This window comes from Leucoraja erinacea, chromosome 7 (assembly GCF_028641065.1).
Source record: "Leucoraja erinacea ecotype New England chromosome 7, Leri_hhj_1, whole genome shotgun sequence".
In the NCBI taxonomy this organism is placed as follows: Eukaryota; Metazoa; Chordata; class Chondrichthyes; order Rajiformes; family Rajidae; genus Leucoraja; species Leucoraja erinaceus.
The window spans coordinates 2,180,521-2,302,416 of NC_073383.1; the positions used below are offsets into that span (position 1 = coordinate 2,180,521).

Below are 121,896 nucleotides of genomic sequence, written 5' to 3' on the forward strand. Positions count from 1 at the left end.
CTCTGGCCTGCCTGAACCTTGATGGTCTTCCAGCTCAACGAGATGTCCATTAGGGAATGTTGCTAGCTGAAGATAGGCACAAAATGCTGGAGTAACTCAACGGGACAGGCAGCGTCTCTGGACAAAAGGAATGGGTGACGTTTCTGGTCGAGACCCTTCTTCAGTTGCCAACTGGCCCATTCCAGACTACAGGCATTCGACCTGAGGGACATAAAAACATTAAAAAATAGGTGCAGGAGTAGGTCATTCGGCCCTTCGAGCCACCGCCATTCAATATGATCATGGCTGATCATCCAAAATCAGGTCCTCGTTCTGGATTTTTCCCCATATCCCTTGATTCCCTTTAGCCCTAAGCTAAATCTAACTCTCTCTTGAAAACATCCAGTGAATTGGCCTCTCTGGGGTGAGAAAAAGATTTTCCGCATCTCAGTCCTAAGTTTTCTTAAACTGTGACCCCTGTTTCTGGACTCCCCCAACATCGGGAACATTTTTCCTGCATCTACCCTGACCAATCCTCTAAGGATTTTATATGTATCTACAAGATACCCTCTCACCCTTCTAAATTCCATACTGAGGTTTGGTGCAGCCAACTTGAAGGCTTAGTGGGGGAGGACATTGTTGCTGGACATTGAGGGTCTGAGTCTGGTGGGGACACCCACTAACAATTGAAATGTTATCACTCCAGAGCTCCACATGCTACGCGTAAAAAAAGCAAGTTGCTAAAGGGCCTGTCCCACTTTCCCGAGTTATTCACGAATTCTCCCGAGTTTTCAAACTCGCGGAATGTTCGTAACGAGTCCGTAGGAGGCGGTAGGAACCCGTGGATATATCGCAACGGCTCGTTATGCCAGCCGTAGGTACTTGGGGCTATTATTTTTACTCGTGGATATTTTTCATCATGCTGATGCCCCAAATACCAAGACTTACCTGATGCCCCGAATACCTACGGCTGGCATAACGAGCCGCTACGATATATCCACGGACCCCTACGGACTCGTTACGAACATACTACGAGTTTGAAAACTCGGGAGAATTTGTGAATAACTCTGGAAAGTAGGACAGGCCCTTAACACTACTGTGTATAACACTAGCAATATTAAATGTAATGACACCAACAATGTAATAAGATTTTTGCAAGGTTTTGGTTTTCTATATATTTTTTTATTGCAAATAAACTATTTTTGAAATGAACAATTGTCCATTTCTTATTTTCACCCCAAATATGTATATTTGAAGGCAAGTAGGAACTTCTCCTATCATACTAACTTAGCCACCGCCAAGATAGGATAGAAACATAGAAATTAGGTGCAGGAGTAGGCCATTCGGCCCTTCGAGCCTGCACCGCCATTCAATATGATCATGGCTGATCATCCAACTCAGTATCCCGTACCTGCCTTCTCTCCATACCCCCTGATCCCCTTAGCCACAAGGGCCACATCTAACTCCCTCTTAAATATAGCCAATGAACTGGCCTCAACTACCCTCTGTGGCAGAGAGTTCCAGAGATTCACCACTCTCTGCGTGAAAAAAAGTTCTTCTCATCTCGGTTTTAAAGGATTTCCCCCTTTATCCTTAAGCTGTGACCCCTTGTCCTGGACTTCCCTAACATCGGGAACAATCTTCCTGCATCTAGCCTGTCCAACCCCTTAAGAATTTTGTAAGTTTCTATAAGATCCCCTCTCAATCTTCTAAATTCTAGAGAGTATAAACCAAGTCTATCCAGTCTTTCTTCATAAGACAGTCCTGACATCCCAGGAATCAGTCTGGTGAACCGTCTCTGCACTCCCTCTATGGCAATAATGTCCTTCCTCAGATTTGGAGACCAAAACTGTACACAATACTCCAGGTGTGGTCTCACCAAGACCCTGTACAACTGCAGTAGAACCTCTCTACTCCTATACTCAAATTCTTTTGCAATGAAAGCTAACATACCATTCGCTTTCTTTACTGCCTGCTGCACCTGCATGCCTACCTTCAATGACTGGTGTACCATGACACCCAGGTCTCGCTGCATCTCCCCCTTTCCCAATCGGCCACCATTTAGATAGGATGTTTGTTGTTCACTTGCCAATGCACTAGATCATCCAAACATTCCATCAGCAGAGCATGGAAAACCATGGATTATCTACAATAGTAGGCCTGGTGTGTTTACGTTCCATAGAGTCATAGTGTATGGAGAAGGAAACTTGCCCATGTTGCTCAAGTTGCCTTTCTGGGCTAGTCCCATTTCCCTGTATATGACCCATATGCCTCTGAACTCGTTCCATATATGTGCCCAAATATTTTTTGAAACTTATCAGAACTGAACAAGGAGGAGGACACAAATGCAGGCTCAGACACAAGGCAGATCAGTCTTCAGAGTTTAATCGGTCCAAGTCGGTACACAGGTAAGCAAAACAGAGGCAACAGTACAATCTAGGAGCAGGCAAAAAAAACAGTGGTCGAAAAACAGGCAATGGTCGAGGTCACAAGCTTTCTAGAGCTGGACCAAGGTGATACCAAGTAGCATACACAACGAACTGGCAATGAGAGCTAAAACACAAAGGGCTTAAATACAGACTAGCAGGGGATAACGAGACACAGGTGAAACACATCAGGGCGGGGCCAACAATCACACAAGGGTAAACGACCCGACAGGAAATGGGACCTGAAACAAGAGGAGATGCGAGACACCAAAATAAAACAAGAATGCACACTCTAATACTAAAAACCAATAAGAAACAGAAACTAGATCAAACGCGAGACCTGACAAAAGTCCTCATTTTGTCCACTACTATAACATCCCCCCAGAGTGAAAAAGCTCCCAGAGGTCCCTCTTAAATCTTTCCCCTCTCACATAAAGCCCATTCACTCTAGTTTTAGAATTCTCTACTCTGTGAAAAAGACAGATTCCAATTCAACCATGCTCATCACATTTTTGTATATATTTGAGTAAGGTCTTGCCTCAACCTCTTACACTCTTATAAAGTGCTAGTCTATCCAACTTCTTCCTGCAACTGAAGCCCAGGTAACGTCCTGGTGAAAATTCTCTGCACCCTTTCCAACTTAATGACAACCTTCTCACAGCTGGGTGTCCAGAACTGCACACAATTTCACTGCAAGTGTGGTCTCACCAATGTTGCATCATGATGTTGCACCTTATGTACTAAATACCCAAAACAACGTGCCAAATGCCTGCGACACCACCCAGTCCACCCATCCAATTGACAACAAAAGTGCAATGTCTAATAGCTGCCAGAGTTAGATCTGAATGTCCATTCCCTGGTGCACCTTCCCAATGGATCCGATTCCTGGTGACAATTTAGATATTCTTCCTCACACTACATTATACTACATTGTCATCCAAATTGCTAAACAAACAGTGGAGCTAACATCAACCCCTGCAGCACAATATGGGTCAATAGACAATAGACAATAGTCAATAGGTGCAAGAGTAGGCCATTCGGCCCTTCGAGCCAGCACCGCCATTCAATGCGATACTGGCTGATCATCCCCAATCAGTACCCAGTTCCTGCCTTCTCCCCATATCCCCTGACTCCTCTATTTTTAAGAGCCCTATCTAGCTCTCTTGAAAGCATCCAGAGAACCTGCCTCCACCGCCCTCTGAGGCAGAGAATTCCACGGACTCACAACTCTCTGTGAGAAAAAGTGTTTCCTCATCTCCGTTCTAAATGGTTTACTCCTTATTCTTAAACTGTGGTCACAGGTCTCCAATTAATAAAAACAACTTTCCACAACTACCCATTCAATTTTTTCCTCCAAGCCAACTAAGAATTCAATTGTCTGGCTCACCTTGGATTCAATGTGATCTAACCAACACGTAGTGGGGTGAACTTACACAATAGGTTTTATTTCCAGCAACGACCAATAGTATCTACAAGGTCCTGGTGGCTCCGTCTTCATCCAAAATACAGACGCTCGGCCAGCAGGGGAATCTTCCACTCTTCCCATTTTCATCACCTCCTTTGCCCCCCCCCCCCCCCCCCCCTCTCCCTCCGGCCCCCTCTCCTGCCCCCTCTGCCCCTCCACCCCTCCACCCTCCACCCTCCGTCCTGGGTGCATCACTCCCCAGGGCCCGGCCATTCTCCGTGAAGGTGCTACCCTGCTTTAACTTTCCAAACTACAATACCTCACACTTATCTGCATTAAATTCCATTAGCCATTCCTCCGCCTATTACCCAGCTGATCAAGAGCGTGCTGTAACTTTTTACAGCAATCTTCACTATCTATAACACCACCCACTTTAGTGTCATCTGAAACTTACTAATCGTGCCTTGTGCTGGATACTTCCCCTCTACTCTTTCAGACTGGATGATCCTGACCCGAAACGTCAATTGTCCATTTCCCTCCACAGATGCTGCCTGATCTGTTATGTTCCTCCAGTTGTTTGCCATCGTTGGCTGGATTCTGCAACAAAAGTCGATAGTTCTATATACTGAGCCTTGGCTGAAGATATAATGACAACACGGGAAGCAGTTACCAAGGATGATATACAGAACAAGATGTGTCACATTGAGTTACATTACCTCATTGACTCACTCACGGCTGGTGGGCTGGCAGTTGACACACTCACGGCTGGTGGGCTGGCAGTTGACTCACTCATGGCTGGTGGGCTCACACACACACACACACCCTCCATCACACACACACCCTCCATCGCGCACATCCACTCCCTCCATCTCACACACACTCACATACACACATGCTCCATCTCACACACACACCATCTCTCACACACACACACACACACACCATCCATCACATAACATATGTATGACAGTTGAGTGCGGTTGAGCGCTGCCTCTCCCCTAACTGGGACTTCCGCAGTGAGAGGGACTTCCAGAATGAGCGCGGCATTCAGTTCAAGCAGCACAGTTTGCAGATCAACCCTTCAACTCAGTTCAAGCAGCACAGTGCAGACTCACAGTTCAGTTCACTTACAGCGTGGACTCACAATTCTGGGCTCAACTCTCACTCGTGGTCTTCTGTGGTGACTGACTCATGTCCGGCCTCCGGGGCTTTATTCTCCTGGCCCCCCGGAAGGGGCATTACCTTCATCATAGTGACTGACAGGCGAGAAGACCAATCTGCTGATCTCACGATTTTTTAAACATTCATAATTTTTTTATTATTTTGGAATAAACCTTGGGGCGGTTGGAGGAGAGGAGGACGGTGAGTGAGATGGCGAAAAAATCATAGCAATATACGGTAGTGTTTTTTCTAAAATGTATTTACAACGTAGACAGGAAGTGATCAAGATGAGACTTTTAGTAATAGTATAGATAGATGGATTTACGAGGATGTTGCCAGGACTAGAGGGTCTGAGATATAGGGAGAGGTTGAGTAGACTGGGTCTGCGGTCCCTGGAGTGCAGGAGGATAAGGGGTGATCTTACAGAGGTGTATAAAATGATGAGAGGAACAGATCGGGTAGATGCACAGAGTCTCTTGCCCAGTTTAGGGGAATCGAGGACCAGAGAACATAGGTTTAAGGTGTAGGGGAAAAGATTTAATAGGAATCAGAGGGGTAACTTGTTCACACAAAGGGTGGTGGGTGTATGGAACAAGCTGCCAGAAAAAGTAGTTGAGGCTGGGACTATCCCAACGTTTAAGGAACAGTTAGACAGGTACTAGGATAGGATCGGTTTGGAGGGATATGGACCAAAGGCAGGCAGGTGGGACGTGTAGCTGGGACATGTTGGCTAGTGTGAGCCAGTTGGGCCGAAGGGCCTGTTTGCACACTGTATCACTCCATGACTCTTTGACTCTGAATGAGAGAGCATGTGAAAGCCTGCTGGAGATTTACAAGACCCTCTGGTGTTCAGCTGCTGCCAGCACAGTTGGTGCCAGGGCTGTTCTGTTGTGCCAGTGAGATAATGCAAAAGGCCCAACTATCTCAAAACCCGTTCACACAAGCAGTGCAGGGACCCTGCAAAGTGAGATTACAGCCACTCTCTGATTTACGTATTCGGTGATGTACATAAACTCCACGTATGTTACCGATTCTCGAAACTCACTGCGTTATATCTGAGTTGGGGGTCTGGGCTATCTCGGTAGCAGTGCACCACTTACGTCACACGCAGCTATTTTCACAGGCCAGTTAGTGTAGTCTATGTGTCAGAGCTCCCACATGGTCTGCACACTGGAGTTCACACGTGGTCTCCACACTGGAGCTCCCATGTGGTCTCCACACTGGAGCTGCCACAGGGTCTCCACACTGGAGCTGCCACGTGGTCTCCACACTGGAGCTACTATGTGGTCTCTGTGTCGGAGCTCCACGTGAAAACAAGTACAGACAATGAGACTAAACGAGACGGCTTTGAAGCTGGTTCATCTATACTCGTTTTTACCTAGGCCACAGCTAACAATGCTAACAATCGTCACTTGTTTGCATATCTTTCATCCATTTGCTCTATATATCTCTGTACATCACCGTCCATATCTCTCCTTTGGCCTCGAGCCTTCCATTGGCGCGTCCCTCCTCCCATATCTGGCAGTTAGGCCCTCCGAGTCGGGGCGATCAAGCTCCTGCATCAGGGGGATGCCAGCTTCCCGCGCTGGGCAATCTGACCACGGGTCGGGGCTGGTCGAAACCTGTGTCATTTGGATCCCCGAACTTGGTCTTAACCCGAGACTGCGAGCTCCGCGATGTTGAAATCCGCAGGCGTCGATCCCAGGCAAGGGATGGGCTCCGATGGTAAGTCCACAGCCCCGCGGTGGGGCTAAAAGTCAGTCCCGAGCAAGGCCTCCAGCTCTATGATGTTAGGCCGCAGAGCAACCGGAGATACAATCCGAAAAACAATCACATTTCCGGCAAGGTAAGAGATTGAAAAAAAGTTTCCCCTGACCCCCTCCCCCTACCCCCCCCACATAATACAAACCAGAAAATATTAACACAAACTTTTAAAAAACACTAAAAATAACAAATTATAAAGTCCTATTCATTGTTAAAAATAAGTATTATCAACACTAGAAGACAGATAAATAATGCTGGAGTAACTTAACAGGTCAAGCAGCATCTCTGGAGAATAGGAATAGGTGACGTTTCAGGTCGAGACCCTTCTTCAGCCTCAGATGTAGTTCTTTCTTTGCCATTGCAGTTCAAGCAGTGAACCAGAGCGGGGCCTTGCATCGCCCGGCAAAGCTTACATGACCACGGGACTTGCCATCGCCCGCCGGGGACTTTAACATCAGGAGAAGAATGCAACACAGGGAGGAGACAAGACTTTGCCTTCCATCACAGTGAGGAGGAGATTCACTGTGATGGATGTTTGTATAAATTGTGTTGGTTGTGTGTCTTGGGTCTTTTCTTGTTGAATGACTGCAGAAACCAAATTTCGATTGAACTTCTTTTAAGGTTCAAATGACAATAAAGTTGTATTGTATTGAATGTGCTCATCTGAACACTTCCTATCTGAAAGTACCAGCCTCCGTTACCCTGCCAGAGTAGTGTCCACATTAGAATGTCCAGGGTCTGAAGAAAGGTAACATCAAAGAAGGCTGTGGCCTTGTAATGGATGTTGGTAGATATGCAATCTACTAAGACAGAGATGGAGAGGTCCACGAAGGGACCATCAAGGTTGGGCAGTGGGCCCAGGTAGGACTGAAACAAAGGTTGGTCTGTCTCTGCCACAAAATGATAGGCGCTTGCAATTGCCCTTAGATCGAGAGGTTGGTATTTTGCTTGTTTTCTCTACAACTGATCTTAGTACTTGGACATGAAAACATTCCTCACATCAGCACAGCAGCATTAACTGTCAGGTTGCATCACAGTTCAGTTTGGGAACAGCTCTACCCAAGACCACGAGGAATTGCAGAGATGTGTGAATACAGCCCAGTCCATCACTCTGGCCAGAGTCCATCACTCCCACCATTGACTCCATCTGCATCGGGAAAGCAGCTGTCATAACCCTTTCCTACCCTGACAATTCCTTCTTCTCCCAGCTCCTGTTGGGCAGAAGATACACAAACCTGGAGCCACGCACCACCAGACGTGGGAACAGCTTCTGCCCCTCTGTTATCGGGCTCCTGAACATAATTCACCCAGATTGTCCAAAATTCGTTGCAATGAACTCTGGACTTTGGCTCTGGAACTGCCATGCCACAATCCTGAAAACTATTTTCTACACTCTGTATCATTCTCTTCGTACCACCCATTGTACTTGAACTTGGCTGGATTTTATTGATGTATTATCACAGTTGGTTGGAGAGCAAGCGAAGGTCAGGGAGGAAACATGTTCCCGATGTTGGGGGAGTCCAGAACCAGGGGCCACAGTTTAAGAATAAGGGGTAAGCCATTTAGAACGGAGATGAGGAAAAACCTTTTCTCACGGAGAGTTGTGAGTCTGTGGAATTATCTGCCTCAGAGGGCGGTGGAGGCAGGTTCTCTGGATACTTTCAACAGAGAGCTAGACAGAGCTCTTAAAAATAGCGGAGTCAGGGGATATGGGGAGCAGGCAGTAACGGGGTACTGATTGGGGATGATCAGCCATGATCACAATGAATAGCGGTGCTGGCTCGAGGGGCCAAAAGGCCAACTCCTGCACCTATTGTCTATTGTCTATTGTCTATTGGTGACGAGGTGAGAAGGTTTTAATACAAGGATGGGAATTTTTTAAATGATGCTGGTGCCAGTTCTGACTCATTGTCATGGTATAGGGGTGATGGGTGAACTGAGGCTTGGTGCTTATTGCAAAGGAGAAGCTGAGACTTCAGCAGGGCTGAAATTTCCAGAGTATGAAGGGAGTTGCCAGGAGAATACAAGCATTAGACAATTGACAATAGGTGCAGGAGTAGGCCATTCGGCCTCTCGAACCAGCACGGCCATTCAATGTGATCATGGCTCATCATCCACAATCAGTATCCCGTTCCTGCCTTCTCCCCATATGCCTTGACTCCGCTATCTTTAAGAGCTCTGTCTGGATCTCTCTTGAAAGCATCCAGAGAACCAGCCTCCACCACCCTTTGAGGCAGAGAATTCCACAGACTCACAACTCTCTGTGTGAAAAAAGTTTTTCCTCATCTCCGTTCTAAATGGCTTACTCCTTATTCTTAAACTGTGGCCCCTGGTTCTGGACCCCCCCAACATCGGGAACATGGTTCCTGCCGCTAGTGTGTCCAAATCTTTAATAATCTTATATAACCATATAACCATATAACAATTTTACAGCACGGAAACAGGCCATCTCGGCCCTACAAGTCTGTTTCAATAAGATCTCCGCTCATCCTAAATTCCAGAGTATACAAGCCCAGCCGGTCTCCTCTCCATCCACAAGTCCAACCTCCGCAGGTTTGTGGGACAGAGCCTTCTCCAGGGCAGCTCCCAGGCTCTGGAACTCCCTCCCCCAACTGATCCGCAATTCCGTGTCCCTCACCATCTTCCAGTCCCGCCTCAAGACCCATCTCTTCACCTCTGCCTATCCTTAGCCCCACGTCCCCCTCCCTTTTCATCTGTGCATTAATTGCCTCATATTGTGTTTTGTATTGAATTCTGTCTTTACTTTGTATACTAGTTATGTCTCTACTATTTATTTCATTCCCCTTACATGTTTTTCCTCTACCTGCTAAATTTTTGTAAGGTGTCATTGAGACTTTTGAAAGGCGCCCATAAATAAAATTTATTATTATTATTATTATATTATCAGGCACCGACTAACTCGAAGTACTCCATGGGGTGGGTGCATTATTCACTGGGGTGATGGTGAATTACTATATCACACTCTGATGATTATGCAGCTAAACATTTATATGTGTATTAACGCAAAGATTAGGCAAATCAATGTTTTCACCAACTTTGTACTTGGATACGAAATAACGAATAAACAAAAGCAATAATGACCCTGGTATTGTTGGAAGAATCAATAGTGTTGAGTTCAGTTTGTGGGCATCCTGCTCTAAGAATAGGCCAGGCCCCTGAGCCTTTGTCTCTTTTCTCTTTCCATACAATCAAAGTGACATGAAAGCAAAAATAAAAGAACAAATACTAATCTAGTGCTCTCAAAAAAAGGGTGCTTTCCTGAAATGTCTGCGTGGAATATTCTAATTTTTGTTTTCAGCTGACCCAGGTGACATGCTCCTTGGAATAACAAAGGGTTTGATCGTATTGGCTGCTCAGTCAGTTATATAAATACTGGGCCATCCAGAGCAAAAGTATCTGCAGGTACTACTTATCCAGAGCAACATGGGAAAGGTAGTGTTAGTTCACAAATTTTCACATTTTGTTTGAAGTTAAGAAACAGTACATTAATTCTTTTTTTTTGCCCCACAGATCATCTTCTACGAGGACAGGAACTTCCAGGGTCGGCACTATGAGTGCAGCACCGACTGTGCCGACCTGTCCTCTTACTTCAGCCGCTGTAACTCCATCCGTGTGGACAGTGACTGGTGGGTGGCATACGAGAGACCCAACTACATGGGGTACCAGTATGTCCTGAACAGGGGGGAGTATCCTGACTACCAGCGCTGGATGGGATTCAATGACAACATCAGGTCCTGTCGCAGCTACCCACACGTGAGTAGCAATGTCATCGTCCTCAGCAAACAAAAAAGGATTCATTTCTGAGGACAATATCCCAATAGCTTGCCTTTCCCACATTTTTGTTTTTCATTTTCCATAATTAGTACTCTGAATATAAACTAACAATTAACTTGTAAACTTTAATTGTTGACCTACTGAGTAAGATTCAGAAATCTCCGTTGGCATTCGCCCATTGACGAGTTTGGAAAAGGCTGAAGAATGAGGTTCAGATTTTTAACAATTTTATCAACTTAACATCCAATCTGGCCTGTTTGTTTTATTGAGAGAGGATAGTTACTTCTTCCTAAATGAACAGTGAAGGCTTGCTACAAAAGCAAGGTAATATTGGTTAAAATATTACATCAGATCATCCAATATTTTTAATCAGTAGATAGACACAAAATGCTGGAGTAACTCAGCGGGACAGGCAGCATCTCTGGAGAGAAGGAATGGTTGACCTTTCGGGTCGAGACCCTTCTTTGGATTGATTCTTAATGTAGAGCAGGCTTGAGTTGCCAAATGGCGGACTCTTGTCATAACTCATATTCCTAAATGAGATGTTTGTATGAATATTGCACATTTTGATTGCTGTAAGTTTAAAATCCAATTAAGGAACATATGGAACACACAGTATCAATGAGAGCCAGACCAAGTAGGAGAGATTCATTCTTTGTATGGAATATGCTCATCAAAGCTGCCAACATTTTTGCAAACATTTTATGCTGCATTGTAGAGGCATAATTTATATGAGCATTCAAAAAGTGATGGACGTAATTGATATTTAATAGCGGTAGAGTCGCATCACTAACATTACTAAATTAACCCATTGGCACCGATTGCATTTACTAGTATGCGTTATCAACCAGGCCCAGCACACCTTCATCTCTGATCCTTCATGTTTTATTTACTTCTATTCCAGAACCGAGGAGGCAACTACAGGATGAAGATTTACGAGAGGCCTGAATTTGGAGGACAGATGATGGAATTCATGGACGACTGTCCCTCCGTCTACGATCGCTTCCGTAACCGTGACATTCACTCCTGCCACGTGATGGATGGTCACTGGATCTTCTATGAACAAGCCAACTACAGAGGCCGACAGTACTTCATGAGACCTGGGGAGTACAGGAAATACAATGACTGGGGCGGATACAACTCCACCATCGGGTCTTTCAGGCGCATGAGGGACTTCTAGTTCCTTTTTGCAATGTAGATTTTGTCATGATGAAATATGCATAAACATAATAAATTCTGTACTCATCTAAATTGAACCATTTTGTATTGTGTTTTGAATTGCACAACAACTATTTTATGACAATGAGTTGATAATATCTGGTGGTCTAAATTTTGAGCATGGCTTTGAATATACAAAAACACTGTAAAAACACAGTAGTAAATTCTTTCTTGACCATTCCTCAACATGGTATTTAGTGTACAGGTTTCCTCCCCTCTTTTATGAAATCTCATCCACATGCTGGCCTTTCCCTTCACCTCCCAATACCCAGTGTCACTTCAGCTTAGGTCTTCTCAATTCCCCCACCTTCTCCCAATTGTCAGAGTTCTCATCCCACCAAATACTCTCAATCCATCGTTTTTTTGGTCTGTGCCATAAATACCATTTCCAAGCCTGTGACTCCACTCTGATAGTAGTCTGAACAGCGACCTCATTGGCTTCCTATTGACTGAGGTGCACTCTAATTCATATTTCTGCTGCATGAAATCCTATTTTTGTTCTCCAGGGAATCATTGCAACTCCACCTGAGTTAACTGAGCTCTTTGGCTGCTGACGTTATCACCCCCATGCTAATCACCATTAGTTATTCAGTGGGCCTGGGTCATTCTGGCTTCTGACAACCAAGGGCCATTACAAATGGCTACACCTGTGTCCATATTCCGACCAGCTTTATCACCCCTCACCACTCCCTGCCCAGCTGGTCAATGAGCAGCATTGTCTACTCATTAAGCAGCTCCTCCATCTAACGACTCTCCTTCTTTTCAGTTGCCTTGCCCAGCCAGGCTTCCATCATCTCCAGCAACCCTAGGCTATTGACACTCTTCCCCTTCTGGTCTTTCCAGCATCCCGAATCTCAATTGCTGCACTACAAGACAGGAGAATGGGGTTAGAAGGCAGAGATAGATCAGCCATGATTGCCATAGAGGGAGTGCAGAGAAGGTTCACCAGACTGATTCCTGAGATGTCAGGACTGTCTTATGAAGAAAGACTGGATAGACTTGGTTTATACTCTCTAGAATTTAGGAGATTGAGAGGGGATCTTATAGAAACTTACAAAATTCTTAAGGGGTTGGACAGGCTAGATGCAGGAAGATTGTTCCCGATGTTGGGGAAGTCCAGCACAAGGGGTCACAGCTTAAGGATAAGGGGGAAATCCTTTAAAACCGAGATAAGGAGAACTTTTTTCAGACAGAGAGTGGTGAATCTCTGGAACTCTCTGCCACAGAAGGCAGTTGAGGCCAGTTCATTGGCTATATTTAAGAGGGAGTTAGATGTGGCCCTTGTAGCTAAGGGGATCAGAGGGTATGGAGAGAAGGCATGTACGGGATTCTGAGTTGGATGATCAGCCATGATCATATTGAATGGCGGTGCAGGCTCGAAGGGCCGAATGGCCTACTCCTGCACCTAATTTCTATGTTTCTATGTTTCTACGATTGAATGGTGGAGTAGACGATGGGCCGAATAGCCTAATTCTGCTCCTATCATTTATGACCTCATGACCTTATTAATAACTGTTCCCTCAGTCGGACAATGTGTTATTTATCTCCTCAAACTGGGCACCTTTCTATCAAGATGTCAGATGTTAAGATGCTCCTTAAAACCTATCATTTTGATCAATCTTTTGGCCATCTGCCTTAATAACTCTATATGGCTTCAAGTCAATGTTTGAAACATCTTGAAGCAATTCACTACATTAAAGGCATTTTATAAATAAAATACTATTGTTGTTTTCAAACAAAAAATGGATTGTCACGAAATATCAATCAAAGAAATTGAAAGAATGAATATTAATAAAGTACATTCCACATAACAGAAGCCTCGGTAATATTTTCACTCCCTTTGCAATATTTGGATGAAGGGATTCAAAGTAATATTAGCAAATTTGCAGATGACACAAAGCTGGGTGGCAGTGTGAACTGTGAGGAGGATGCTTTGAGAATGCAGGGTGACTTGGACAGGTTGGGGGAGTGGGCAGATACATGGCAGATGAAGTTTAATGTGGATAAATGTGAGGTTATCCACTTTGGTATAAAAAACAGGAAGGCAGATTACTATCTGAATGGCGGCAAGTTGGGAAAAGAGGAAGTACAATGGGATCTGGGGGACCTTGTTCATCAGTCTATGAAAGTAACCATGCAGGTACAGCAGGCAATGAAGAGATCCCAGGCTCCGCAGTATTCAGAGTCAGCACCGCCTCGGCTGGAAGCTCCATAGTGACAGCTGGAGTCAACGGTCTCAGCACTCCGGAGCTCATCGCACGGCGACCCAGGCAATGCATCGCCCGCTCCGCGATGGCTCCCCAGCGCTGTGCCACCGCAGAAGCCGAAGTTCTGGCCGGTCCTGGCAGGAAACGCCGCTCCAGTCCCAGCGGTAGGCCGCGAGGATGGGGCGAAGATGCAGCCCGGAGAAAAGCTGCATCTCCAACCAGGTAGGGACTGAGAAAATTAGTTTCCCGCACATTAACATTATCATACACGAGCGACAATCTTTACATTTACACCAAGCCAATTAACCTTCAAACCTGTACGTGTGGGAGGAAACCAAAGATCCTGGGGGAAACCCACGCAGGTCATGGGGAGAACATGCAAACTCCGCATGGACAAGCGCCCAGAGCAAGGATCAAACCCGTGTCTCTGGCGCTGTAAGCGCTATGGCAGCAACTCTACCGCTGCGCTACCGTGCCGCCCAATGCCCTGGATCATTATTATTATTATATTCATCAATATACTTATCATCATTAATATTATCACTGTAAGGACAGGAAAAATTGCAGCTGAGCTCCTGTGAAATGTGGAAAGCTAGCCAGGTGCACATTTAATCTGACTCTCTGGAAGTAACAAACCTATATGTCTTGCAACAAATTAGCTCAGATGAATTGGAGCTAGGAAATATAAGGAACCCAATGACAACATAAAAATTCTGAGTGAAAGCAGGGATATGTGGTCAGAAATTCATCAATCATAAAAAATGTTCCCTCAAGTTTCAAACAATGCAGACAATGGCTTAGGAAGGTTGCTGGCAGCGACATCAATGGATAATGGATGTGGTCTTCTCAAAATGTAGCTGACAAACTTTCAGCTGTGCCAGTCCACCAGTATTAATCAGTCTGAAGAAGGGTGTCGGCCCGAAACGTTGCCTATTTCCTTCACTCCATAGATGCTGCTGCACCCGCTGAGTTTCTCCAGCTTTTTTGTGTACCACCAGTATTAATAGTTGGCCAGCAATAAGCTTGGAAAAGGAGTCATAGGTCGGCTCGGTGGCACAGTGGTAGAGTTGCTGACTTACAGAGACCTGGGTTCGATTCTGACTACGGGTGCCGTCTGTACGGAGTTTATACGTTCTCCCGCGTGGGTCTTCTCCGAGATCTTCAGTTTCCTCCCACACTCCAAAGATATACAGGTTTGTAGGTTAATTGGGTTGGTAAAAGTATAAATTGTCCCTAGTGTGTGTGGGATGGTGTTAATGTGCGGGGATCGCTGGTCGGTGCGGACTCAGCGGGGACCTCTATCTCTAAACTATATACACTCTCTAAATATATGTAAATAGTCGGAGCAGCTCAGGAAATCATTCCACAGGCATACATTTAAATAAATGTTATAATATTATTTAAATAGTGCCTTAATTTAGAAAGAGTATTATTGTATCACTGGCTCTGAGATGGACTCTTATTTTAAATAATGGCTATTCTCAAGCACATAAAGATTTTTAATTTCAAGGAATGTTTCCTTATTTAATTGGAATACAAAATCCAAAAAACAAAAGACTCTTTAAATCATTATTTATCCTTCTCTTCATAAATAGAACGTGGATTATGCTGCCACGTAATCTTCCTCTCCGCAAAGAAACATTTTGTTCTGCGATATTTACATGGATTGGAACGGTTTAGAGTGATGTGGCCAAATGCAGGTAGATGGGACCAGCTTAAATTAGACATTATGTCAGCATGGGCCAGTTGGGCTGAAGGGCCTGTTTCGATGCTTTAATTCAGTTGCGTTTAGAGATAGTGCGCGGAAACAGGGCCTTTAGCCCAGCAAGACTGCGCCGACCAGCAATCCTGTACATTAACACTATCCTACACACACTCGGGACAATTTACAATTTTTATCTAAACCGATTAACCTACCAACCTGCATGTCTTTGGAGTGTGGGGAGAAACCGGATCACCTGAAATAAACCAACACGGTCTCGGGACAAAGGTACAAGCACAGTACATACAGCACCCTTGGTCAGGATCGAACCCGGGACTCTGGTGCTGTAAGGCAGTAGCTATACCACTGCTGCGCCACCGTACTGTATAATTCTGGAACTCTATGACCCAATGTCAAAAATGAATGGATCTCTTGTTATGATTCTCTCAACGCCCCCTAATACATCAAGGTAGAGGGTCCGTGGATCAGTGATTTGGTTGTGACAATCAATCCAGATTTTAGGTCCTAAATTAAGCATATATGAAACATTAATATAGTCCTGCGTTCCTTGAGGCAATATTGAAAGAATATGATTTTTTCAAATTATAAAATGGGATCTTCTATGAAAAACCCATTATCAATGAATTGCAGTAAAGAATTGGAACCTCCGGGACCAAAGTCAGCAGGTTGATGCTCTTTCAGTCAATGTAGTCTGATGATTCCGTTGCCATGTAAGCAAAACCACTGTTATGTTGTAGGGCTTAACTCATTCCATCACATGCAGAGGCTGAACACAGAGAGAGTCTTCATTGAAATTATGTACAATTGAAAATCCCTTATGGTAACTCTAATTACAGGGACATGACGCAAAATAGCTGTGAAGTTCCATTCAACAATTGATTAAAAAACTGTCCCTCGGAAAAGCTACAAGGCATTATTCACAGTGGTGGAGGCAGATATCGGGTTGATGCAGGTTCGAATGTGGGTGCTGTCTGTAGGGAGTTTGTACATTCTCCCCATGACATGCATGGGTTATCTACGAGTGTTCCTGTTTCTTCCCACATTCCAACGTCATACATGTTTGTAGGATAATTGGCTTTGGTAAAATTGTAAATTGTCCCTAGGATAGTGAGACTGTGCGGGGATCGCTAGTTAGCACGGACTCAGTCGGCCGAAGGGCCTGTTTCCGCTCTGTATCTCTAAGCTAAACTAAACTAGATATAATAGTGCCATTTAAGAGGCTTTCACATAGGGACATGGATCTGCAGGGAATGGAGGGAAATGGTTCATATGTAAGCAGATCTTGGCATCATGTTCGGCACAGGCCTTGTGCACTGAAGGGTCTGTCTTTGTGCTGTATTTTGTTCTATGTTCGAAGATAAAAACTGAAAAACAGAAATGCTGTCAAAAATACTCAGCAGGTCTGATGAAAGAAAAAGCAAAGTTAATATTTCAGGTTTGTGACAACTAGGAAAGGGCAATTAAAAAAAAAAAGGTTATTTTCAGTTGCACAAATGACAGGTGGGACGGATTGATTAAACAAAGGTAATGCAGATGATCAGATGATATCAGGACAAAGGGGTTAATAGAGCAGTGAGAGGGTGATTGAGTTTCTTTGTTATATGTTTGAAACAGTAGAGAGGAAAGCTAAGTCAATATCACCAATGGATGATTTACACCAAATATGGCCAGATATTGGAATTGGGGAATAGCCGGGATGGATGGGGAAGAGTGGGCAGGGGAGAATAAAGGTGGATACTTTGTGGATATGCGGGGGTAATTTGTAACTTTGTCAGTGTCCTTTGTGTGGTGACTATTTGCATACCTTGTGCAGGCAAGCAAAGAATTCTACTGTAACTTATCACATGTGAAAATAATATATTCATTCAATTCTATTGAGGTTGCCATGTGCGGTTCTGTATAATACCGAGGTACTTGGCATAAATCGTTGCTACCTGAAAATTCTAAAACTAATCAGTTCTTCACTTCACGTCAGGAAGCAAAACAGACAATGTCACAAATTCTCAGCAGGTCCGGCAGTACCTGCGGTAAGAGAAGAAAAGTTAATATCTCAAATTTATAAATTGATATTCAGTTTTGGGGTTTACACTGTTCTTTTTGCTACTTTTAATAAAAACTCGAACTTACATTTACGGAATGAAGCAAAGTACCCCAATAACTATCAAACAAGTGATTTGTTGGTTGGCGGCGCGACTCCAGTTGCAGTTAAGCGGCCCCTGCAAACTCTGATTTTTTGTCTAAATGTGTTGGTGTTTTTTTAATCTAGTTTTAAATGTGATGGGGGGGGGGGGGGGGGGAGGGGGAAACCATTAAAAATGAGCGTTTGACCTTGTCACTGTCGGTCTCCGTTGTGTACTAGCACCGTGGAGCCTCCAACCTTCGGGAGACTGCGGAGGAGCTGCGGAGCTGCGGACTACTCACCATCGTGGGCTGGCCGGCCTGAGCGTGGGGAGCGGTGGTGACTCGCTGCTGCGACTCGACTCCTGGGGCTCGGAGGCTACCTGTGAACTGGGACATCGGGAGCTCGCGGGTGAGAGAGACCGCTTCCCGGAGCTCCCGCAACGCGAAAAGCCCGTGTCGTATGTGGAAGACCCGGAGGTCGTACATCGCCCGGTTCGGCTTCATGGCCCATTCCAGCGCCCGCCGGGGGGACTTTGTGACATTTAGACCGGGAGCGGGCCGATCGCCCACGGATGGCCGTGGGACTTATATCATCGCCTGGGGCAGAATGGAAACAGGGAGAGATGACTTTGCCTTTAGGAAGTGAGATTGAGTGTAGGAAATTTCTTTGTTTGTATGGCTGTGGAAACAGAATTTCGTTTGAGCCTCACTGGGGCTCAAATGACAATAAAATTGTATTGTATTGTATTGTATTGTATTTTCAAATGAAATTGATCTCAGGAATGATTGGGTTAACATTTAATGAGCGTTTGATGTCACTGGGCCTGTACTAGCTGGAGTTTAGAAGGATGAGGAGGGACCTTATTGAAACTTACCTGTAAAATAGTGAAAGACCTGGAAAAAGTGTATGTGGAGAGGATGGTTCCCCTCCCTAGTGGGGAGTATAGGACCAGAGGGAATAGCCTCAGAATAAAAGGATGTTCCTTTAGGAAGGAGATGAGGAGGAATTTCTTTAGTCAGAGGGTGGTGAATCTGTGGAATTCTTTCCCACAGAAGGATGTGGAGGCCAAGTCAATGGATACTTTTAAGGCCGAGATAGATAGATTATTGATTAGTACGGGTGTCAGCAGTTATCTGGGAGAAGACAGGAGAATGGGGTTAGGAGGGAGATAGATCAGCCATGTTTGAATGGTGGAGCAGATTTGATGGGCCGAATGGCCTAATATTTCCCCTATCATTTACGACCTTAGAACATAGAACATAGAAAAGTACAACACAGGAACAGGCCCTTCGGTCCACAATGTTTGTGCTAACCATAATGCCAAGAGAAACTGATCCCATCTGCCCCGCGCATGACCCATGTACTCCTAATCCCTGCTGTAACTAAATATATGCAGGATTCCAGGATTCAGATCAATAACAAGAGAAAGAACATCTTTTGAAGAGCACATACAATTGTTTAAGCAAAATAACAAACAACACTGATAAAGTAACTGGCAGGTAGTAACAAAGCAACAAAACAAAGAAACAGGTCTGATGCCCTCTGCCTATTCCAGTCTCCTGTCTGTTCTGGCAAGGCAACGGCAGACACACCACCATCCAAGAACTTTCCCCTCTCAAGGTAAGATCCTTCCATCGCTCTCTCTCTATCTATCTCTCTCTCTCTCCCCAAAGGTAAAGTAACCTTCTGGTGAAGTAACCTAACAGCTCGGTTAAAGCACAATCTTATATACACAAAAATAAGCCTGCTTCGACCCTAATCAAAGAACAGCAGATGACTATGTTTTCAAAACTAGTTATCCTCCTTAATGATAAAAGATGTGAGTTGTTTGTGTGTATCAGGCTCCGAGGCGCCCATGGGGAACAAAATTGGACGGGTGAGGAGAGGGACGTGGGTTCGCCGGTCGGTCCAAGTGAAAGCAACGGCTGTAGGCCCACTACAACCTGGGGCTTGCCTGGAACAGGCACCGCCCTTAATACCTGGATCATGGACTGGACTTGGAAAATGGCTCCAAAACATGGCGCCTCTTGCATGCAAATTAGTAGACCATTTCTGGACAATTTGCTCTCAAAATAAATGCTAGCAGTGCATTCATCTTCCTTACTACAGATTTCACTTGCAGATTAACATTTTGGGAATCCTGCACCAGCAGTCCCAAGTCCCTTTGCACCCCGATTTTGGCATACTCTCCCCATTTAGAAAATAGCCTGCGCCATAATTCCTACTTCGAAATGCATGACCACACTTTGCTACACTATATTCCATTGGCCACTTCTCTGCCCACCCTCCCAACCTGTCCAAGCCCTTCTGCAGATTCCCTGCTTTCTCTACACTACCTGCCCCTCCACCTATCTTCCTATCATCCGCAAACTTGGCCATGAAGCCTTCAATTCCCTCATACAAATCATTGATATACAACGTGGACTAGCGGCCCCAGCACCGAGCCCTGCGGAACCCAACTGGGCAGTGGCAGCCAACTGGAAAACAAACGCCTTGATTCCCATCTTTGCGTTCTGCCATTCGGTCAACCTTCTATCCATGCTAGTATCTTCCCTCTAATATCATGTGCTCTCATCTTCTTTTGCAGCCTCACGTGCGGCACTTTATCAAAGGTCTTCTGAAAATCCAGGTAATCCACATCCACTGACTGTCCTTTGACCATCCTGCTAGTTACGTCCTCCAAGAATTGCAACAGATTCGTCAGGCAAGATCCCCCCTTTACAAAACCATGCCGACTTTGGCCTATTTTGTTATGTGCTTCTACATACTCGGAAACCTCATCCTTTAAAATAAATATAATTAAAAGTCTAAACTTGACCACTTCTTGTTTGCGCTCTATATTGATTTTAGAAAAAATGCTACCATTTACGGCTGTGATTTTTGGCCATCTTACTCAGAGTCCCCCTCCGCTCATCAGGTGCAGAGGATGTTTCCCATCGATGAAAAATAAAAGACTTATTACTGTTTAAAAAATGTTGAGATTCTCTCTCCTGTCAATCACGCCATGAAGGCCACTCCCCTTCCGGTGGGAGAATGAGGGACTATAAAATTCAGAAGTGTGGACGTGCCTCAGTCGCTCCAAGATGGGGGAGGGAGAGGCCACGAGAGAGAAGAGGGGGAGACGGGAGAGAGAAGGGGGAGACGGGAGCGTGGGGGTCATTTTTCCACACAAGCCATAGGTGACTGGGTAATCTGAACCCAAGCACCAAGTTGTAAGCGGCCGAAGGTTTGCATCTCTGGGGACAGCCCCCACTCTCCCACGGCCACCCTCCGCGGGGCTGTGGTCGGGTGGAGCGGAGGCGTGGGACAAGTTCATCCCTGCACAGTGAATTGATGGACACGGGGATCAGGACCAATCGCTGACAAGTCCCGCCCCCCCGGCAACGTCATGCCTGTTATTTGACTTTTCTGTTGAGCGACAATTGGTTCGTTGGTTTGTAGGTGATGCCGCCTTTCATGTACGTGGCATTTGGACAGAGCGGCCATTCGGTGGGTTTACTTGTAGGCGATGCAGATTTTCAGTTAGTTGGTTTTTAGGCGTCCCGCCCTTTCGGTTAGTTTACATTTAGGCGTCCCATCCTTTCGGTTAGTTGGTGTTTCATCTTCGTACTCTTTCGGTTTTTTGACGTTTCGGCCTCATTTCCATTCGGTTCTTTGGCTTCGACTTCTTTGTTTCGGCTTCTCGTCCGATGGCGCCACGTCTGCACACGCAACATGCCATTCGCTTTCTTCACTGCCTGCTGTACCTGCATGCTTACTTTCATAGACTAATGAACAAGGACCCCCAGATCCCGTTGCACTTCACCTTTTCCCAAATTGATGTAATCTGCCTTCCTGTTTTTGATGCCAAAGTGGATAACCTCACATTTATTCACATTAAACTTCATCTGCCATGCACCTGCCCACTCCGTCAACCTGTCCAAGACACCCTGCATTCTCAGAGCATCCTCCTCACAGTTCACACTGCCACCCAGCTTTGTGTCATCTGCAAATTTGCTAATTTGCTAATGTTACTTTGAATCCATCCAAATCATTGATGTATATTGTAAATATCTGCGGTCCCAGTACCGAGCCTTGCAGTACCCCACTAGTCACCGTCTGCCATTCTGAAAGGGACCCGTTAATCTCTACTCTTTGTTTCCTGTCTACCAACCACTTCTCTATCCACGTCAGCACTCTGCCCCAATAACATGTACCCTAATTTAGCCCACTAATCTCTGATGTGGGAACTTATCAAATGCTTTCTGAAAGTCCAGGTACACTACATCCACTGGCTCTCCCTTGTCCATTTTCCTAGTTACATCCTCAAAAAATTCCAGAAGATTAGTCAAGCATGATTTCCCCTTCGTTTATCCAAGATGACTCGGACCGATCCTGTACAGCTATCCAAATATTTCATCCTTTATAATTGACTCCAGCATCTTCCCCACCACCGATGTCAGGCTAACTGGTCTATAATTCCCTGTTTTCTCTCTCCTGCCTTTCTTAAAAAGTGGGATAACATTAGCTACCCTCCAATCCACAGGAACTGATCCTGAGTCTATAGAACATTGGAAAATTATCACGAATGCATCCACGATTTCTAGAGCCACTTATTTTGGTACGCTGGGATGCAGACCATCAGGCCCTGGGGATTTACCAGCCTTAAGTCCCATCAGTCTACCCAACACCATTTCCTGCCTAATGTGAATTTCCTTCAGTTTCTCCGTCACCCCAGATCCTCTGGCCACTACTATATCAGGAAGATTGTTTGTGTCCTCCTTAGTGAAGACAGATCCAAAGTACCTGTTCAACTGATCTGCCATTTCCTTGTTCCCCATAATAAATTCACCTTTTTCGGTCTTCAAGGGTCCAACTTTGGGCTTAACTAATTTTTTCCTCTTCACATACCTGAAGAAGCTTTCACTATCATCATTTATATTCTTGGCGAGTTTACCTTCGTACCTCATCTTTTCTCCCCGTATTGCCTTTTTAGTTATCTTCTGTTGCTCTTTAAACATTACCCAATCCTCTTGCTTCCTGCTCATCTTTGCTATGTTGTTCTTCTTCTCTTTTATTTTTATACTGTACCTGACTTCCCTTGTCAGCCACGATCGCTCCTTACTCCCCTTGGAATCTTTCTTCCTCTTTGAAATGAACTGATCCTGCATCTTCTGTATTATTCCTAGAAATACCTGCCATTGTTGTTCCACTGTCATCCCTGCTAGGGTATCTTTCCAGTCAACTTTGGCCAGCTCCTCCCTCATGGCTCCATAGTCCCCTTTATTCAACTGTAAAACTGACACCTCCGATCTGCCCTTCTCCCTCTCCAATTGTAGATTAAACCTGACCATATTATGGTCACTACCTCCTAATGGCTCCTTAACCTCAAGTTCCCTTATCAAATCCGGTTCATTACATTACACTAGATCCAGAATTGCCATCTCCCTGGTAGGTTCCAATACAAGCTGCTCTAAGAATCCATCACAAAGGCACTCTACAAAGTCCCTTTCTTGGAGTCCAGTACCAACCTGATTTTCCCAGTCTACCTGCATGTTGAAATCTCCCATAACAACCACAGCATTACCTTTGCTACATGCCAATTTTAACTCCTGATTCAACTTGCGCCCTGTCCAGGCTACTGTTTGGGGGCCTGTGGATAAGACCCATTAGTGTCTTTTTACCCTTTCAATTCCTTAGTTCTATCCATACTGACTCTACATCTCCTGTTTCAATGTCACCGCTTACAAGGGACTGAAATTCATTCCTCACCAACAGAGCTACCACTCTGCCCATCTGTCTGTCTTTTCTATAGGAGGTGTACCCTTGGATATTCAGTACCCAGCCCTGGCACTCTTGTAGCCATGTCTCTGTAATTCCCACAACATCATACTTGCCAATTTCTAACTGAGCCTCAAGCTCGTCCACTTTATTTCTTATACTTCGCACATTCATATACAACACTTTAACCTCCGTATTCATGTCGCCCCTTCGCATCGCTTGTAATTGGTCCTGACCTTATGCTCTTTTATCCCTTCTCGAACTTTCCTTCCCATTAACTCCCAGAAATTCTGTCATATCAACCGTTGTAAGCTGTCAAATCGCAACAATGAAAATGTGTGTATTAGAAACAATATGATTCATGAAAACTCATTGCACTAAATTGAAAGTTCAATCATTTTATTTGTGTCCATCAAGACTTACACTGGACAACATTATGTTTTACAGTGTCTCTCTAGAAGTCCCTCATGCGCCTGAAAGACCCGATGGTGGAGTTGTATCCACCCCAGTCATTGTATTTCCTGTACTCCCCGGGTCTCATGAAGTATTGTCGGCCTCTGTAGTTGGGCTGTTCATAGAAGATCCAGTGACCATCCATCACGTGGCAGGAGTGAATGTCACGGTTACGGAAACGATCGTAGACTGAGGGACAGTCGTCCATGAATTCCATCATCTGTCCTCCAAATTCAGGCCTCTCGTAAATCTTCATCCTGTAGTTGCCCCCTCGGTTCTGGAATAGAAAAATAATTATTTATGTGATGAGATCACACTCTTAGCAATAATAGAAAAACAGATCGGAAGGAATTCCGGGGGTATTGGAAAATATAGAGGGCTTTGCATCAAATAATCTATTGACTCTCAAAGCAAAGTGTGGGAAGGAACTGCAGATGCTGGTTTACACCGAAGATAGACACGAAATGCTGGAGTAACTCAGCCGGACAGACAGCACCTCTGGAGAGAAGGAAAGGGTGACGTTTCGGTCAAGACCTTTCTTCAGACCTATCTAGGTTTATAGAGTAATGGGCCAAATGCAGGCTAGACCAGAATACTGAAGAAGGTCTGAAGAAGGGTTTCGGCCCGAAACGTCGCCTATTTCCTTCGCTCCATAGATGCTGCTGCACCCGCTGAGTTTCTCCATCAATTTTGTGTACCTTCGATTTTCCAGCATCCGCAGTTCCTTCTTGAACACGTAGACCAGAATACCTACCTGGTTGGCATGGAGAAGTTGGACCAAAGCGCCTGTTTCCATGCTGTATAGCTTGCTGACTATAACTGCGTATGAAGGAACTGCAGATGCTGGTTTAAACCAAAGATAGACACAAAATGCTGGAGTAACTCAGCGGGACAGGCAGCATCTCTGGAGAGAAGGAATGGGTGACGTTCTGGGTCTTGACGAAAGAAGGCTTCAGTTTCTGAGAATTTGATCACGAGGTCTGAAGAAGGATCTCGACGTGAATTGTCACCTATTCCCTTTCTCCAGAGATGCTGTCTGACCCGCTGACTTACTCCAGCTTTTTGTGTGGCAGGCCATGGCGAGTGGAGTGCCGCAAGGCTCAGTGTTGGGGCCGCAACTGTTTACCATATATATTAATGATTTGGAAGAGGGAATTAGGAGCCACACTAGCAAGTTTGCGGATTACACAAAGCTGGGTGGCAGTGTGAACTGTGAAGAGGATGTTAGGAGGTCGCAAGGTGACCTGGAGAGGTTGAGGGAGTGGGCAGATGCGTGGCAGACGCAGTATAATATAGATAAATGTGAGGTTACCCACTTTGGTGGCAAAAACAATGGGGCAGATTATTATCTCAATGGGGTTAGGTTAGGTAAGGGGGAGGTGCAGCGAGACCTGGGTGTCCTTGTACACCAGTCACTGAAAGTTGGCGTGCAGATACAGCAGGCAGTGAAGAAAGCTAATGTAATGTTGGCCTTCATAACAAGAGGATTTCAGTATTTCAGTATAGGAGTAAAGAGGTTCTTCTGCAGTAAGACCACATCATGGAGTATTGTGAACAGTTTTGGACTCCTAATTTGAGGAAGGACATCCTTGTGATTGAGGCAGTGCAGCATAGGTTCACAAGATTGATCCCTGGGATGGCGGGACTGTTATATTAGGAAAGATTGAAAAGACTAGGCTTGAATTCACTGGAGTTTAGAAGGATGAGGGGGTATCATATATAAACATATAAAATTATAAAAGGACTGGACAAGCTAGATGCAGGAATTATATTCCCAATGTTGGGCGAGTCCAGAACCAGGGGCCACAGTCTTAGAATAAAGGGGAGGCCATTTAAGACTGAGGAGAGAAAAAACATTTTCACCCAGAGAGTTGTGAATTTGTGGAATTCCCTGCAACAGATGGCAGTGGAGGCCAAATCTCCGGATGGATTTAAGATAGAGTTAGATAGAGTTCTAGGGGCTAGTGGAGTCAAAGGGTATGGGGAGAAGGCAGGCACGGGTTATTGATTGGGGACGATCAGCCATAATCACAATGAATGGCGGTGCTGGCTCGAAGGTCTCCTTCTGCACCTATTTTCAATGTTTCTATGTTTCTAATCTCGTGAACAAAAGAATCACAATTCTTAACAATCACAAATTATCACTCACATGTGGGTAGGTGCGACAGGACCTGATGTTGTCGTTGAATCCCATCCAGCGCTGGTAGTCAGGATACTCCCCCCTGTTCAGGACATACTGGTACCCCATGTAGTTGGGTCTCTCGTATGCCACCCACCAGTCACTGTCCACACGGATGGAGTTACAGCGGCTGAAGTAAGGGGACAGGTCGGCACAGTCGGTGCTGCACTCATAGTGCCGACCCTGGAAGTTCCTGTCCTCGTAGAAAATGACCTGTGGAGAAGAGTTAGCAATTTAATGAATGATTTACCACTCTGAGGTATCTTAGTAACATATAGCAATCAAAATATGTTGCAAGAACGGAAACTGCAGGACTTACCTTTCCCATGTTGAGTTTCGTTAGGCAACCTCTGACTGATTGTGCCTCTGCTTGCTACAGCCTGGTATTTATATGCTGGACTGAATGGTCAATGTAAAGAATGGTTCATTATGCTGATGGTTCTGGACTGCAAAGCAGCAGAAAGGAGAACAAAAAGGGATATCCCATGTGTTGCAAAATTAACACCAGGGTTCCTCTTGAAAAGAACAGTCATCAAATCTTTTCAGTTAACTTTTACTTTACTTTCCATTATAATTATCCTGTTATAAAACAAACTCGAAAAGGAAGAGTTTCTTCTGAGACCTGGGGGTGTGAAAGACACTCTACATTTGCATCCGCAGTGATGAAGCTAACGTTTACATTCAGTTCATTATCTTTTCGCTTAAATATTGGGTATTCTTTAACTGAATGTTTTACAAGTTGAAAGCAGGATTGGAATCCATAGAGTGCCAGTAGAGCTAAACGCTACAGATCCACTGATGCACCGTAGAAATCATTTTATCAGGATGCATCACACCATGGATTGAGAACAGCTCCATCCAAGACCGCCAGAAATTGCAGAGATACATTACAAAATGATTGAGAGCAGGAATAGGCCATTCAGCCCTTTGATAGATACAGGTTTAGGGCGGCACGGTGGCGTAGCAGTGGAGCTACTGCCTTACAGCGCCAGAGACCCGGGTTCGATCCTAACTACAGGTGCCGTATGTACAGTGTTTGTACGTTTGTGCGACCCTTGTGAGACTCTTGGTTGTACAACCAGTCATTTACCCCATCTCCTCCATCCACCAATGCAACAGAAATGTCTGGTGAGCCTTCATAACACCCCTTTTATAGAAAGTGTATCCTTTCTTAGCTAAGAAGACCAAAGCTGCATACATTATTCCAGGTGTGATCTCATCATGGCCTAGTATAATTGTAGCAAGAACACCCTTCCTCCTATCTGAAGAAGTCAGTCTGAAGAAAGGTCCCGACCCAAAAGGTCACCCATCCTTTTTCTCTAGAGATGAAGCCTGACACGCTGAGTTACTCCAGCACATTGTGTCTATTTTCGGTATAAGCCAGCATCTGCAATTCCTTCCTGCACATCCTTCCTCCTATACTCAAAATCCCAGGAATTTGCCAATTTACCAACTTTCTTAAGCCCTTATGGCACTGGTTTCAGTGACTGGTCATCAAGGAAACCAGATCCTTTTATAACCATATAATAACCATATAACAATTACAGCACGGAAACAGGCCATCTCGGCCCTACAAGTCCATGCCGAACAAATTTTTTTCCCCTTAGTCCCACCTGCCTGCACTCGTACCATAACCCTCCATTCCCTTCTCATCCATATGCCTATCCAATTTATTTTTAAATGATACCAATGAACCTGCCTCCACCACTTCCACTGGGAGCTCATTCCACACCGCCACCACTCTCTGCGTAAAGAAGTTCCCCCTCATATTACCCCTAAACTTCTGTCCCTTAATTCTGAAGTCATGTCCTCTTGTTTGAATCTTTCCTATTCTCAAAGGGAAAAGCTTGTCCACATCAACTCTGTCTATAAATTTTATAATTTATCACCATCTAAATAATGTTCTGCCATGGTGTTTCTCCTGCCAAAGTGAATGCCTTCACATTAATCTACATCATACTTGGCTTTCAATACATTAATTTCTGTGTATTTAAATGTAACTAAATTCCTATAACATTCTCTTTTTCATAGGCCTCTTGTTTCTATAGCAATTCTGTGTATGTCTTCATGAGGAACCTAAGCATTTGTCAATTGAGTGCCATTTCCTAGTTCCCAATCCAAATTCACCTGTTTCTCAATGTAACAGACCTTTAGTTGTGTAGGAAGGAACTGCAGATGCTAGTTCAAACCAAAGATAGACACAAAAAGCTGGAGTAACTCAGCGGGACAGGCAGCATCTCTGGAGAAAAGGAATAGGTGACATTTTGAGTCGAGACCCTTCTTCAGACTGGAGTGTCAGGGGAAAGGGAAACGAGAGATATGGACGGTGATGTAGAGAGATATAGAGCAGATGAATGAAAGATATGCAAAAAAAGTTACGATGGTAAATGAAACAGGCTGTTGTTAGCTGCTTCTTTGGTGAGATTACAGGCAATGAAACTCAACAAGATGCTTTGAAGCTGGTATGATTTGGGTGGGGGAGGGATAAAGAGAGAAGGAATGCAGGGGTTACTTGAAGTTAGAGAAATCAATATTCATATCACTGGGCTGTAAACTACCCAAGCAAAATATGGGTGCTGTTCCTCCACTTTGCGCTTGGCTTCACTCTGACAATGGAGGAGACCTAGGACAGAAAGGTCAGTGTGTGAATGGGAAGGGGAATTAAAGTGTTTGGCAACTGAGAAAACAGGTAGGTCCAGTAGGACTGAGCGGAGGTGTTCAGCGAAACAATCGCCGAGCCTGCGTTTGATCTCGCTGATATATAGGAGTCCACACCTGGAACAACGGATACAGTATTGAATTGAATTGAATTCCTTTATTGTCATTCAGACCTTATGGTCTGAACGAAATTTCGTGCCTGCAGTCATACATACAATAATACAATAATAATCAACAATAAACACAAATTAACATCCACCACAGTGAGTCCTCCAAACACCTCCTCACTGTGGTGGAGGCAAAAATCTTAGGGCTGCAGTCTCTTACCTCCTCTTCTCCCTCTGCGCTGAGGCGATTCCCCACCGGGCGATGGTACAAACAGTCCCGCGGCTCACTGAACCCCGCGAACGGGCCGGCTCAAACACCGCGGCCCGGGGTGGTCGAAGCCGCCGCACCTCCAGTCCAGCACACGCAGCCGCCGGCCCGCGGCTGAACCCAGGACTCTGGACACCGCCGCCAGAACGTCGTCCCAGCCACCGCAGCACCGCAGTAGGTGAGGTTGGAGGAGGTGCAAGTGATTTATGTTCACTGCTCATTTTTCTCACCACATATTTGTAAAAGACTTTACAATTTGCTTTTATGTTCCTTTCAGATTCACTGTCATATTCTATTTGTACTTTCCTCATCAATCTCTTTATCACTTCTTCCTACATTATCTGGCAAATGTTATTTAATTCTTCCCTGGACCTAATGCAATCCCAACTTATATCTAGAGCCAGGCTGGGGCGTTTTTCCTTGCGACTTTTTGGAAATAACATTCATAACAGTCAGATACAGGACGATGTCACTCAAGTTTTAGTGGATTCGAGGAAATCAAGATTTGAGTCTGTTTGGAAATGTAGCCTATAGTGTAGAAGATAATTTTACACTGGAGATGGCTCGACTGCAGTCCGTCCGTCTTTTTTTTTTAAATTTTTGTCTCGTTAAATGTATGCATTGATTCTAGTTTTTATTATCTTTTATTTTTTTAGCTGTGTATATGTGGGGGGGGAGCGTTTAATCGCTTCCCTGTACGGAGACCAGACTTTTTCCCTGTTGGGTCTCCTATGTCGTTGGGCCTGACATTGTGGAGTTGGCGGTGGCCTCCAACCGGAACCAACCTGAGGGCTCCAGTCGCGGAGCCTGCGGACCTGCCATCGTGGAGCTGGCCGACTTCAGAGCGGGGAGAGCTGTGGTGGCACACGGCTGCGACACGACTTCGGAGCTTCGGAGGCTCCGGCCACAGGCCCAGTGGACGGGAACATCGGGAGCTCGCAGGTCCCTGGTGGGAGACCGCTTTTCGGAGCTCCCGCAACGGCAACTTCTCTTGCTGGAATCGCGGGGTTTAAATGACGAAGAGTCGGGCCTAACATCGCCCGGCACGGCTTAAACAGCTGCGGGACTTACCATCGCCCACTGGGGGCTTTAACATCATGAGCCCCAGTCGTCTCAACGCTGCAGTTGGACTGCTGGACCGCGGGAGAAGAACAAAGGGAAGAGATGAGGAGGGACAGAAGTTTAGGGGTAACATGAGGGGGAACTTCTTTACTCAGAGAGTGGTGGCTGTGTGGAATGAGCTTCCAGTGAAGGTGGTGGAGGCAGGTTCGATTTTATCATTTAAAAATAAATTGGATAGTTATATGGACGAGAAAGGAATGGAGGGTTATGGTCTGAGCGCAGGTATATGGGACTAGGGGAGAATACGTGTTCGGCATGGACTAGAAGGGTCGAGATGGCCTGTTTCTGTGCTGTAATTGTTATATGATTATATGGTTATATGGTGTTAAAGATTCACTGTGATGGATGTTTGTGAAAACTGTGTTAAGTGTGCGTCTTGGTTTTTTTTTGTAATGTTAAGACTGTAGAAATGCAATTTCGTTCAAACCAAGCTGTTTGAATGACAATAAAAGGCATTCTATTCTATTCTATTCTATTCTATTCTATTCTATTCTGAATGGAGAAAGATCTTTCATTACAGTTTCAATGGTTATAATTAACTACTAAGTTTTCGCATTTTGAGTGTAGACAGGTGACTCTGCAGCATTACATATTTACAATGGAAGCATATTGTAGCTGCCTAGATACCTTTGATTATGCAAACACCTTTGGGAGTTCAAAGTAATTTTTGAGGCAGGGATAGATGTCAGGGGTTATGGGGAGAAGGCAGGAGAATGGGGTTAGGAGGGAGAGATAGATCAGCCATGATTGAATGGCGGAATAGACTTGATGGGCCAATTGGCCTAATTCTACTCCTATCACTTATCATCTTATGACCTTAAATGGAAAGCTTTGAGGACAGGGAACCCAAATGCCCCCAAATTAGTGCTGTGAGGCTGGACACAAATATCCCAATTATATCTGCATTTGTACCTTATAACCCATGATATTAAGATAGAATTCTACAATTTCATGCACCAAATATACAAAAAAACATATGTTTCTTCTTTCCCCTCCCCCAACCCTCCCCTCAGCCACACCAGGACTCACACCTGTTCTCCCCTCGACCTCCCCTTCATCTATATTCCTTCCTCTGGCTTCACAATCTGCACCTCTTCTATCCTTGTTGTATTTACACCTCTGGTTTTCGTGCAATCATCAATCCCCTCCCCCCTCACTGGTATCCACCTATCAATCACCAAGTTTTTGTCCTGCCCCACCTCTCTTCCAGTTTTTCCCCCCCCCCCCCCCCCCCCCCACCACATTCAGGCTGAAGAAAGGCCCTGACCCAAAACGTCACTTATCCATGTTCTCCAGAGATGCTGCCTGACCTGTTGAATATCTCCAGCACTTTGTCTTTTTTTTGTAAACTAACAACTGCAGTTTCTTATGCCTTCATTTTACTGCCCCTGTTATTGACAGACAAACAAATAGCCAAAGGCATATTGGAGGAACATCATATTTCGCTTGGGCAGTTTACAACCCCGTGGTATAAACATTGATTTCTCTAACTTCAAGTAACCCTTGCATTCCTTCTCACTCCATCCCTCCCTCACCCAAGTCGTACCAGCTTCAAAGTCGTCTTGTTGAGCCTCATTGTCTGTAACTTGTTTGCACCAAGCCCACAGCTAACAATGGTCTGTTTCCTTCATCATCATTACTTTTCCGCATATCTTTCATTCATTTATTCCATTTCTCCTATACATCACTGTCTATATCTCTCGTTTCCCTTTCTCCTGACTCTCATTCTGAAGAAGGGTCTTTACCCGAAATGCCACCTATTGCTTTTCTCCCGAGATGCTGCCTGTCCCGTTGAGTTACTCCAGCTTTTTTTTGTCTATTCCTATGATCATTGACCATGCTTGATGTGCCAAGTGATATGTCTGGACTGGAAACTTCCCCATCCCCATCACAATGGTTTGAAATAATTTAAACTGAACATTAGTGGTTAAATATAAGCCAATTAATATATTGGCCACAGGCTTGACTTAGTTGACAGTCTGCCCGTTTACAATAAGAAATATAAAGTGCTGGAGTAACTCAGTGAGCCAAGCAGCATCTCTGGAGAACATGGATAGGTGATGTTTCAGCCTGATTATAGTGGTGGGGATGAGGGTAGGGGTGGGGATAATAATAATAATAATATAATAATAATTTTATTTATAGAGCACTTTAAAAACAAACATAGCTACAACAAAGTGCTGTACATCACTAATCATTGACAAAAAAGTTAATACACACCAAAAATAACAATCAAAAGAAATAGTAGGAAAAGACATGTAAAATAAAGAAACATCAAAAACACCACAAACAGAAGCAAAGCCTCAGGCATGGTCAAAAGCCAGGGAGTACAAATGTGTTTTAACACTGGATTTGAAGATGGACAGTGAGGGGGCCTGTCTGATGTGCAACGGCAGGGTGTTCCAGAGTGCCGGAGCAGCAACAGAGAAGGCTCTATCCCCTCTGAGCCTCCGACTAGACCTCGGTACCTCCAGGAGCAGCTGACCAGCTGACCTGAGGGACCGGGCAGGAGCGTATGGGTGGAGCAGCTCAGAGAGGTAAGGGATGGGGGTGGGGGGGAGGAGGAGAAAGCTGGAAAAGAGACAAAGTCTAGGCGGTGATAGACACAAAATGCTGGAGTAACTCAGCGGGGACAGGCAGCATCTCTGGAGAGAAGGAATTGGTGACGTTTTGGGTCGAGACCCTTCTTCAGACTGTGGCAGTGATCTCGGAAGTAAGCAGACTTCTAGGCAGTGATAAGTGGATACATAATGTGTGAGACAAGGTTCAAGGTTTAAGGTTCAAATTTATTCCTCACATGCACCAACAAATGTGCAGTGAAATGAATTTGCCAGCAGCGATGCAATTGAAAAAAGAACACACAATACACAATAGAATTTAACACAAACATCCACCACAGCATTCTTCATTGTGGTGGAAGGCAATAAAGTTCAGCCAGTCCTCCTCCTTTGTTCATCCGTGGTCGGGGCCTTAACCCTCCGTAGTCGCCGCTACGGACGGCCCGATGTACAAGCTCTCTCCTTGGGATGATTGTAACTCCAACGTCAGGACGGTCGAACACACTCCACGGCTTGGAGTGCCTGAAACGGCCACTTTCTTATCGGAGACCGCGGCTTCAGAATGATACAGGCTGCAGGCCGGCAGTCAGAACTCTTCTCCGGCGATCCCCGTCAAAGAATCCCAGGCTCTCAAACCTTCTCTCATCGACAAAACATATCAACAATGGGATAGACTGGGGATTAGGAAAGTAGGGGATATGTATGAAGTGGGCAAACTGTTATCATTTCAACATTTAAAATTAAAATTTAAACTGAAGGATAATCAATATTTTAAATATATACAGGTATGTGACTTTATGAAGAAATATACACATAGATTTCAAACTATATTTTTAGACCCTTTAGAAGAAGCAATGAATATTAAGGCTGATTCACAAAAATTAATATCATACTTTTATAATAATATATTAAATAGAGAATCACCCTCAACAGAAGCACTAAGGGAAGATTGGGAACATGAGCTAATGATAAAGATCTCGAAGGATAGATGGGAAAAGTATTTGATGAATACACATAACTGTTCTATTAATGCAAGACATAATTTAATTCAATTCAAATTATTACATAGACTATATTATTCAAAAACGAGGTTGAATAAATTTTATCCAAACGTCTCTCCCAGATGCGATAAATGTTTGTTTCAAAACGCTAATATAACACATTCATTTGTAGGATGTACAAAGCTGAATAAATTTTGGAGTGATATATTTGATATATTTACAAAGCTTTTCAAGTCCACAATAGAACCCAAAACGGAATGGATTATATTTGGAATAATAGTAGAAGATATCAATTTAAATAAAGACCAAAACGTTTTTTTTAATTATGGGTTAATAATTGGAAAGAAATTGATACTTAAATTTTGGAAAAATACAGCCATACCAACTGTTAAAATGTGGATTAGGAATATGATGGACATAGCACGCCTTGAAGAAATGAGACTCCGACTAATAGATAAATATGGCCAATTCTTAAGGAGTTGGTCTCCTATCATCGACTTTTTGGAATCATGTGATGCAGCGGTACCGTAAAGATTGCTGATTTCAGTTCATGATCTACATCTCCGAATACAGATTTGAAAAATTCTCTTTTAAGGGGCCTTCTCTTCTATTTCTACTTTCCACTTTTTCTTTTTTTTTATATACACACTTCACTCTCTACCATCTATTTTTCCACTTTTTCCCCTTTCTATTTTTTTATTTTTCTTGTCTTGCTTACTTCCTTCTCAAAACATAAAACTAGAGGTTGTACATAGAATGGATTACGGTATGACATAGTTGGCACCTAAAATTAGGTTCCATTGTACTGTTTTGTACTGTATTAACTTCTAATAAAATAAACACAAAAAAATATATAAAATAATCCCAGGCTCCGGATGATAAGTCCACGCCATGCCTGCGGCGAGAAGCTCTGCAGACGACAGCCCCATGATGCCAAAGTCACCATGGGAATGGATCAAAGATTGGCTGACTAGTGGTGTTCCATAGGGGGTCAGTGGTCGATTCTAAGTGCTAGCTTTTGTTTTATCTGGATGGTGGAATATATGGCTCTGTGGCCAAGTTTGCAGATGATACGGAGGAAAGTAGAGGGGCAAGTAATGTAGAGGAAGCAGGGAATGTGCAGAGGGACTTGGACAGGTCGGGAGAGTGGGCAAAGAAATTGCCGATGGAATACAGCACAGCAAAGTGTGTAGTCATGCATTTTGGAAAAAGGAATAAAGGCATAGACTATCTTCTAAATAGGGAAAAGATTCAGAAATTGGAGGGGCAAAGGGAATTGGGGGTGTTGGTGCAGGATTCTCAAAAGGTTAATTTGCAGGTTGGGTTGGTAGTATGGAAGACAAATGCAATATTAGAATTCTTTTCAAGAGGACTAGAATATAAAAACAAGGATATAATGCTGAGACTTTATAAGGCACTGGTCAGGCCATATTTAGAATAATTGTGAGCAGTTTTCGGCCCCATATCTGATGAAGTATATATTGGGATTGGAGAAAGTCCAGAGGGGATTTACGAGAATGATCCTGGGGATGATTGGGTTAAAGTATGAGGAGCGGATGAAGGCTCTGGGCCTCTTCTCGCTGGAGTTCAGAAGGATGAGGGGAGGGGGGGGGCTCACATTGAAACCGACCAAATAAAGAAAAAGCCTAGATTTTTGGACCATAGTGATCTTTCTGGGGCAGATGCGACCTGTAAAATAAGAGGCCGGGTTGAATCTAAACCGGAGTGGCACAACCATCCCTGCACGGAACTTTGCAAGTGCTACTTATAAAGGTTAAAGCTAGAATGGCAGGGTGGAGGGAACCAGAGGAGTTAGTCCCTAAATGGCAGGGCTGATGAGAAGGGTGATGGTGAATACGTTTCAAAGGAAGGGCAGGCGGGGAGAGGTTCATGGATATGGGTTAATGAATGGCTGAAGTGTGTTTACTTCAATGCAAGGAGTATTGTGGGTAGAGCCGATGAACTTGGCGCCTGGATCAGTGCTTGGAATCATGATGTTGTGGCCATTACGCAAACCTGGCTTCGAGAGTGCCTGGATTTCAATGTTTACGAAGAGATAGGGGGGGGGGGAGTAAAAGTGGAGGAGGAGTAGCTTTGCTGATCAGGGAGAAGGTCATGACGGTATCCAGAGAGGACATACTAGAGGGTATGTTTGCTGAGCCATTATGAGATGAAATAAGAAAGGTCCAATTATTCCAATGGAATGATATTACAGGCCACCCAATGGCCAGTGGGAGATAGACACAAAACGTTGGAGTAACTCAGTGGGTCAGGCAGCATCTCTGGCCAGAAGGAATGGGTGATGTTTTTGGTTGAGACCATTGTTCAGACCTAGTCTCCAGTGACTCCAGCATTTTGTGTCTATCTTTGGTTTAAACCAGCATCTGCAGTTCCTTCCTACACACCCAATGAGAGATAGAGGATCAGATATGTAGACAGGTTACAGAAGGATGCAAGAACCACGGGGTTGGTGTAGTGGGAGACTTTAAAGGGCCTGTCCCACTTGGCGATATTTTCAGCGACTGCCGGCATCGTTGACTGACGTATAAGGTCACCGAAAAAGTTGCGGTGTGATGCGGTGTGATGCGGTGTGATGCGACGTGATGCGGCGTGTTGTGGCGTGACGTGGCATGATGTAGCGTGATGTGGCGTGATGTGGCGTGATGCGGCGTGACGCGGCGTGATGCGGTGTGATGCAGCGGTGACGACGTATTGACGCGCCGTGTTTCCTCAAGTGTCGCAACATTTTTTTTATCGCTGCTAGGTTTTGAAATGTTCAAAATCTATCAGTGACCCTGATACGTCAGTTGCCGAGAAAATTGCCAAGTGGGACAGGACCTTGATTTCCCCAACATTGACTGTAGTTAGGGGGCGCTGTTGAGTATGGCTGCCCTGCCAGCAGCTGTTAGTCTTTTCACCCTTTTATTTATTTTTAGTTGGTTAAAAGTGTTTGTTTTGGAGGTCCTTTAGTCTTTTTATGTGGGGGGTGGGTGGGGGAAAGGGGGAAACTATTTTGCTCAGTACCTACCTGGTCGGAGATGCAGTTTTTCTCCGAGCCGTGTTTTCACCCCTTCCTCGCGGCCTACCAGCAGTCTGGAGCGGCGTTTCCTGCCGGGACTGGCCTGGATCAGTTTCGGCTGCGGCACAGCATTGGTGCACCATCGTGGAGCTGGCGATATGTTACCCGGGTTGCCGTGCGGTGGGCTCCGGAGGGCTGCCTGCCTGCCTTCCCCCACAGTGGAAACCATTGTGGGGGGATGTTCTTATGTTTACTGTTAAATTCTTTAATGTTGTGTTTTATCTTTATTCGTGTTCTGCATTGGCGAGTCAACGAATTTCACTACACCAATTGGTGTATGTGATAATAAATGTATTTTGTCCTTTGTCCTCTCTGCCTCAGAAGGTAGTGGAGGCCAATTCTCTTGATGCTTTCAAGAGAGAGTTAGATAGAGCTCTTAAAGATAGCGGAGTCAGGGGATATGGGGAAAAGGCAGGAACAGGGTACTGATTGGGGATGATCAGCCATGATCACATTGAATGGCGGTGTTGGTCCGAAGGGCCGAATGGCCGACTCCTGCACCTATTGTCTATTGTCTATTACTCAGGGCAAGAGGATTAGATGGGGCAGAATGTATTAGGTGCATCCAAGACGGTTTCCTTAAACAGTATGTGGATAGTCTGACGAGAGGAAGGGCCATACTGTATGTAGGGGGCGCTGCTCTGGCAGCAGCCATGTCAGCAGCGCGTCAGTTTTTTCAACCTTTTTTTATTTTTTAGTATGTTTTACAGTATGTATTTAATGTTCCTTCGTGTGTGTTTTTGTGTGTGGGGGGTGGGTGGGGGGGGGGGGGGGGGGGGGGGGGGGGGGGGGGGTGGGGAGGGGGAAACCGCTCTGGTCTCCTCATCCATGGGGAGGCAAGTTTTTTCAGGTCGCCTCCCCCGTGGCCTAACATCAAGGATCGGCGCGGCCTTTCCCGGAGACACGCCCGGGGCTTCAGCGGCGGGCGCAGCGTGGACTCTCGTTGTGGAGCGGGTGAACCCTCGCTGGGGCTCGCTGGAGGGGAGCGCTCTATTTCGCTGACCCGGGGCTGCCGGCAGCCTGAAGCCGCGGTCTGCAGAGTTCCTGCTGGCGCGGCATCTACAGCCCGGGATCCCTCGTGGGGGACCCGGGGGAAGAAGAAGCCATCACTGCCGGCCCGCGGCCAACTTCTACCGCGGGTCCGGCATGGACTCACCATCACCCCTGGCGGCAAACTTCTACCGCCGGCCCTGCAGTCTACGGTGCTTCTGGCTGCGGCGGAGACTTTAAATCTCGACTGATCGGTCTACACCATCTTAAAGCCGCGGTCTCCGGTGAGGAAGAGCCGATCCTGGAATGACTCTGGACTCTGGTCCTGTCCACGGGGGGGAAATGGAGGAGGACCGGCCAAATGTTGTGCCTTCCACCACAGTGATGAATGCTGTGGTGGATGTTTGTGTTACAGTTTTATTGTGGTTGTGTGTTCTTTATTATTGTACGGCTGCTGACAACCCAAATTTCCACCGACCCTGGTTGTGTGGCAAATAAATTATATCTAATCTAATCTTATATTGGGAAACGAGCCTGGCCAGGTGACTGGTGTTGTGATGGAAGAAGATTTAGAGGAAGTGATCACAACTCCATAAGTTTTAAGATAGTTCTGAACAGGGACAGATCTGGATGTTGGGGAAAGGTACTTAATTGAGACAAAGCAGATTACAGTCTAATTAGGCAGGAGCTAAGGAGGGGGGCAGAGATAGACACAAACTGCTGGAGTAACTCAGCAGGACAGGCAGCATCTCTGGAAAGAAAGAATGGGTGACGTTTCAGGTCGAGACCCTTCTTCAGTCAAGGAAGCAGTTGGGAGCAGTTGTTATTAGGTATCTCCACAGATGATATGTGGGTCTCGTTTAAAGACCACCTGATCACAATGCAGGCTCTGCATGTTCCAGTAAGGAGGAGAGACAATGACGGCAAGGTAAAGGGAACCGTGGATGACAAAGGTTGCAGCCTTGGTCAGAAAGATAAAGGAAACGTATGTCAGGTTTAAGAAAGTGACATTAGACTGGGCTCATGAAGCGGATAGTAAAGAACTCAAGCGGGTGATTAGAAGGGCCAAAAGGGGCCTTGAAATATCATTGATGAGAGGGATTAAAGAGAATCCCAAGGCTTTTCGCATGTACGTTAAAAACAATAGGGTGACCAGCGAGAAGGTGGGACTACTCAATGATGAAGGATGGAATCTATGGTTGGAGGATGTAGGTGGGAACATAAACATAAACATATACTTTGCATCTGCATTCACCGAGGAGGACGTGGAGGGCCCCAAGATCAATGTGGAGAATACAATTTGACGAGGGCAGTTTGAGAATGAGAGGGAGGAGCTGCTGAGGCTCTTGAAGAACGGTGGTGGATAATTCCCCAGTGTCTGAAGGGATCGATCCCAGGTTATTGAGGGAGGCGAGAGAGGAGAGTGGCCTCATGTCAGTGGTAGGGAAACTATTGGCGAGAATTCTTCAAGATAGGATTTACACCCATTTGGAAGAGAACGGGCTAATCAGGGATAGCCAGCACAGCTTTGTACATGGCAGATCATGTCTTACTAACTTGATTGAGTTTTTTGAGAAGGTGACAAAGGAGATTGATGAGGGTTGGGCAATGGATTTTAGTAGGGCTTTCGGTAAGATCCCTCTTGGTAGGTTGATCCAGAAGGTTAAAATGTATGGGATTCATGATAACTTGGTTGTATGGATTCAGAACTGGTTTATTCATAGAAGACATAGGATTGTGGTGGAAAACAGATATTCGGGTTGGATGTCTGTGACCAGTGGAGTTCCGCTGATGTTTGTTATATATATAATTGACATAGACGCTATCCCCTTCCCCTTCCCAGTTCTCCCACCAGTCTAAAGGGCCTGTCCCACGAGCATGCGACTCCATGCGGCAAGTGCGACCTAACGTGGTCGCTTGAGCCGTACGGCCTCGCGGGGCCGGTCCCACTTCCATCGCCAGAGCCATATGGAGTTGTGCGGAGCTGGTCCCGACATCGCGTGGGGTTCTGAAAAACTGACCGTGTTCAAAAATTCCGCGCGTATCAGCTTGCTGGCCCGCAGCTGCCTCGACCCCGTATGCACCGCCTCGACGGGCATACGCAGCGTCTCGATGCCGGACGCACGTCTTGACGCCGTACGTCACGCACGAACTTCCCGCGGACTTCGCTCGAACTTCACGTCACTCTCTCGACCTTGCCGCATGCAGGCACATGTTGGTGGGACCGGCCCTGTACAGGGATCAATCAACCTCCGCGCGACCCCCGCTTCCTTGTTGGTTGCGCTTGCCGCATGCAGGTCGCATGCTCATGGGACAGGCCCTTTACTGTCTCCGATTACAGTACATTCTATCTTTGTCCCGCCCACTCCCCTGACACAGTCTGAAGAGGAGTCTCGACCTGAAACGTCACCCATTCCTTCTCTCCAGAGATGCCGCCTGTCCCGCTGAGTTACTCCAGCATTTTGTGTCTAGATGTAAATATTGATGGGTTGTTGAGTGAGGTCGCTAACGACACCAAATTTGGAGGAGTTGTAGACAGTGAGGAATTCTGTCAGAAGATACGGCGGGACATAGATCAGCTTCAGAAATGGGCAGAGAAATGGCAGATGGAGTTCAACTCAAGCAAGTGTGAGGAGTTTCACTTTGGGAGGATGAATGTTAGGTGAAGTATACAGTGAATGGCAAGACCATTAACTGCATTGAAGTGCAGAATGATCATAGAGTCCAAGTTGATAGCTCACTGGAGGTACCAGTGCAAGTAGACAGGGTGGTAAAGAAGGCATATGATATGCTTGCCTTCATTCCTAGCGGCATTGAATATAAGAGTCGGGAAGTCATGATGCAGCTCTGTAGGACTTTGGTTAGGCCACATGTGGAGTGTTGCGGCCAGTTCTGATCACCCCATTACAAGAAAGATGTGGGGCTTTGGAGAGGGTGCAGAGGAGGTTTACCAGAATGTTGCCTGGATCAGATGGGTTTCAGCTACAGGGAGAGATTGGATAGACTTTGTTTGTTTTCTATGGAACAGCGGCAATTGGGAGGAGACTTGATAGAAGTATTTGAAAATGATGAGAGGCTTAGATAGAGGAGACAGTCAGAACCTTTTTCCCAGGGTGGAATTGTCCAACACTAGAGGGCATAGCCATAAGGTGAGAGGGGGAAAGTTTAATTAAGATGTGCGGGGCAATATTTTTACATTGAGAGTGGTGGGGCTTGGAATGCATTGCCAGTGGTGGTGGTGGTGGAGTTTGTGATTGGGTAGTGGCGTTTAAGAGACTTTTAGATAGGCACGTGGATATGCAGGGAACAGAGGGATATGTATCATGTACAGGCAGATGGGATCAGTTCAACCGGGCATGATGTTCGACACAACCATTGTGGGCCAAAGGGCTCCTTCCTGTGCTGCACTGTGCTACGTTCCATGTGTTATGTTCTATGCCTGGATAGAGAGGATGTGGAGAGAATCTTTCCAGTAGCGGGAGAGTCTGGGACCAGAGGGCACAGCCTCAGAATAAAAGAAAGTAGCTTTAGAATGGACAAGAGAAGGAATTTCCTTCGCCAGAGAATGGTGAATCTATCTCAATAATTCATTGCCACAGATAGAGATGGAGGCCGTTGGTGGGTATTTTTAAAGCGGAGATTGCTAGGTTGTTAATTAGTAAGGACGTCAAAGGTTACAGGGAAAAGGCCAGACTGGGGGTTGAGAGGGAAAATAGATGATTGATTGACAGAGCAGACTTAACGGGCTGAATGGCCTCATTCGACTCCTATGCCTATGGTCTTATGGTCTCATGTGGACCATTTCCACCTTTGGTAAGCAGCATTTTGCATTCTGACTGGAGGAAGAAAGATTATTGGGAAAGCACCAATGATTGTGTGCTGGCAATGAGGATTTTTAATAGGGCCACAAGCACTCTGGTAAGACTTAACGGTTCTCTTGTTATGGCACCTGGTTATTTCCTAGGCTATTGAACTGAAATGCTCAGTCAGCTAGTCACAATGAGTGTTGAAGTGTCCAAGATTCATTATGGGTTGTGTGTACCTTGTCAGATTAGTTCACATGGGAGTAGCTGTGATGTTGGTGACTGTGTAAGCAGAGACTGCGTACTCTCAAAGTAAGACTTACATGCAAAATTGAAAGGAAAGTTTTTTTAATAGTTATGAGATTTTCAAGATATCATGGTAATTATATAATCACTCTGCTTTTGTAAGCAGACATTCCATGAAATACAATTAGTGAATCGAATTACAATGTAAATTAAATTAACTAAAGAGAAGTACATTTTATTCTGCCCAAAAGGTCTTGGTGCAATACTATAAGACTTCTCCAGTGACCATCTAGAAGTCCCTCATGCGCCTGAAAGACCCGATGGTGGAGTTGTATCCGCCCCAGTCATTGTATTTCCTGTACTCCCCGGGTCTCATGAAGTACTGTCGGCCTTTGTAGTTGGCTTGTTCATAGAAGATCCAGTAACCATCCATCACTTGGCAGGAGTGAATGTCACGGTAACGGAAGCGATCGTAGACGGAGGGACAGTCGTCCATGAATTCCATTGTCTGTCCTCCAAAGTCAGGCCTCTCGTAAATCTTCATCCTGTAGGAATCACCCCTGTACTGTGATGGAAGTGACAACAGTGTGCATGTTAATGTGTGTGCAGCATCCTTAACAAAACAGACAAAGGTAAAACAAAAACAAGCCTTGAACAATGTAAATCGGAAATGCCCATTAAAATATTTTGACCAAATATTATCATTGGGTTACACCACTGGAGCTTCCAGCCTGCTCACAAGAGGATTTATAATGACCTTCAGAGCTGATAATAAGCTGCTGCAGGGATCTTTGCACAAGCATTCAAATTTTGATGGATTTTTTCAGGAGGGATGGGATAGACAGCATTTAAGATCTTGTTTCCCAACTAGTACTCAAGCAGTGGTCTACTCAAGAGACTTCTGCATTTTTTAACATGTGAGGATCATTTTGTTGACTTATGATCTTGGACCAGATTTTAAGCAGTGTGCCTGTTTATATAATTTATTTTTTAATATAATTTCAGTGGAGGGACTGACTACTAGGATATACTAGTCTCTAGTGGAAGCATAAAGGACTGACCTTCTAATAGGGGTGGAAGAGCAAGAAATGGAGGGATTTAACCCCCACTCCAGGATACTGCTGATACAAGAAGCCCACAAGCTAAAGGCTGGCCATCCTGTGTTAAACAATTTTCCCTGGTCAAGGATTTTATCCCTTTCTATTATCTCCTGCCTCCACTGGCTGTTGGGATAAATTAATGAGAAAGGCTACAGTTTAACACTTCCCCAACTGAATAATCGCAGTGGAGGTTAATCAGTGAAGAATGAATGAGCCAGACCATTGAAGAAGGAAAGGATCTTTTGAAACGTTAAAAGGGAAAGGGAGTAAAAGCTGCATTTGGTGACGGCATTATGTTACAGGTGATAGGAATGGCAGGGAACAGTCAACTGAAGGGGAAGGCTGGTCGGAGGTGAGAGCAAGGGGAATCCTGTGGTGATAGACACAAAAAGCTGGAGTAACTCAGCGGGACAGGCAGCATCTCTGGAGAGGAATAGGTGATATTTCGGTCGTGACCCTTCTTCAGACCCTGTGGTGATCTGAGAAGGAGGAAGTGAAGGAGGAGCCCAGTCAACTACACCGGAACAGAATTCCTCAATTGATAAGTTGTTCGGCACGGACTTGTAGGGCCGAGATGGCCTGTTTCCGCGCTGTAATTGTTATTGTTATATATGTTATATATATGTTATATGTTATAATAATAGAAACATATGGAAAACACGAGTATCAAAGGTCATAAGTTCTAGCAGTAGAATAAGGCCATTTGGCCCATCAAGTCGACTCCGCCATTCAATCATAGCTGACCTATCTCTCCCTCTCAAGCCCATTCTCCTGCCTTCTCCCCATAACCCCTGATACCCTTACATAACATTCGTCATTTTACCCTTCGTTAATGCGATCAGATAATTGTACTTTCTGATCTAATGTTTTACTTGCCACAATAATAATATTAAGCTATGATTTAAATTGTGAATTTATCTCCAGAAACAAGTTAGCCAATTGAATAAAAATATATATATTGGAACAGGCAATTGACCAAGCAATTGTCTGTATAACTCATTAGCAATGGACTGTTAACACAGCTAACAATAGACTTTTTCCTTGATCATTGTTACCTTTTTGCATATCTTTCATTTCTTTATTCTATATCTCTCTATATCACCGTCTACAGTGGCTTGCAAAAGTATTCTAACCCCTTGAACTTTTCCACATTTTGTCACGTTACAACCACAAACGTAAATGTATTTTATTGGGATTTTATGTGATAGACCAACACAAAGTGGTGCATAATTGTGAAGTGGAAGGAAAATGATACATGGTTTTCACATTTTTTTACAAATAAAAAACTGTAATTGCAGCGAAAGGTGGTTCTACAAAGTATTTACTCAGGGGGGCTGAATACTTTTGCACGCCACACTTTTCAGTTTTTTATTTGCAAAAAAATATGAAAACCATGTATCATTTTCCTTCCACTTCACAATTGTGCACCACTTTGTGTTGGTCTATCACATAAAATCCCAATAAAATACAATTACGTTTGTGGTTGTTACGTGACAAAATGTGGAAACGTTCAAGGGGTATGAAAACTTTTGCAAGCCACTGTATATCTCTTGTTTCCCTTTCCCCTGACTCTCAGTCTGAAGAAAGGTCTCTATCCAATTCTTTCTCTCCAGGAATGCAGCCTGTCCCGCTGGTTTACTCCAGAATGTTTTGTCTATCTTCTGCTTAATTATATTGTTACACTGCTTAATGATATTGTTACACTGCTTAATGATATTGTTACACTGCTTAATGATATTAAGTTTGCAGTTGGAAAACAATTATATTAGTGATGGGGAAGTCCAGGACTAGGGGCCACAGTTTAAGGATAAGGGGGAAATCCTTTAGGACCGAGATGAGAAAAACATTTTTCACACAGAGAGTGGTGAATCTCTGGAACTCTCTGCCACAGAAGGTAGTTGAGGCCAGTTCACTGGCTATATTTAAGTGGGAGTTAGATGTGGCCCTTGTGGCTAAAGGGATTAGAGGGTATGGAGAGAAGGCAGGTACGGGATACTGAGTTGGATGATCAGCCATGGTCATATTGAATGGCGGTGCAGGCTCGAAGGGCCGAATGGCCTACTCCTGCACCTAATTTCTATGTTTCTATGTTTCTCAATAAAAAAATAGTCTGTGAAATGATGGAATCCAAACTCTACAACTGCTAACAAAATATTTCTAATAACCCAAAAGTGTACAGGATCACGTATAATGGTGGAACAGCAAACACACAAAATGGGCGATAGATTAAACTCACCTGAGGGTAACTGCGGCATGACTTGACACAGTCGTTGAATCCCATCCAGCGCTGGTAGTCAGGATACTCCCCCCTGTTCAGGACATACTGGTACCCCATGTAGTTGGGTCTCTCGTACGCCACCCACCAGTCACTGTCCACACGGATGGAGTTACAGCGGCTGAAGTAAGGGGACAGGTCGGCACAGTCGGTGCTGCACTCATAGTGCCGGCCCTGGAAGTTCCTGTCCTCGTAGAAGATGATCTAAACCAAAAGCACAAATTAATCAACCGTTCAACGCTATTAAAATGTGGAGATTTCAAATGAAAATGACAATGGGCAAACTTACCTTCCCCATCCTGACTACAGCTGGATTGAACAGACTGAATGTCCTACTGCTGTGTAAAGTGTGTTATTTATACGTTTGACTAAAGCCCATGGTAATGCATCACTTTGTTATATTAATGAGAGAACTGTGCTTCAGCAGAATGCAGACAAAAGGCATGTCATGTACATTGCAGCTGAACAGCAAGCCTCATTCAATTAACATTCATTATCATTCTTTTTATTTTGCCTATATTCACTTTTATTGTTCCGACAAAAATAAAATCAAAGGGCGAGATTCCAGAAAACGTTGAAGAGCAAACTCATCCAAACCCTACAACATATTTTATTTACATCTTTGCTGAGTAAACAGATGTATTTTGATATTTTCCATTGCAGTTTATAACATGTTTCTGATATATTTTCTGAAACTTACCTATTGAATATAATTTACAAAAAGTAGTGTGAATTTACAATCTTGACTGCATGTGCATAGACAGGTCAAGGATAAATTAATAATGGGTTTTGCTTCTCATAGTCATAGAATCGAAACAGTGTCGAAACAGGCCCTTCGGCCCAACTTGCCCACACCGGCAAACATGTCCCAGCTACACTAGTCCCACCTGCCTGCATTTGGGCCTTGTGCTATCCATGTACCTGTCCAACTGTTTCTTAAACGTTGGGATAGTCCCAGCTTCAGCTACTTCCTCTGGCACCTTGTTCCATACACCCACCACCCTTTGTGTGAAAATGGTACCCCTCAGATTCCTATTGAATCTTTTTCCCTTCACCTTAAACCTATGTCCTCTGGTCCTCGATTCCCCTACTCTGGGTGATAGATTCTATATATTTACCCGATCTATAACTCTCATGATTTGATACACAATCTGTCAGAATTATTGTTACAATCTAATTTTGGGAATATCTTTTCATGATATTTTAAATTTGGGATTTGTTTCATTGCAGAGAATTATTATGTTATTATTCGGATTGAAGTACCAATTGCAAATGAGTTGATTGTGCCTTGTATTCCACAACTTCAATTAAAATATATGTATTCAAACAAAATGATTATTACAAAGTGCAAGGTTAATTTATGAATTGCAAATAATCCATTACGATCTACATTGGTCTTTAATCCATCTAGCGCTAGTCTACAGCAGCTCCTTACTATATGTTCTGTGTATGGTGTGGAACATGATATTAAATATAATGTTAGTAAGGGTGCTGTTATGATCTGTAGAACCAAAGAGGATAAATATCTAAAATTTCCTGATTTTAGTCTGACAATAATCTTAGTGTCTGTAATAAGGTAAAATATCTAGGGCATTTTATTAGAGAGCAAATGACAGATGATGAGGATATTTATAGGCGACGACGCATGCTGTATGTACAGGCGAATATTCTCTTACGTAAGTTTGGTGCGTGTACAGATGTGGTGAAGATGTCACTGTTTAGAGCATACTGCCCACCACTCTCAACTGCGCACCTGTGGTCGAACTATGGAAAGACAAGTTTGCAGAGACTAAAGGTGTCATATAATGATGCCATGAGAACACTGCTAAGGAAACCTAGATGGTGTAGTGCTAGTAACATGTTTATGGCTGCAGGAGTCAGTACTATCCTAAGAAATCACATGTATAAATTCATCTGCAGGATAAATGACTCTAAAAATGTAATTATTGTGGCGTTGTCAAACATAAGGTTCAGCACTACACGCTACGAATCCCAGTTGTGGAGACACTGGTATCGTTGTCTCATTGTAGGACATTGATCATTCTTTTTATTCTGGATTTTAATTTGTGTATTGTGGTTTTTTTAATATATAATTTATGATGCTTTTATAAGTGACATACAAAGATGTTATATGTACTTTATGATGTTTTTAATATGCAATGTATTTTTATGTAATGTTGTCCCTTGTCTGGACCTTGAGTCCGAAATAAAGTTTATTATTATTATCATTATTATTATTATTATTATTATTATTATTATTATTATTATTATTATTATTATTATTATTATTATCTCAATGATGTTCATCATATTATTAATAAAAAGGAGACAAAGTTACTTCCTACTTCATTGCCTACTTCAAAGCAGGCAATGTTTTCCAATAACTATTCTGTGAATTCCTACAAAACAATTTAACATTTGGACAATTAAACACTTGGGCTTCAGCAGAGCCCTTGACATGGTCTCAAATGGTAGGCTGGTGTCGGAGATTAGATCACCAGGTAGAATCCAAGGTGAACTAGCTATTGGGATTCCCAATTTGCTTGGAGGAAGACTTCAAAGGTTAGTTGTGGAGGGATGTATTTCTGATTGGGGGCCTGTGACCTGTGCTGGGTCTACTGTGTTTGATATATAAATTAACAATTTTGATGACAAAAAAAGACACAAAGAACTGGAATAATTCAGTGGGTCAGGTTGCATCTCTGAAGATCACAAATAGACTATGTTTTGGGCCGTGACTTCCTCAGACTGAATGTAGTCGGTGGGAGTAAGCTGGAAGAGAAATTGGGACAGAAAACGCCTGGCAAGTGGACACAGATGAGAAGGGTTAATTGGCAGGAGGTTGGACGAAGGCCAGAGATGAAAGTTGTAGATAAGGAGAAAAGAGGCATAAAATGTGAAGCCAGAGGAAGGAATAGAGGTGGAAAGGGGTGGGGTGAAAAGGGGAAATGGAGAAATGGGTGCACATCCAGGTGGGGGCACAGGGAAGAAAGAGGGGACAAAGAGGGGGAGGTGTTTGTATTAGTTACCCAAGCATGGAGAATTCATTGTGCATACCGCTGGGGTGTAAGCTGCCCAAGCAGAAAATGAGGTGCTGTTCCTCCAATTTGCACTGGGCCTCACTCTGCCAAAGGAGGAGGCCCGGGACAGAAAGGTCAGATTAAGAATGGGAGGGGGAGTTAAAACAGTTAGCAAAATGGGAGATTCAGCAGGCCTTGGCGGACTAAGCATGATTGGTTGACAAAATGGTCGCCTGGTCTACACTTGGCCTCACCAATGTAAAAGAGAGCACATTATGAGCATCAAATGCTATAGATGAGTTCAGGGGAGGTGCATGTCTCACCTCTGTCTTCCTTGGGTGCTTGTGAGGGAGAGGATACAGGGACAGGTGTTACATGAACAACAATGGAATTAACATTGTTAGTAAGTTCGCAATTGACACCAACATTGGTGGTAGAGTGGACAGTTAGGAAATAGTGATGTAAGTTAAAGGATACTTGATACTTGATACTTAGTTTACAACAGTTGGGATGGTGTAGGCCAAGGAATGGCAAATTGAATTGAACTGACTTAAATAACTTGAAGTGATGTCAAACCAGTAGCAATGTTACAAAATTTTGAGATTTTAAAAATCAAGTCTGCAATTTATCCCATCAGATAAAGCATAACAATAAGTTTAATTTGGCACCAAATTCACTTTCATATCTCAAGTATTAAAACAGTTATGGCCATTTTCATACTCGGAAATTAGCATCTTGTTCCCTATTGATTTTCAATGGACATTACAAAAAAGCTGTGATCTTGGATAGTCAAAAGCCCATTTCTTAAGGAAAGATTAAAAATTTTAAATAGCCTAAGTGTCCAAAGATTATTCACAAATAATTCACAATATAACATGATTTTTATATCTAATTTACATTAATTTATAGGCCAAATGGAAGGAATTTAGTGTTCAATTGCTGTAAATAAATGCCCATTTAAATCGGCTTTCTAGTGGGTTTCTGTGAACGCGCTGGTTTAGAACGTTGACAGCGCGCTGGATTAGTGCCCTCAAATGCCGAGAAAAATACTGCGGGATATAAAAAGCCCAAAATGAACTACTCGCTATAGATAACTTGTTATACAGGGTTATATATATGCCCCATTTAATGTAAAAATAAGGTACATACCTTTAATTGTTTGCTTTATAAAACCCTGGGGCTGCGAGATGTTGCGGAATCAGAGAGTAATTTTAAACTATTATAACTATATTATCGAGGCCTATAAAACTAATAATACCTTTTGCGACCGGGTCTTGCAGCGATTTTTCGTTAATGATTTACTAGGCTGAACATGTGCGATTAGTACAGCCTAGTAAAAATCGCGTTTTAAACCCGCCCCCTCCAAACAGCGCCAAAATCGCCGACATGGCTGAGGGCAGATTCCCAATGGCGATTCAGGTAGGTTTTGTAACATACCTAAAACCAGGGCAAGACTTACACAGTAAATGTTAGACCCCTGGAGAGTGTTGTGGAATGGTGAGATCTGGAAATACAGGTGCAAAGTTCCCTAAAAGTGGTTAGTCGGGTGGGTAGTGTGGTGAAGAAAGTGTTTGGTCTACTTGCCTCATGTGGAAGGTGTACAAAAGTTGGGCCACTGTGATGCAGCTGTCCAAGTCATTGGTGGGACCGCACTTGGAGTACCGAGTGCCATTCTGATTGCCCAGTTATATGAAAGATGGCATTAAAATGTCTGATGCCATTCGCCAGGATGTTACCTGGGCTGACCATAGCCCAGAATGCCATGTTGGTTGGGAGAGGATAAGAGGACTGAGAGGCCTGTTTCCCTGTAGTATAGCTCTATGACTCTGTTGTGTAATAAGACCCATACGCAGGAGTAACAACTCATAGTCTTTATTGTAACACAAGCAGAGGGAACATTACATGCTATCATCTCCGTGGTCAGCATCGCGTCTGACTGTGAGATGGTAAAGTACTGCTATCAATAGTCCGGGATAGGGGTGAAGTTCCGGACTGGACTACATATGGAATGTGCAGCATGTATAATACTTGTGGTGATAGATATAGTAAACATGGTTGATCTACAGACTCTAAATACCATTAGGAGCATCTAAGTCTGAAGAAAGGTTTCAACCCGAAACATCACCCATTCCTTCTCTCCCGAGATGCTGCCTGTCCTGCTGAGTTACTCCAGCATTTTGTGTCTATCTTCGGTGTAATCCAGCATCTGCAGTTCCTTCCTACACTTTAATTGATGCATTGGTTAGCTATGTTCTTTCACTGTCAATATCATGCTTTCAGAATGTTTTATTGTTTCACCTCCTCCCAGCAGCCACAGTTTTCCAGCCTCCTTATCCCTGAACACATTATTCAAGGTCAAGGTCAATGTTAGTTTATTGACACGTGTACCAATTAAGGTACAGTGAAACTCGATTACCATACAGCCATACTAAAAAAAAGCAACAAGACACACAACTACATACAAGTTAACATAAACTTCCACCACAGCTGATTCCCCAGCAATCCCAACCTGAGTACATTGTTCTGTATACCTCCTCCTCCTGTCAACCCTCAGCCTAAACACAAGTTCTGTCTCACTCACCTTGTGACCAGTCGATCTATTTCCCTCACACCCCCTCCATATCTTTTTATTTCAGTTTAAATCTATGCCCCACTGGTCCTAGAACATAATTTAATATGAACCAATTCTCTTTACTTGAAGGGTCTCGATCTGAAACATCACCTATTCCTTTTCTCCAGAGATGCTGCCTGACTCACTGAGTTACTCCTGCATTTTGTGTCCATCTTCGGTGTAAACCAGCATCTGCAGTTCCTTCCTACACACAACACTGACAATTGATTTCTCAGTAATACTGTGATTGATTTTCCTAATGTTGCTTCACAAAGTAAATAACAACTGAGTTCACAATCATTACAACTGATTAATGTTATACTTTTGGTAATTGAACATGGACCAAAAAACATTTACATCTCAAGTTTTTTTTGGATCAGGTCACTTCTACTGCACATCAGGTATATTTGACTTAGAATTTACTCATTGAATCTCTATTTGATTGATGTATGTGTTTTTCTTCCCTCCATGTTTTAGACTCACTTTTATGAGTCATTTTTATGTTCATGTTTCATATATCATGGTTCATGTTTCATGTATTTTGTTGTGTTTTAGGACTGTAGGCAGACCAAATTCCCTCCTGGGATAAATAAAGTTCTATCATATCGTAAGGTATCATATCATCTGAGTTTTTATGCAATATCCAACCCATTATTTGATTCTCTTGAGTCTTGTATTAACTCTTATTGATATTTCTGATTGCTGTTGTATTACAAGGATTAGTTAAGTCCATATTCAGATGCACATCCTCTCCAGTTATCACACTTTTTAATGTTGTCTTTCCCTTACTCAATATCACGGTAACAATCACAGTCACAATAATTCTTTATTAGCCAAGTATGTTTTGCAACATACGAGGCATTTCATTTGCCATTTTAAACAGTCATACCAACAAAAAGCAACAGAACACACAAAATACATTTTAACATAAACATCCACCACAGTGACACCTCCACATTCCTCACTGTGATGGAGGGCAAAAAAAAAGTTAAATCTGCTCCCTTCTTTGTCCTCCTGTGGTCGGGGGCCTCAAGCCTTCTGTTGACGGGACGATCTTGGCTCCTGTAGCCGGCGGTTGGGCACTCGGCGTTGGGGTGATCAAGCCCCTGCATCAGGGGGATCTCTGCTCCCCCGCAGCGAGCAATTGGACCACGGGTTGGGGTTGGTCGAACCTCTGCGTCATTGGATCTCCAACTCGGTCTATCCTGAGACTGCGAGAATCTTGATGTTAAAGTCCGCAGGCCACAGTTTGAGCGTTGATTCCAGGCAAGGGATCGGCTCTGGTGGTAAGTCCACGGCCCCGCGGTGGAGCTCAAAGTCAGTCCCGAGCAAGGCCTCCAGCTCCAGGATGTTAGGACGCAGAGCGACAAGAGATACGATCCGGAAAACAATCGCATCTCCGGCAAGGTAAGAGATTGAAGAAAAGTTTCCCCTGACCCCCTCCCCCACCCCCCACATAAAACAAACCAGAGAACATTAACGCAAACCTTTAAAGCACACTAAATAGTTTAAAAAATTAACAAATAAACAGACAGACTGTTGGCAAGGCTGCCATCATGCGACGCCCCATGGTGGTATATTCCGCCAGATATTCTCTGCACCTGATGAGCGGAGGGGGACTGAGTAAGATGGCCAAAAATCACAGCTGTAAGTGGTAGCGAATATACAGTGCAAACAGGAAGTTGTGCAGTTACCACCACCAACAACCATTTGCAGTGCAGCATTTCAAAGCAGTTACCATCACCACCAACAACCATTTGCAGTGGTGCACTTCAAAGCAGTTACCTCCACCAACAACCATTTGCAGTGCAGCATTTCAAAGCAGTTACCACCACCAACAACCATTTGCAGGAATACGCCCTGTCTGTGGGCACCCTGAGGGAGTTCAGGGACCGCTGGGCTCCGCAGGGTGTTGAATGTATCCTCAATAAGGATTGTATCATAATTGTATAATAGTTTATTATGGATATATGTTTGTATTGTATTTATGGTGGTGGGTTCTGGCTTGTTTTATTGTAGTGTAAATATTGAATACATTTTTTGATTAAAAAAAATAAAAAAAATAAAATAAAATCAACCATTTGCAGTGCACCATTTCAAAGCAGTTACCACCACCAACAACCATTTGCAGTGCACCATTTCAAAGCAACCGCATTTTCATTTTCAAACCACATTAAGGGCACTCACAGTTGAGTAGACATGTGTTCAATGTTATTCACAGCTCAGAGAGACGTGACCCTCTTGCTTCCTCCATCTTGCAGAGACTGAGTGAAGCACAACACTTCCGAGTTTTATAGTCCCTCTCCCCTCCCCCCAGCAGGGGCAGCAGAGAGAATGTCAACATTTGTTAAACATCAATAACTCTTTTATTTTTAATCGATGGGGAAAATCCTCTTGTCCTGCGCAGCAGAGGGGTCTCTGAGTAAGATGGCCAAAAATGACAGCCATATGTGGCAGCGTTTTTTCAAAAATCATGAAACAGAAAAACAGGAAGTGGTCAAGATCTTACTTATAGTAATATAGATATTGCACTCACAAATTTGGAAGCATTTCTACATTAATGCTTCTAATATCAGCTACAATACTGGAAATTAAATGTAGATTTGGAACAACTATATCAGTATTTACATCCACCCTGTTACATTTCCTCTGCCAATAACAAACATTGTGCCATGAGGGTTAATTATTAATCTCTTGATAAAAAACTTGACCCCGGGCTATTTGCATTTGGCTGCAACAGTCACAGAAATAGTTGCCTCCAAATTACTATGCCAAGCTCAATCGTTCTGCTCCAGTTACACATTCTTTACCATGACGCTTTCATTGTCACGATTTATGTCATTGCTGCCAACAGTAATGATTGAATGATGAATGAATGAATGAATAAGTTTAATGGTCAAGTATTCACATACAAGATATTTGCCCGCAAGTGACAACATAACATACAATGGCAGTTAGGAATGACACATAAACCATTAAACATTAATAATAAAATATTATCGATTAAACATGTGAATTAAACAAAATACCAAAGCAAAAGGAGGCTACAGATTTTTGGTTATTGAATAGAGCTACCACTCGTGGTAAAAATATGTTATATGTCTGGCTGTGGCAGCTTTGACAGTCTGGAGTCGCCTTCCAGAGTGAAGTGATTCAAAGAGTTTTTGGCCAGGGTGAGAGGGGTCAGAGATAATCTTACCTGCTCGCTTCCTGGTCCTGACAACCATGCTCACTATTTAAAACATGATGCTGCAGCACATCCAACCAAATGACCCTTTCACTTTATGAGCACGGATTCTCTTTCACAGTTCGACAACCAGCCAACAAATTACATAATTGTTGTAGTGTTTCACAACTTATCTTGCTCCTGCAAACCACCATAACATCTCCATAACCCTGATATCAAGTGATTGTGTATTTATCAGCCAGGACCACAATGTTAATAATTTAGACATAAAAACCAGGGTGACCTCAGCAGGTCAGACAGCATCTCTGGAGAAAAGGAACAGTGAGGTTTCAGGTCGAGACCCTTCTTCGGACATTTTTATTTAAATTGTTCGGTTTTGGAGAAATTTAATTTAGTGATATTCATCATGGTGCAGGTTTCTTCCTTTTGGTTTAGTGGTGTATTGAATATAGTGTTTGTGTGTCTAAATGTTAAACATAATGAAAATTGATCTTCACTGGAGCAATTACAGGATGTTCTATACTCTTATTGGCTTACGTTGAAGTGCGACCATCTAATCAATTTCTAGGAATTTTTCACGCAATTTAGAGAGGATAAGATCTTAATAAATATTAAAAAAGAGAATGAATTTTCCAATAGCTAAGATTTAAGGAGAAGCAAATGTTGTTTTATCTCATGTTAATTTTATCTTCATCAGGGTGGCACTGTGGCGCAACAGTAGAGTTGCTGCCTTACAGCGCCAGAGGCCAGGGTTCGATCCTGACCACGGGTGATGTCTGTACTGAGTTTGTACGTTCTCCCCGTGACCTCCGTGAGATTTTCTCCGAGATCTCCAGTTTCCTCCCACACCCCAAAGACGTACATGTTTGTAGGTTAATTGGCTTGGTATCATTGTAAATTGTCCCTAGCGTGTGTAGTACAGTGCAAATGTGCGGGGATCGAAGCAGTGATGAGTAGTTTGGAGGACAGGGACTCCATATGTCGTTGAAGAATAAATTTTAGGACATATCGGCGAGACCAAGCATACACTCGGCAATCATTTCGCTGAACACCTCCACTCAATCCGCCTAAACTTACCTGATCTCTCAGTTGCTAAACTCTTTAACTCCCCCTCCATTCCCACACTGACCTTTCTGTCCTGGGCCTCCTCCATTGTCAGAGTGAGGCCCAGCGCAAATTGGAGGAACAGCACCTCATATTTCACTTGGGCAGCTTACAGCCCAGTGGTATGAATGTTGATTTCACTAACATCAAGTTACCCTTGCTTTCCCTCTCTCTCCATCCCTCCCCCATTCTAGTTCTCAGACCAGTCTGACTATCTTCCTGATTAAATGTTATCTTTGTTTGCCTCTTTGTCACCTTCCCCTAGCTAACAGTGATCTGTTTTACATTTTCCCTGAGCTTTGTCCCCGTTGTTGTCTCGTTTGCACACCTTACCCATTCTTTACTCTGTGTCTCCCTCTCTCCTGACTCTCAGTTTGAAGAAATGTCTCAACCCGAATCGTCACCCATTCCTTCTCTCCATAGATGCTGCTGCTGAGTTCCTCCAGCTTCTTGTGTCTATCTTCAAATTTTAGGAAGGGGTGGGGGGGTGAAATAGCAGGTATGTTTGCAGACAACAGCCACATTGTTGGAGTTGTGGACGGTGAGGAAGGCTGTCAAAGTATACAGTGGGATATAAAACAGCTGCAGACATGCGTGGAGAAAAAGGTAGATGCATATTAATCTGAGTAAGTGTGAGGCATTTTGGGAGCTTGAACGTAAGGGAAAATATAGTTAGTAGCAAGACACAACAGCATTGGTGTCCAGAAAGATCTTGGGGTTAAAATCCATAACTCCCTGAAAGTGTAATGTAAGTGATGGAGGCAGATATGATAGTGGCATTAAGCAGCTTTTAGATGGGCACATGGGTATGCAGAGAATTAAGGGACATTCGTAGAAGATTTACGAGGATGTTGCCAGGACTCCAGAGCCTGAGCTTTAGGGAAAGGTTGAGTAGGCACACACACACTAAACACATCGCAAAGGTGGGGGCCAGGGAAAGCGGGGGAGCGCTGTCTGAAATTCACACCCGCGATGAACAGGAAGTTAAAAGATGGCTGCACAGTGTACGGTAAGTCCTTTAGAGAGACGGAGGGCAGCCATCGACTGCCTGTAACTACATAGGGACCCAATAGCGACCCCATAGCAACCCCATAGCGACCCCACTCCACTGCACTACGAGTTCAAAAGACCCATGCTGACCAATTTTTACATCCTCAACCAAACTGAGGCCGTGAGTATGCGGGAATTATCCCTCGAGCATGAAAGAGAGTTCCAGTGACCTCATAGGACCTCCTAGGACCACGTGTCGACCAGGCTGCGAGTTTGAGTCGAGAGAAAACTCTTCTAAACTCGCAGATTAGGTCTCCGCAGTGGGACAGCCCCTTAAGAATCTGAGGGGTAGCTTTTTCACACAAAGGGTGGAGGGTGTATGGAACAAACTGTCAGAGGAGGTAGTTGAGGCAGGGCCAATGCCACCATTTAAGAAACATTTAGACAGGTGCATTGATAGGACATGTTTGGAGGGATATGGACCAAATGCGAGCGGGTGGGACTAGTGTAGCTGGGACATGTTGGGCCAAAGTGCCTGTTTCCATGTTATATCACTCTATGACTCTATGACATGTTTCACATGCAAGCAGAGAACATCAGTTAAAGTTGACATTGTGTTTGGCATGGCCATTGTGGGCTGAAGGGCCTGTTCCTCTGCAGTGCTGTTCCCTATTCTATATTCTAAGATGCAAGCAAGGTGCAATGGTCGAAATGAGTTTCCAAATAGTGGTGTCAACGTCCTGCTATCATTGATGAACGGGGAAAGGTAGGACACAGTAAACACATTAGAAAAGGACAATGGATCCAATTCTGAATGACTCCGGAGGTAGTCTCTAATGGGCCACTTACCCGACTTTTTTGGTCGTTGCAGGTCGGCGAAACATTTCAACTTGTTGAAAATCCAGCGGCGACCAGAAAGACCCTACAACTCTTTGCGTGGCTGAGGAGACGACTCACGACCATACAGGCGACACCCTGGCGACATGTCGCGGGGTGAAGCCTGTACGGTCGGGTGTAGTCGCCAAATGAGTCGTACCTTGTTCTGGTCATTGCTGGATTTTGAACGTTGAATATTTTCGGTGACCTGTAACGACCTATGACGGGTGGCGGCAGTCGCCTAAAAAGTCGCGTAAGTGGCAGGCCCATACGTGTGAAGAGTTTGGATCGAATGCTCTGAATCATGGTAATTCACAGAGAATGAGAAGCAGTGTCAGAGCTTACAGTCAGAAATGATGATGAAAGAAATCAGATGGACTCAGCCACTCATTGTCTCTCCTTACCCGTGAGTGCCTGTGTGTGAGCTCATGGGATCTCAGTTAGGTGAAGAAGGGTGTCGACGTGAAACGTCAACCATTCCTTCTCTCCAGAGATGCTGTCTGGCCCGCTGAGTTACTCCAGCTTTTAGTGTCTATCTTCGGTATAAACCAGCATCTGCAGTTCCTTCCTACATATCTCAGGAAGGTGGTTGATGGATATCTTTCCTATCTCTCTTTCAAGAGTTTTAAATCAGACCATGTCAGTGTGGGCAAAGACTTGCCATTGGAAGTGGTGAAGTCTATTACAAACCGATGAGGCTCGTTCGTGGAGCTCGGTTGAGCCGCGGGATTTACTTACCATCACCCGGTGAGTGGAGGTGTTCAGCTCAGAGGGAGAGCAAGGAGGGAAGAGGCAAAGACTTTAAAACGTTTGCCTTCTATCACAGTGAGGAGGTGTCTGGTGAACTCACTGTGACCCACATAACGACCATATCCTTACCCAGACTCGATACCACAGCCACATCTGCTTCATACCCAGACTCGATACCACAGCCACATCTGCTTCATACCCAGACTCGATACCACAGCCACATAACTCCTCCCCTTCCTCAGCCCTCCTGCTGTCTCCTCCCATCCCCCAGCCTTCGGGCTCCTCCTCCTTTTTCCTTTCTTCTCCCCGCCCCCCCCACCCCCCATCAGTCTGAAGAAGGGTTTCGGCCCGAAACGTTGCCTATTTACTTCGCTCCATAGATGCTGCTGCACCCGCTGAGTTTCTCCAGCATGTTTGTGTACCATCACTGTGGTGGATGTTAAATTTGTGTTTATTGTGTGTTTTGTTATTTTATTATATGTATGACTTCAAGGCACAAAAATTTCGTTCAGACCGAAAGGTCTGAATGACAATAAAGGATACTTTGAATAGACAATAGACAATAGACAATAGGAGCAGGTGTAGGCCATTCGGCCCTTTGAGCCAGCACCGCCATTCAATGTGATCATGGCTGATCATCCACAATAGGTACCTCGTTCCTGCCTTCTCCCCATATCCCTTGACTCTGCTATCTTTAAGAGCTCTATCTAACTCTCTGTTGAAGAGACCCGGCCTCCACCTTCTCTGAGGCAGAGAATTCCACAGATTCTCAACTCTCTGGGTGAAAACGTTTTTCCTCATCTCCGTTCTAATAAAACTAATAAATCCAACTAACTAATTTGAAAGGTTGGCTGGGGAGGCAATGTGATGTATTTGTATAGGGAGCTGGTGGATCGCATTTGTGGTTGGCACTCTGAGCACAGTTGCCAATCAGGGAGAGGAGAATGACATGGGCACAGTTTTACCGGAGGCAGTTACATCTCTTGGATTAACTCGAATAGTGAAAGGCTTGGACAGAGTGGATGTAGAGAGGACGTTTCCACAGGTGGGAAAGACTAGGACTATTCGTCACAGTCTCAGAATTAAAGGACGTTCTTTCAGGAAGGAGATGAGGAGGAATGTATTTAGTCAGAGGGTGGAGAATCTGTGGAACTCATTGCCACAGAAGGCTGTGGAGGCCAAGTCAGTAGATATTTTTACGGCAGAGATATATAGATTCTTAATTAGTATGGGTGTCAGGGGTTATGGGGAGAAGGCAGGAGAATGGGGATTAGGAGGGAGAGATAGATCAGCCATGATTGAATGGCGGAGTTGACGATGGGCCAAATGGCCTAACTCTTCTCCTATCACTTATGACCTTAGGACCTTACCTTTATCTAAACAATTAATTTAGATCGAATGGGGGACTTTAATTTAACAGAGCACAGAGAATGAAGAATTAATCGAAAACAATACACTTGCCGCATACACTTAAAAAATTAACTGGGGCCTATTGTTTTTGAACAAAGGCCAATTTGTTATGTAGTCTATATCTATCTAAACTATTACTAAAACTCTCATCTTGACTATATCTGGTTTGTGTTTTTTTTTAATTTGCGCAAAAACTGTAACCTATTTCACTAGGATTTTTGGCCACCTTACTCACAGTTGTCCTCTGCTCTAAGCGCACCAAGTTTTGTTCCGATCGGTGAAATATTAGGAAAGTTATGAAGATTTAAAAAAATAGCGAGATCAGCAGATTGGTCTACTTGCCTGTCAGTCACATAGAAACATAGAAACATAGAAATTAGGTGCAGGAGTAGCCTGTCTAACCCCTTAAGAATTTTGTAAGTTTCTATAAGATACCCTCTCAATCTCCTAAATTCTAGAGAGTATAAACCAAGTCTATCCAGTCTTTCTTCATAAGACAGTCCTGACATCCCAGGAATCAGTCTGGTGAACCTTCTCTGCACTCCCTCTATGGCAATAATGTCCTTCCTCAGATTTGGAGACCAAAACTGTACGCAATACTCCAGGTGTGGTCTCACCAAGACCCTGTACAACTGCAGTAGAACCTCCCTGCTCCTATACTCAAATCCTTTTGCTATGAAAGCTAACATATCATTCGCTTTCTTCACTGCCTGCTGCACCTGCATGCCTACTTTCAATGACTGGTGTACCATGACACCCAGGTCTCGCTGCATCTCCCCCTTTCCCAATCGGCCACCATTTAGATAAAAGTCTGCTTTCCTGTTTTTGCCACCAAAATGAATAACCTCACATTTATCCACATTATACTGCATCTGCCAAACATTTGCCCACTCACCCAGCCTATCCAAGTCACCTTGCAGTCTCCTAGCATCCTCCTCGCAGCTAACACTGCCCCCCAGCTTCGTGTCATCCGCAAACTTGGAGATATTGCCTTCAGTTCCCTCATCCAGATCATTAATATATATTGTAAATAGCTGGCGTCCCAGCACTGAGCCTTGTGGTACCCCACTACTCACTGCCTGCCATTGTGAAAAGGACCCGTTTACTCCTACTCTTTGCTTCTTGTTACTATCACATTTAAAAAAACATTTGGACAAGTACATGGATAGGATCGGTTTAGAATGATATGGGCTGAAGGGCCTGTTTACACACTCTATCACTCTATGACTATGTGATTCTACAAGGTGAAGGGTGCATTTTAGCTCTAATTACTTTGTCTTTTTGCTGCACAGTATGTGATGATACGGTTGAAAGATATAGTATGGAAACAGGCCATTCAGCCCACGCGTCCAGGCTGACCATTGATTCACATTAGTCCTATGTTATCCCATTTTTGCATCCCCCCTACAAATGCGTACGCCTTTGGAATGTGGGAGGAAACTGGAACACCTGGAGGAAACCCTCGCGGTCACAGAGAAAACTTGCAAACTCCACGCAGACAGTACCCAAGGTCAGGATCAAACCCAGGTCTCTGGCATTGTGAGACAGCAACTCTACCACTGTGCATATCTTCCCATTTTGCTTTTATTTAAATACTGTAATATTTAACTGGATCTGTCTGGATATAATCAAATGAATAAAATGGACTCTGAAAAGGCAGTGACATTGGGAAAATCGGAGGAAAATGTCAAAAGAAATTGTAACATGTGTGGGTAGCTCCGACAGGATCCAATGTTGTTGTTGAATCTGTTCCAGCGCTGGTAGTCAGGATACTCTCCCCCTGTTCAGGACATACTGGTACCCCATGTAGTTGGGTCTCTCGTACGCCACCCACCAGTCACTCTCCACACGGATGGAGTTACAGCGGCTGAAGTAAGGGGACAGGTCGGCACAGTCGGTGCTGCACTCATAGTGCCGACCCTGTCCTCGTAGAAAATGACCTACATATCACAAAATAATAATTTTTCTACCAAACGCTACTGCTACTTACGCAATGAAATCCTTTGCTCCCAGTAATGGTAAGTGTTGAAATTACAAAGCTCCACACTAGTGGAGTCAGCGAGTTGCTCTGTTTCCCAGGTGGGCACGTGGAGCATGTCTGATGTCTGATGGGACCACCATCAATGTATTGTTTATCAAACACTTGGTGTTTGATAAACAAGCGTTTCCTGGTCCGAGAACACTAGTGCAATTATCAAGAAAGCTCATCAGCGCCTCTATTTCCTGAGAAGATTACGGAGAGTCGGTTTGTCAAGGAGGACTCTCTCTAACTTCTACGGGTGCACAGTAGAGAGCATGTTGACCGGTTGCATCGTGGCTTGGTTCGGCAACTTGAACGCCCTGGAGAGGAAAAGACTACAAAAAGTAGTAAACACTGCCCAGTCCATCATCGGCTCTGACCTTCCTTCCATCGAGGGGATTTATCGCAGTCGCTGCCTCAAAAAGGCTGGGAGTATCATCAAAGACCCACACCATCCTGGCCACACACTCATCTCCCTGCTCCCTTCAGATAGAAGGTACAGGAGCCTGAAGACTGCAACAACCAGGTTCAGGAATAGCTACTTCCCCACAGCCATCAGGCTATTAAACCTGGCTCGGACAAAAACTTTGATTATTAATAACCAATTATCTGTCATTTGCACTTTATCATTTTATTTATTCATGTGTGTATATATTTATATTACAGTGTATGGACACATTGATCTGTTTTGTAGTAAATGCCTACTATGTTCTGTGTGCTGATGCAAAGCAAGAATTTCATTGTCCTATACAGGGACACATGACAATAAACTCACTTGAACTTGAACTTGGTAACACAATTAATGGGCAGAGTTTGTGGTTTACAAGCAAGCTCATCCATGTCCCCAGCCAGGAACATTGTGCTACAGTGAAATTAGAAGTTTAAAGAGTATATTTTTGTTTTACCTTACCCCATGTTCAATTCCCTGCTAAAATTTCCATTGAATATGATTGTTCCATTATATACTTTCCAAGGTTCATTCAGTCTACAAATGTCATTGATGTTTAAATTACCTTTTGTTCAAGTTTAAAAAAATGCCTCTGAACGTCATGTTCTCTTCAGAAAATAAAAACCTGTTCCAAGAGGACCATTTTTGTTCCCTTTGTTGCCAGCTTTAATTTTAACTGAATGCGTGACTTCACAAATCAACGCAGCAGTAATCCCTGCACAAAGGCAATTAAATTAGGGCAATGGATCAGCAAACATTACCAAGTGGAGAATGTGTGGAAAAACCCAAGTGAGCAATGCTGGTACGGTCAGACAGTCATAGAGTGATACAGTGTGGAAACAGGCCCTTCGGCCCAACTTGCCCACACCGGCCAACATATCCCAGCTATACTAGTCCCACCTGCCTGCGCTTGGTCCATATCCCTCCAAACCTGTCCTATCCATGTACCTGTCTAACTGTTTCTTAAACAATAGGATAGTCCCAGCCCCAACTACGTGTGGCAGCTTGTTCCATACACCCACCACCCTTTGTGTGAAGAAGTCACCCCTCAGATTCTTATCAAATCTTCCCCCCCCCCCCCCCCCCCCCTCACTTTAAACCCTATGTCCTCTGGTTCTCGATTCACGTACTCTGGGCAATAGACTGCTTAAATATTGGCAATAATTGGCTGTGTGAGAATATCAATTGAATTTTGTGGGGCATTTATTGTATTGGTAAGAACTCAGCTTCATGCAAGCAGCAGAACCAATGGAGCAAACTAGCAGCTTCTGTGAATCCTCCAGCTGAATGTCCCCAAAAAACACACACACAAAAATTAATGTCAGCAAGGTCATCCTGGCAATTGTCTCATTTTAAATAATTTGCGTTCTGGATTCCTTCCAATATTCCTCCAATACTGCTCCAAAGTCTCCAATATTGCTCTGAGCAGCTCCAGAAAGCAAGATAGAGACAGTAAACGAGAAAGAGAGGATGCCAGAGAGATTAAGATAGCGAGGATACGAAAGGGGTTTGGAGGGAGAGATAGATCAGCCATGATTGAATAGTGGAGGAGACGATGGGGCAAATGGCCTAATTCTGCTCCTATCACTTGTGACCTTACGAACACCAACACATAAACAGATTGAGCAGTTTAATCATCTGATGCAGATGACCCAATTGAACTGCATCACATTTCAGGATAAACTCAATCAGGCTTTACAGCTGAAGCAATTGACAAGACCAAAGCACTAAAACATGAGGTATTCAGATCTGTGTCCGAGTTGTGAATTTGTTCCTCGTTTTGAAAGAATGTGGGAGGAAGACATTAAAGACCACTGATGCTTTTAAACCAACTTTTCCACTCGGATGCCAAAGGAGATGGGATCCCGGCCGTACTTGTGGACTTGGTTAAACATTGGACCTCTTCAAATAGGGACAAGTTTCAGTGAGAACGGGAGAGCCTGATGCAGAGCATCAGTTGGAAGTCTATGCAGATACAAGTAATTGAGGAAGAGAGAGGAATAAAAGGAGCTGAGCCCTATCGGTTGTTTCAGCAGGTAACATACCTCACTCCAAACCAAGAATTGCCCCGAATGTAGCCATCTCATTGTGAGTTAAGGTAAAACATTTGGAGAGAGCTTTTGATCTTGAATGCATTCAAACAGATTGTGTTATTGGTCCAGCACTAATCATTTGAAAGGACCGTGTGTTTTGAATGGTGCATTTTCAATACAGCAAACTGAAGGGCCTGTCACACTTGGGCATCATTTGCGCATCATTTACGCGACATCCTTAAAATTGGTTGGCTGTCATGGCACGTGGTGTGCCGTATGCAGTGACGCACGGTAGCATGTGGGGCCCCAGGATTTTGGGCAGTGCCAAATGACGCCCAAGTGGGACAGGCCCTTAATACTACAATTCACTTCCGATTTCATAAGTGAAGGAGCAATGCCCATGGTTGTCTGAATTGTTTGTTTAGTTTCGAGATACTGCGCAGAAACAAGCCCTTCGGCCCACTGTGTCCGCACCAACCAGTGATCTCTGCACATCAACACTAACCTACACACACTAGGGACAATTTTACATTATACATTTATACCAAGCTAATTAACCTACAAACCTGTCCACCTTTGGGGTGTGGGAGGAAACCAGAGATCTTGGAGACAACCCACGCAGGTCACGGGGAGAACGTACAAACTCCGTACAGACAGCTCCCGTAGTCAGGATCAAATCCGGGTCTCTGGCGCTGTAAGGCAGCAACTCTACCGCTGCGCCACCGTGCCACCATGGTCTGTGTTATCCATTGAACTGTAACCCACCTGCACAGGCAGAGAATCCCCTGGCAGAACAGGATGCCTTTCCATACTAATCCTAATTGCTTCAACAATTAACCAGCACCATTTGCCTAGCACTGGCCATTCATGGGTTATTTCTCGAGTTATTACAGATGTTTAAAAATATAACAAAAATTTGAATTTAAAAACGACTGCCTTTCGCTGATGAAGTCGCAATGGGTCTGCTCCGCGCGCAGTGTTCCACGCTCTGCGAGTGACGTTACCCCCCCCCCTCCTCCCCCCCGTTATTCAAAAGATGCAGAAAGGACGAGCAAGTTGGGCCCTGTACTGTAAGTAAGTAAGTCAATTTTATTTATATAGCACGTTTAAAACAACTCGCGTTGAAACCAAAGTGCTTTACATAGAAGAAATTATTAAGTTTCCGTACATCCATAGATAATTTTTTTTTTTTAAATGACACAACACATTATAGAATTCAACATGAACGTCCCCCCACAGCAGAATCAACATTTTTCACTGTGGGGAAAGGCATCAGAAAGTTCAGTCACCCGAGGTTGGGGCCTCATTTGTGGCCTCTATAGCCAGTCCGGTATTTTCAAGCCCTCTTGCCGGGAAGATGGAACTCCGGCATCTGGTGAACACTCCTCGGCGGCTTGGAGTGTCTGGAACGGCCGCTCCCTTCCCGGAGACCGCGGCTCCCGATGTCCACAGGCCGCGCTGGTCGGAGCTCCGACTGGCGATCTCGGATCCCAGGCTCTGCGGTGTTTTAAATCCAGCGCCGCCGGCACCTGGGCACCCGCAGTCACAGCTTCTCGGATATTGGAGTCAGCGGTTACAGCACTCAGGAGCTTACCGCACGGCGACCCGGTAAGGCATCGCCTGCTCCGTGATGGTGTCCCAGCGCAGTGCCACTGCCGAAGCTGGGGTTCTGGCCGGTCTCGACGGGAGACGCCGCTCTGGTCCGATGGTAGGCCGCGAGGAAGGGGCAAAGAAGCAGCTCGGAGGGAAGCTGCCTCTCCAATCAGGTAGGGACCAGGAAGTAAAGTTTCCCCTTTCCCCTCCCCCCACCCACCACATAAAAGAAGACCTCCAACAAACACTTTGTTGTAACGGGACTAAAAATAAAAATAAAGAAGGGTGAAAGGACGGGCTGCAGGCGGAGCAGCCATACACAACGCACCCCACTCCTGCAGTCCGCCAGCATTTACTGGAGCTGCCGAGCGCTCGGTCATCGGGTCGCTGTCTCGGGTCGTTGTCTTCGATCGACGCCCACACGTGACCTCTCTCCCTGCTCCCTGCCCTCTCTCCCTCTCCCCCTTCCTCTCTCCCTCTTCCCTGCCCACTCTCCCCCTCCCCTGCCCTCTCTCTCTACCCCCCTCCCTCTCTCTCTCTAGCCATGCACAGTTGGGGGCTATGCGTGAGTGGATAGGGTAAAAGGAGCAAATGAATAATATTTATGTAATATCAAGGGGGATGGTTAGTGTGTGTGTGTTGCCGCATGCTACCCCTCCTCCCCCGCAGCCGTGCATTGAGGGGATGAGACATTATTCCCGCGGTCCAAAATCTACTTATCTGAAATTTTCTAGCTTAATTTCTCGACATTACTGAAAATGTTTAAAAATATGGGAAAACTGAATTTAAAAACGACTGCCTTTCGCTGATGACGTCACAATGGGCCTGCTCCACGCGCCGTTCTTCCACGCACTGCGAGTGACGGAGAGCAAGCAAGAGAGTGTCAGCCAGGTGCATGGCCTTGCCACGTTTGTAGGTCAGATCAATGTCATACTTTTGAAGTTGAAGCAACATCCACTGTAGACATCCTGGAGAGGCATGAATCAGTTTGTTAAAGATGCTGACCAGGGTCTGGTGGTCAGTTTCAATCGTGACCGTATGTCCGAAGATAAAGTCATTAAACTTCTTGCATGCGAAAACGACTGCTAGCAGCTCCTTTTCCATTTGGGCGTAGGGTTGTTCCGTGTCAGACATGGTGCGCGAAGCATAGGCGACAGGCTTGTTGCCGCTACCATCACCTTGGAGACAGGCTGCTCCTAGTCCGTGTTGTGAAGCGTCACAAGTCAGTGTGACCGGTCGTTTAGGATCAAAATAAGCGGGAGTAGGGGCACAAGACTTTGCTTAAGAGTGTCGAACGCCCTCTGCTGTTGCTCGTGCCAGGCCCAAACAGTGTCTTTGTGGGTAAGCTGCCGCAGCGGGGTTGATATTTCACTGAGGTTCGGAATAAATGTACCCAGGTAGTTCACCATGCCAAGGAATCTCTGCAAACTAAGCACGTCTGTGGGTGCTGGTAACTCGTTGATAGCAATGGGTTCTGTCTTTCTCTCTGGCCTCTCCCCCCTACCTATGCCAAAATGGTACACGATAGCGCTAACATTTTTGCACCACCTTACTCACCATTGTCCCGTGGTCTTTTTTTTGTCAAGTTTTGTTTAGATTAATGTTATGTTTCCCAAGTTATTGACATTGAAAAGTTTTAAAACCCCACTTTCAGAAGAATAACTGTGACTGTCCTGTGAGAGCTTTCTAGCAGCTTCCAGCTATGACGTCACAATAGCATCTCACAGTCCTCCAATCACAATGGGATCTCATTTACATACACTGCCGTGAACATTCCGCCAGTCGACAATGACATCACATTGTGATCTCAGCTGCCAATGAACTTTGATGAGATGAGCTCCAGCCAGACCAATGAGTGGGAGAGGGGAGAAGAAATGTAATTTAAACATTGTGTTTAGTGGGGGAGTGCGAAAGGGGAGAGGTGAGGGAGGGAGTGACTGAAGGTAGGGTCATCAGCAACAGGGTGGGATGGGGGAGATGCCCATTGTGACATTTTCATTGTGGGGGTGGAATAGGGGAGAGGTTTCATTTCCACAACTTTTCTTGTGGGGGTTGGGATGGGGGGTGGGGGTTTTCACGTGGGAAGGATTGATTGGCATTTTACAAAAAAAGATTCCAGAACTTTCCTCCGATGCTACCCCACCCCCCCCCCCCCCCCCCCTCCTCCCTCTGTATTATTGCCTGTGGAACGTGGGCTTCACTTGGGCTAGAATATTACAAAAAAATTCTGTGTTTTAGTTTGTCTTGTCTTGTCTTGGCTGTGAGTGAGCATGTTTGTTTTCGAGCTTTCATGGCCTGAACTATGCCAAAATGGTACACGATCGCACCACAATTTTTAGACAACCTTATTCAACATTGTCTTGTGGTGTGTTGTATCAAGTTTCGTTCACATTGATACTATATTTTACAAGTTATTCACATTTTTAATTTTACAAAATCCTATATTAATTTTGAGAAAAAAAAATTCCATCTGCGTGGCAGTTAGCAACTATGATGTCACAATTGGATGACGTCACAATTGTAACCGTGCCCGCTACAATGTTGCCATCCCAGGACACTGAGTCCTGGCAGCCATAGCAAGTGCAATTTCATTTTTTTTTGTTTAAAATGAGTGAGGGTGAATAAGGGGAAATGAGCAGCCCATGCACAGTGGGGGGGCTATGGGTGAGTGGCGGAATATTGCGTTGGGGGAACGAGTTGCGGTGGGGGAATGGGTGAGTGGTGGAATATTGCGTTGGGGAATGGAGTTGCGTTGGAGGACCAGGCCTCCCGTGTGACAGGGACCCAACAGGTCCCACTTGGTCGAGTTACCATATAAAGATAAATGAAATACAGATAATAATAGAGATTAAAGCCGTATTTATTTTTGAAGAAACATTAAGCTGTTAAAGTTTTCAAAAATCCATGACACGACGGAAAGATCCTGTAGCTGCGCAGGTAGCTCCCCAGTCACTGAACTTCCTGTACTCCCCGGGTCTCATGAAGTACTGCCGGCCTCTGTAGTTGGGTTGTTCATAGAAGGTCCAGTGACCATCCATCACTTGGCAGGAGTGAATGTCACGATTACGGAAACGATCGTAGACAGAGGGACAGTCGTCCATGAATTCCATCATCTGTCCTCCAAATTCAGGCCTCTCGTAAATCTTCATCCTGTACGAGCTATCACTGGGCTATAAAGTGCAGAAAATCACCGACATCAGTACAGCATAAAGCAATGAGGAATGTAAAATCTGTAAAACTATAGGTCAAACCTTAACAGTAAAACAGTAACTCAGCGGGACAGACAGCATCTCTGGAGAGAAGCAATGGGTGACGTTTCGAGTCGAGACCCCTCCCTCATTTTATGAGAATGGACTTTATATATACATATATACAGTACATGGACTTTATATATGGCATATATTTATATATACATATATTTATATCCCTCATATAGACACAAATGCTGGAGTAACTCAGCGGGACAGGCAGCATCTCTGAAGGGAAGGAATGGGTGACGTTTTGGGTTGAAACCCTTCTTCAGGCTGATCTTCCTATATATCCCTAAATAATTATTAAATGGATAACTTTATCTCCCTAAATTCCTTTTAGAAGACTGTAGAGGTGGTGCTTTCTTGACCCTCTGAAAATAATCTGGTGTAGAACAGTCTATTGCAAATTGGAAAAATCCACAGGAATAATGGATAGTCCATGAAACATGAACCTCTGGAGTGTTCTGTTTGATTAATACTATTCTACAGTTTGCTTTACACAAGTTTCTATGTTTGCATATTAATTATCATTCAATTTGTCATGTAAAGTTAGAGCTGGATCACAGAAGTTTCAAAGCCTTTACTTTTTTTATGCAATGGCTCAATCTGTCTGGTGCCCAAAAGGGAATAATTTGCTCAACCTAATTCGTGGTAAATTTGGCCATTTTTATGAGCTATAAGATGGAGTAACTCAGCGGGATAGGCAGCATCAGGATAGAAGGAATGGGCAAAGTTTTGGGTCGAGACCCTTCTTCAGGCTGAGAGTCAGGGGAGGAGAGATACAGAGATATGAAAGGGCAAGGTGTGAAAACGAAACATCAAAGGGGATAGAGCTCAAGGAAAGTGTAGAATAGATCGTTGTTAACCAGGAGAAGGTGACAATGAAACATACAGAGATAAAATGTAATCAAAGGGACAGTCAGACTGGTCAGAAAACAAGGATGGGGAGGGATGGAGAGAGAGGGAAAGCAAGGGCTATTTGAAGTTAGAGAAGTCAATGTTTATACCGCTGGGGTGTAAGCTGCCCAAGCAAAATATGAGGTGCTGCTCCTCCAATTTGCGCTGGGCCTCACTCTGACAATGGAGGAGGCCCAGGACAGAAAGGTCAGTGTGGGAATGGGAGGGGGAGTTAAAGTGTTTAGCAACTGGGAGATCAGACAGGTTTAGGTTGATTGAGCGGAGGTGTTCATTGGAATGATCGCCGAGCCTGCGCTTGGTCTCGCCGATACATAGGAGTCCACATCTGGAACAGCGGATGCAGTAGATGAGGTTGGAGGAGGTGCATATGTACCTCTACCTCACCTGAAAGGTCTGTCGGGGTCCTTGGACAGCATAGAGGGGGGAGGTATAGGGACAGGTGTTGCATCTCCCGCAGTTGCAGGGGAAGAAGGTACCTGGGGAGGGGTGGTTTGGGTGAGAAGGGACGAGTTGACCAGGGAATTGCGGAGGGAACGGTGTCTGTGGAAAGCGGAAAGGGGTGGAGATGGGCTACACTTTTGTTGCCCTTTAATCCAATCCTTTGTCCTCTCGCTTTTTTTAATCATTCTTGTCCCCAACTGATGCTAAGTTACATTTCAAATTAATTCCGCTTCTCCTTAGTTCCTGTGTTCTTTCATCAACATTTAAATCTTTGGATAAGGATCTTGACTCTGATCAGTGACAAAGCAACAGTCCCCTCACCACACCTCCAGAAAGTTACATGAAACAGTGTAAAACACCATCAAATTAAGAATGGAAAGATTAGGATAAGATTGATGAGACAGAGAAAAAAGTGAAACATTCAATTCTCTGAGAAATTACTGCCAAGAATTTTGTGCCTTCATAATCGTCAAATCTCTGGAGAAGTTGTTGGCTTTATACAAATAGTTATCACTTGACTCCAAGAATCATTATTTAGTTTAGAAATACAGCGTGGAAACAGGCCCTTTGGCCCACCGGGTCCGCGCCGACCAGCGATCCCCGCACACTAATGCCCCTGTCCCACTTACAAAACCTAAACGGAAACCTCTGGAGACTTTGTGCCCCACCCAAGGTTTCCGTGCGGTTCCCGGAGTTTGCAGGTGGTTGCCGAAGGTTGCAGATAGTGGAAGCAGGTAGGGAGACTGACAAAAAACCTCCGGGAACCTCTGGGAACCGCACGGAAACCTTGGGTGGGGCGCAAAGTCTCCAGAGGTTTCCATTCAGGTTTCCTAAGTGGGACAGGGGCATTAAACTATCCTATATCCACTAGGGACAATTTTTGTAATGACCTGTACGTCTTTGGAGTGTTGGAGGAAATCGAAGATCTCAGGCAAAACCGACGCAGGTCACGAGGAGAACGTACAAACTCCGTACAGACAGCACCCATAGTCAGGATTGAACCCTGGTCTCTGGTGCTGCAAGGCAGCAGCAACTCAACCGCTGTGCCACCATGCCGCAAGCTGGTAAAGAATGTGATGCTTACCAAGGTATAGTTACGACAAGATCTAATGCAGTCGTTGAATCCCATCCAGCGCTGGTAGTCAGGATATTCTCCCTTGGTCAGGACATACTGGTACCCCATGTAGTTGGGTTTCTCGTACGCCACCCAGCAGCCATTCTCCACACGGATGGAGTTACAGCGGCTGAAGTAAGAGTGCAGGTCGGCACAGTCGGTGCTGCACTCATAGTTCCGACCCTGGAAGTTCCTGTCCTCGTAGAAGATAACCTGCAAAAGTAGGATGCAGCTGAAATCTCACACACTCAGAGACACATTAGCATTCAACAACGTCCAAAGTGAATTTGTTTTACCTTTCCCATCTTGTGTAGTTCCTATGCTCACTAGCATTCAGAATGCTGGCCTCTTTTATACAACTCCATTAATAAAAAATCCTTTGTTATCATAAAGTCCTTGCCTATTCTGACCAAGCAGCATGCATTCAAAACAGGAAAATAATCCCTGATTCATCAATCCAGAAATTCTGGCATCAGAAATGTTTGTCGCTTTGTATTTCATCATTGGTGTCAAAAGCTTTTGGATCAGGTACAAAGCGTATTAATCTTCTGGATAAAAAATAATTCTGAATCATCAGTGTGTACCAATTGGGATTTAGTACTGTCTAGTCTGCATAAATCCATTCAATCTTACTTTAATTGGATTTAAAGGGACAGGACCCTTTATGAAATGAATGCTTGCCAATCCTCTCCTTCGGGGTTTCAAAACAGAAGTTTAAGGAACGCTACAGAACAATTTTAAACGGGATTTGAGGAGAAATATTTTTAGACCAGCTTTCTCCCTCCTACACCATCAATCTGAATAAAGTTCCTGATCTGTAACATCATTTGTTGATTAACTGCACCAATGCTATCTGACCCTCTGTGATCCCCCAGTTCTTTGTTTTTTACTCAAGGATATCAAATCTCCAGATAGTTTATTTATTAAGTATTTATACAAAGAAAGTAACTTTTTCAGTGTTCTACGTCACTGGAATGTACTCGAATGGAATGTACTTGAATTTTCACTGTAAATAAATTGGCAATGAACTGAAATAAACTCCATCTTACACTAAACGTTATTCCCTTTATCTTGTATCTATTCACTGTGGATGGCTTGATGGTAATCATGTATAGTTTTTCCACTGACTAGATAGCATGCGACAAAGAAAAGCTTTTCAGTGTACCTCGGTCCACGTGACAATAAAATAAACTAAACTTGGAATACTATTTGGATCAGCGGATGGTGGGAAGGGGAGATTTTAATGTCAGGCGTTGCACATCCCACAATTGCACAGAAAGGTGCCATAACTTGAGTTAATGGCTGGAATGGAGGAGTGGAACAGGAAGATAAAGATAAGTGGGTGAACACTGCCTCGTTGCCTATTTAAGTGCCTGCCTAAATGTTTCTTGAACATAATAATTGTATCTGATTCCATGACTTCCTCTGGCTGCACGTTTCAGTTGTCATATTGAACATTTTGAATACTTTATTATCACAGGTTGCTTGCGTACCATGCCAAGGTATGCAAATAGTCGCCACATAAAGCACACTTACAAAGTTACAAATTCTCCTCACCCCCACGCCAGATTCACTCTTTATATTTAAAAAAACTTATTAGATTGGAAACCGAGGGGATAGCATTAACTAAAAGCATGGAATAATTGTTCAATCTGTAGATAGGCACAAAAAGCTGGAGTAACTCTGGATAGAAGGAATAGGTGACGTTTTGGGTCGAGACCTTGTTCAATCTGTACTTCATTGCTTCTCTTTCCATTTTATTTCGGTATTTAGAAACAGTATAACTTGAAATTGCCCTAGTATCAATAAAGTGAAATTAGGTGCACTTTAGGAATATGTCATCTATTTTGCAATAGTAGTGTACAGTTCTGCATTTCAGCAATCTAAACGTGGGTGTTATGATTGAGAGAGAGGAGCTCCGAGATGAAACTAAACAGTTTCTCAGAAAGGAAGGGGTCAGAATTGTAGAGCAAGAGGCCAGCATTATTTAAATTCCCATTAATTAAAAAAAATAACATTTTAATTAATTTGTATTTAAAATAATTTGAAGTAACTATCAATGAGCTTTAACAATATTATTTTAAACATTATTACCCAGACAATACTGTGTTACAGGACCACTTGTATGCAAAATCCAATTATCTTCACTTTCCATTTTAAAAATTGGCACAAGTACCAGTGGGAAAATGCATTAGCATTTCTGTTCCTTTCCATGAAAAACATGTGAGGTTAGCATAAATCGGAAGTTTTGATATACAGAAATACTTTATTTTGGCAAACCAGTTATTCATTCCATCGAAATAAGCTGCATAATTAGCTATTTAAAGTAATTCAAAATGACATATACTAGCTGATTCCAACAGTTAATAATGTCTTCCTGAGAGGCCTAGTTTTTAATAAGTGTTGTTGGGAATTTTGAAAATTATAAGGAAGATTAGCTGGTTGTAATATGGTTAACCCTGGAGCTCACATACTGGGGAAACATTTTGGGAAAAATGGCCAACACAGAATATAGCACTCATCTTATCCAACACATCATTTGTTTGCCCTTCTGCCCTCAGGAAAGCGTTACAGGTCCATCACAAGATTAACACACAGTTTCTACCCCAAGGCCATCGCCACTCTGAACTAAAATGTCATACAGGTGCACAACCTTTTATCCGAAAGCCTTGGGACCAGACATTTTTCGTAATTCAGAATTTTTCGGCTTTCGGAATGGAAGATTTTTAGCGTAGATTTTAACGGCTGGCTCAGTGGTAGAGTGCTCGGCTCATATCCGCAAGGTCGCGAGTTTGCGCCTCGATCCCGGCAGTTACTCGATCGCGAGTTTGAGTCTTCAATGTAGTTTTTTCTTGCAGAATAGGAAAGAATAGGGAGGGTTAGGCTGGGATCATTCTCTGCGAGATGATCTTAGTGCGGGAGACAAGTGTAGGAGAGGTGTACTGACTGTGTGGGCAGAACTTTGGAAGTGATTGCCCACCATTCTCAAAAGCCTCTGTGTCTCCCTGTCCCTCCAACTCCAGAGGAATCCGCTGCCCGATGGGCCGCTACGGCAACAAGTGGCAGTTCGCCCACAGCCCGAGCTGCGCCCCCTCATCCGCAACCCGGGTTCCTCTGGAGTTGGAGCGGGGCTGGGCTAGAGTTGCTGCTGGCTGTGAGTCTCTGGGATCTCCGTGCTTGCAGTCGGTGTCCCGTTGGTCCTGACGTCTCTGGCCACCCCCCTGGAATGAAACTGAGACTGGGAACTGTACCGCCCTTGCCCCCTCCCTCTGCAACTGCAAACAACCCCACAGTTCCCAGTCTCAGCTCCTGTACAGGGGGGTGGCCGGAGACGTCACAGCCCGAGCTGCGCCCCCTCATCCGCAACCTCAAGACCAAGACGTACCTTGCACACCATCAGCTTCTGTCCCTATGGGGAGCGTGTTCCTCTGGAGTTGGAACGGGGCTGGGCTGCTGCTGGCTGTGGGTCTCTGGGATCTCCGTGCTTGCAATTGGCCTCGGGGCCGGTGTCCCGTTGGTCCTGACGTCCCCGGTGACTGGCACTGGCTCTGACGTGAAGACAGTGCAAAGCCCCCGCGCCAGTGCAATGAGCGGGGAGCTGGAGAGGGGAGGGAAGGGGTCACACACATGGCCGGGAAGCAGAGGGGTGTAGGTGGGGTGAAACTGAAGGGAGCGACAATTTGCTGCTGCCTGCCCGCTGAGTTAAAAAGTTCACATGCAGGACTCCCACTGTGTATTGTGTATCTACCGTGGGAACTTTTTAATTCAGCGGGCAGGCAGCAACAGATTGTCAATTATTAACCAGCCCGCGCAATATACCCTCACCTTCTCTTTTATGAATGGGGATTTAGTTCCCCTTTCTTCGAGGACCGACCGGAGGTTCCGCTGTCACCGCCCTCGGTGAACGTCTTCAAGGACCTTTCTTCAAGGACCGAAAAAATGTCCGCTATTTGGAGCTTTTCGTTATTTGGAACTTCGGATAAAAGGTTGTGCACCTGTACCATGAAATGGCCAAAATGTTATACTGCCATAACACTTTACTGTGAAATATTAGGTAAGTTACAATACTTACCTTCAGCGGCGCTGCAATTCTGCCACTGGCCGTGAGCGCAATTTTGGCGCTTCTGAGGGGTGGGCGGGATTAAAACGCGGTTTTCACCGACCTGGTCCTGGATTATATTTTGTTGGAGTGCAAGCTTTTACTAAAGAATCGTTCCGACGGCCTTTCTGTGTGTTTTTTTTTAATTCACCCGACATGTTAATCGCTGGAGTGATTTTAAAATCAGCTTCTGAAGCCATCAACGCCGACAACGGGGACGGATTTTACGTAGGGGACAGGTAAAAGAAAGTAGTTTATTTTTATGCATAAAAGTGTTTCTTAAGATGCATTTAATTCATATTTTAAGTTGCGAAACGGTGATTTTTTTCCCGTACCAACCGGCAGTGTTTTTGCTGCCGATTGCAGTTGCGGGACTAAATCACCGCAACCGCAACGTTCCAAATGGTCGCATTCCAGAAAAACCCACTCGCAAGCTGATTTAAATGGCCATTAATTTACAGGTATAAAACATTAAATTCCTTCCATTTGGCCTATAAACCCATGACAATGAGATTTAAAAATTATGTTATATTCTGAATTCTTGTGTGAATGTTATTTGGACACTTAGCCTATTTAAAAATGTTAATCTATTCTTAAGAAATGGATAGATGTTTAGATCTAATAATTGAATTTTGTAATTAGCTACAATTAGGTAACTAACTAATTATATGCTTTAATTTCAAGTAATCTAAGTAAGATTGGTTCATATTTGTTTCAGAATATTTCCATCTATAATAACTGAAAATTTATTTCAGTTCTCTTAATTTTTAAGAAAGTTATGGGCTTTTGACTGTTCTCGATCACAGCTTTTGTGTTGAGTCAATGAAAAAGCAATAGGGAACAAGATGCTAATTTCCGAGTATGAAAATGGCCATAACTTTATTAATACTGAAGATATGAAAGTGAATTAGGTGTCAAATTAAACTTCTTTTAATGCTTTATCTGATGGGATAAATTACAGACGATTTTTTAAATCTCCAAATTTTGTAACATTGCTAGAAATATTGCACATTCTGACTTGACGACATTTTTCTCACCGTATTTGCTGTTTTAATTGTCATTATTTATTTATCTGATACGTTGGAGCCTGAAATGTTGTTGTATGTATTTACAATGACAATAAAGTGTATTATTATTGTTATTATTATCATAGAGAGATGCTAACCAAACCCATGCATTTTTGAGGATCAATTTATTGTCAAGCCAAACACTTCTGTATCCAGCAAGCAGTAGAGTCTCTCATGGTCATAAAATGTTGTATGGAAATTTGCTCTCAATATATATTTTTTTCATTTCAGTTGTGATTTATTACCCTGGTGCTAACATAATACTTACACAACCCTGAATGGATGGATTTATATGAAAGCTTGTAAATATTTAAAGACAATAAAGATAATTGGCATGATGAAATTGATATTGCACAACCTTAAAATACATGTTATAAGAAAAGTGAGTCCTGTAGAACTCAGCCAACATAGCACTCATTGCCAAATGCAGCAATGATAGAGTAATTGACTTCATTTTCCAACTTGTGATCTCTAGATAAACGATACATCTATCCGGTAAGCAATCTTATTGTCATAGCCAATATTACAGTTTTTTTTTAATTCAAGATTATCAAGGGCATTTTTGAATGCTTGGCTTGGTGTAAACTGCATGTTAGTGCAATAGACAATAGACAATAGGTGCAGGGTAGGCCATTCGGCCCTTCGAGTCAGCACCGCCATTCAATGTGATCGTGGCTGATCGTCCCCTGACTCCGCTATCTTCAAGAGCCTATCAAGCTCTCTCTTGAAAGTATCCAGAGAACCGGCCTCCAGAGAATTCCACGGACTCACAACTCTCTGTGTGAAACAGTGTTTCCTCATCTCCGTTCTAAATGGCTTACGCATTATTCTTAAACTGTGGCCCCTGGTTCTGGACTCCCCCAACATCGGGAACACGTTTCCTGCCTCTAGCCTGTCCAAGCCCTTAACAATCTTATATGTTTCAATAAGATGCCCTCTCATCCTTCTAAATTCCAGAGTGTACAAGCCCAGCCCAACTGAAGGGGCGACTAGTGTAAAGGTAATGAGAAGGCATATCCTCTTGAGTTACAATGAGAACATGGAGATTGCAGAGCCTCCCCTTCACAGTGTCTTGCCTTCAAGAAATGAAGGGAAAGGGTGATAAAGTTGCCCGTCAGGGTCCTATTAAATCTTGCCCCTTTCACCTCAAACCTGTAACACCTCCTTCTCGACTGCCCTATCTTTGGTAAAAGATTCTGTGTTTGGCTCACATCCCTCTAAACCTTTCCTATCCATATACCTGTCCAAGAGTCTTTTAAATGCTTTAAATGCAACAAACGTCACCCATTCCTTCTCTCCAGAGATGCTGCCTGTCCCGCTGAGTTACTCCAGCATTTTGTGTCTATCTTAGCTGTCTCAACTACCTCTTCTGGCAACCTATTTCATACACCCACCACCCTTTGAGTGAAAACATTGCCCATCCAGTTCCTATTAAATCTTGCCACTTTCACCTTAAACCTGTGACCTCGTTCTTGATTGCCCTTTCTTTGCCAAAAGATTCTGTGTATTCACCCTATCTATTCTCCTCATAATGTTCCGCTCTGTTAAAAGATCATCCCCAGCCTCCTGTGCTCCAAGGAATAAACCCCTAGCCTGCCCAACCTTTCCCTGTAGCTCAGGCTCTTGAGTCCTGCAACATCCTCATACATTTTCTCTACACTATTTCCAGCTTAACAAAAAATCCTTCCTATAGCAGGGTGATGCAAAACTGAACACAGTTTTGAAATGCAGCCTCACCAATATCTTGTACAACTGTAACATAACCATCCCAACTTCTGTACTCAAACATGCAATCAGCTCCAGTGATCACAGCTTCTAAGGAATGAAGGCTCCTTTTACACAGAGCTAGCATAAACTTGATGGTCTGAATGGCCTCTTTGTATTCTGTAAACTTTCTAGACATATTAATTCCAGACAGGTATGCTTCTATTTTGTGAGGCTATAACACAACTCAATTTAAATATAGAAACATAGAAAATTGGTGCAGGAGTGGGCCATTTGGCCCTTCGAACCAGCACTGCCATTCGATATGATCATTGCTGATCATCCAAAATCAGTACCCCGTTCCTGCTTTCTCTCATATCCCTTAATTCCGTTAGCCCCAAGAGCTATATCTAACTCTCTCTTGAAAACATCCAGTGAATTGGCCTCCACTGCCTTCTGTGGCAGAGAATTCCACAGATTCACAACTCTCTGGGGGGAAAGGCTTTTCCTCATCACAGTCCTAAATGGCCTTCCCCTTATTCTTAAACCGTGACCCCTGGTTCTGGACTCCCCCAACATCGGGAACATTTTTCCTGCATCTAGCCTGTCCAATCCCTTAAGAATTGTATATGTTTCTATAAGATTCGCTCTCATCCTTCTAAATTGCAGCGAATACAAGCCCAGTCGTTCCTTTCTTTCATCTTTAAGCAACACCTGGCAGTTTCCCAAGCCCACAATGCCCTAAGCGCACTTATGTGCACATATAATCAAAATATAAAATTAAATGTCTATCTGAAACTTAATGGACAATTCATGTAACAAATGTTAGCCATGTTTCAGTGGAAGCACCCTGTGCTCTGTTAATGGTTTAAACCCCACGCAAAGATGAAAACATACAAAGGCTGACACTAAGCATGATATTGCAGAGAAACGATGATGTTAACTTTGTCTTGTTTAATAACTCACAATGGAGTTAACTTAACTCATTCATACGCTAATCTCAACGGAAAGTCAGAAGTGCAGTTCCTCGTATAATCTGACCATTGACAAAAGTCAGCTCAGTAAAACAATTGTAGGCATAATTTCTTCTCAAGTAAAGACTGGGATACCCCATATTGCACTCCTTGGCTAAATGTGATGGGATTTGGCTTTACATGGGCCAGGTCGCTGGATTCTTGCAACGGGTTTAAAAAAAGGAAAGTTCATATTTTGCTGTTGAGAAAGTGGCGATGAGCCACTTCTGGTTCCTCTGGTGAATGTTGGGCGGCAAGGTAGCGCAGCGGTAGAGTTGCTGCTTTACAGCGCCAGAGACCCGGGTTCAATCTTGCCTGTAAAATCTGTCTGTGCGGAGTTTGCACGCTCTCTCTGTCACCGAGTGGGTTTCCTCCCACAGTCCAAAGAAGTACAGGTTTGTAGGTTAATTGGCTTGGTTATAAATGTAAAATTGTTCCTGGGGTGTAGGATGGTAGTGTTGGTGTGCGGGGATCGCTGGTCTGAGTGGACTCAGTGGGCCGAAGGCCCTGTTTCCGTGCTGAACTTCTGAACTAAATTAAACACAGAGAGTGGTGAATCTCTAGAACTCTCTGCCACAGAGGGTAGTTGAGGCCAGTTCATTGGCTATATTTAAGAGGGAGTTAGATGTGGCCCTTGTGGCTAAAGAGACCAGGGGGTATGGAGAGAAGGCAGGAACAGGATACTGAGTTGGATGATCAGCCATGATCGTATTGAATGGCGGTGCAGGCTCGAAGGGCCGAATGGCCTACTCCTGCACCTAATTTCTATGTTTCTATGTTTCTAAACTATTCCCACAGTGCTGTTAAGTGGGGAGTTCCGTGATTTAGATACAGCAAAGATGAAGGAAATCAATGTATTCCCAAGTCAGGATATTGCACGGGAATGTGCCTTTCACTCCACCAAATTCGCACAAATCATCAAGCATCCTTGTACACGAATCCTTCTCCCTATATCCCCATTTACCTTCCACGGATCCAACCCACAGATTAGACAGTGGCCAATTAACCTACCATTGTCTTTGAAAACAAAGCAAAACAGCTGGAGGAAACTCACCAGAAATATGTACACTCCACACAGTCAGCAGTTGAGGTAAAACTGGAGACCAGATCAACAATGAGGTAACAGCTCCACCTGCTGGGCTCCATCTTCACATGCGTCTAAAGCCCTTGCACCTATGATGGCAGAGGGCATGTGTTTGGGATGTACAGCAGAACAGTTACAAGATGTGCAGGAAGGAACTGCAGATGCTGGCTTGAACCGAAGGTAGACACAAAAAGCTGGAGTGACTCAGGGGGTGAGACCGCATCTCTGGAGAGAAGGAATAGGCGACGTTTCGCGTCTGAAGAAGGGTCTCAACCCCAAACGTCACCTATTCCTATTCTCCAGAGATGCTGCCTGACCCGCTGAGTTACCCCAGCTTTTTGTGTCTTATCTTTGACATTTACAAGATGATAAATGCTCTAGCCACTGTGCTGATAATAATTTGACAGCTTTCCAGGTCCCGACACCAACCCCGATTTTCATGTTTTCATCCTCAAATCACCCTCAGAACTAACCTGTGGTGCGAGCAACATTGCTGTCTCCAAGTTCAGCACCTTGATTGTTACAGGGGTCCCATGCAATTCTATTCAGTTTCAGCTTAGTTTATTGTCACGTGTGCAGAGGTACAGTGAAAAGCTTTTGTTGTGTGCTATCCAGTCAGCAGAAAGACAATACATGATTACAATGGAGCCATCTACAGTGTGTAAATACATGATAAGTGAATAACGTTTAGTACCAGGTTAAGCCAGCAAAGTCTGATCAAAGATAGTCGAAGGGTCCCCGATGAGGTAGATAGTAGTTGAGAGCTCCTCTCTAGTTGTGGTAGGATGATTCAGTTGCCTGATAACAGCTGGGAAGAAACTCCCTGAATCTGGAGGTGTGTGTTTTCGCACCTATACCTTTTGCCTGATGGGAGAGGGGAGAAGAGGGAGTGGCCGGGGTGCGACTCATCCTTGATTATGCTGCTGGCCTTGCCGAGGCAGCGTGAGGTATAAATGGAGTCAATAGAAGGGAGGTTGGTCTGGGCCGCGTCCACAATTTGCTGCAATTTGCTGCAATTTCTTGCAGTCTTGGATGGAGCTGTTCCCAAACCAAGAATTAAAGCATCCTGATAGGTGAGAGTTGTAGGGGACATGCCAAATTTCCTAATCCTTCTAAGGAAGTAGAGGCGTTGGTGTGCTTTCGTGGCTGTGCTTCAATATGGGTGGGCCAGGAGAAGTTGTTGGTGGTATTGACTCCTAGGAATTTGAAGTTTTCAACCATCTCAACTTCGGCCCCGTCATTGCAGACTGGGATGTGTACAGCTTCACTTCATCAGGTAAGGTCGCAATATCACCAATGATGTTGCATGACTGTGCTTAGTATCCAGTTATATTATTCGGACCTTGCTACATTCTCCATGTGTCCAAGTGATTACACTGGGTCTCAAGTTTGTCCCGGTATTGCCTCTTGCCATCCTTGATGGCTTTGTAGAGATCATAGAGAGCCTTTTTGTACTGATCGGGATCGTTTGACTTGTATGTTGCAGACCTGACTTTGACCTGTGAATGTACCTCGCGGTTCATCCATGGTTTCCGGATGGGCAACACTCGGATTGACTTAGTCGGCACACAGTCTCCCACGCACTTGCTGATGAAGTAAGTCACGGCAGTGGCGTACTCATTCAGGTTAGCTGCTGAATCCCTGAATGTGGACCAGTTCACCGACTCAAAGCAATCGTGCAAGATGTCATCAATAGACAATAGACGATAAGCAATATGTGCAGTAGTAGGCCATGCAGCCCCTTGAGCCAGCACTGCCATTCAATGTGATCATCCCCAATCAGTACTCCGTTCCTGCCTTCTCCCCATATCCCTTGACTAAGAGCTCTTTCTCACTCTCTCTTGAAAGTATCCAGAGAACCCGCCAGCCACTGAGGCAGAGAATTCCACAGATTCACAACTCTCTGCTTTAAATGGCTTACCCCTTATTTTTAAACTGTGACCTCTGGTTCTGGACTCCCCCAACATCGGGAAGGTGTTTCCTGCCTCTGATGATGGTGAATCTGATAATATCAGGCATTTGGGGTGCTTGACAAAATGGAAGATTTCTGCTCTTGTAAAACCTGCTTGATATCTTTTGCAAAAGCTGTAAAGACCAGGAGGACCATGACTCCAGAGTGTCTGTGGCCTGGGACGAGGTTGAATAAAGGTTGATGTCCAGATGGCCCTTAATTGTTAATTTGTATGAGATTTTGCAGACAGAGCTAGGTCCTGTTGCAAACGCATGCTTGCGATTGGGTGGGAAATGATGGGTTACAATAATGTTGCAGACTATGTTGCATAGTCTTCGCGCCGTTAGTTGTGATTGGTCAAGGAGAGGGGCCTTAATAACAGAATTATTTCCCACTAAGTGCTTTATGTTGAAACTATGTCATGTGATGTTTTATGATTGGGTTGGGGAACTGTCATTCAATGTATTTTGTAATCCTTATTGTTAATTGGCTTGTTGGGGTTGCACCCCCATGTAATTTCGCGCCAAGGGTTCGTAAGGATATAAAAGAGGGGAGAGCACATCAGGGTGTGCCGATCTTCTGAGATAGCGCATTGGAGCGTGCTGATCTTCTGGAGTTGTTCTATTCGCATGAGGCTGATGGGCTCGAATGAGTAGAGACAAGGATGGGACCCGCGGTATTGAACTAGGTATTGTATTGGTGTTGTAGAATAAAGAAAGTTGGATTTGCAGTGTTCGTATTCGGTGTTTGACTGAACCAGACTAGGGGTTAAGACTAGGACTGGAATTACAAATCTGTGGGATTCTTTAGCACAGAAGGCCATGGAGGCAATGTCAGTGGATATTTTTAAGGCAGAGATGGAAAGATCCTTGATTAGTACGGGTGCCAGAGGTTATGGGGAGAAGGCAGGAGAATAGGGCTAGGAGGGAGAGATACTAGATCAGCCATGATTGAATGGCAGAGTAGACCTGCTGGGCCGAATGGCCTAATTCTATACCTATCCCTTATGATCTTATGACCTTATGAGAACAACCACAAAAAATTGTGTTACAGTGACTAAAAGGTGTGGTACCGTAATGGGCCTGCCCACTTAGGCGTTTTTTTGGCGACACCTGGTAGGCGGCGTGACTCTCGTTAGCAGCGGCCTCTGCAGCCCGTCCGCATTTTTATTATTTTTTGTCTATCTTTCTGTGTAGTTTTTGTTATTTTTTCAAGAACCCGGTGTGGGGTGTGTGTGTGTGGCCGCGGGGGGGGGCTTTGGGACTCTGACATCGGGGGGGGGGGGGGGAGGGGAGGGGGCAACTTTTAAATCTCTCCCTGCACGGGAGACCCGACCTTTTCTTTGTCGGGTCTCCGTTGTCGTTGGGGCTGCAATGAGGAGCGGCCTCCAACAGATGAGAAGACCGGGGACTCTGGTGCCGACGACTCACCGTCACCGTCGCGGAGCTGGCCGAGTCCAGAGCGGGTGGAGCGGTGGTGGAGCGCTGCTGCTACTGCGGCCCGACCTCCGGAGATTCGGAGGCTGCTATTGCGGGTCTGGCGGACTTGCTGCCTACTGCGGGTCTGAAGCGGACGTGCGGCACCCGGGAGCCCGCGATTTTGTCCCTGGAGGGAGACCCGCTTTTCAGGGGCTCCTGCAACGGCGACTTCTCCCGCCCGAGTTGCGATATGGGGTCTATCCAAAGAGCTCCTGGAGCGGGGCCTAACTACACCGCCCCACGCGGCTTGGAATGGCCGCGGGACTCTGCGAGCGCACGCCGGGGGCTCCAACATCAAGAACCCGGTGTGCGACCTCGCACCACCCGGCGTGGCTTTAATGGCTGCGGGACAATCGCCATCGCCAGCCGGGGGCTTTGACTTTGACTCTGACATCGGGGGGGGGGGGGGGGGGGAGAGTGCAGTGGAGAGATGCCTTTCCCACATGCTTTTTTTTGGCCTTCCATCACAGCAATGTGATGGATGTTTATGTAAATTATGTTGTGTCTGGGGTCTATTTGTTTGTAATGTATGGCTGCAGAAACGGCATTTCATTTGGACCTCAAGGGGTCCAAATGACAATTAAATTGACTCTTGACTCTTGACTGCCGAAAAATGTTCAACATGATGAAAAATTCTTGGCGACAGTGGGGACAAAATTGGGCTGTGGTAGGTTGTCACCAGTGTTGACTTTGGTGAATTTCATTGTTCTAGTCGCTGGCGATCACCTGAAAAATGGCCTAAGAGGAGCCGGTCCATAACTGACCTCACTGTTCCCGGTGGTAAAAAGAGGAGAAATTGCATGAAAGTGATCATAAGAAATTCCAAACCCCAATCGATGAAGTCAGATATAACACTGTGAAGATGGTCATTTTCATTAAGCACCAGAGAGCCACCAGTACCTCGAGGATCATGCTCCACCAGCACATTTAGGGGAGAAAGAGAGGTGACAAATTAAAGTTATTGCCCACTCTGGGGTTATCCTTTGAGCTAAGAGATTTTCTCCCCCTTATTTAACCTTCACATATTTTATCTGCTTGCACACAAAGTACGGAAGCAAATTATTACCATCAAGATTCAAGAGAGTTTATTGTCATGTGTCCCTGATAGGACAATGAAATTCTTGCTTGCTTGCTCTTACTTTGTATCATCAGATACATACAATAATTTTTTTTATTTCATTCTTGATATGGGTTTTCTATCCAATTTCAGTGTCATTCTTCTTCACAAATTATGTTGAATGTGAAGCCCAAAGGTTTAGCTTGATCTTATCCCCTGCAATTAAGGTTAACTTGGAGTAACACTACAAAACTCATTACAACTGTATTTACTGACAAAACCTGATTAAAAACCATTTCATAATTTTCCCATGTGTGGAAATTACTTTAAAATATATTAATATTGTAATCAAACACACAATACCTGAATTCTTTCACTCATATACAATGCTGCCCCAAGAATGTAGTGGTTACATGCTTAAGAAAATCTATAAAATGCACTCTTGACTTCAGAAAAAGTATAATCTTTGAGAGCACAATGACCTTGCAGGGATTTCTTTTATTGCTGATGATTGTTTGCTGCTGAAAGATAATAACTGGGTTTCTGGTCATAGTCCAAAGAATCAGACTACTATTCTGTTGCTTGGAAACATTGCAAGCAACAGAAGGTTGCAACTGCTGCAAATGGCAACATGTACTTTGAGTTTAAATCACCCTTCTCTCTCATGGTATAGCCTTTCCCACATGCTCAGTTAAGGGCCAGTCCCATTTGGACGACCTAATCCATCAGTTTAGAAGACCCTAGACAAGTTGAAAAAAATGGCAAGGTCTGTCAGTCTTCAGTTTGAAGAAGGGTTTCAGCCCGAAACGTTGCCTATTTCCTTCGCTCCATAGATGCTGCCGCACCCGCTGAGTTTCTCCAGTTCTTTTGTCTACCTTCCTCAGGGTATGAATTGACACAGTCAAACAGAAAATACTCAGCAGATAAGAAAGGTCCCGACCCGAAAAGTCACCGATTCCTTTTTCTCCAGAGATGCTGCCTGTCCCGTTGAGTTGCTCCAGCATTCTGTGTCTATCTGTATTGAGCGTGAGGAAGGGTTTCAGCCTCTGAACAACCTCTGTCTAGGTGCCCCCTGTCCCGTCCTCTTCCTCCAGCACTTTGTGTCGTGCCGTTTGATTGGACGGTCCAGCAGGGACTCCATGCACCCCCCCCTTCCGATCCTCCAATGAAACGATGCAGCTCGCCCTTCGGTTGGAGCGACCAATGAGAACGTCAGCTCGAACCGCTGTCCAACCAATCGCACCCCTTGTTTCAAAAACGATGGTTATTTCTGTTGACCTGAATGTTCACATCATCCAGAGGTGGGAAATGAAGTCCATGATGTTTCAAAGTCACAAAGGTCAAAAGTGATAGGAGCTGAATTAGGCTATTCGGCCCATCTTGTCTACTCCGGCATTAGTGTGTAAACAGTGTAATACTGTCGGAGAAAGTTCAGCAATGTCACAGAATGAAACAGAATGCGAATTGCTTGTGGTTCAGCATTTAAGCTGCAGGAAACATTACCCTACACATGAAGTTTGTCAAGCATCTGAAAGGCACAGAAATTCATCCAAGAAATATAGAGAGCATGAGTAGGAAGGAACTGCAGATGGTGGTTTAAACTGAAGATGGACACAAAAAGCTGGAGTAACTCAGCGGGTCAGGCAGCATCTCTGGAGAACCGGATGGGGTGTCGTTTCGGGTCGAGTCTGAAGAAGGGTCTCGACCCGAAACGTCACCTATTCCCTTTCTCCATAGATGCTGTCAGACCTGCTGAGTTTGCCCAGCTTTTTGTGTCTATCTTTGAAATATAGAGAGCAACCTGATATAGTATTAGATGAAAGTCTGGGAGTAGACAACACAAGTTGTGATACTTCACAGAAAGACAATAGGCGATAGGTGCAGGAGTAGACCATTCAGCCCTTCGAGCCAGCACCACCATTCAATGTGATCATGGTTGATCATCCACAATCCGTACCCCGTTCCTGCCTTCTCCCCATATAACCTGACTCCACCATCTTTAAGAGCCCTATTCAGCTATCTCTTGAAAGTATCCAGAGAACCGGCCTCTACTGCCCTCTGAGCCAGAGAATTCCACACTCACAACTCTCTGTGTGAAAAAGTGTTTCCTCATCTCTGTTCTAAATGGCTTATCCCTTATGCTTAAACTGTGGCCCCTGGTTCTGGACTCCCCCAACATCGGGAATGTTTCCTGCCTCTGGCGTGTACAAACCCTTAATAATCTTATATGTTTCAATAAGATAACCTCTCATCCTTCTAAATTCCAGAGTATACAAGCCCAGCCGCTCCATTCAATCAACATATGACTGTCCCGCCATCCCGGGAATTAACCTCGTGAACCTACGCTGCACTCCCAAGAGATTGGTGATAGAAGGTGCAAGGCAGATCGGAGAACATTTATAATATGTAAACAGCATGACAGTATTCAAGAGGGTCCCTCTGAAGTAATTAAAGATAAATATGAACAATAGCACATGATAGATGAAAATCTTCCATGTTCAAAAGATAGCAATGAAACTGTCGACATGTCGCAAGCTGTCAGGGAAATCTCAGACAAAATGACGTTGCCAACATACTAATGATTGAAATGAAATGATTCAATTAATTGTCATTGAAATTAATCTAATCAACCTGGGGAGACCTGGGGAGAAGCAAAGAAAATCCAACGGAGATTAATCAGCATTTGAATAACTGAGGAATCATAAATATTGCAAATTGAGAAATGAAGCATGTATATCAACACGTAAAGATCTCTTTTTTTCTTTTTTCTTTTTGTTTTTTGTCTTCTTATTCTTTTATAGGCTTTTACTCATTCATTCCTTGACTGCACTATCTGGTAGTCTAGGGGTTTACACAGTGAATGTTTCTTTCACTCTCTCTGTCTCGCTCTTTCTCTCTTGTTCTATTTCTTTCTTGTTAAATTTAAAATGGAAGATGTACATCAAATGTATTTTATCACGTGCCACGGTTTATACTACTGTACATTGCTTCTAATAAAAATATTTAAAAAAATAATAATATATTGCAAATTGAATGCACCTCCAGAAAATACCGATAAATGGGTTATTAGATCGACTGTTTTTTGTAAAACTGCTGAAATTCAATTGTGCCAGAAAATAATCCAAAGCGTTATAAAATGGATGATGAAATGGAATTGTGTGAGGAGAAATTCTGTGTGAATTTGAGAAGTGATCAGAGGGCTGTTTCAAAAAAAGGAAACAAACTTGTGTAAAAATATCTGTTAATAGCTCCAATGAAAAAACCCATTGAAAATGACAGCATTGTAGTGAATCTTGCAGCAGTAGGCATGCCTTTATCTTTGTTCAAAGGGGAGCAGCACAGTGGTGGAGTTGCTGCCTTACAGCGCCAGAGACCTGGGTTTGATCCTGACTACGTGTGCTGTCAGTACGGAGTTTGTACGTTCTCCCTGTAACCTGCGTGGGTTTTCTCTGGGTGCTCCGGCTTTCTCCCACACTCCAAAAATATACAGTTTTGTAGGTTAATTGGGTTGGTATGATTGTAAATTGTCCCAAGTGTGTGTAGGATAGTGCTAGTGTGCAAGAACCACTAGTTGGCCCAGACTCGGGGGGCCGAAGGGTCTGTTTCCGCGCTGTATCTCTAAACTAAACTAAACAATTGTTTGATGCAAAATGTTCTGAAAGTCATTTTCTCAATGTTCTAATAAAAAACCTACAATAACTGAATGCAAGTGTGGGAAATATATGGGTAAAATGTGTTTGAAAAGAGTGAATGTGAATTTTTATCCACATTCAAATTTGAGTTTATTAGTCGTGTAATTTAGTCTGGAAAGTGGAGATTAATCTTACATTAACCCCAATGAGAATAATGCAAAAAAAAAAAGATGGATAACCAAGCTTTCTGAAAAGTTAAATTAGTTACATTAACAATTAATTATGTGGACTGGAAGAATTTATGGCAGGACAATTCAGGGGGTCAATGCTGAAAGTGGAGAAGTATCCCATTTCTGTTTCACTCTTCCAGTTCACATCTATACTGACACCTACCTTAGTCATATCAATTAACATTAGTTGTCTGGTTTCAAGTTGTGCAGTGGATATCAAAAGCTTTCCTGTAGATGCCCAAAGCACCCACTAGAACCAAAGATCCTATAGCGGAGCAAGATAGACCACTACTGACGTGTAGTACGCAACGGAGCGGAATGTGGGCCTTTTTTTTCATCTATTTCAGTAACCTGACCCAACCCGACCCGACCCGACTCGCAGTGTAATCAATGTTGCGGGGGAACAGTTTGTGTTAATAAATTATAATTCTGAAAATGAGGAGAAGATTTGTACCAAACAACTTTTATTTTTACGAGTAATTTTACGTGAACCGGCTTCCGTCTCCGCACTAGTATCTTTGCTCCGCTACGGGATCTTTGGTGCGGAGACGGAAGCCGGTTGCGGAAATGGGGTCGAAAATTACCCATGAATCTGCCCATGCCGTACTACATCTTTTTCGTCGAGTGGACTATCTTGCTCGCTATAGGATCTTTGACTAGAACTGTCCCGAGCGTTCTTGGATATGAACATTTCCAAACCCTTCAAGAAGTATTAATTTTGATACGTGTCTGCTACAAATTCAGTAAATTAATTCTCCCAAATGATAAAAGACTACATTCAAACACTTTCAGCATGTTATGTAGCTCTAGAAACAATTTAAATGATAGCAGAGTGTTCTTAACAGTTGGATAAATATTCCAGGCTGGCTTGTGTTGTGGGTTCCACCTTTAGGGTCACAGGCCACCCTATTTTGGAAATATTTCCTTTTTATTGTTACGTTGTCTGAATTCTGGTATTCACTACCAAGCAACACAGTGGGCGCCCCTTTAATACAAAAGTGTCCCATTGTAGACGAATTGTGGACGCAGCCCAGATCATCACACAAACCAACCTCCCTTCTATTGATTCAATTTATACCTCACGCTGCCTCGGCAAGGCCAGCAGCATAATCAAGGATGAGTCGCACCCTGGCCACTCCCTCTTCTCCCCTCTCCCATCAGGCAAAAGAAAAAAAGTGTGAAAACGCATACCTCCGGATTCAAGGACAGTTTCTTCCCAACTGTTATCAGCCAACTGGATCATCCTACCACAACCAGAGAGCAGTGCTGAACTACTATCTACCTCTTTGGTGACATTTGGATTATCCTTTACTGGACTTTGCTGACTTTACCTTGCACCAAACAGTATTCCCTTAATCATGTATTGGCTTTCAGCTGACTGGTTAGCAAGCAACAAAAAGCTTTTCACTGTACCTCAGGACACGTGCCAATAAACTAAACTGAAACTGAAACCTCTGTAAAATGGACTTCCAATTTCTTATTAAACTTGTGCAATTTCTTGCAGAATAATGCAAATTTATAGAACCTCATAATTTAGCATTTCTTTGCTATCAGCAAAATCAATTTCAAAAGCAAAGTTTGATTACTGAACAGGAGCTAATGTTAAATGTTTCAGTTCCATCACAGCATTAATTATGACTTACATTTTAAATGAGATGGCTTTGGTGGTCGGAACAAATGCCTTCACTGAAATCCAATCATCTCAAGGTGGGGAGGAAAGCCAACAATTAAAATCTTCTTCTGATTTCGCACTGAATTCTTTTTTTTTTTGTTTCTCCATCATCCCGGCATTAATGTATAAAATAAGTGTACCATTTTGTCATGGATTTATTTTAAAACAAATTACTTAACTGGCTTTTGTTGATTAACTGCATGTGACTATATTAACTGATTATGTAGCAATTTGTAGTAAAACTAGTCCAAGTGGGACCATTGGTTGCGGGGGGGGGGGTGCAACCTGCATCATCACACACTAACCACCCCCCCTGATATTATATTAATATTATTTGTTCCTTTTCTCCCATTCCCTGCCCTATCCACTCACGCATAGCCCCCAACTGCGCAGGCATGGCTAGAGACGGAGAGGGAGGGGGTTGGGGTAGAGAGGGAGAGGGAGGGGGTAGAGAGGGATGGAAGGGGGTAGAGAGGGAGGGTAGATGGGGAGAGGGTGAGGGGCAGAGGAGGGCGGTAGAGAGCCCACCCCATCTCCCTCCTCCTCTCCTCACTCCCATTCCCTGCTGCAGCACCTACCCAGGTCACAGAGCAGCGCCAGGGCCTGGAACTCGGCCTGGTTCTCGTACTCAGCCCGGCCCTGGTTGTAGACTGCAGCCTTCAGCTCGGCCGCCGCATGGGCTCCAGTCCAGGCCCCGACTTCATCTCCGGGCTCGTCCCTAACCCCAGCTCGTCCTTGGTTCCACCGGCGGCTTGTTTTTTGGCGTCAGTGGAGGCCGGTTCTCTGGATACTTTCAAGAGAGAGCTAGATCGGGCTCTTAAAGATAGCGGAGTCTGGGGACATGGGGAGAAGGCAGGAACGGGGTACTGATTGGGGATGATCAGCCATGATCACATTGAATGGCGGTGCTGGATCGAAGGGCCGAATGGCACCTATTGTCTATAAGAAGAAGACTGCCACTTTAGACTCCTATTTATCGACTGTAGCTCTGCCTTCAACGCCATAATCCCTCCCAAACTCCTGACCCAATGATCAGCACCCCAAAGTCATCCCCCCCCTTCCACCCCACCCCGGCCACTGATTGTTGACCACGATCGGTGAAATAGACAATGTGTCCTACACAATTTACAGTACTACTGACTCCGTGTGCCTGTGGCGGCGTTGCTCTCCTGCAGTCCGTCTGTCTTTCTTCTTTCTGTCTTATCATTAATGTTAGCTGTATGTTTTAGGCTATTTTTAGTTGTGCATTATGTGGGGGGTGGGGAGACCTTTTTTTAAACTCTTTCTTCAACAGAGATGCGACCTTTTTCAGTGTCGTATTTCCATTCGCGCTGCGGCCTAACATCAAGGAGCTGGCAGCCTCCAACTGGAATCAACCTTGAGGGCTCCGGTTGCAGAGCCTGTGGACTTAACATCGCAGAGCTGGCTGACTTTCAGAGGCTGTGGTGGCGCTGCGATGTGGCTGCGACTCGACTTTGGAAGTTTCGGCCGCGGGCACTGAGGACTGTAACATCAGGAGCTTGCAGGATTCTTCCCATCAATGAAAAATAAAAGTGTTATTAGTGTTTAAAAAACATTGAGAATGTCTTTCCTGTCAATCACGCCATGAAGGCCACGCACCTTCCCGTGGGAGGGATGATACAACCCGGAAGTGTGGGTGTGGCTCAGTCTCTGCAAGATGGGGGAGGGAGAGGTCACGACTCCGAGCTGTGAATCAACTGAACACACTGAATCTCTACTGAACTGTGAGTGTGGTGTTTTGTGTGGTTTTATGGTGGTTTCACCCTGCTTGAAATGGTATGAAACTGCATTTGAATGTGGTGGCCTTGCACCCTGCTTAAAATGGCATTAAACAGCACCAGCATTTGGTAGCCTTGCACCCTGCTTGAAGTGGTAGGAAACTGCACTTGAGTTTGATGGCCCTGCACCCTGCTTGAAGTGGTAGGAAACTGCACTTGAGTTTGGTGGTCTTACACCCTGCATGAAATGCAATTTCAAATAATAGCCGTGAGTCAACTGCTCGCCCACCAGTCGTGAGTGAGCTGCCAGCATATCAGGCTTGAGTGACTGAGCTGTCACCCCAAGAATCCATTTGGCCCACAATGTCCATACTAGCCTTCTGGAAACCAGTCCCTTCAGCCCACAATACCCATACTAGCGTTCCAGAAAACCGCCATCCCCTCCCCTCCCCACCAATATTGGAATTGATGGAGAGATGGAATATTGCATTGGGGGACCAGCCCTCCTGTGTGAACATGGGACCCAACAGGACCCCTTAGACTAGTATTTTATGAACTTTCTGCTGAATATTGAAACCATAAACACAATCCCATCAAATTGATCACACAATTATCTCTTACAGGCCCATCCATATAATTTCACTGGACAATTTCCTAGGAATATCCTTTTTGTGAGTGTGACCACAATGTTCTCTCTAATAAAAACTCTTCTATCCTTCCCTGAACAGTAAAGCTCCCATTTGCACCGCAGAACAGAGCTACCAGTCCTATCCCTCACAATCACATTTTTATAATAGCTGCAATATACCAGTCGGATGCACCTATTCATGCCCCATATTAATCTTCCTTGATGGCCAGGCCTCTTGCATTGAAATAGATACTTTTTGCATGTATGGAAAATAAATTTCCAGGAAGTTTCCAGTAGAGGCAGGTGCAATCAGTGTTCAAGACATTTTAATAGAAAAGGAATCGAGAGATGTGGGGCAATTGCACAAAAATATAATTACCAGAGGGCTATCTTGGTCAGCGTGGATGAACTGGCCGAAGGGCTCTATAGTATGACTCTTTAGTATTAGCATAGCACAAGATTGTTATACAAATTTAAACACAGGCATGCAATACTAATGGATAACAAATGGTAGGTGGTATAAGTTTATTAAGGTAGAAAGAAATTTGTATCAAGTTATATAAATGTGCATTTATGTAAAACTATATTTTAATAATTATATTCTTTAGTTCAGATAAATTCAATTATCATGAAATTAGACCTGGTCATCAAAACAAAAGCAGAATACTCAAAAATTTAGATACTCTCACTTTGAAACATTAGTCTCATGATCTTTACATAGAAATGTTATGACCATATAGTTTCCATACCAAAAACATTTTAGTGAATGTAAATGAAGTACTTTGGTAATTAAACAATCTTGGAGATATTCCAGAATGTCCCCAAGAATTCAGGCACCTGGTTGTTTTATAATTTGCTTCCATACCCCCAACATTTACCAAATCTCATCTACTTTTGGAGTGGAATCCAATTTTTCTTTAGCACAGACAGTAAAGATTTTTCAATAGTCATTCAAATCTCCAAGGCCAATATTCCAAAAAGAGAGTCTTGAATAAAGTACTCCGCTCATATTATATCCCTTTGTTTAAAAACTGATAAAGTTAACATAAAGTGAAGATTACATGACATCTGATTTTTTTTGGTATTAATTCTTTCCTTTATGTTATTAACTATAATGTGCCCTTTTTGTTAATTGTAGTGAAAATCTCTTGCTGTACACATTACATAGTATTATGCTTAATATCAATGAAAACAAGTCATGATCGAATCCAGCAACTTTTCCATTAGCTCAATACTTATATGATGCGTTCCAAGTGTTATCTACTAAATATAACAATTTGTAAGTGCCATTTTAACATTTAGAATCTAATGAAAGATCTGACTTGGGATAGGACACTCATTCGGTACATTGAAGTGACCATGATTAACAATGCAGTGTGCATTTTAAAGTGCATATGAAGCAAGTTTTAAAGCTTATGTGAAGACAATTGCTTCTGTTTGAGATTTTCTGCAAGTTTGTCTATAAATTCGAAAGTGTTCAGATAATCCGAGCGTTGCACACTTCAAAACAAAAAACAGTGAATTACAAATAAAATAAAAGCACAAAAGTTAGACATTTAAATCAGTTTCATGTTTAAAAGCTAGATATTTTTCTAACTTGCATTTGACAATCTTTTATAGCTTATGCAAATTTAAATGGATAGCATCATCAAAATTCTTTGCTCTGGCATTATAATTTATTAGCATTCAGGAGAATCTTTAAATTCATATTAGGCTAATGTTCCCTCCTTACATTTCCATTTTAAGTACACGGTATTAATATTATTTAGTTCCAGTGTCATAAAACACTCATCCTCACACTTAAACCCAAATCTTTTTATCTATTCACTAATCTGGGTACATGCAAAAGGATCAATACTGCAGTATCGACTCTACATTCATTAAGATTTCAGGGTAAGAAACAAAAAATAGGCAGACAATAAACCACTGGGTGAGTTTATAAAAATCTGAAACACTTTTTACAATAGGATATAATGGTAATAAGTGTCAACATTCTTCGATTAAGTCCTGACTCCAGTTATTTCATGACAACTGGTACATTGGCTAGAAAGTTAGAGACCTGGGAAAATCCAAGACTTTAGCAGAGTTATCCAGAGGGGTTAGCGGAAACTTTGGCCTATTATCCTTCACAATGACCTATCAAGCAAAGTTTAAAAGATTTCCAGATGTTAATTATAAGGACTATCATAATTAAATGGAATGGTGTGTGCATCCCCGCACGCCTATGTATAGACCCATGATTGCAGTAATACTTATCAGATGACAGCACTAATCACAAAGATTGTCATATAATACATAAAATCTAACTATAAAAGTTACATCTTTGATGCCAATGTCTCACCACGATAACTCTGCTGTTGCATGATTTGGAATAAGCGAGTTCGGTATTTCGATAAACACAAGGAATCATGGGATTTGTCAAAGGTCATTCGGGATTAAAAAATGCAGCGCTGTATAAACTGTATAAATTAATCTAGAATTCTGTCAACTCAACAGCTTCCTTTCTTGTTCTGCTGTTCACACACTACTTACACAGTCCCAGTTCTAGTTCACTTCATTCATCTGCAATTATGAGTTATTCAAAATGTTAAAGAATGTATTATTTATTAGAATTTATTATTTTCTTTTAATCCTTAATGTGTTTTCTACTGGAATAAGAAAATATTAAGTGTTTGAAACATTTTCTTATCTTTATTCATAATTTATGTAAAAATATTTAATCTGAGGCAGGCAGTGACTGTATCAGTGTGATGTGGGCTGATGCTTTACCTACAGCGGGTGTGAATGTACTGTTAAGGCAAAGATTCATCTCCGTGGAAAACAAGAGTACAGGGTTGGCCCTGTGAAGGAGCCGCCAATCCGATATAAGACATTTAACTGTGAAATGCCTGCCCTTTAGTATTGGATAGATTGAATGGAGGGTCTGTGCTGTTCCAAGTTTGCGGTGGTTGCGGTGTGTTTCCCCCAGCCATCTCGCCCAATGCACGTTGACCAGCACAGTTCGCCAGCCCTTGTTAGCAAAGGCTCTTTGTGCAGGTGTTCCCCGAAGCCCAAAGGTTTTGTGGAGGTTCTGCGTTAGGATTGGGCACGCAGCGAGCTAGCGAGAGGGCTGGCAGATCAGTCTAGGTCGCCAAGTGGCCGATGGGTGTATTTTAATGGGTCATTATTTAACTGCTCCGTCTGTGCGACATCGCCAACTCCCTCTCTCTCTCCCAACTGTCGACAAAGTCTGTCTGAGAAAATGCTCCCACTCATATTAGGGGTTGGCTCCGCATTTGCCCACTCGCTGTGGTGGCCGGTACCTCCTTCAAAGAGAGCAAGAACAGGTCCCGTCAGCTGGGGAGCTGCGACCCACTGCTGAGTAAAGCCTCTAGTTTGGCATTGGTTCAAATAGCTGCAAATTCTCATCGGTTACCAAATGGACCCGGCTCCCAACTGTTGCCCTGACAGACTGGAACCATAAGGTTAAAACCAACAGCATCCCAACCCACCTCGGAACCAGCCTGTTCCCAACTGTTTGCAATTTACCTCCCACACAGCACATGGATAGCACAATGGGCTAAGAGTTCGGCTGGCGACCGGAAGGTAGCCGGTTCAAATCCCGCTTGGAGTGCATACTGTCGTTGTGTCCTTGGGCAAGACACTTCACCCACCTTTGCCTGTAATGGAATGTACGGCGGCAGGCGCGGGCACACCGCGACGCCCTGTGTCTCCCTTTCAAGGGAGATGCTAAAAATGCATTTCGTTGTCTCTGTACTGTACACTGACAATGACAATAAATTGAATCATTTCATTTCAAATCATTTTTTTCTCCTCGTTTCCTTCAATCCAGGAAGGTTGTTTAGATAGGAATGTCTCAAATTGGTTGAGCACACAACTTGTACTTCGTGTAAATCAATATTGAATTCGAATGGCTGTGACTCAGGCTAATGCCAGGGATTTGATAATTGGCAGGTTCGTTCCAGGCATTCTTGTGTTTTCAAGGCTGGTGCTGTATGGTGTCAATAATTTAAATAGATACAATTGTGGATTTGTACAGCGTGCAGTACGCTGTGGCCTAATGCTGACATATTTGATGGATACATTTATTTATAAATCTCATTGAAATGAATACGCAGTTCCGTACACACACAGTAGCTCAGCTGGCGAGAATGTTTATCCCGAATGACCCTTGACCTGGGCATGCACAGTTGTAATACCGAACTCGCTTAATAATGTGAACCAGGCATGTGTTATGACTAGCAGGCAAGAGTAATTAACAATCCAGAATAGACCTATCTTTGCCGAAAGAGTAATAAATTTCCGATAAATATTTAAGATTGGTTAAAATACATGAATCAGCCCCAAGAAGTATTTATACTTACTTTGGCAGACCTTTGATACATGCAGCCAAATCTTTAGTCATGCAACCAGACTGGATGGTTTCTACACATACATCCTCTAATGTGATACAGAAGTTCTTCAGTGCAGAATTGTCATCCAGCTTTGCTCTATGGGATAATCCTCGAGACCAAGCAAAGATTGAGGCTTAACAGAATGAATGGAGAAGAATTATAACCATATAATAATTACAGCACGGAAACAGGCCATCTCGACCCTTCTAGTCCGTGCCGAACACCTATTCTCCCCTAGTCCCATCTACCTGCACACAGACCATAACCCTCCATTTCTTTCCCGTCCATATAACTATCCAATTTATTTTTAAATGATAAAAACGAACCTGCCTCCACAACGTTCACTGGAAGTTCATTCCACACAGCCACCACTCTCTGAGTAAAGAAGTCCCCCCTCATGTTACCCCTAAACTTCAGTCCCTTAATTCTCAAGTCATGTCCCCTTGTTTGAATCTTCCCTACTCTCAGTGGGAAAAGCTTATCCACGTCAACTCTGTCTATCCCTCTCATCATTTTAAAGACTTCTATCAAGTCCCCCCTTAACCTTCTGTGCTCCAAAGAATAAAGCCCTAACTTGTTCAACCTTTTGAAACCCACGCAACATTCTAGTAAATCTCCTCTGTACTCTCTCTATTTTGTTGACATCCTTCCTATAATTAGGCAACCAAAATTGTACACCATATTCCAGAATTGGCCTCACCAATGCCTTGTACAATTTTAACATTACATCCCAACTTCTATACTCAATGCTCTGATTTATAAAGGCCAGCACACCAAAAGCTTTCTTTACCACCCTATCTACATAAGATTCTACTTTCAGGGAACTGTGCACAGTTCTTCCCAGATCCCTCTGTTCACCTGCATTCTTCAATTCCCTACCATTTACCATGTACCTCCTATTTTGATTTGTCCTGCCAAAATGTAGCACCTCACACTTATCAGCATTAAACTCCATCTGCCATCTTTCAGCCCACTCTTCCAACTGGCATAAATCTCTCTGTAGGCTTTGAAAATCTACTTCATTATCCACAACCCCACCTATCTTAGTATCATCTGCATACTTACTAATCCAATTTACCACACCATCATCCAAATCATTGATGTACATAACAAACAACAGTGGACCCAACACAGATCCCTGTGGCACCCCACTAGTCACTGGCCTCCAACCTGACAAACAACCATCCACCATTACTCTCTGCATCTCCCATTCAGCCACTGTTGAATCCATCTTGCTACTCCACCATTAATACCCAACCATTGAACCTTCTTAACCAACCTTCCATGAGGAAGGTTATATGTATTTTAAAGGCAAGAAAAGTCATTAACCTATGATTCAATAAACTATCAACCATTATAAATAATTGGTATTTCTCAGCAGAAGGAAATTTGGAATTGATACTATGCCACAAGGGAAAGAACACAGGTGAGGTAAGTTGCTTTTTGAATGGGATATAAATGTGTTGAGGATTTTAAGGGGAGCAATTTGAGATGTTAGTGAAGAATTTGGGGAAAGGATAAAGAACATGACCAAATTAGAATGAAGAAGAGTTGGTCAGAAATCAGAGTAGTGATCGGAATACAAAAAAGAAATCGATAAAGATTCTTCAATTTGAAATGTGAACCGTTTTATCGTACCATAGATGTTGTCCGACCGATTCCATGTTTTCAGCATTTTCTGTTTTTAAATTCAGAGTCAATTTTGGAATCATCAATTAAAAACTAATCACAAAGACCAAGACTGATGGGGAGGTTCGGAGAATGGATCAGTGCAGCTACAGGTTGAAAGAATAGTTAGGCTAGAAGCCACTACCTCAACTAAAGGGAAAAAATATTTTAAAAGGATTGAGGAAAGAGAGTCCTGTTAGTTTTGGATAGTTCCAAAGATGTTGACCTTCGGTTCCAGTAATGTCTATAACCCTGTGTACGAACATATCTGATAGGATTTGATTCTGAAGCAACATGTGGATAGATGACTGTAATAGCCTCAAATTGGGTCAAGGCTAAGCTTTTCCTAATCAATTTATGACAGTTCTTATTTGGCCTCACAACAATTCTCAAAAATCAGAACGTTGTTGGTGAAGAGATGCTCATTTGACTTTCAGAAGTGAGATAAGGAGAGTTCAGGCTCAGCATGTTCCTGTTGTGAAGGGCAAGTCTGATAAGATTACGAAACCTTGGTTTAGTTTAGTGTTATGGTTGATGAGGGAAATTGAAGGTGGCATATGTCAGGCATAGGCAGTTGGGATCAAGAAACCCCCTGACAAAGAGAAAATTAGGAGGGCAAAAGAGGGCCATGAGATATCCCTGAAAAATAAAATTCATCTAAAATATTCTAGGCATATAAAAAAATTAAAGGGTAGCTGGGGAACAGAGTAGGCTCCCTTACGATCAATATGATAGTGTATGTGTAGCCAGGGCAAATGGGCACAGTCTTGAATGAATACTTCTCATCCATATTTACCATGCCGAAGTTCTTGAGTTCAGGGGAAAGAATAGAATCCTTCTGAAACATATCAACATTAGTAGAGGTTTTGAAATGCATAAAGGTGGATAAATCCATAGGACCTGATAAGGTGTAACCAAGGTTGTTATGGGACGCCATGGAGATAATTATTGGGGCCCTGGCAGAGATTTTTGTAACCTTATTGGTGCCTTTATTTAAGGAGGGCAGCAAAGAAAGGCAAGGGAACTATATATTGGTAACCCTGCAACAGCGGTGGGAAAGATACGTAGGGATTTTGAGAGACACCTTTGCATTTGGAAAACCAAGGACAGATCAGAGATTGTCAGCTTGGTTTTATGTGTAATCATGTCTCACAATCATGAGTTTGTGTTATTTGAAGCAGTGACTAAGAGGATTGACAAGGGCAGTGCGATAATGTTCTGTACATATGGGACCCAAGCTGAGATAGTAAATTGAATACAAAATTGCCTTTGGAAATGATTTGTTTGAGAATGTAAGTGGCATTATTAGTAAGTTTGCAGATAACACCAGAATTGGTGATAGAGTGGACAGTGATGAAGGTGAAAAATAGATAGAATTTAACTTTGACTAGGTGATGAAGAAGATCAATGAAGGTAGGCAGGTGATGAAGAAGATCGATGAAGCTAGGCAGGTGAATGTTGTATACATTAATTTTAGTAAGGCATTTGAATAGGTCCCTAATGGTAGGCTGATTTAGAAGATTAACATGCACAGGATTCATAATGACTTGGTCATTTGGATTCAGAACCAACTTATTCATAAAGGACAGAGGGTTGTGGTGGAAGGTTGATATTCTGGCTGGAGGTTTGTGACCAGTGGTGTTCCGCAGGGATCTTTGCTAGGACCACTGCTGTTTGAGATATATATGAATGACCTGGATGTAAATGTAGATGGTTTGGCATACGTTTGCTGATGACACCAACATTGGAGTTGCAGCGAGGAAGGCTGACAGCAGGGTATAGATCAGCTCCAGAAATGGCAGATGGAGTTTAACCAGAGTAAGTGCAAAGTTTTGTACATTTGCAGGTTGAATGGAAGGTGAAGTATACAGTGAATAGAAAAATCTCTAACAGCATTCATGCGCTGATGGATCTTGGAGCTCACTGAATGTGGCGATGCAAGTAGATAGGGTGAAAAAAGTATACAGTATGCTTGCCTTCATTGCTGGGGGCATTGAATACAAGTCAGGAAATTATGATGTAGCTCCTAGGACTTCAGTTAGTCCGCATTGGGGGTATTGCGTGCATTACAGGAAACATGAGGAAACTTTGGAGAGGGTGCAGAGGTTTACCGGAACGCTACCTGGATTAGAGTTTCAGCCACAGGGAGCGGTTGGGTAGACTTGGATTATTTTCTCTGGAACAAACATTGAGGGAGTCTTGATAGAAATTATGAGAGGCATAGATAAGGTAGTCAGTCAGAAACCTTTTCCCTGGGTAGAGATGTCCAACAGTAGAAGGCATAGCTATACGGTGAGAGGGGGAAAGTTTAATGGAGGTGTGCGGGGCAAGCTTTTTCCTTACACAGAGAGTGGCGGGGGCCTGGAGCACATTGTTCGGGGTGGTGGCACAGGCAGATACGATAATGGCATTTAAGAGGCTCTTAGATAGGCACATGGAAGTGCAGGGAACAGAGGGATGTGAATCATTACAGAGATGAGATCAGTTTAACTTGGTATCATGTGAGGCACAAACATGTGGGCCAAAGGACCCTTTCCTTTTTCTAAATGTGAAGCGATTTAATGAATTTAAAACAGGCAGGACAATGGCTGTGAATGCCATGGCCCTTGGGAAGTGACTGAATGGAGACCTAGGGGTGCAAGTACCCAAAAGTGACAATACAAGTAGATAAGGTGATAAAGGCATATGGGCACACTTGCCTTTAATTGGTCAGGACACTAAGTAAAAGACTTGAGGTCTCAATTGTCCAGATGCATAAAACATTGGTTAGGTTTCACTTAGTGTATTGTATGCAGTTCCGTGCAGTACACGGTACAAAATATACGATGAAGCTAAAGAGGGTTCACAATGATTCACAAGAATGGTGTTTGGATTGCAGGGATTGAGGTATACTAAGATATTGAATAGACTGGGTCGGTTTTCTCCGGAGCAGAGGAGGCTGAGAGATGACATGAAGGAGTTTTATAAAATGTTGACAGGCAATAAGGTAGATAGCCACACAATGATAAAATTTTAAACCTATGCCCTCAAGTGAGAGGGAGTTCTTTAAATAGAAACCATGGGGAACATATGTCCCACAGTAGCTAGCATCTGGAATGAACTGTCAAAGAAGGTGGCGGTGAAAGCAGGAACAGTATATATAAATAAACAGTAGTGCAAAGACTAAAACAAGACATGAGCGCGCGCGCGCACACATACAGTTCAGAGCTTAGTTGGAGATTGTAGTGTTTAAAAGCCTGGATGGTTGTTGGAAAGAAGCTACTCCTCAATCTGGATGTTACAGTTACCTAACTGAACTGCAGTTACCAGAAATCTGCAACGAAATATTAAGCGTGTCAGTCAGTGGAGTAAGAAATTGGGTCAGCATTTCACGTCAATGTCCCTTGTCAGAAATTGAAAATTGAGAAAACATGCATGTTTAAAGTTGCAGATGGGATGCAAGTGTAGTAGGGGTTTCTGTAATTTGGTAATCCATGTGACACAGTCTGAAGAAAGATCTCGGCCCGAAACATTACCTCTTCCTTTTCTCCCTAGATGCTGCCTGTCCCGCTGAATTGGCCCAGCTTTTTGTGTCTATCTTTGGTTTAAACCAGCAACTGCAGTTCCTTCCTACACTAACAAGTTAAATTTACCATAGAAACTTATGAAATTGAACACAAGCAAGCCATTTGGTAATTTGGCAATTTGGAAATCAGGACCATGTAATGAAGCTTCACAACATGCATTTTTGTAATGAAGTCCATTTGGACATATTCTGCCTTCACAGAACAATGCCTATCAACCCAATTTGGATTGGTTTGCTCAGTTGTCCAGTTCCAGTCACTGTCATTATTCATGCTCACAGCAAGAATTGTGCAATTAATGCCTTGCCAGTACTGACCACACCCTAAAAGTAAAATTATACCATTTACAATTTAGATGCTGTTGCATTAAGTTATTATCTAATCTACAAAATCTTAAAATTTTCAAAAATCTTGAGCTTTCCAAATTAATTGTTTTTATAAACATCTAAAAAGGAGCACCTTTGAAAACTTGAGCACCCAAACTCAGTAGGTGCCCAATAGGATTCTCAGCAAAAAAACTATTTACCAGGATTCTCAGGTTTAAGTAACATTGGATGAAGTAACGAAGCTCAATGAAAATTCAGCCTTATACATTGGCATTGCCAAAATCTGTATGGACTGCCTTGCATTGAACATTAATTTAGAACATCTCATCTCTTTCTTTTTGGCTAAAATATTTCAAAGCTAAAATTTGTGCAGAATAGGTGTTGTAGGTTTCTGTGAAGGACGTAGATCATGTAATTTTTAATTTCTTTCCAGCCAACACACATCCTGTGTCCACCATGAAACTCACTTAAGTTACAGCATTATTGTACATCAAATAGAACATCCTTGTACGTATTATTTTTATACAAGGAAAAAAACAGCAAAATCATGTTACCAATGGGATTAGTTGAGGTTTCCTTGCCCTGTTGGTGCATTCGGTAATGACGTGTTACAGTGCCATGGGCGGCCTCCGCTTCTACTGTCTTACCATCAGGACAAATTAATACACTTGTCATCATTCCCAGTGACCCATATCCTGTGGACAAATAGAAAATTGCCAGAATAAGACTAAAATTAAATTAAATCCATGCTTCTGTAGGATATTAATAAAATCATAGATAAAGGAAGAGCTGTTTTTTTCATTTCTGTTCAGTACATCCATTTGATAGAACTGAATTTAATATTGTCTTAATACTTTAATTGACCTGTAGGGTTCCTGAAATAAGGAAGTTTAGTATTTTATGTTCATTGGTAAACTTGGAAATTTAACATGTTATTGGATGGCGTTATCTGTCTAGTTTTAGTTTAGTTTAGAGATGGAGCACGGAAACATGTCCTTCGGCCCACCGAGTCCACACCGACCAGAGATCCCCGCACATTAACACTATTCTACACACACTAGGGACCATTTTACACTTATACCAAGCCAATTAATCTACAAACCCCTTTACGTCCTTGGAGTGTGGAAGGAAACCAAAAATCTCGGAGAAAACCCACGCGGTCACAGGAAGAACATGCTAACTCCTTATAGACAGCACCTGTAGTTGGGATCGAACTTGGGTCTCCGGCACTGCAAGTGCTGTAATGCAGCAATTCTACCGCTGCGCTACCATGCCACAACTATAAATCTATGAATGTCTCATTATAAATAGCTATTTATTACACAGCCGCTTGTGGCAAGTTACCTTGTGCAATAGAGTCAGATTGCACATCGCCATCATAATTCTTGCAGGCCCATATGAAACCACCCTCAGATTTCAGTGCTTGAGCTACCATGTCATCAATCAATCTGTGCTCATACCAGATTCCTTTAGCCTCAAAATGTGTTTTGTATTGTCTGTAAAAGAAAGCAATTCTTGGTTAAAGAAAACTATTTAAGGTCCAAAACACAGATGTGCTATTGGGCGCCTTACCTCACCATTCATTCATTCCTGAAAGTCAAGCTTTCCAAACATTTAAATTTACACTGCCCTTATCGTCTGAGTACTAAGCTGTTGACTTTTGCCACCGCGTTTTCCCCTTTTAAACAGTATTGTTTCTGGTAGTAAAGTAAAACAAGGAATGTTTGAAAGAAAAAGGTGGCGCCGTCAGCGATGGCAGTCTCGCCAACGGTCTGTCTTTTTTTTGTTATTTTTAGCGTGTTATAAAAAGTATGTGTTAATGTTCTCTGGTTTGTTTTATGTGGGGGGTGGGGGAGGGGGTCAGGGGAAACTTTTTTTCAATCTCTTACCTTGCCGGAGATGCGATTGTTTTCCGGATCGTATCTCTGGTCGCTCTGCGGCCTAACATCATGGAGCTGGCGGCCTTGCTTGAGACTGACTTTGAGCCCTACCGCTGGGCCGTGGACTTACCATCAGAGACTGCGATCCCTTGCCTGCGGATTTCACCATCGAGGAGTCTCGGGTAGAGGCTGATGTCGGGAAGCTCCAAAGTCGCAAGAGGTTCGACTAGCCCCGACCCGTGGTCCGATCGCCCGGCGCGGGGGAGCCGAGATCCCCCTGATGGGGGAGTTTGATCGTCCCGACAAGGTGAGCCCGACCACCGGCTACGGGAGCCAAGATTGTCCCGTCAACAGAAGGCTCGAGGCCCCCGATCGTAGGAGGACAAAGAATTGAAGAAGATTTAACTTTTATTTCGCCTTCCATCGCAGTGAGGAATGTGGAGGAGTCACTGTGGTGGATGTTTAGGTTAAAATGTATTTTGTGTGTTTTGTTGCTTTTTATTGGTATGACTGTATGGCAAATCCTCGTATGTTGCAAAATATACTTGGCTAATAAAGTATGATTATGAAAGAGGGAGGAGTGGGATATTATTTATGGAATGTTTATGTAACAAGAAAGTTACTTGTCATAGATTTCCTGGAATATGTCCTTGAATCGTCCATCATATCGCTTCAGTATAGTATTCTTTGTGCTCATGTATAATGGCCAACCTTTAGCAAGAGCTTGTTGAAAAGAACTATGAGCAAAGTCCGTAATAGAGCAGTCTGTGTTGTACATTCCCAGAGCAACTCCTCCACCATCTGTAATAAAAAGTAAGTGATTTTATTTTAAATATGGCACACTAAATATACAAAAGTATATCTGTTTGTGCTAATATCCTCCAATTGCTTTTGAAATTTGAGAGCTATTAAAAATAATTGTAGGTCCCTCTTTCCTGTAACAATAAATCGGATTCACAAGTACATCTCAGTTTCCATGGAACTTTTCTTGACCATTTTAATTAAATTATGTGCAAATCTAAACGTGAAAAGTGCAAATTTGACATCTGCTTGAGACTGAAGTTTTTGTCTCTGTACCAGCAATTAATATGCAGAACTATATTACATGCCCCATACAATACAATACCATTTATTTGCCATTTGGAAACAAAATTTGGTTTCTGCAGTCATACAAGAAAAGAACCAAGACACACACCAACACAATTTACACAAACATCCATCCCAGTGAATCTCCTCCTCACTGTGATGGAAGGCAAAGTCTTGTCTCTCCCCTGCTCTCCATTCTTCTCCCGAAGTCAAAGTCAAAGCAAGCTAGCAAGTCCGCGGCCATTTAAAGCCGCACCGGGCGATGTAAGGCCCCGCTCCAGGCCACTTTCAACCACGCAATTCGGGCGGGAGAAGTTATCGTTGCTGGTGCTCCGTGAAGCAGTCTCCCACCGGGGACCCGCGAGCTCCCGGTGTCACCATCCACCACAGTCGGGTCGCAGCAGCGCGCCACCACAGCTCTCCACGCCCCGAAGCTGGCCTGCTCCACGATGGTAGGTCCGCAGCTCCGCCGGCTCCCTGACTTGAGCCCCCAGGTCGTTCCGGTTGGAGGCCGCCCCCACAGTGCTAGGCCCCAACGGCAACAGAGACCCGACAGGGAAAGGTCAGGTCCCCGTACAGGGAGGAGATTTAAAAGTTTCCCCCACCCACCCCCCACACATACACATTTAAAAACCCACTACAAACTATACCCTCCACGGGACAAAAAAATTAAAAAAGACAGACGGACTGCAGAGGCCGCTGCGATGTCAGTCGTGCCGCCCACACACACATTACTACGCGAGCAAGAAGGGGGTCATATAATTCAGTAAATGGAAATGGACTGATCTTAAACTATGTATCTTTTCATCACACAGATCTTACCTTTGAATTCATGAACAGTATAGGTAACAGGTTCACCTTTGTCAGGTATGTATTTTATTTCAACTCTACCAGGGCCAGGTACAACAAAGTCAGTAGCTCTGTACTGCAGAGAAGAGGAAATACAGTAAAGTTACGATAATCCAGTAAGCTGGGAGCTTTACTAGTGTTAGACTAGTGGATGTTATTTATACATTATATATGTTTATTATTTAATCCATATATCATCCTTTTAGTACTCCAACACACGATTCTGATAACGTTCATAGACCTGAAATACTGTTCCCCTCACCACAAAAGCCGCCTGACCTGCTGAGAATGTTTTTCAAGCATTTTCAAGTTTTGTTATGCTATTAATTCACATTTATTTTCAACTTGTTATATAGTAATTATTTCAGTTCAAAGGGAGCGCACAAAAGAGATAAAGCTGTTCAAACAAATGTGGTCACAGAAGAAAAGTTAAAAAGGGGAGCATGGGAACCAGGGGCCTGAGCCAGTAGAGTGCAGGAATCAGAACCCTGGCAAGTAGAGGGGAGGGTGGGAACTGGGACGCAGTGAGCGGTCAGAGAGCATTGGAATCAGTGCCCCAGCGGGTGCGAGGAAACATTAACTGATTTACTTTAGCACTATATTTTTGTTTACTCTATTTCCGCATAATTCACATCCTAGTAAAGGCATCTTGTTGGGTTGCAGGTTCAGGGAGTCAGTTATCATCAAAGTTCTCAATTAGAATTCTTGCATTCTTTAATACTGAAAGTGCTTTTAGGACTTTTTGCAGCGGAGCTACAAGCTAAATATTGACCAAATCAAATCAATCTTTGAGAATGCAAATAACAGAGAAAACAAGGATAAGGAATCAATTATAAAATCTCTGCAAAATTATGCGAATGAACAAAAAAAGTCAAGGTGCGTGAGGGAAATGCAGGATTGAGAGAATTGAATAGCAGCATTTTATTGATGATTTTATTTCTTCCACAACGCTACACCAAAAATCAACTGAAATTAAACTAAATACTGTCCAATATTTTCCAATAATTTGCAAAATTAAACACGTTAAAAGCGATTCATGGAAATGTATACAAAATTGTCATTCTCTGAATTTGTTAATCTTCAGTTTATTTGCATAATATAATGAACTTTGCAAAGCAGTCACTTTGTTTCATACAGATGGAAGTTAAAGGATCACGATATTGTTGCAATATTGTTACCGAGTCATTTTACAAACTCTCAACAATATTTTATCTATCTCCTTAAGTATACATACAGTGCCACTGTATTTCTTCCAAAAAGAACAAACGGTAGGTAGAAACACACCACCCAATGATTTTCCCCTTTTCCTTGAAATTAATATTTAAAACATTTTTGCTGCTGCTCTAGCACTCCCATTCCCTGTATATCAAACAACACAATAGAACATATCTATTCCACTCCATTGAAAGTTGAAACATAAAGGAAGAAAAATGTTCAAGAGATACTGGCAACTCCTGTATTACTGCTGTATGGTTAACAAAATTTTGCTCGTACAGAATTCATAAATCCATACCCAAAAGTTTGAGATACAGAATAAAATTTGTGTTCAGAATTTGTGAAAAATAAGTAATTCCACGCTTCTAGATGCACTCGCAGATGTCGCAGCTTTGCATAATGAAGAGTCACAAAACATATCAACTTTCTGAGAACACAACCACAACCCCCGTCATTCAAATGTACATTGAGTTTAATTTCCTTTAGTTTAAAGATACAGCACAAAAACAGGCCCTTCGGCCCACCGAGTCCGCGCCAACCAGCGATCCCCGCACACCAACGCTATCCTACACACTAGGGAGGATTTACAATTTTACCAAGCCATTTAACATACAAACCTGTATGTCTTTTGAGTGTGGGAGGAAACTGGAGCACCCAGAGAAAACCCACGCAGAACACTGGGAGAACGTACAAACTCAATATAGACAGCACCCATAGTCAAGACCGAACCAGAATCTCTGGTGCTACCTTAGTCAATTTCCCCAAAGATGGTATGTACAGTAGTTAATTAATTTTATCCAGATCATTGCATTTTTTTCATTTTTGCAGTACAATATCCAAACACGTTATAGTTGTACAGCACAAATAAAGGCACGTTAGCCCATTGTGCTTGTATCTACCATCTACACTTCTAAAATAATATTTTGAACTCCCTCCAGATCCTGCCACTCACATATGCACCAGGGGCAATTTGCAGTGGCCAATTAACCTACAAACCCACACAATTTTGGGACCGAGGAAGAAAACAAAGCATCTGCATGATATGCCCAAATGCTCATAGAAACATAGAAATTAGGTGCAGGAGTAGGCCATTCGGCCCTTCGAGCCTGCACCGCCATTCAATATGATCATGGCTGATCATCCAACTCAGTATCCCGTACCTGCCTTCTCTCCATACCCCCTGATCCCCTTAGCCACATCTAACTCCCTCTTAAATATAGCCAATGAACTGGCCTCAACTACCCTCTGAGGCAGAGAATTCCAGAGATTCACCACTCTCTGTGTGAAAAAAGTTCTTCTCATCTCGGTTTTAAAGGATTTCCCCCTTATCCTTAAGCTGTGACCCCTTGTCCTGGACTTCCCTAACATCGGGAACAATCTTCCTGCATCTAGCCTGTCCAACCCCTTAAGAATTTTGTAAGTTTCTATAAGATCCCCTCTTAATCTCCTAAATTCTAGAGAGTATAAACCAAGTCTATCCAGTCTTTCTTCATAGGACAGTCCTGACATCCCAGGAATCAGTCTGGTGAACCTTCTCTGCACTCCCTCTATGGCAATAATGTCCTTCCTCAGATTTGGTGACATATACTGTACGCAATAATCCATGTGTTGGCTCACCAAGACCCTGTACAAACTGCAGTAGAACCTCCCTGCTCCTATACTCAAATCCTTTTGCAATGAAAGCTAACATACCATTCGCTTTCTTTACTGCCTGCTGCACCTGCATGCCTACTTTCAATGACTGGCGTACCATGACACCCAGGTCTCGCTGCATCTCCCCCTTTCGCAATCGGCCACCATTTAGATAATAGTCTGCTTTCCCGTTTTTGCCAACAAAATGGATAACCTCACATTTATCTACATTATACTGCATCTGCCAAACATTTGCCCACTCACCCAGCCTATCCAAGTCACCTTGCAGTCTATCCTCCTCACAGCTAACACTGCCCCCCAGCTTAGTGTCATCCGCAAACTTGGAGATATTGCCTTCAATTCCCTCATCCAGATCATTAATATATATTGTAAATAGCTGGGGTCCCAGCACTGAGCCTTGCGGTACCCCACTAGTCACTGCCTGCCATTATGAAAAGGACCCGTTTACTCCTACTCTTTGCTTCCTGTTTGCCAGCCAGTTCTCTATCCACATCAATACTGAACCCCCAATGCCTTGTGCTTTAAGTTTGTATACTAATCTCTTATGTGGGACCTTGTCGAAAGCCTTCTGGAAGTCCAGATACACCACATCCACTGGTTTTCCCCTATCCACGCTACTAGTTACATCCTCGAAAAATTCTATAAGATTCGTCAGACATGATTTACCTTTCGTAAATCCATGCTGACTTTGTCCAATGATTTCACCACTTTCCAAATGTGCTGCTATCCCATCTTTAATAACTGACTAGCAGTTTCCCCACTACCGATGTTAGACTAACTGGTCTGTAATTCCCCATTTTCTCTCTCCCTCCCTTCTTAAAAAGTGGGGTTACGTTTGCTACCCGCCAATCTTCAGGAACTACTGCAGAATCTAAAGAGTTTTGAAAGATTATTACTAATGCATCCACTATTTCTGGAGCTACTTCCTTAAGTACTCTGGGATGCAGCCTATCTGGCCCTGGGGATTTATCGGCCTTTAATCCATTCAATTTACCCAACACCACTTCCCGGCTAACCTGGAATTCACTCAATTCCTCCAACTCCTTTGACCCGCGGTCCCCTGCTATTTCCGGCAAATTATTTATGTCTTCCTTAGTGAAGACGGAACCAAAGTAGTTATTTAATTGGTCCGCCATATCCTTGTTCCCCATGATCAACTCACCTGTTTCTGACTGCAAGGGACCTACATTTGTTTTAACTAATCTCTTTCTTTTCACATAGTTTCATAGTGTGAACAAACCTCGCACAGATAGCACCACAGGTCGGGATTGAACTGAAGTCACTTGGAGCTGAGGCAGCTCTACTAGTTGTGCCACCCACTTATCAGATAAAGGCAAAAGACAGCAAATCAGAGAACGGGTGGCTGCAGTTTCCTCCCACACTCAAAGGACGTACAGGTTTGTAGGTATAAAGTAGCCTTCTGTAAAAACTACTTAACGCGCATTTTTTTAAACGTGAAAATAATAGCTTTCCATGTCAATTACCTTCTAGTACATAGTAAAGCTTCTGCCGTTTGTCCTTGAAGGTTGTGTTTCAGACAGGCCCAATTACTAATTTGTAGGAACCCAAGACAAGCAAAGAAAGTAAAACTGGGCCTCCATTTACACAGTGCATGTTCTTTAAAAACACTCTGCAAATAGAGGTCTTGTAAAATACATAAATGGTTGGCAGGAAGTAAACAGCTGTTTCAGGGCGGATCCATACTGCTTCGTAATTAAGTCGTAACTTGTGAAAATAAATCCACACCATGTACAAAAAACAAATTAATAACTGCACAAATGAACTCAGTCTGACTGTGCAACATGCTTCTTTTAAAACTGATTTTCTCCAGAAACCAAAGCACCAACTTTTATGCAAGTTATACTCTTAACATTGATTCAGACGGGTGCTTCAAATACAAAGGAGAGTCCAAATTACAGATTTGTGTGGCCATGTGCCTACTCCCATCTCCACATAAAATGGCTTCATATTGGATTGGAGGAAATTAGAAATGCAGCAATTCTTTCTATCAGTAGAAAATGCGAAATCTTTTTCCAATTGGTGGGATGTGTAAGAATAGAGAGCATGGGGTAAAAGCAAAAGGCAAGTGGTTTAAAAGGGGATTTGTGGGGAAAATTCCCCCCACCTCCATACGCTTCTACGCAGCGGCGGTGGAAAGGATCTTGTCCGGGAACATTACCATCTGGTTTGGGAATTGCTCTGCCAAGGACAAGAAGGCTCTGCAGAGAGTAGTGCGTTCGGCCGAACGCACTATGGGAACTTCACTCACCCCCCTGCAGGAACTATACAACAGGAGGTGCAACTCCAGAGCAAATAAAATCATGGGAGACCCCTTCCCACCCCTGCAACGGACTGTTCCAGCTGCTACGGTCAGGCAAACGCCTCCGCTGCCATGCGGTGAGAACGGAGAGGTTGAGAAGGAGTTTCTTCCCAGAGGCAATTCGGACTGTAAACGCCTATCTCACCAGGGACTAACTCTACAGAACGTTTTTCCTTCCATTATTTATTATGTAAAAGAATATGTGTGTTATGATTGTGTTTATAATTTGTTTGGTTGTTTTGTTGTTTGTCTTTTGCACAAAAGTCCGCGAGCATTGCCATTTTCATTTCACTGCACATCTCGTATGTGTATGTGACAAATAAACTTGACTTGACTTGACTACAGGATGGTCGGTGACAGGATTTCACTGTCGGAAGGTGGTAGAGGCAGATAGCCAGATTTAACCAGCATCGACACAAAGAGTTGAATGACCAAGGCATAGATAGTTATGGATTAGGTGCAAATAAAGTTGATTAGTGTAGAAAGATAATTATGTCATGAATGTTGTGGGACAAAAGCCCCATGTTGCACAAACTTCTGGCTGTATAATAATTCAAACATGCTCAACCAAGGCAACAAAGTCTTCAGAATCTATGAAGAGATCCTAAACCTTTTTTTTTACAATAGACAATAGGTGCAGGAGTAGGCCATTTGGCCATTCAATGTGATCATGGCTGACCATCCCCAATCAGTACCCTGTTCCTGCCTTCTCCCCATATCCCGACTCTGCTATTTTTAAGAGCCCTATCTAGCTCTCTTGAAAGCATCCAGAAAAACCCACCTCCACTGCCTTCTGAGGCAGAGAATTCCACAGACTCACCATTCTCTGTGAGAAAAAGTGTTTCCTCGTCTGTTCTAAATGGCTATTCTTAAACTGTGGCCCCTGGTTCTGGACTACCCCAACATCGGGAACATGTTTCCTGCCTCTAGCGCGTCCAAACCCTTAACAATCTAATATGTTTCAATGAGATAGCCTCTCATCCTTCTAAACTCCACAGCTGCTCCATTCTCTCAGCATATGACAGTCCCGCCATCCCGGATATTAACCTTGTAAACCTACGCTGCACTCCCTCAATAACAAGAATATCCTTCCTCAAATTTACCTTCAGTGATTCATAAAATAAAGGGCTATCTAGAAAGCAAGTTTACAATAACTAAACTGTTAAGTTTAAAAACTGATTTTGGCTTACTTGGTCACCATATGCATGTCGTCCAATAATGATTGGTTTGATCCAACCAGGTACAAGTTTAGGAATGTTCTTACAGATGATTGCTTCTCGAAACACCGTACCACCAAGGATGTTACGGATGGTTCCATTGGGCGATTTCCACATATTCTTTAGCTTAAATTCCGTCACTCTGCTTTCATCAGGTGTGATGGTGGCACATTTTATTCCTACATTATATTTTTTTATAGCATCGGCAGCATCAATGGTCACCTGGTCATTGGTAGCATCACGGTGTTCAATTCCTAAGTCATAACTAAAATAGAAAATAACATCGTTCAAATCTTAGTCTGGATCAGGCTGAAACTGAAAGTTGACATTTTATAAATAACATTTCTTTATTTTTCCTGTAATTACATACAATTATATAAATGTATTAATCCTTCAATGAGCAAAACATGCAACATTTAAATATGTTAAATGATTTACAATACGTGACTCTTACTGCCAAGTCAGTAATTTTTTCCGCATCTAATATCTCTCAGGCTAAGAGGCCTTCGAGGCCATAAAATGGATTAAATAAACGTGGCAGATTTCCTCTGCTGGAAAGGTAGCAAACTGTACATATAGCCCAGACCATCACACAAAGCAACCTCCCTTCTATTGACTACATTTATATCTCACGCTACCTCAGCAAGGCCAGTAGCACAGTCAAGGACTGGAGAAAAGGAATGGGTGACGTTTCGGGTCGAGACCCTTCTTCAGACCGAGTCAGGGGAAAGGGAAACTAGTTATGAAAAAGTACAAAGAACAAATGAATGAAAGGTATGATAGGAACAAATCAAAGCCAGCACCGATGATCAAGGAAAGGTGGAGCCCACAATGGTCCATTGTTGGAAGAAAGGTTTCGGCCCGAAACGTTGCCCATCTCCTTCGCTCCATAGATGCTGCTGCACACGCTGAGTTTCTCCAGCATTTTTGTGTATGGTCCATTGTTGGCTGTAGAAAAGGTGATAAAGAGAGGATACAAAAAATGAAACTAAGCAGGATGACAAGTGTGGAGGAGAGTCTGGCAGCAGGATGAAAGGCAAGGGTTTGTTGAAATTAGAGAAATGAATATTCATAACGTTGGGTTGCAAGCAGCCCAAGCGAAATATGAGATGCTATTTCTCTAATTTGCATATGACTTACTCTGACAGTGGAGGCGGCCCAAGGCATAAAGGTCAATGACTACGACGGTCTTTTCAGGTAAGGCACAGGTTCACTTGCACCTCCTCCAACCTCATCTATTTGTGGACTCTTGTAAATCGGTGAGACCAAGCGCAGGCTCAGCGATCGATTCGCTTAACATCTCTGATCAGTCCGCCTAAACCTACATGATCTCCTGGTTGCTCAACACTTTAACTCCCCCTCCCATTCCCACCCTGACCTTTCTGTCCTCGGCCTCCTCCATTGTCAGAGTGAGGCCCAGCGAAAATTGGAGGAACAGCACCTCATATTTTGCTTGGGCAGCTTACACCCCAGCTGTATGAACGTTGACTTTTCTAACTTAAGGTAACCTTTGCTTTCCCTCTCTCCATCCCTTCCCCCTTCCCATCTTACTGCCTCCGTCTACATTGTCAGCTGTTTGCTTTGTTCATGCCTTCTCCCAGCTAACAATGATCTATTCTACATTTTCCTTGATTTCCATTCCTTGTCCTATTTTCACACCTTACACTTCCTTATCTGTACACTTCCTTATCTATGTACCTCTCCCGACATCAGTCTGAATGGTCTCAACCCCAAATGTCACCCATTCCTTCTCTCCAGAGAAGTTGCCTATCCCGCTGAGTTACTCCAGCATTTTGTGTCTATCTTCAGTTTAAACCAGCATCTGCAGTCCCTTCCTACACCGAAATGTCTGTGTGGGAATGGGGAGGGGAGTTAATGCGTTTATCAACTGGGAGTTTGCATGGGCCTAAGCGAACTGATCCAAGGCGTTCAGCGAAACGATCGTTGAGTCTGTGTTTGTCCACACCTGGAACAGCAGATACCATAGACGAGGTTGGAGGAGGTGCAAGTGAACCTCTGCCTCGCTTGAAAGGACTGTCGGGGCAATATTTTATGTTCAGGAAAGAGATCAATATATTCCTGAATGCTAAGGGGGTTAAGAGAAATGATTAAGAATGTAGAATCAAGGTTGCTCACCCATTTCCTCTGGAATGGGCTAACAATCACAAGAACCAAATGGGATCCTCTTATTTGTTATGATTAAAAGTATTATCCCACTTTTTCATCCATTCCCTATGCATGAGGTGACGTTTTCCATGAAAACGTCACCTATATGAAGGTCCAGCAGAATCCATCCTCCACTTATTTTGCAACAGCTACATTCCACCCATCCAGTTAAACTAGATAAAAAGGTTAAATCCAGATTATGTACCAAATATATTTTTGGCATCTTGAATATGTTACAAGATGTCAAAATCTTTTTATTTCTATAAAAATTAAGCACATTTTTTTTTTTTTCAAATTAGTTATATGCATTTTGCAATGAGTGGGTATTTCATTAAATACTTACATAGAACATAAGAGCCAAAGGAGGATAGAATACAGGCTTTGCCCTTATTTTCCAACAGAAGTTGGCCAATGGTGTAGTTTAAAAAGAGGAAACAAATGGTACATAACAGTCCTGTTAGCTCTATATCAATGGAGATATTTTTTTTGGAAAAGGGGAACGCATAAGTTAACAGAAAGACACAACTAATTCACTTAAATTTACGCTGGCTGTCCTTGAACACTACATAAGCCTAACAACTGAATTATTTTGAGATGAAATACAGGTTTGACGAGGAGAAGTCATTTGATACAATGCACATGAACTTTAGCAAGCAGTTTAACAAAATTATGCAAAATATGGACAAGGAGCCAAGTCAAAAATTAAAATGCAGATGCTGGAAATCCAAAATAAAATGGAAACTGGTGGAAATATTCAGATGGTCAGCCACTGATCAGTGGGAAAAGAAACAGAGCCAACAGTTCAGATTGAAGACCCTTCATCTGAACAAGGAAGGAGAAGACAATCTTGTTTAGTTGCTGGGAGCAGGGATATCGCTGATGGGGTAAAACCAAGGTGACTGTGGGGACGAGCTATAAACAGGTTATTTGGTCCATCGGTCCATGCAAGTAGGAGAGTGAAAACAGTGACAAAAGCGTACAGGGAACTACAAAAATGCAAAGGAGGAAGACATCCAAGCCAGGTCATATCATGAAAATAGGAGTAAGTTAACCACACTGGTGAGTCTGAAGTCACACATAGTCTTATCAGGCTAGCTTATTATTTTTTAAAATCCTGATATGATTTTTTTAAATTTACAATACCCACCTGGCTTGGTGGAATTTGAACTCTGGATGTCTCTGGATGAAAGGTTCAGAACTCTGGCTGATAATCAAGTAACCCGCCTTACATGTATGCTGTACATTTCTATAATTTTATATATCTGCTATACTTTCCCAAAGAAAACTATTTACTCAGGGATATCAGTTTTTTTTACTTGCTAGTCAATAATTTGTCACATCAAACATTCCATTGATAGCATACTGCACTATTTGATCTTTGTACATAGTTAGGTAATGCCAACAAAGATAGTGCAAGGCACAGACATTGCCCTTAACATTACAGTGCAGCCAAATCAGAAAATGGATCACGGCAGCCGTGGCAGCTTTGGACTGTACTCCTACATCTTTTTTTTATGTGTGCTGCATGGAGACGTCATTAGAGAAATGAAATGAGACTCAACTATAAAGTCTCAAAATGAATAACTCCTCCTCAATGTACGATCAGGTTTGGCTTATAGATGAAAGCTTGTCAAAAGCCTCTGAGGCAACTTACTTTCTGGTATCTTAGTTGGCAGCATTAACTACCAGGAAAAGCAAAATAAGACAAAAATACAACAAAAAATCTCTTGTACATCAATCTGTACTTTAAAAAAAAATCTTGTACACATCTTGAAACTTTTAGAAAACATTCAAGACGCGACATCAAATGATAAACATGACCAAACTAATAGCACCTTTACTTAAATATATTAAAAATAATTACAGAATCATACAAAAGGAAATTGAACTGTATTTAAGTAACTCAGTCCAAAAGAAATGCTTAGTCACAATGAGTCTCATCGTCAATGAATTATGCAGAAATTTGAATTATTATTTTTAGATAGCCAAGAACAAAAATAGCCAAAATAGTAAAAAGCTTCATTAAGTTCCAAAATATAAACATTTACAATGATGTTAAATAACATTCATTTCCACTTGGTTCGGCCAATCAAAACACGATTAATAAAATGTATGTTTCAATGTTCATTAAATTACAACCTGTGTAGTTTAATCTCTAAATAAGGAAAGAGGAGCTTCTCTTTAATCAGTTCCCATATAACTCTGGTCATCTCATCTCCTTTCATTTCCACCACAGAACCAACTTGGATCTTTTTGGTTGACATTGTTGTGTTAAGATTCTGTAGAAAAATGTAAATAGGCATTAATGACAAATAAATCCATTGTTAGGTTTTCTTTCAGCTTTCCATTTTGTTCTAGCCTTGTTAAGAGCCTGTCCCACTTTCACGACCTCTGCCGAGTTTGCCCTTCACTCATACTCGCAGCATGGTCGTCACGACGTCAACGGAGGTCGTAGGTAGGTCGTAACAAGCCGCGATGCTAGTCGTAGGTACTCGTGGCATCAAGTAGGTCGAGGCATTTTTGTAGCATGATTAAAAATGTCCACGAGTAAAAAAGGTCGTGAAAGTAGGACAGGCCCTTTAAGATAGTGCCAAGTATAATTCTTTATACATTAGATCTCAAATTTCAAGTTCAATTTTGGTATAACACTGGAAGGTATCTTTACGCTTCAAATCACAAAATGGAACTAATAGACAAGGCAATGTGAATTTCACAAAACTAGTTTTACAACTTTAAAACACTTCTGTGCTGTAAACTCATGCAACCACTTTTATGATTCTGCCTGAACCGACACCTTCACGATCACTGCTAAGTCCCTCTTTTGGTGCCAAGTGACAGTGAAACAATCAAACTTCAACGTATATTGCAGAAACATGGTGATCTAAATAAAACAACCAACGCGACTTCAATGTAATGGGCAACGCCTCATTGAATTAATCCCATTACCAACAATCCTGTTAATTGAGTCTCCGTCCATTCTTAGGTTGAGTCGAAAGATCCCCTGGCGCTTCTTTAAACAAATGTACGCGCTATGTCTCGGCAAAATAGATCAGCAGATCAATAGCAAGCCTGTGCTTATGAGACCTCCCTGTAACAAACACTGTATCCAATTCACATTCCACATTGGGTATTGCGAAAGACTTAAGTACTATGGCGAGCCCTGCTTCCTCTCCACCCCAACAGGCCGATAAACACGGCAAAACCAGTCGCAGATATTCGTCTGAAGAAGGGTCTCGACCCGAAACGTCTCCCATTCCTTCCCTCCAGAGATGCTGCCTATCCCGCTGAGTTACTCCAGCTTTTTGTGTCATTCTCCGATTTAAACCAGCATCTGCAGTTCTTTCCTACGCTGTGAGGATAAAATACTTGACAACCAACCGCAATTGATGGTTTGAGCTAAGTGAGTGAGAACACGGTTTATGACAGTTGGCAGATCAATTTCCCTCCTGGATAAACAACGTTGTATCGTGCCGTTATAGGCAAAGGGACATGAACTAACCGGCACCTTCACGACCACTGCTAAGTCATTCTTTTGATGCCAAGTGACAGTGAAACAATCAAACTTCAAACGTATATTAAAGAAACACGGTGATCTAAATGCGGCAGCAAGGGGCTTCTGAGATGAGTTTAAAACAACTGGCAACAGGTAAAGGATTGCGACACCAAATGGGAAACGGTGGAAACCGAGGACAAAAATGGTGGAGGAAGAGGCTGCATTTATTGCAGAAGCACCGCAGTCTCGGTCATTGCCCCGTTTGCATGCAAGGCTGGGTGGATCGGGTGGAAGAACAAGGCTGGAGATATGTATGGACCGTCCGGCTCACGGCGACAACCGGCGCCCCACCCCACTGCGGAAGAGACGCCAGTCTGGCTGCACGGAGAGTCCCTTCACAGGGCTGCTCCCAGCAGAGGCCGCCCTTGTTCACCACAGAAAACTCCTCACCTGACTGAGCTGGTGGGGAGGAGAAGAAGTTGTCACTGTCGCCGCCGCCGCCGCCGCCGCCTTGACTCCAACTGCCGCCGCCCGAACGTCCCCGGAGCCGGCGCGCGGATGGGGGCGGGGCTGACCCTCCATCCCCCCCGCCCCCCCCCAACGGGTGATGCGCTTCCTCCAATCGCTTGGCGTGATCAACGCGCTCCACCTCCACCACCCCTCCTCACGTGACGGGGGACGGGGCGCACGGCGGCGCCTCCCCTCTTGCCCCTGGACAACCCACCACACACACATACATACACCCACCCACCAACCCACCCACCACACCTCTCACACACAAAGATCCTATAGCATAAGGGTTGGGGTCCGCTATGGGACACACACACCGCGTTCCGGGCTTCGGTGCAGGAGCTGAGCACAAATGGAGTGACGAGGAACTGCAGGTTGATGCGTTGCAGGAGCTACTCAGCGGGTTCAGCAGCATCTTTGTGCCTGTCTATCTTCGGTGTAAATCATCATCTGCAGTTCCTTCCCACACACCTCTGGAGGGAATGCGTTTCAGGCGACGTTTCAGCTCGGCACCCTTCAGATACACCTCTGGAGAAAGAAAAGGGCCCCGACCCGAAACGTCAGCACAGTCGCTGCCTAACCTGCTGAGTTAATCCAGTTTTACATTACAATCCACGCCGCTTTACATGTCTGCGCCGCTGCAGTTCCAGACTTTATCTGCAAGGCAGATGCAGCTCGTCGATTCGGTCGCTCCTCTGCAAAATCGCTAGGAAAGGGGTCCTAAAGCGCTGGCCATGGTCCTGATACCCACATTATCACTCCTCCTTTGCGATGATTATCAATCATGATTAGTGCGAAGCAGGGCCGTTCAAATTAACCTCATTCCTCCGTATTTCAAGAGGCCTGAACCCGCTTAAAGTACTATGGAAGAGAACATCCAATCTGAATTAATATTTTTATTTCCTCACCTTTCGTTGCGAATATCAAAATTAATTGAATGAATGAATGAATGAATGAATGAATGAATGTATGAATGAATGAATGCATGAATAGGGTGATTTCACTAAAGGTCACTGGAGCGTAGATCCGCACCCACGTGACCAAAATTCTCAAGTGGAGGACACTCGAGGGTTCGGTACATGTTAGTGGATGGGAAAAAACGCATTTTCCCACCCGTTAAAAACATAGAAAACGGCGAGGTTGTGAGCTGCAATTTACTGTGCCAGTCGGGGTGACCGTGAGGCACAGCTACCTAGATTTACAGGGGAAAAAAAAGATAGCAAGTAAGGTAAATTCAAGAGGGAACTGAAGGTGCCAAAGCGGCGGAAATGAACAGCCGACATTTGCCGTGGATATTTACAGGTCCAAAATATCGGGAATTATCGCGTTTGCTCGCTGAATTTATCAAAAGTAAGTTAATAATGCCTTACTTTTGATGAAATTCAGCGAGCAAACGCGATAATTCCCGATATTTTGGACCTGTAAATATCCACGGCAAATGTCGGCTGTTCATTTCCGCCGGTTTGGCACCTTCAGTTCCCTCTTGAATTTACCTTACTTGCTATCTTTTTTTTCCCCTGTAAATCTAGGTAGCTGTGCCTCACGGTCACCCCGACTGGCACAGTAAATTGCAGCTCACAACCTCGCCGTTTTCTATGTTTTTAACGGGTGGGAAAATGCGTTTTTTCCCATCCACTAACATGTACCGAATCCTCGAGTGTCCTCCACTTGAGAATTTTGGTCACGTGGGTGCGGATCTACGCTCCAGTGACCTTTAGTGAAATCACCCTATACGTTTATTGGCCAAGTATAGGGAGGTTTCACGGCAGTCGGGTCACGACCCATGACCCGTACTGTTGCTAAGCTACTCCAAATGGATTACACGCGATGTACTGCAGGTAGGCACTTACCATTGTTTCCAGCGTAGCGGGCCCGTTAAAACCCGCTGAAATTGTCAATTTTTGCGCTGGAAATAATTATGGAAATCGGGGTAAGCGTGTGAGACATTTAGCCTACTTCAGAATTCCAAAAGTAAGGAGAAATGATGGTAGATAGAAACAAGAGCTGAAGGGACAACAACAGCCAGAGTGCTTGGCGAATATTGGCCGTTTGCTCACCGCATTTCATCAACTAAGGCATTATTTGTGTTTTTTCTTGATTCCTTTGGCATCTAAAAAGTTTCAGAAGTGATAAATCTGGCTGTAATTTTTTTAAATCGTCCATGGTTCTCGTGGGTTTTTATATTCAAAATGAAAACGCATCTGAGGAAAAATTTACAGCCAGATTTATCACTTCTGAGAATTTTTAGATGCCAAAGGAATCAAGAAAAAACACAAATAATGCCTTACTTGATGAAATGCAGTGAGCAAACGCGATAATTCCCAATATTTTCAATGTTTACCAAGCACTTTAGCTGCTGTAGTCCCTTCAGTTCTCGCTTCTCTATACCTTCATTTCGCTTCACGTTTGGAATTCTGAAGTTGGGTACATGTCTCTCACACTAACCCTGACTCCTACCATTTTTTTCAGCGCAAAAATTCAACATTTTGGCGGTTTTTAATAGGTAGGAAAGTACGCGTTTCTAGCATTAATAACATATACCGGAAGTGACGGATGTCTTCCAGTTGGATTTAGCGGCTCCGTGCGTCGAGCCCTATCACCCAGTGACCTTTCCTGCAACCACCCTATTCACATACAAGGAACTTACCTTGGTGCTCCGCTCACAAGTTACAACATGACATACAGTGACAGGAATGACACATAAAACATTCATTCTGTTCAATTCAAAGGTTTTAATAATGCGAATCATGATCTTGAAATTTTTATTTCCTCAATTCCACTTCAATAAAGCAAGTCCTGACTTCAGAAGTCTGTCTTCATAATTGTGGCATAGAAATAACCAATTCGCACATTTCACAAATACGTTTTTTTAAATTAATTTTATCTTAAACTACCAGGAATTCCAAGCTAGACACAAAAAGCTGGATTCCCAAAACGAGACCAGAAACATCACCCATTCCTTCTCTCCAGAGATGCTTCCTGTCCCACTGAGTTACTCCAGTTTTTTGTGTCTATCTTCGATTTAAACCAGCATCTG

At 43.6% G+C, this 121,896-nt stretch overlaps 4 protein-coding genes and 1 pseudogene across 4 annotated transcripts; 1 reads left to right on the forward strand and 4 right to left on the reverse strand.

Moving 5' to 3' along the window:
- Positions 1-10,245: 10,245 nt before the first annotated feature.
- On the forward strand, positions 10,246-13,061 carry LOC129698569 (gamma-crystallin S-1-like; the record flags this gene model as incomplete). The annotated part of the gene is made up of 2 exons (XM_055637653.1): positions 10,246-10,509; positions 11,435-13,061. Coding segments are annotated over 2 exons (540 nt in total), but the record flags the coding sequence as incomplete, so codon positions are not given.
- Positions 13,062-23,227: 10,166 nt separating this feature from the next.
- LOC129698568 (gamma-crystallin S-1-like) lies at positions 23,228-26,839 on the reverse strand. The gene is made up of 2 exons (XM_055637652.1): positions 26,163-26,839; positions 23,228-24,290 (listed from the first exon to the last, which is right to left on the reverse strand). Exons 1-2 carry the CDS (start codon positions 26,259-26,261, stop codon positions 24,015-24,017), a joined length of 375 nt encoding a protein of 124 aa, XP_055493627.1. The 5' UTR covers positions 26,262-26,839; the 3' UTR covers positions 23,228-24,014.
- A 15,433-nt stretch (positions 26,840-42,272) lies between these two features.
- LOC129698544 (gamma-crystallin S-1-like) lies at positions 42,273-66,575 on the reverse strand (annotated as a pseudogene).
- Positions 66,576-68,238: 1,663 nt separating this feature from the next.
- LOC129698545 (gamma-crystallin M2-like) lies at positions 68,239-80,194 on the reverse strand. The gene is made up of 3 exons (XM_055637624.1): positions 80,103-80,194; positions 71,136-71,397; positions 68,239-68,611 (listed from the first exon to the last, which is right to left on the reverse strand). Exons 1-3 carry the CDS (start codon positions 80,192-80,194, stop codon positions 68,336-68,338), a joined length of 630 nt encoding a protein of 209 aa, XP_055493599.1. The 3' UTR covers positions 68,239-68,335.
- A 12,836-nt stretch (positions 80,195-93,030) lies between these two features.
- Positions 93,031-118,946, reverse strand: idh1 (isocitrate dehydrogenase (NADP(+)) 1). Its single transcript, XM_055637654.1, has 9 exons — positions 118,800-118,946; positions 116,996-117,135; positions 112,664-112,955; positions 106,259-106,361; positions 104,974-105,151; positions 103,815-103,966; positions 103,025-103,165; positions 96,884-97,046; positions 93,031-94,019 (listed from the first exon to the last, which is right to left on the reverse strand). The coding sequence occupies exons 1-9, from the start codon at positions 118,929-118,931 to the stop codon at positions 93,926-93,928; spliced, it is 1,395 nt and encodes a 464-aa protein (XP_055493629.1). The 5' UTR covers positions 118,932-118,946; the 3' UTR covers positions 93,031-93,925.
- Positions 118,947-121,896: the final 2,950 nt, after the last annotated feature.

Coding starts and splice junctions, on each gene's coding strand:
- idh1 (XM_055637654.1), bottom strand. CDS start 118,931: ATGGAGGGTCAGCCCCGCCCCCATCCGCGCGCCGGCTCCGGGGACGTT. Junction 105,152..106,258: donor TACTGTTCATGAATTCAAAG/GTAAGATCTGTG, acceptor TTTTTATTACAG/ATGGTGGAGGAGTTGCTCTG. Junction 103,967..104,973: donor TTCCAGGAAATCTATGACAA/GTAACTTTCTTG, acceptor TTTCTTTTACAG/ACAATACAAAACACATTTTG.
- LOC129698545 (XM_055637624.1), bottom strand. CDS start 80,194: ATGGAGCCCAGCAGGTGGAGCTGTTACCTCATTGTTGATCTGGTCTCC. Junction 71,398..80,102: donor GTGGAGTGTACATATTTCTG/GTGAGTTTCCTC, acceptor GTGAGATTTCAG/CTGCATCCTACTTTTGCAGG. Junction 68,612..71,135: donor CTTGTCGTAACTATACCTTG/GTAAGCATCACA, acceptor TGCACTTTATAG/CCCAGTGATAGCTCGTACAG.
- LOC129698568 (XM_055637652.1), bottom strand. CDS start 26,261: ATGGGGTACCAGTATGTCCTGAACAGGGGGGAGTATCCTGACTACCAG. Junction 24,291..26,162: donor CCTGTCGCACCTACCCACAT/GTGAGTGATAAT, acceptor TTTCTATTCCAG/AACCGAGGGGGCAACTACAG.